Source organism: Gambusia affinis, linkage group LG15, assembly GCF_019740435.1.
Source record: "Gambusia affinis linkage group LG15, SWU_Gaff_1.0, whole genome shotgun sequence".
NCBI lineage: Eukaryota > Metazoa > Chordata > Actinopteri > Cyprinodontiformes > Poeciliidae > Gambusia > Gambusia affinis.
The window spans coordinates 644,132-766,853 of record NC_057882.1 but is presented as its reverse complement, the minus strand read 5'-3'; the positions used below and the strand labels follow the sequence as shown (position 1 = coordinate 766,853).

Genomic DNA, 122,722 nt, shown 5'->3' with positions numbered 1-122,722 from the left:
TCTTGTCATGAGGTCATGTTTCAGTGTTTCAAAAGCAGTCTGGCATGCATCTGTCCAATCAGCAGGTGTCAACTTCACATGACCTTTCCTTTTGACAGGTTTGCGACCTCTTTTGTGTTTGTTTTGAGCATCCAGTCCAGCTGTTAGTTTAAACAGTGGTTTTGCCTTTGCAGAACATGCCTCAATGAAGCTTTGATAATACATCACCATGCCTAGATAAGATCTGATTTTGCTAGGGCAAGGTGTTTTTCCATCAGGCTGCATGAGGTCAGTGACTTGGATGTCATTTATGGCCTTCACTTTCTCAGGGTCTGTTTGGACACCATTGTCACTGATGACATGCCCAAGAAACTTCACAGTCCGCCTTAGGAAGAAGCACTTCTTGGGTGCAAGTTTAAGATTGTGTTCTTTAAGGCGGGAGAAAACCATGTGTAGGCGATGGAGTGCGGTTTCCTCTGTAGGTGCAAAAACCATCAGATCATCGAGGTAGCACAATAGGCTTGTGAAGTTCTCATCACCGAATATGGACATCATCATCCTCATGAATGTAGCTGGACTATTGCACAGGCCTTGAGGAAGGCGGTTATATTCATGTAATCCAAATGGGGACGAGAATGCTGTATATTTTTTGTCATCAGGGTGAAGAGGGATATTATAAAAGCCTGATGTCAGGTCCATCGTTGAGAAGAACGCATTACCACCAAGGGCAGCCAAAGCATCAGCTTGATGTGGAAGTGGGTAAGCATCCTTCACAGTTCTCGCATTGAGCCATCTGAAGTCAGTGCAGACTCTGAGGTCACCATTTGGTTTCCATACCAGAACGAGTGCAGATGCATACTCACTGTTTGACTTCTGGATAATGCCTCTCTCTTCCATTTCATTCAGAGTCATTCTCAGTTTCTCATACTGGCTTGGTGGTATGCGTCTGTAAGGTAAACGGAATGGCTTGTCATCGACAAGATGGATGCGGTGAACGAACCCCTTAGCTTCTCCACAATCCATCTTGTGACGGGAGAAGATCGACTCATGCTGCACAATGAGGTCAAGGAGCTTGTCTTTCCACTGCAGTGGCACTTCACATGATTTCAGGTCAATGTCTTGCAGACCCAGAGTCTTCAGTGTATGCATCATGTCCTCCTCTGACCTTGGCTGCACAACTTCACTCTGTATACGCTGCATATTACACTCAATCTTGTCAGCTTTTGGTAGATCTTCAACTGCAATACATGGAGACACATCTGCTAATTTGGCATTTCTTCTCAGTACTACAGCTCTGTCTGTAGGATTGATGACTCTAACAGGCACCCATCGATCTCCCCAAAGAGGAGTGACAACTCTGCCAACAAGGATGTCTCTTGGCCTAGCTTTAGACTGTGTTGGTTCAACAATCACTGTACTGCCTGCCGACATCACTGCTGACTCAGGTAACTTGCTCCAGACAAGGTGTTCACTCCGTGGTTTCAGGGTCACACAACTCTTGACTTTCACTGTCCCTACTTTATCTGGAATGCAATCACCCCTCCAACGTTCTGTATTGGATAGTAGTGACAGAAATTGGCAGTGGTCAGGTGTCTGGCCATTGTTGGGTGCATAAACTAGTCTCCAGTAGCTGTCAGTGTTCTTTAGTTGGGTTAGAATGTGTTTTATGGCATTGCTGCCAAGAATCATCTGTTCTGTCTGGCCTGGAACAACCATTGTTGGAATTATCATCCTACATCCATAAACCATGACATCAAGGTCATACATGTCTTTGGGGAAAACCTGTTGTCCACCACAGCCTATAATGACATAATCTTCAGCTGTGCTTTTCGTTATGTCAGGACACTGCTGTAAAAGGGACTGAACAGAGGACTCATTTATTGTACAAGCCATTGAACCACTGTCTAACAGTGCTTTGAGGGTGAGGCCATTCTGTACAGACACAGGTGTGTAGAACAGGCTGTTAGTTTCTGCTATTCTTTGGGATCCCTGGAATATCAGTTTCTTGGATGGGATTAATGTACTACTGTACAACTCATAGAGGGATGCATTATCTTGGATTTCTGGAGACTCATTACTGATGGGAGGCTTATTGAGTTCATCTGCACTGTCCTCCCTTGTGTGCAGACCAGTCAGTTTTCCTGATGCTCTGGGGCAGCTCTTTTAGTTGGGCAGTTGTGGCGTGAATGGCCTGGAGCATAACACTTGAAACAGAGCCTATTTTCTCGGCAATGTGACAAGGCACTGTGGTTGTCAGCTTTGCAAATAATGCATGGTTTAATTGTGAAACCATCAATTTTGTCTGTATTGTCTACAGGTCGCCTGGGTGGAGTTCGCCTTCTTACATGTGATTGATCAGAGGCTCCATGCAGCAGAACCTTCTCTAACATGAACATTACATCTGTCAGGGAGACACACTGAGGGCTGTGTGTCTGGGAGTACTCCTGACTGTTGTGTGTAGGGACCAAGCCATGGCCTACCTCTGCTTTGTGCACTTTAATGTCCACTGTCTTCTCGTGGTGCACTGGGGAAGTTTCTTTACAGCTCACCTCAGCATGGTACTCATTCAGCACCTCCAGGACTTCACACGCTGACCACTTATCAATAGTTTTGGACCTGAAAGTGAGAGTCAGGTCTTTACAGGGACAATTTCTAATAAACATACGTGTCACCTCCATCTCAGGGTTTTCAAATAATTTGCCCTGTTCTCTCAGGCAGTCAGAGGCGAAGTCAGCTGCTCTGTTTAGTCTCAGCCAGTAGTCATATGGGTCTTCGTGGTCTTTGGGAAGGGTCGAATAAAAGTCAGCTAAGGGGACAGCAGAGTACTTAGTAGAGCTGAAGTGTTTTCTGAGGAGACTAAAAATCATGTCAGGGTGAGCAGTAATGTTAATGTTACTATTTCTAATCCCAAACTTAACTACGTCCTTAGCCTTTCCCCTCAGATGCATAAGAATTTCATCAGCCTGCTCTTCAATCTTAACATTACTTTTCCTAATGAATGTTCTCATCTGATCTTCCCAGTCATGCACTGTAATGGAGTCTGAGCCATTACCTGCAAAACATGGAGGCTCTTTGACTTTTCTCTGCATGACAACTTGAACCTGCGATACATCAGATACACAACCGGACTGACCCATAATGCTCGCTACAGTTTGTGTGGCTGTAGAACTGGGAGCAACTGTGTTATGTGGCTGTATGCGTGAAATGATGCTGTCAGCAAGCTGATGTCCTATCTCTTGGATAACAGATTTCATCTGGGCAGTTACAAACTCAGAACTGTCACTAGTAGGGTTCGGTGTTGGTGTGATATTAGGCATAGGTGTTCTGGTATAACAGTCAACAGGATTATGGACTCTAGCACTAGGAATTTCATCTAATGAGGCCATAAGACCACTAGGAGCAGGACTATCAACAGAAAAAGGAATGGGAGCAAGCACACCTCTTCCTCTACCAATACTAATGGGTGTGCTATACCAACAGTGGTTACTTTGATTAGACATTTTTCAGGAGTTTAACAAATGAAAATATTTTCAGAATCCAAAACACAATAGGAAATAAAATCACCAACTTGGAATAAACGAATAATAAACAAAACAAATCAAAACAATTTGTGTAGTATATTACTCTAATGGCACATAAAGGTTCTCAGTGTATAGAAATAGCTTTACACTGCACTATAATGCTACTGTGTCAGCTGTGAACATGAACCCATACACAATGTGAACTGATGTCTTCAAAAACCGATGTAGCAGACAGGACGGTCACAGGTTCGATGAGCTTGATTGAAGTCCAAGGTCACGGCACCAATGTAACAGCTTCCTTTTTACCGGTCCTGTCATACAGACTCGCGTGGACAGTGGTTGGATTGTAAGTGGTTTATTTTACAACCTGCAATGAGTGGTCGACAAAAACATCCCATCAGCCTCCCCTACTAGTCCACCTGTTCTCTGTGCACACATAAGAGTGCAAAACCGTCTGTGTGGAATTTCCGGTTTCCCCTCTTATTTATAGGCAACCAGTAGGGGGCGCCAAACACCACTCATCCCAAGGCAGTTATAAAATATATACAAAGATGTTTACCAAACACATTTTAGCAAGAATTTCAACTTTTGTATCTAATATCCGTTACATATATATATATATATATATATATAGAGAGAGAGATACATATATATATATATATATATATATATATATATATTTTTATATATATATATATATATATATATATATATTTTTTTTTTTTCCCCTAAATAAAATCATTCATATTCAATCTGACAAAGAAGCTGCATTATATGTCACAGAAGCTAGAAGATGGGGTTATTAAGCTGTGGCAGGTCGCGACTTCCACGACCTGCAGCCTACACCTGGCAGGTCATGACCACAAATTAAATATAATTTCAGATTTTTGTAAAAAAAAATCAAATAAAATAAAATAAATAATAAAAAAAAAATTCCAGGTTATCTTTAAAAGCGAGCACAAATATTTATAATATATTTAGCAGTATTTTATTTTATCAATTCATTTATTTAATAACCCAATTATTCACCAGATAATTAATAGAATACTTTATTACTAAAATAAGTGTTTACAACAGCTCTACTGTTAGCGATTGATAGTGCCCTGCTGGCAGATATGTAGTGAAGATTGAGAACACAAACTTGCTGTCTGTCATGTAAGTCAATGTGAAGCTATTGATTCCAGACTATATAGGCAAAATCCTTATCTCTAAGTTTCCTTCTGTGGGTACACCCACCTGAAGGAAACAAACGCACTTTAATTCTATTGGCTGAGAGGTTGCCAGGTGATGGTACTTTTTGGTTCCAAGATCAAACAGGAAAGAATCCGCGAGCAGAAAGGTTTGCAAGTGGAGATTTGAACTGAGCAGAGGCACGTTTTGAGCTCAAGCAAGTAGAAAGGTTTGAGAGAGCAGTGAATATTTGAAAGAGAGCATACATTTCCAGTACAAACATTACAAGTTTTCCAGGACTACATGAAAGCAAGACATGTAGTCCTGCATGTTTTGCTTTCAAGTCCTGCATGTAGGACTACATGTAGACTACATGTAGCAGAACATTTTCCCCAAACTGGGACAGCGCTACTTATTTGTGACATTACATTCCGGAGGTTACCACATGAACACATATTATGATGGCATAATGGTTCACCTTCTTATCTATGTACCCCATCATTTGGCTGGGCCAGTATTCCACCATTCCTCTGCCTTATCACTGAGCACTGTCTTTCAGTTGTCTGTGACAAACTGCAACCTCTGGCAATTTTCCTGGCTACTCACCTCCAGCCTAAGCTATTAACCTCTTACTTTTCAGCCATCTGTAACTGCTACTGTCCATACAGTCGTCAATAAATTCCCTTTATTCCCACTCAAATCCAATCTTCCCACTCAGAAGCAGACAGATTTTAATGTCTCATATATCGGTTGGCAAGAGAAGGCGGCTCACCGAAATGAATTACGCCAAGCTTCATCTGTTTAAGGCAAAAGTGTTTTGCGATTAGGTCCAATAAATATTTTTCACTTGATAGCAGTGAACACTGTAATTACATTAAAAAAAATAATAATAATAATATATATATATATATATATATATATATATATATATATATATATATATATATATATATATATATATATATATATATATATCTCATTACATTGGGGAGGAGGAATTTTATTATATTTATTTTAGTAATCGATTTTTCATTTCACCACTTAAGGCTTTTTTATCTATACAGTATTAGAAAGGCATTAAAAGGTGCCAATAAATAATTCAATTTTTAAGTAAGAGAATTAACATGTTATTGCCTAAAAAGTCAGAAATAGCATTCCTTTTAATAAACACTTGTTCATTGGTAGCAAAGGATGAATCTGCAGCCGAAAATACTTCTAGCTCATTCTGCTTGACTTAACATCAATACATCGTAAGGTTATTATGGTACAGATTTTTGAAATAACTGATTAATAATAACTGCTTAATAATTGGGTAGGAGAAGATACCTAATAAATTTCTGCTTTTTTTTTTTTTTTGCAAAATTTGAATTAAATAATGGTGTAAATAGGGATGAGAAATTCTGCTTAATATATTTACAAAACAAATATTTTAAATGCAAAATGTATGTACAGTTTTGTAAGCATGTTGCCTTTTTTTAGTCTTTATGCATCAGTTAACAATTAATCAACTACTAAATCAATTACTTAGTTGATGATTATTTTAATAATTGATTCGTCACAATTAATCTGATTAATTGTTTCAGCCCTACATCACATACTGTGCTATAGACATTTAACAATGCTAATGTCTGTTTGTGTTAATCAGAATTTTCTTTGTTGGAAGAACAACTTTAATGTGTAAATGAAGAAAGCATATGCTTAAATACAAATGCATTAGTTATCTTTCATGGAGCTCCTTCCAGTCTCCCTGAAGGAGGAGAAAAACAGTTTCATTTTGTTGCACACATGCCAATGAGATAAGAGCAGGTTTTCAGAACATCTTCCAGGGCTCGCTGGTGTCTTGCCAAAGTTTGCTTCATATTCTCAAGTCCTTTTTTAGTTGGGGACAATTAGGAACACGATGTCCTGGATCTTGGCCAACTATACTGACAGATGCAGACTCACTTCCTTTGACCCTCCCACAGGACATGATGTGGCTTCATTACAGAGAGACGTTGAGTTTAGGAAAGGGATGTTCAACATTTGTGCCAGTAAAGCACATGGAAAAATTGATGAAGTCTGCTCGTTTGCTCGTTTATGCAGTTAGCCCTGATTCTCTATTCAGTACACATAGCTTTTAATGGACATAGTTTACATGCTTCAATGATCCTTGCATATGAATCACAGTGCAAGTATCATTGAGGAGGTCAATATTATGCACCAGGAGAGTTTGTTAATGTAATTAAGATCTAGTCATACTCATTTGCAAACACGCCATGTGAAACCGCATGTGCCTCAATGGCATTCATTACATTTCCAAAAGTATTTGCTCACCCATCCAAGTTATCAGAAGCAGGTGTTCTAGTCACTTCCATGGCCACAGGTGTATACAATTATGCACTTAGACATGCAGACTGTTTTTACAAACATTTGTGAAAGAATGGGTCGCTCTCAGGAGCTCAGTGAATTCCAGTGTGGAACTGTGAAAGGATCCCACCTGTGCAACAAATGCAGTCGTAAAATTTCCTTGCTGTTAAATATTACACGGTCAACTGTCAACTGTATTATGGAAGTGTTTGGGAATGACATCAACTCAGCTACAAAGTGGTAAGACACATAATCTGACAGAGCGGGGTCAGCAGAAGGACCGCATAGTGCGAAGAGGTTGTCAACTTTCTGCAGAGTCAATCACTACAGGCCTCTAAGCTTCTTCATGTGTTCTTCAGATTAGCTCAAGAACAGTGCACAGAGAGCTTCATGGAATGGGTTCCCATGGTTGAGCAGTTAAATCCAAGCCATACATCACCAAGTGTAATGCAAAGCATCGGATGCAGTGGTGTAAAGCATGCCGCCACTGGACTCTCGAGCAGTGGAGGCGTGTTCTTCGGAGTGACGAATCACGCTTCTCAATCTGGGAATCTGGTGGACGAGTCTGGGATGGTTGCCAGGAGAACGGTACTTATCTGACTGCATTGTGCCAAGTGTAAATTTTTGTGGAGGGGGGATTATGTAGGCTAGTCCTCACCCTATTTACTGCTACAGTACATAGATGGTGCCACAGACGATGCAAAAATCATCATCCAAATTTGGAAGTATCTTTTTGTTCTTGACAAATGTGATTCAAAAGGCTCTTCTTGTTTGAGAATATACTCAATGTCTAAAAACAAATGTAAAGAGATATTTTTAGTCATTTTTCACACGTTTTCAAAATATAAGAAATATATGCACTCTATTGTTATTCGTTGTCATCTAATTTTAGTCATCCGGCCCGCCTTAACTCTTTATGTGGCCCTGACATAAACAGAATGTTTCAATATTATTTTATCAATCAAGGCAAAGCCATTTTTTCTCTTTACACATTAGTGTAATGCCAAATTACACTAATGTGAAACAATGTTCAGCATCATCTAACTTTTAGAGTAACTTAAATAATCTAATGATAGTCCAGGCAACTATTTATTACTATTTTGACAGTTTAGTTAATGGATAGTTTTAGTTTGTGCCACAACTGGCTCTTGAGGACCTTCATAATATTGATGTGACCTGAACTAAAAATCTGTCTGACACCCATAATCTAGTGCAAAATTCTAAGAATGTGAGTATCTTGAGAATCTCCAAAAATCAAGCTAAAATTTATAACATGATCTAACAATATTCATGGAAATACTGAATAATCATCTACAACAACTAATAGTAGTAGATGGAAAGATTTCATTGTGTAAGATACCATGGCATTTTGTTGGCTTGCTCTCCATAGAGTAAAACCAGTTTGCAGCTTATCAAATGTAGGTTTACTTTAGAGCTAGTCTGTTATTTCATTTTCATATTACATCAAAAGGTGATAGCAGATGTACCTTGGCTGTAGCCAGAACACTGAAAAAAGGGGTGAAAGTATTACACATTTATTTATAAAGTTTTATTATTACAGCGTTTTCTCAGATAAGGCAGATTATATGAACTCCAGAAAGATGTTACTGCAAAACATTCCAGCTCGCATAGTGGCACACAATTTACAATGAATTTATATGATAAATAACAGTATTTTTATCAGGCTCACAATGATACAATATGAAGGATCAAAAAAAGACCAAACACCTCTGCTGGAAGATTTCTCAGGATAATACATGTCAGAGAATACATTAGAAATACTCAAAAATCTTAATACTCTATAAGCGCTAAAACTTACTAACCTATTTGACACTTTAAGGGAAAAAAAGGATTTGTGTGCAATACTACAGCAAAAGGTCTTGTATCCTGTTAAGCTATCTAAAACTACCCACTACCTCCAAAGACATTGGAGGACAGTACTTGTAAATTTGCTAAGTCACGTAATTGAAGGAAAAAAAAAAACTACATAAACAAATAAGCCATTTCTATAGCATATATGCAGCTTTGCACTGCGTAACAGCACCACAACATCCATTATTGTCTAACTACATACTGGTAGTGTGTCAGAGGGCATGCCAAGGAAGATCAGCGAGCCACGAAGGTTTGAGTTGTTCCAACATGTCTTAATAATTTAACACATTCATGTGTCAAATCCCAGTGAGGATTTGACATCTTCAGTTTGAACATCTTTGATGTTTAAATGAGGCAGGGCTAAATTAAATATGCAGGCAAATACTTACAGTTTTAAAAGGACTTGTCAGCTTCCTAGATGAAGCATTAACTTATATTCAGGAGCAGGACCACACATCTGCAACACATTTAATTTCTTGGCAAGCCTTCTTTTAAGATGAGTGGTCCTTTTTTTTATTCAAATTTTTAATAAGGAACAACACAGAGGATGTGTATCTCCTCTATTTACAAAAGGTGGTACAGACATATACTATCATCCATTCAGTTTATTACATTGGTCCATCCGACATACCCTTTCCTGTGGTTATTCTACCTCCGGTATTTAGTGTTCCATTTTTTCCCTTTTTTTTTTTTTTTTCCTCGTCTGCCCCAGACCCTCTCAGAGGAACGGGGAGAAAAAAGAATGAACAAACTGGTACCACATCATGATAACTTTCCCAAACTGTAAAACAAATAAGATGGCTGGTCTTTTCACCACAGTTTTCCTCGTGCTAACAAATCCACACACTCTTCTCATTCCACTCGTCTTTCTCAGCCCTTATAATTAAGCCTGTTTATCAAAGTAGAATACCATATTCCACCTTATTCCACTAGTCCTCCTAACCACTTGTTACAACTCAATCTTCTCTCATGTATCCTTCTCATCCCACTAATCTTCTTTATTCTCATCTCACTTTTCATTTTTATCCTCAGTGCTTCACTTTTCTACCACTTTTAGCCCCAGTTTACTGTTTCCTCCCTATCCCTCTTTATATCTTTTTGTTCTACTTGTCCTTCTCATCTTACTCGTCCTCCTCATTCCTCTTTTTCATAACACCTGCAGTTCTTTTCTCTTATTCAAACCCCCAGTTCATCCCTTTCGTCCTTCTCACCCCTCTCATCCTTTTAATTGTCTTCCTATCCAACCTCTCATTAAGATTTTTTTCTCCACATTATGACCTAATTTCTAACTTATTTTATTCCTTGTTAAGACTTGTTGTCATTTGTCAGTCTCTTTCCTATCTGTTCTTATGTTTTCGACTTTCTCATCTATGTCATATCTGTCCCACTCATCCTCCTTGTGCCTCATTTTGGTTCCCTTTCATCCCACTCACCCTCCTCGTGACTCAATATGCCCTGCTTATGTACTATTCATACCCAACTCATTCTTTCTGCTTCCTATGTTGTTATAACTGTTCTACAACCTATTAATTCTCTTCATGCTTCATTACTGACCTTATCTTCCCTCATTTGTTTCATACCCTTATTGTCTATCACATGCCTCATTATAACTGTTTTTATCACAATTATTCTCCTCCTATCTAAATATGAACACTTATTTCTCCCGCTCATCCAACTTTTCTGCATCACATCCAGAGTAGGGTAGTAACTAATTAGATTTACTAATGTTTGGGAACAAAACACTTTTAGGAGTATATTTACTATGCTGTACTTTTTACTTTTATTTGAGTAATTTTATTATGAAGTGTTGCTTCATAATGGGTACATGTGTAAAATTTCCAGATACCAAATGTGAGTAACTTTACAGTGTGAAGCTTGTTTTAACTAACAATTAACCAGACACAAATACCTGTAGTTTTTGTTAGTTTCTTAAGTTTTATATTTAAAAAAAATCATTTGGGAAAATTTTCTTTTTGCCTGATTTTGTTATTTTTTAATTATTTGTGTAAAATATATTTTTATGTATGTATATTTATATTGTGTGTTGTGTATGTGTATATAACCTGCACTTTAACTTGAGTCAAGAACGGTCTCATTCTCGTTGTAATCTGTTGATGACAATGACAAATAAATCTTATCTTATCTAAATTATTTTGACTTTGACTTGATCAGTTATTGAAGTTAATTGGATTAAAAAAATTGCACATTGTATAGTTTTCATTTAACCATTTAAACCTGTTTTGTACAATATTAGGAATATTTTGAAATGAAAATAAACATGTAATTTAATTTCTTTTTTAAATAGGGAAAACTAAAAATATTGCCTATAACGCAATAACACAACATTCCTTTAGTGAATGTGAACCAGGTGAAGCTAATGCTATTCCACTTGAGGCATATTTCATCTTAAATGCTTTGGCTTAAAAACTGCTCTGAATATAACGTTTTTTCAACAAAATTTAATTTATTTAGTCTGCACTCCAGTTAACAATTAATCATTACTGAAATTGTTTGGCTAATCTAATGATTAATCTAATTATTCGTTCCAGTTCCATCCAGTTACATACCTCACCTGTGCTATCCAAATAAAAGTTTTTTAAATTCTCATTTGCTTTTCTAATGTTGATGTAGCGTGGCCCCTTACTAATGAAATGATGAAAGTTTGTAGTTATATCTAGGTCTATTAGTCTGCTCGGTATTATGCTTTCTAGCCCTAATGTATCTAAATCGTCTACAAGCGGCAGCGATGTGGGGGGGAAGTGGGATATCTTTGTGCCTTATTGCTTTTCCGGTTTATTCCACAGTCTCATTCCCTGAAGTTTTCCGGAGCTAACAGTCAAGTGGAACTGTCTGTTTGTCCTCGCTGCCCACGCTCCGGCTCGAGGGCTTCTCATCACGCCTCACTGGTCTCACGATGACGCACGGCCTTGCGGGCTCCCCGGCGCCGGTGCCTGCGCGCGCGGGGCTACGACTGTCGCGCTCGTATTCCTCCTGCGCGCGCTGGATCTTCCTGTTCCGGAGCTTCCTCTTGTGGAAGAGGAACGTTGCCAGGGAAACGAGGATGATCCCCACGAGAACGGCCACCAACACGAGGAGCGCGAGGGTGGAAGAAAGCGGCGGGAAGAGGCTGATGCTGAGCTGCTCCGCGCAGGTGCCATTGTTGGTCTGGAGACCGCCGATGCAGTGATGCGGAGGCGCCGCCACCCCAGAGGCCTCGGCGGTTCTGGACGTCATCCGGTCTGCCTGGTTTTCCGAGCACTCTTGTCTCACTGACCCCTGATATCCTTCGTGCTCTCTGGGCTCAGAGCGGTGACACCGGCCCGCACATGTGGTTACCTGCACCGATAAGACATATATGTGACCCGCTGAGCCAGAACCGGAAGGAAAAACTTGCCACCAAATCCAAATTTGACCTGCTTCTGGGTATAATAATTAGATCTGTGAGCAATTACTGTGCACGCTACTGGCTCTTTTAAGAAAAAACAAAAAACAAACAAACAAAAAAAAAAAACAGGTGCTGCATTAAATGCCAACATTGAAAAGTCGGTATAGTAGCTCATACTGTAATAATAGGCCTGTAAGATCATTCATTCCTTCAGCGTCTTAGGACGAGAAACTGCTTTATGCAGAGAATAACGTCTGAAATAATTACATCTAGACGCTAAATATAAGATAAATCAAATAAAAGGCGGAATTCTTACCTGGCAAAGCAGTCATCATATAAACCAGTCTCTGAGCGCAGGGCTGAAATGTGTAAACCGGATCGTGGTGACGCATTTCATACAATGAGATGCTGCTGGTGCGGCTTAGATCCGATCATTCAGGGTGCCTTGGATTGCCGCAATCCTCTGTCTGCATCCAGGGCAGCGCTTTCCCACATTAACGATTACAGGCAGCTGAAAAATCCTTCAGTATGCATCAAAGTGAGTATGGAAAGGAGCGAAATGAGATTATAAAATGGGCTGTCTCTTGTTTTCCCCCACCCCCTTTTGCGAGACAAAAAGTCCCCTCCTCCGCTGACGATCCACTGCTCCTCTCAGCATCTGAATGAAGAGCTGCAGCTGCATTAAAGCTCCCGGACAGTCTACCAGTCAGCTACCAGGATGGGTGGGTTCTTTTCCCCCGCCCCACAAGAGGTAAAACACGGATGCCTCCTCTGCTCAACACTTTGCATATTAATAAATCATACCCAAAAAGGACCATAAAAGTATTAATTCATTTGGTTTTAGATGACAAGCCCACATAAGGTGTGGCCAGCAAATCTACAGATTTGAGTGAAAATAAGTACAGTAATTGATCTGAATGTTTTAACTTTAGCCTTTTAATGATTTATTCCAGGGTGTCAAACTTTCATTTTGGGGCATATCAAGATCATAAATATTCTCAAATGGCCCTTTGTGCCACAGAATGTATTGAGAAAATACATTAACGAACTGTTATGTATTTTCCATACATAGTGCCAGTTCGTAGCACAATCAAACAACTAAGTTACGATCAGTTGTTATAAAATTCTATATTTCAAATATGATTTAAAATAAATTTGACTTTGTAAATTAACGTCTTGAAATTGGGCTTTTGTCTCTTTAAGAACTCCCGCTGTTTCTGATGCTCTGTTTTTATGAAGTTGTCAAAACATTGCTCCTCTATTACCCTTATACAATGTTTTAACCAGTATTGCACTGAGAAGTAGCTTGTATAATGAGCTCAGCAAATGGGCAACTGCCCATTTGCAATAAAGCATTTTGTGGAACTCCACAAAATGCTTGCTAATTTCTGCTGGCTTATCTGAAGGAGCTGAGTGGAGGAGCCACAGAGGATGGCTGTTTTGATGAAGAGTTGCGCCTCATAGGGCGGCTTGGTCCACCCAGGCGTTTTGCACGTGGTTGGTTGCCATGGAAATTAAAGTATTTCTGAAATATGAGTAAAAGAATTAAATCAACACTCTAGGTTTGTTTCTGACAGAATAACACTATAGCATGGCATAAAGCCCAAAAAATATAGTGTGCTGGTGCAGAGTTATCAAATACATAAATGTAATTCAGTACAGTTCTGTGATTAGAAAAATAAACATTTCAAGTCAATTCAGCACTGTTTTTCTGTACTGGATTGGTATCGGCTGATACTAAATCCAATGTAGACATCTGTATTGGTATTGGAAGTGAAAAATAATTACATTACATCCTTATTTCATATCAATCACAGACTATAGTGTGATATCCAATAAGGCAGGAAGCAATGTAGAACTAAAAAATACTGCCACCTGTAGTGGGAATTAGTGCTTTAACACAATGTTTTGAGCACTTACGCGGAAAATTTGCACTTCTTTTGACCTTATGCATAACTGAGTTTATTGCAGAAATCTGTTGATTTTACATGAATTTTGGTGATCGCAGAATGAGAGATGAGAACATTCTGGAATAAAACCTGAAAAGTTTTATTCAGTAATCCGTGCATTTGCATCTTTCATCTGATGCAACCACTGGAGGGCCTGGTGGTCTGTTTCCAGAAAGAAATGCCACCCCAGCAGGTAGTATCTCAATGACTCGATGGCCCACTTCATTGGATATTCATGTTTATCTCCTTGTATACAACTTATGTGACATTTCTCCTCAGTCCACCTTTCTCTAGGTACTAAGGAAGATAAAACCACGGTCTGAAACCCCCTGTATCTAGCAAGGCTGTCTCTCGCTGCCCATTAATCAGAACTGGTGCTGTACAAGCAGCGTCATGAATAGCACCTGTAGTGGGTCTGGGGACTGTGCAAAACAAGGATGGCTTGTTCCAGACTCCGACACTAGAAAGGGGGCAGAAGTACTGAGTGTGGACCAGTCCATTACATAAATAGCATCTTATGTCTCGCTTACCAGAACGAAAAGCGGCATTCTTCGCAGAATCAGGTTTGCATTTACTAGAGGGAAGTTGCCTACCATTAGAAAATGTCATGTTCTCCAAATGACCACCATCCAGTTCATCCCCAATAGACTTACTTCTGTGGGCAAAGTTGGAGTCTTGGCCAAAAGTGCTGTGTTTTGTCCCTTGTCTAGCTGCTGTGAAGACATAAACCAGTTGTGCTGCTTTTTCTGCTGTCTTTAGTCATGCTCAGAAAGCCACACCTCCGGTTCAGGGTTAACCATCCTCAGGAACTGTTCCAGGATCAATGTCTCTGCAATTTCTTTTACTGTTGCCTTGTCCAGTTTAACCCACTTGAAAAACATTTCTTTGAGGCACACATACAGCTCTTGTGGAGTCTCTCCAAGAAGAATGTCCAAAGAACGGAAACGTTGACGATAGGTTTCAGCTGTAATCTCATACTTTTGCAATGTGGCCGCCTTCAGTTTTTCATAGTCTTCTGAGTCTACAAGATCCATCAAAACATAAGCACTCCGTGCCTTGCCAGTCAGTAGGGGAATTAGCCGGATAGCCTATTCCTCTTTTGGCCATCGACAAACTTGGTTCATTCTTTCAAAAGCGGTCAAGAAATGTTCGATGTCATCATTAGGTAGTAGAGGATGTAGCTTAGGTTCTCTGGGCATGCTGAAATCCCTCTCAGGTTTGACATCCCAAGATGGTTGACTTGTCTCTTCTCCTGGATCATCTCTGTCCTCTTGAGGATGCAGTGCTCTAGGCTGTAGCTGGTCACTTCCAGAGTCTTGCCTCAGATCATTCACTTGTTGCTGTATTTGGTGAAACTGGTGCTGCATAGATTTCTATCTATGCTCTTGACGAGCAGCTTCTTTTGCAATCTGTTGGTCTCACTGATTGAGACTGAATGAGCGATTTCACCAAATCTGCAAACTCTTCAATCTGGGTTGCTGGGTGCCATGCCCACCTGATCAGCAGGTGACTTTGCTCCATCATCAGGTTCCACCTGTTGGTCTTGTTTCCTCTTTTCTCTGTCTTTCATCATCCTCAACTCCACTTTGTGACTCTGGCCACAGCTTCTGACACCACTTGTTAGAATGGCCGTTAGTGGCTGGATTACAGAGGAGTCTTGAGGCAGAGAAATAGACCAACCAGGTGTTTATTCTCCAACATTTAACACATAGACAATCCTTCTTACAACGGCCATGGGTCTCAGCAGCAGCCATACCAACCAACCTGCTGGCAAACATGCAGGTTTTTTATAGTCCTTTGCTGCTCCAATTAACAACCCCACCAAGAAACAGGGTAGAACAAAATACCTATACACAAGCAATCTTGACTAAACAACCAAATCTTCAGCATAGTAATAACAAATATTCTTCATTTTTAAGCAGCCATTTCATTTCTAAAATACCTTTCTATAAATATAAATCCAATCATTAAAATTCTAAAATGCATAGTTCCATCGCTCCCCCTGTTCCATCTGCATTTGGTCTCTTCCAGGTGTTCAGGGCCCCAGGGAATCTTTTAGCCTGAACACCCTGCAGAGGAAGAGAAAGAGGTAAGCCATATCTACACAAACATTTCAGTGTATTTCAGACAGTTACAAGACCCGTCCATTTGTTTGTTTTATTTTAACAGGACACCATCGGTTCCAGCTGAAATGCCACCACATAAAAACACACAAACAATAAAATACTTCAATCTGTATCTGTCTCTTGTCATTCAACCCCTTCTAAGTGTTTTCATCGAAGTAATGAAGACCTTCATTACAATTAGAAACATAATCAATTACAAATTTAATGATGGAACTTGACTTCATGTCATGTTTTGCTTGTTGATTCCATATGCATGACCTTGGAACTTGTGTCGTTACGATGTAAAGCACTTGAAATGCCTTGCTGCTGAAAAGTGCTATGTTGTATTAGTTCTTTAAATGCAACAGTTGCCACGTGCATCCAGTAAGGGATGAGAGTAGAGATTTCTGGTTCGTCCATCCATCCATCCATCCATCCATCCATCCATCTTCTTCCGCTTATCAAGGGTCGGGTCGTGGGGGTAGCAGCTTTAGAAGGGAGGCCCAGACTTTCCTCTCCCCAGCCACTTCTTCCAGCTCTTCCGGGGGAATCCCAAGGCGTTCCCAAGCCAGCCGAGAGACATAGTCCCTCCAGTGTGTCCTGGGTCTTCCCTGGGGCCATGTCTATTTGTGCATAATTGCATTCGGCACTTGACAGGGACTTTGAAGTGAATGCAATTGAGCATTCAAATCCATTATCCATCGTGTGCAACAGGACTGCGCTAATGCTGTATGGGGACCTGTCACATGCTAGACGGATAGGTCTGGATGGATCATAGTGAGTAAGTAGCTCGTCAGTTGTTATTAGTCTGTTTCTGTGAATGCCTTTTCACAATTTTCTGACCAATTCCATTTCACTCCTGTCTGTAGCAGCACATTTAGTGGATAAAGCACTAAGGCAAAGTTTGGTAGAAACGTGTGGTAATAGTTGACAAGATCCAGGTATGATCTGAGTTGTGACGCATTTTCAGGTTTAGGTGCTTTCAGCAGTGCCTCATTTTTCTCTTGTGACTTGCGCAAGCTGTGCTCGTCAATGAAATGTCTGCAGTATGAGATTTCACTTTTGAAAAAAACACATTTCTCTCTCTTTGCCTGTTAGCCATACTCATTCAGCCTGGTGAGTACTTTGCTCAGGTTTTGGAAGTGATCATCATCATCTTTTCCTGTTATGATAATATCATCCAGGTAGCATTGTGTTCCAGGTATATCCTGGAGCACCTGATCCATGGCTCTTTGCCAGATGGCTGGGGCTGAAGCAACACCAAGCACAAGACGATTGTATTGGTAAAGTCCCTTATGAGTGTTGTTGGTTAGAAACTTTTTGCTTGACTCCTCCACTTCCATCTGGAGATAGGCCTGTGACAAGTCTATCTTTGAAAAATTCTCCTCACCAGCCAATGATGAGAAGGTGTCCTCTATTTAGGGAAGAGGGTACTGCACCGTGCGCAACACCGGGTTGATGCTCACTTTGAAGTCTCCACATATACACATTTTACTTTTTCCTTTCTTCATCACAGGAACAATGGGCGTAGCCCAGTCACTTGTTGAAGAAAATAATTATTTTAGTGCTTAATACAGCTAATCTTACCCCAGGTGTAAAGGTTATAATGAACAGTCTGATTTTGAACAAATTTCTTAATTTTGTGTCAAGGATTTACAACTAAACTATCCAAACAGGGTAACTATCAGAGGTCAGGAACTACATCAAAAAGATTCTTTAGGAGTGTTATCAGGGCCCAGGAGGAAGCCATAAAATTAACATCTATTGCAGGGCAGAAGCCTGTATGGTTCACAGAACATCAAAGGTTTCCCAGAACCACATCTGACATGATTTAAACTAAAATACAACATAGAATGTTGAGATCATTAACATTTAATTTCTAAGACATTTTCTAAGTATTAATAGCAAGTTTTTAACCGAAGTGTATTATCTAAGTTTAGAATGGTGAATGCTGAATGTATTTGAAAATTGTACTGTCTATGATAATTTCTGAATCAAATGGAAATTGTTTCAATGAAAATGTGCTGTTTAGTATTAGAAAATTGTTCAGGATTTATGTAATAAGGCAAAGATTCAAATCTTTGGAGATGCTCAGTGCAAAATAATCTTTCCTTAAACTAAATTACTTGATTTGGCCGGGAGGCACTCCGAACTTCACAGGTATCTGTGAAGTCTTGTTGTATGCTTTTATTTGCCCAAATGGCCCGAGAGGACGGAAGACCAGGACGCAGCTGCCCCTGCTCCTTTGTCCTCTCGGAAACCAAATGGCCTTTGATCTTTTGCGTAAATTAGGGAGGCTCTAAGTTTTTATGAGTCTCCAAGGTAACTTCTAATTGGTCATACAGAGCTACGCCTTAATGAATACATTAACAAGGAGAGAAACGCCTTCACTATAAGAGATCGAACACGATAATAATAATTCAGATTGCTGCTCATATTCTGCCTTTTTTGGCAACAGCTTTCTCCAAAGACATGTCTTTGCCTTTTCTTTCTTTGTCCCTTTGTCTTTTAATTCTTTTGTCTCGGGTAACGAATGTATTTCTCTGTAACTCTGAAGTTTCCTTGTTAATTCATACGGTGTTTGCCTATTGGATTAAACTTTGTAACTCTGTGACGTCATCACGCATCGTTGTTCCTGATTGCCACACGCTGCTCGCTGGAAGGACCCGGGAAAATAGGAAGAAAGAGAGAGCCAAGCTTTTTCCCAAATTAAGCTAACTTAGTAACTTTCTTCCTTAACACACTCCAGTCAACTCTTGAGAGAATGCCGGATGCCTCCAAGCTTTGCAGTTCAGCGTCTATCTTGGGATGTAGGGCATATGGCACTGGGTGAGCCTTGTGGAATCTTGGGTTGGCATCTTTGTCAAGTTAAATTTTTGCTTTTATGTGTTTTAGTTTGCCGATGCCTTTCTTGAACACGTGTGCATTAGCCTCCAATAACTGTGGCAATCTCTGCTCAGGCCAACGGGTGGCGCTCTTGAGGCCTGTTGAGATATTCAGGGCTTTTATTGCATGCCAGTCAATCTGATTTCTTCTCAGCCATTCACACCCTAGTAGCGCTGGGGCTGTGGTTTTCAGTACATAGAGCTCTAGCTTGTGTGTTTGGTCACCATAGACCACATCCACTTTAAGTTTCCCTTTTGGTGACACTTTTTGACCTGTGTAGGTTTTTAACGTCACTGATGTCTTTGTCAGTGGTAAGTGGGAGAGCAGCCTGTCATAATCGGTTTCAGAAATCACTGACAAAGCTGAACCTGTGTCCAGTTCCATCTTTAGTTTCACACCAGACACTGTAGTTGTGACCTATATTATTTTTCTGTCTTCTTCAGTTATGCTATGCAACTCTAAGCATGACAGGTCATCATCCTCACTGCTGTTTGTGTTGTCAGAATGTTCTGTAACTTTGTCCATTTCATTTGCTTTGGCCTTTGATTTAGTTTTAAAACATTTGTTCTTTCCAGATTTTTCTTTTTGGGTATTTGTTTGGTCTGATTTGCATGCTCTTTCTATGTGGCCTTGTTTATGGCATTTCCTACATGTCTTTTCTTTGAACCAGCAGTCGTTTGCTTTGTGTGAAGATTTACCACACCTGTAGCATTTTTGCTTTTTTCCATCCAAGGACATTTGATGCACTTCGTTTTCTAAGCTTTTCTTCTGTAGCTCTGATGCACCCTTAGCTGCTGTTTCCACTGAAACAGCAGCTAAAGTGCTAAAGCAGTTATAGTTGAAGTGCTTTCTTCAAATCTAGGTCTTTTTCGGACAGTAGCCTTTTAGTGATCGTATAGTGCATGCCACATACTAACCGATCTCTTAAGGCATCGTCAAGTCCCGTTTTAAAGTCACAATGCTGCGAGAGTTTGCGCAGTTCTGCAATATACTCAGATATGCTTTCATATTTCCTTTGATTCCTCTTATGAAATCTGAATCTTTCCGCTATTACTAGTGGTGCGGGATTTAAGTGCTTCTGCAATGTATCAACAATGTCTTTATATGACTTGGTTTAGGAGGGCTCAGGAGATTACGGAGTAGACTGTAAGTTTTAGCTCTCATTAGACTGAGGACTGAACTTTTTTTTCTTCCTCGATATCATTAGCGTCGCAGTACAACTCCATTCGCTCTATGTATGATTCCCAGTCTTCACTTGAACTATCAAACTCCTCTACTTTTCCAACGTGAGCCATTTTGGACATGGGATCCAGATATTATCCGTTTATCCTTTCACTGTGTGCTATCACAGATCCTTTGCTAGGTTTCTTTTTGTCTTCTGCTTTATTTAGTCCTTTTCTTCTTCCCTCTGGTTTAAATTTTCATTTCATGCAGTTGTTTAGGGTCCAGATTACTCGTCGCCAATTTGTTGTATAACATAGTATATTTAAATAAAGGATTCAACTCGGTGTTAAGGAAAAGAACGCGACTTTACTTTTTGTCTCACAGGTTACATATCAATGCACTGGCAGATAACCTCTAGACAAACTTAGTAGCTAGGGGAGTGGTTCCGCTGAATAGATCCACTTTATATACTACAATTAGCGAGTCATCTTTTAGCTATCATTGCCTGTATCAAACAGCCTTACTCGCCTCAGTCGATTGGTTTGGGGAAAACTGTGCAAAGTTCTTTTCGTTTGCTGTTTGCTGCTATGGTTCTTACAGGCACCTGCGCTCTCCTTCGCTGCCACTGGGATATAACCCAGCACGAGCGTTTCAGTGTTTGAAGGCGGCTCAGAAAACCAGGTTACAACGTGTTAGCAGCAGATTAAACCGTATTAACTGCGAAAAAAAGATGGTCGTGTATGGGAAGTGTGGAAGCCCCTAATGCAGGAATGGCCAACCCGCGGCTCATAAGCCGCATGCGGCTCCTTGACCGGTTCCATGCAGCTCTTAAGTTCATATAGTCGCATTCTGCCAGACGTACAATAATGACGAAAAGTAGTTAAATTAACTGTCAATTATTGACAACAGCAGCACGCCATTACTGTTGACCGTAACCATGCAAAAACAACACAAACAAAAAACAGTCTTTGTTTCTCTTGCAGCCTTACTCTTTCCAGTCGTTCGCCATCTGCTCTCACACAAACCTCCGCTCACCCCTCACTCTCACTCCCCCACCCCTCGCTCTCTCATCCATCCTGATGCATTCGCGGACAATGGGAAATCATACACTCTAATTTTAATCTCTAAACAGGGTAACATCCAGTAACATTTAGCACATACTGTAGGGTCGCTATAATATCCAAGTTTCGCTTCACTTGAGTGCAATACGGTATTTTCGTCAAATGCGCATGTGCGTAGTTTTTCAGTAAGAGTAAAATCATTTGAGTAAACCTTTCGCGCTCAAAATGGCAGGGAAAAAAAGTCCCATTAAATCTCATGTAATGCACATAATAAAAGCAAAAATGTATTGTAAATTGTTCTATTATTGTTTGTTTATTTGGTTAAACGGAGTTTGTTTGCATGAGAAAGTGCAAAGTGTTCATTATTGAAAATGTCTGGCTTGTGGTCTTTGTAGTGTTAAAATAGTGAGTGAAATTTACAATAAATCTGGCTGAGCAAAAGTATGAGTATGAGGAAGGGATGGGTTGATGTTCATGTGTGCCCATGCATATGATGTGGCTCTTTGCGGTAACTTGGTAAAAAATGTGGCTCTTGGTCTTTGTCTGGTTGGCCACCCCTGCCCTAATGTATCAAATTGATATTAGAATAACCGAGTTTGAAACACAACCTGAGTGGTGCATGCAAATAGCGCCTGGAAGTTCAGGAAGGGGATAAACTAATAAAAGTCCCTACATTTGCTAATGTTGTAAAACGTGAATGAGGCATGTGAAGGCTACGTCTTACCCCGAAGCCCGAGGCGGGCGTGGCGTGGGAAGTCCTATGGGAGGTGCTGATGAGCGGGCTAAAAGCGGTTCCTCTCTTGGTTCCCTCTTCCTAGTTACCCCACAGCTACCCTTGAGTTTGCTTTTTTTTTTTTTTTTTTTGGCTTTCTAAAACTGACAGGGACACATAAGTAGAACCTTATGTGCTTAAATATTATTTTTCAATCAATCAATGCAGTTCTTATATGTATTCCAAATTACGTCAATCAGTCCCTACAGTTTTTGTGAAAATTCATGCAAAATCAACAGATCCCCACATTTTTTCACATCAATACACAATAGTGAGTTTATTGCAAATTTTCTACAAAAATAGCCAAAAACATTGCGTTTAAATTATGCTAACTCCTTCCTGCAAGTGGAAGTATTTCTTACCTTTACCATTTGCTGCCTTACTTGATGTCAAGATATAATCTGATCCAAATGCAAGGTCACATTTACTGTAATACATTCGCAAATATCACAAAATTCCTTACACATATTTCTAAATTATAACCACAGAATATGTGATTTTTATTGCAAAAATAATTTCAAAAACAATTGCGAATTCCTGGAGGGACTGATCATTGTGAAAAAAATTGTCAATATTTAATTTCAAGAAGTACTTATTGAATTCAGAGATAGCTATTCATTAATATTTTAATAGGTTATTAATAGGTTTTTATCAATACATTTCAGCTTTTGATAACATTCACAATCTTGATATGGCACAAAATGAAAGAATTTCATACCCCTACTATAATGCATTTCCTCGATTGCTAGAGGATTGCCAATGTGTTATTTTCATAATAAATTAATCTTTCTGGCAGGTGATTTGATTAATAATTTAATTAACTGAACTGTGCCTGTGATGAAAGTTTAATATTGAGTTCTGGATATCAGATAAATTATTGTCAGTTTTTAAAACGATAATATGGACAAAGGAAGTGAAAATCAAGATGAAAGGTGATTTGGAATGGTACACAATAGTGAACATGCTTATGTAGCAACCACACTTTCTTGTAATCCACAGTGGTCTTGATCAAAAGTTTTTTTTTCTTTTTTTTAAATACCAAATTTTAGGGAAGCACTGACTTTTACATCAAATCTTGGAGGTGATCCAAGAAGGGCTGTAGACTACACTTCTCCTCATAATGTGATAGATTTGGAGAAACTTTGCAAAGAGGAGTAGAAAGGTAGTAGTGTTTCCATTGACCATATATTGTGCAATTTGACATTTCAAAAATAAATTTACTTAACCTCTTACACCCTAAGCGAGCCGAGGTTACATGGCAGCTGGACCCACCAGTGGGTCCGTCGGGTTCTAGAGGTTAATGGAAACACAGCAATTTCAAAAAAATACTTGTTATTGGATAAAAGGTTTTGCCACTAGAATGAGGTGTTTTTTGGCTGTATAAATATTAGTACATTTTGCAAAACTGCAATGGAAACACTTATTGCTTTTATTACAACTGTTTGTTGCAACTGGCTCAAATCACAAAGAAGAAAACAGGAAGTGGTAGGAGAATGATGTTTTTAATGACTTAACACTTAAACTTATTCATGTACAATTTTAATTGTATTTCACAATGGAAAGACCGTAATTGCAAAATTATCAATATTATGCTAATGTAGAAAAAAGACAGTTTTAACCACATTTGTAATGGAACCGTGTCAAGTCAAGAAAAGAAGACTGAATGTTACAATTATAACAAAAGATGCTTCAACAAGTTGGTATATTTCTTTTTTTTTCTTAGTTTATTTCATTCACTCCATAATAAATATGAACGGTTTATGTAACAAAGGAAATCATAAATGAAGGAAAGAAGTATAAACTAATATATGTCCCATATTCACAGAAAATAATCTTTTTTCAACTCAATATATTTGAAATAAATTGAAAAGAAACATGAGCTTATTCAATGCTTCATCACGATGATTTTAAAAATTATTTTAAATGCAGAAGGAGATTTTAGATTGTTTTAGCTCATTGATTGTTCCATAAACTGAAACTTTTAATTGAAATGCATCTTCATTGTTGCCATTCTGAATGTAAATTTAAATTTTCAATACCTGTTTGCACACTTTCAGAAGTTTTTTTCTGTTTTATTTTTCTTGCATTCTCTCCTTTTGCAGATTTTAAAAGTCAGTTGAATTGGACAAAGATTTCTTATGTTGGATTTAGATTATTTTTTTTTGGGGGGGGGGAGCAAAAGCTAGTCCACTAAAGCCTCCTACTAAAGACAAACAGACCTCATCCTTCACTGGAAGATTGCTGGAGGCAATCTGCTCTAAATGTAGTACAAATATAGACATGAGTAAAAGAGAGCACAGCAGGGAGACATTTCCACAATGAGGCCATACCTTGACCTACTGAGGATTTAAAGAACCCCATTCAAATCACGTTGTTAGGTCATTTAAAGTCTCACACCAAGGTTTTAGTATTTGTATATAATTTATAATGTTAGAAGTGGTTATGCATGTTTGAATTTTGAATATGTTGCTAATGGATACTCCCATGAAGCAATGCAGAAAATAAGTGGAGTTCAAATCAAACCTGCAATAATAAACTGAATTAGTTTCAGATTTTGTACTATTTTTGTTCTCTTGGCATTTTTCAGGTTGTTAGTTGATCTTATGCACATCGGTTTATGTTTTATTTAATCTATAACTGTGGTAATTAAATAAGTTTTGTTACTCAGTAGTTAAATATGTGTTAGGGATGCAAACCATTAAAAAACCTACAATTAATATCAATTAATGATTTATTTGATTACAATGAGTTCCAGTAGATTAATTAGTAGTGTTGTATTTTGGCTACGTTATTAGCCAAACTATAGTGTTGGTTAACACTATGTAGCCAACATTATAGCAATATCCTCTGCTGGATGGCCCTCTTCTGTCGTCCAGCAAAGGTTCCCAGCTGGCCATCCTTAATCAGAGCCAGTTGATACAGAAACAACGATGGCACTACGGGAAGTAGAAATGGTCCAAACAAAATCTTGTTTGGGATTCGAGATGCACTTTATTGTTCTGTTTTGAAATATAAACATTGGACAAGCTCCTTTAGCTTCACAATGTATTTTTAAAATTAAGCAAATTCTAAAATATTTAGCCCTGTAAAAGACAGTTGCTCCTTTTAATACAAGAGAAAACTCAGGTTTATAAGAAATGCCTGCTTATCAATCATCAGTCGACTTATAAAATCAATCAACTTTAGATTAACTGATAAGATTAATTGATAATGTGCTAATTTGGCTGTACATTTGAAGTAGCTGTACATTTCAAGTCCAGTTTTTGCCATAGCCAATCATCTGCTTTTGTTGATATAGTGCCCACACAGTTCCATTCAAGTTTATTGGTACCCCAAAATAAATCAATCTTCTATTACAGCAGTCATGCTGTTTTTTTCTTGTTGTTGTTAGCCAAACTATAGCTTGTTTTTAATTCAACCTTTAATTTTAAGTACATTTATTTGGTGGTGGGAAAATCTCCAGCAAGATAAAATATTCTTCAAATTCAACAAAGCAAACTTGGTTTGAAGTGAACGATTGGAACCGGCTCCATATTGGGAGCCAGTTTAGGATCTTATTAGAGAGCCGGGTTTTTTTCTACAGTATATCGCTTTCTCTCCGCCTCCCGTCGGCTCTGGCACTCTGCAAGTGCCAGAGCCGACAGTTTTTCCCCACATCGTTTTTTTTTGTCCTGCGGTGCCTCGCTGTTTCTTCCCCCCTTTACCTCCCCCTTCTCCCTCTCCCTGCGCGTTTTGCTCTTCTGCCAGTGCTAGAGCGGAGAGTTTTTTCCCCTCGGTCGGTCCACTACCCTCATGTCAAGCGTGTGCTCCAAATAAAAAAGTTAATACACTAACTTGTGTATCTGTATATGTTTCAAGATGTGGTGCATTCCTAGCAGGAATGTTTTGGTAATATAGCATGTCCAAAGAGCGTTGTGTCATGGCACAACTTACCCCAACTTATTTTATTTGTTCCCACAGATGAAATTCTACACTTTTATCTTCGGTTTATGATCTCATATTGTAGTTCATACATAGCACAGTTGATATATAAATTAAATAAATAAAAAAAAGCTGTTATGGTCAACACAAGTTATGAAACTTATTATAGTTTTATTTCTTAAAAAATATGTGTTTTACTCTGAAGTGAATTTGGTCTACCAACTTTACCAGTGCCTTTCTTGCCTTCAGAGCCTGAATGAAATGATGCCTTCCTCCTAATTACTTGGTCACATGATCAATGGTTTGTACTGTTTCCTAGCAACAAGGAGTGGCTCAACTTACCCATCTTCCCTAAAGTGCAAATTGCAATGCTACTAAATACTAAGGAAACTACGTAAATTTCTGAAACTGAAGAAAGTTTAGAAGCATTTAAAAAAAATCTAATCTAATTTGTAACTTTTGCACAATTTTGTTCCACCAGCCTTCCTCATCTTGATTTTTATTACGCCTGTTGCAGTCAGTTGCTCTCAGTCTGCACACCACAGAGCAGAACCAAGTGATCAATTGCGCCACTAGAGAAAAATGTCAATATGAAATGACTGTGCAAAAATATTGCATTCAGTATTAACATTTTTTAAAATGCTCCATTTCTTCAATGCATGCATTGCAGCAAGGCTAATTTGGGTGGATTGTGAGCACAAAATCTTCATATGATCGACTCCCTTGTTGCTACAATGCAAGTGGTTCAAATTTGTACTGGAAGCACGACAAAATGATTTATTTGGATGTAAGCAATTTCAGCACCTTGCTCTCTGTAAAAAAGGTCAGTATTTCCGGGACGCAACTAGCAATAACACAATAAAGCAAAGAAGAACTTGGAATTAGATTAAGGTCTCTGTGCTTCTTAGTATTCGGACCATAAAGTGCCTGAGAGTCTCTCAGGAATTTCCTGGCTCTACTTGTGGACATGCTCCATGCTCCATCACCAGTGGGACTCCATAAAAAATGAATGGTTGTGGATGGAGCGAGGGTCCCTGGATGATGAACTCGTTGTAGATGAGTGCATCCTGAAAGATTTATGCAAATATTCATACACAGTTTAAAGTGTGGCATCTGTTTGAAGACTCCTAAATGGAGACTGATTGTGGCACCTATTCAAAAATTTATGCAGGTCCACGCAACTCCCAAAATTACCCAAACTAATAAAAGAATCCTGCAGGAACATTAAGAACATAAGTTGTCCAAAGTATTTTAACTACTTACTTGGTGATGGTGAAAACACTTCCTGCTGCCGCTCAAATCTCTGTTCAAGACTTCAGTGTCTTTTGTGCATCTTTAAAGTTCCTCATGTGATGACTCCTATAGAGATAAAGTTTACATGTTTTCATATTCTCTCCTGGAGGGCTTTTATAGTATTGCACACAAAGAAGTGACTGTGTGACTGTTACGGCCCGGCTCGACTGTCTGCAACAAAAAATAGGGAGGACACGGCAACCAGCAATGTTTTAAAGCCCTTCAGAGGCATTTATTAAAAAAACAATAGGTTGTCTAGGGGTGGAACGGGCAGAAGCCCAAGATGTGACTGTTCAGCTTTCCCTCAGCCTGGTCCTTCTCCAGTCATGGACCCGGTTGGGTCCCACAGGTCTCGGCTCCCGCCAGATGTCAGGCTCTGCCGGCATCGCCTACGAGTCCGGATCTCGTCTGCGCCTGGTGGCCAGCCAGCATCCTTCTCATGAGTGGGATGGGGCTCTTAAACATCATCCTGGTGTCAACGTAATTGGAAGCACCTCCCACCATGGAGGACCTAATTAATAAACAATTTACCTGCTACACAGCACAAACACACAGGACCACACAGCAGGGTCATCACAGTGACGAAGACCTGCTCAATTTCACACCTCTGCAGACTCCAGGCTGTCGGCCCATCACCGAGCATCGCTGGTTTAACTGTGTTTGCTTGCTGCCTGCTGAGGCTGGTAAAAAGGCTGACGAGACTGTGAGCTACAACAAGAAGGTTGCAATCTGTCACACAACAGCGCCGAGGTGAACAACCCCTCAACTGTAGGGTTGGTGCCAAAAAACCCCCCAAAAAAACCCAGATGGCCTCGCTGTTGTTAATCTCAAACTATGAATCCAGGACAGTACAAGAAAAGTTTATGTGACTAAAACCCCAATTATTGTTTTCTTGGATGTTCAGTATTCAAACAATAGCAAGAAAGTACACAGTATCCTCATTAGTTTTTGTTTTCCCATTTATGTACTTGCTAGCTGTAGCATTTAGCTTTGCTTGCTAGCTCCTAAGGGATATTAAAAAGTGTAAATAAAAAAATAAAAATTTAATAGTCTCTTGAGCTGTTTAGCGGTCACAGAACACATTGTCTTGGGTTTTTTTTATGCCTATGCACTGAAGTTTAAAAAAAATTACATTAAATATTCACTTGTTTTTGTTTTAAATCACAGCACGGTTTACTGCTATAAAAGGTTATTATGGCAGCAGTAAGTGATTTGAAAGTTATGTGACTCGTTATTATGCTTTTTTTAAATTATTATTGCTGTGTCATGAGATGAGTTCATTTTGATTTTGGCAAGAAAAACATATACGTGACATGTAACATCCATCCATCCATCCATCCATCTTCTTTCGCTTATCCATGCGTTTATCTTCAGTCGTATTGATTATTGTAACGGCGTCTTCACAGGTCTGTCCAACAAATCAATCAAACCGCTGCAGCTGATCCAGAATGCTGCTGCTGGAGTTCTGACTAAAACCAGGAAGATAGAGCACATAACACCAGTTTTAAAGTCTCTCCACTGGCTCCCTGTAGCTCAAAGAATATACTTTAAAATACTGTTGTTAGTTTATAAATCACTGAATGGTTTAACACCACAATACATTAAAGATCTGCTGCTGTTGTATCAACCTTCCAGAACTCTCAGGTCTTCTGGTTCTGGTTCTGTTCTGCATCCCCAGAACCAGAACCAAACGAGGAGAAGCAGCATGGAACAAACTTCCAGAAAACTGTAAAGCAGCTGAAACACTGACTTCCTTTAAATCTCAACTAAAACCCACTTGTTTAGAGTTGTATTTGAAACGTAATCAGTTGCAAATTAAATGACAGAACCTGACTAATGTTGTGTTTTGATTGTTGATTCTATGTTGCATTGTATTTTTGTGTCTGATATGATGTAAAGCACTTTGAAATGCCTTGCTGCTGAAATGTGCTATACAAATAAAGTTTGATTTGATTTGATTTGATTTATCTGGGGTTGGGTCGCAGGGGTAGCAGCTTCAGAAGAGAGGCCCAGACTTCTAGTGATGTGTCGGTTGCGAACGATCCGGCTCTAAGAGCCGGCTCTTTGAAGTGAACGATTGGAACCGGCTCCATATTGGGAGCCAGTTTAGGATCTTATTAGAGAGCCGGGTTTTTTTCTACAGTATATCGCTTTCTCTCCGCCTCCCTGTCGTTGTGCTTGTGCTCTGCAAGTGCCAGAGCCGACAGTTTTTCCCCACATCGTTTTTTTTGTCCTGCGGTGCCTCGCTGTCTCTCCCCCCCCTTCACCTCCCCCATCTCCCTCTCCCTGCGCGTTTTGCTCTTCTGCCAGTGCTAGAGCGGAGAGTTTTTTCCCCTCGGTCGGTCCACTACCCTCATGTCAAGCGTGTGCTCCAAACATCTGACCAATCACACATAGTTTCAATTATTAATGTGGCAGGAAAACACTGAAAAAGAAATTGATCTCCACTTTTCTTGTGGAAACGGCAGGCAATTGGCCAAGCTGTATAGTGTTCGTCGGCAGGTGTTTATGTACAGACACTCACTCAGCGGTCAAGGGATTTAATACAGTGAGTTCTTCATCTCTAGTGGTTCAAAACTTGTGTTGTTCACATGATTTTTTTTAATCTTTCATAGTTTTATACTTAAATTTAATAGCACTGTATTTGATATTTGTATTGTGGCACCTTTTCTGTTATGAAGCTGTTTGATACTTTTTCGTATTGTGGTGGGTGTTAGTATTTATTTTTAACTGTTTCATTTATTTTAAGTTATTTTTGTGGAAGTGGTGCTATTTTGTGATAATTTAATTGGTTATAATAAAAGGTTTATTTATAAAGCATTGTTATGCGGCATTTTTACTCATCATAAGTGCTTAACAATGTCAATAATGAAACAAAATATTATAAAATTAGGTTTAAGCTATGAATTAATTAATAATTTCAAAAATATACATGGGGAGCCGTTTGGGAGCCGAAAGAGCCGGCTCTCCACAGTAAGAAGAGCCATTAGAGCCGTATCTTGAAAAGGAGCCGAAAATCCCATCACTGCAGACTTCCCTCTCCCCAGCCACTTCCACCAGCTCCTCCAGAGGAATCCCAAGGCGTTCCCAGGCCAGCCGAAAGACATAGTCCCTCCAGTGTGTCCTGGGTCTTCCCTGGGGTCTCCTCCCAATGGGACGTGCCAGGAACATCTCACCAGGGAGGCGTGCAGGAGGCATCCTGACCAGATGCCCGAGCCACCTCAACTGGTCCCTCTCGACGTGAAGGAGCAGCGGCTCTACTCTGAGTCCCTCCCGGATGACCGAGCTTCTCACCCTATCTCTAAGGGAGAGCCCAGACACCCTACGGAGAAAACCCATTTCGGCCACTTGTATCCGCGATCTCGTTCTTTCGGTCATGACCCAAAGCTCGTGACCATAGATGAGGGTGGGAACGTAAATCGACTGGTAAATCGAGAGCTTTGCTTTTTGGCTCAGCTCTCTCTTCACCACGACGGACCGGTACAGCGCCCGCTTGACCGCAGACGCTGCGCCAATCCGCCTCTCGATCTCCCGCTCCCATCTTCCCCCATTCGTGAACAAGATCCTGAGATACTTGAACTCCTCCACTTGGGGCAGGACACCCCCCCGACCCGGAGAAGGCACTCTACCCTTTTCCAGCTCAAGGCCATAGCTTCGGATTTGGAGGCACTGATCGCCATCCCAGCCGCTTCACACTTGGCTGCGAACCACTCCAGCGGGAGCTGCAGATTACGTCCTGAAGAAGCCAAAAGGACCACATCATCCGCAAAAAGCAGAGATGCAATCATAAAGCCACCAAAATGGATCCCCTCAACACCCTGGCTGCGCCTAGAAATTCTGTCCATAAAAGTAATGAACAGAATCGGTGACAAAGGGCAGCCCTGACGGAGTCTAACTCTCACCGGAAACGAGCCCAACTTGCCCAATGCAGACCAGACTCTGACACCAGTCATATAGGGACCTGACAGCCCGTATCAAGGAGCCCGGTACCCCATACTCCCGGAGAACCCCCCAGAGGGCTCCCCGAGGGACACGGTCGAATGCCTTCTCCAAATCCACAAAACACATGTAGACTGGTTGGGCGAACTCCCATGCACCCTCCAGGACCCTGCTGAGGGTGTAGAGCTGGTCCAGTGTTCCACGACCAGGACGAAAACCACACTGCTCTTCCTGAATCCGAGGTTCAACAATACGACGGACTCTCCTCTCCAGAACCCCCGAATAGACCTTGTCAGGGAGGCTTAAGAGTGTTACCCCCCCTGTAATAGGAGCACACCCTCCGGTCCCCCTTTCTGAACAGGGGGACCACCAACCCAGTGTGCCAATTCAGGGGAACTGCCCCCGATGTCCATGCGATATTGAACAGTCGCGTTAACCATCACAACCCCACAACATCCAGAGCCTTGAGGAACTCCGGCCGGATCTCATCCATCCCCGGGGCCCTGCCACCAAGGAGCTCTTTGACCACCTCGGCGACCTCGACCCCAGAGATTGGAGAGCCCAACCCAGAGTCCCCAGGCTCAGCTTCCAAAATAGAAGGCATGTCGATGGGATTGAGGAGGTCTTCGAAGTATTCTGCCCACCGGCCCACAACATCCCATGCAGCACACCATGCCCACTGTAGACAATGTTGGTGCTCCACTGCTTCCCGCTCCTGAGATGCCAGATGGTGGATCAGAATCGCCTCGAAACCGTACGGAAGTCTTTCTCCATGGCCTCTCCAAACTCCTCTCACGCCCGAGTTTTTGCCTCGGCAACCACCCGAGCCGCATATCGCTTCGCCCGCCGGTACACATCAGCTGCTTCCGGAGTCCCACAGGCCAAAAAGTCCTGATAGGACTCCTTCTTCAGCCTGACGGCTTCCCTCACCGAAGGTGTCTACCAACGGGTTTGAGGATTTCCGCCACGACAGGCACCGACAACCTTGTGTCCACAGCTCAGATGAGGCGCCTTGACAATGGAGGCATGGAACACGGTCCACTCAGACTCCATGTCCCCCACCTCCCCTGGGACGTTTTCGAAGTTCTGCTGGAGATGGGAGTTAAAGCTCCGTCTCACATGGGATTCCGCCAGATGTTCCCAGTACAACACGTTTGGGCTTGCCAGGTCTAACTGGTATCCTCCCCCACCAGCGGAGTCAACTCACCACCAGGTAGTGGTCAGTGGACAGCTCCGCACCTCTCTTCACCCGAGTGTCCAAGACATACGGCCGTAGATCCAATGAAACGATGACAAAGTCGATCATCAAACTGTGGCCTAGGGCAGTGTTTCCCAATTCCAGTCCTCGGGGCCCCCCTGCCTGCATGTTTTAGGTGTTTCCCTTCTGCCACACACCTGGATTGAATCTTTGGGTGATTAACAGGCTCCTGCAGTATTTGGTGTCTGCAGAAGATGTCATGCAATCATTTGAGTCAGCTGTTCTGGTATAGAGGCACATCTAAAACATGCAGGCAAGGGGGCCCCGAGGACTGGAATTGGGAAACACTGCTCTAGAGTCCTGCTAATGACCTCATTATTTGACTCAGGTGTGTTGAAGTGAGACACATCTAAAAGTTGCAGGAGACCGGCCCTCCAGGCCTGGAGTTGCCCACCCCTGGTCTATTCTAAGGTGGTATGAATCAGTGACTGCTTTATACCTTCACCTCCAAAAGACTCATCCAAATAATACACATTTTTAACTTTGTAAACTGTATCAAAAATATGCTACAAATGCATGGGAAATTAATTTTGTAAGTTCTTCTGCAGCCTCTAATGAAGATTTTATTTTCAGCAACAACTCATGGAGACAAATCAGCAGCTTTTACCTGAAGTGTAATGATCATAAAATTATAAATGACCGTTCTTGGCTTGAGCATCCTTTCATTTGAGGATCATTAGTCCATAAAAATATATTCACTCACAGTAAGAAAAAAAAATGCTTTGAATAGTCGTGTATCTCCCCAGGGAGGCAGATAATTAGTACAGTTAGATGTTTTGTTTTTTTGTTTTTTTCAAAGTGGCTTTTTAATTCTGACATGGTGAATGTCACCCATCAACCGCAGGAATAATGATTTCCACTAACCAGCCATGACGGAAAAGCCAATCATTAATCTAGTTTGAATTGAAGTTGGTAACGTTTTATAGTGACAACTTAAAACACATATCATCTTAAGGCAAGTAGGAAGAACACATATATGCAGTTATGTAGAATCCAGCTCATGATAACATAATCTAAACCAGGAGTCACCAACACAGTGCCCGCGGGCACCCGGTCGCTCGAGGGGACCTTGTCAGTCGCCCTCGGAGCAAGTTCTAAAAGTAGCCATCGTCATTACGGAGCACTGCCAACGAAATAATTAAATTTAATGTTTTTACATTTACTTAATAACGTTTGTTTATATTTAGATTTTAAAAAAAGTTAATTACAAAAAATGTTTAAAATAAATTGCTTTATGCATAAAACTCTTTCCTACGGTTAAAGTTCAGAACTGCGCAGATGCCTGCAGGATTTTATCGGAGGGCAGCAGCACCTGCAACTGTACGGCTGCTCCAGCTCTGCCTACCTTAAGATTTTCCCTGAAGTAAAAAAAAGAAATGAATCATTTCTAAAATTTTTATTATCGAACCCTCTTTACAATTAACAAAATTGTGGAGAAAAAAAAAAAATCTTCTGTGTCAAAACATCTTGTGTAGCGTACATCTGAATCTGTGGAGGTACGCACGCCAAAGCTTAAATCTTATTGGTCAGTTTGCTTTTGTTTATTCGTCGGCTTGGTGCTTTTTCTCTTAGCTAAAAATGAATGAGCAGAGTCCCGTAGTTCTAAGAGCGGTTTGGATCCCAGCAGAGCTTTTTTTTTTTTTTTTTTTTACGTGTGCGGTTCTGGCAGGTCGTCGGTTTATGAGCTTCTTTGACGTTTCCTGAAGTGAAGAGCTGATAGATGACATCTGCCGCTCTTCCTGAGCGTCGCGCTAAGACTGTGGGTTAAACAATTTAATCTAGTCGAAACGTTCCCCAATTAATCAAACATTGTTGCTTCACCTTCTCCTCCTCTGGACGTCTGACACCACCTGAACCTGGGAATCTACATCCTCCTCTTTCCGTGGATTTACCGGGTAGGCTTCACTTCCATGTCTTTATTATTCAGCATAGTTTGTGTAAACCCCCCCCCCCAAAAAACAAAAAAAAAAAACAAAAAAAAGGGTGCGCTGCTTTAGTGGTTTAGGTTTGTGCGACGCGCACATGATGCGCGTTGGAGAGGTAGTTGTGCACTTGCAGGTCAGATGCAGTGATAGTTTTGTACCTTCCAATATGTCGGACTTTTTTTTTCGACATCTGCTGGCGTCAGCCAGGGACCACCAAGTCCAAAGTTCTTGTCCATCATTGGAGTCTTCAGTAAATCATTACTGATAACTATTGTCAGTAGTCCCTAACATTAAAGAGGAAAGAAACTAGATATAAAATCAACAGGCAACCCAATAAACGAGCAAAAAGTGAGCTTAATTAACTAACTATAAGGTCAAAATAAAAGGTGCTGCAAGGCAGAAATTCAAGAGAAGCTAAATTACAAGTACAGAACAGATAAACAACAAACAGAAGATGAGACATAATCAACCAAAAACAAAGTAAATGGCCAAAGAAAAGGATATCCATCCATTCCTACCTTCCTTTTCTCCCGCCCTCCTTCCTTACCCACTTCACTATGCCCTGACAAGTGCAGCCTACAGTATTTATGTACTCTGTGCATGTGTAAGCATTTTTAATCTTTAAGTACCCTACAACTGTCTGAATGTACTATTTTTTTACCCTATTTTCTTAAAGACACACTGTACCTCATTTGCTTGCCTATTACTGAACCATATTATTCCCTTTCCTCTGCAGCTCTTAGTAATCAGGGCTGCCAGCAATAATGAGAAGGGTTTTTGGCTTCAATACTAATCTGATATCAATGCACACAATGCTGTCCAGCCAGTGTTTGTTTGTTTGTGTGCTATTTCACGACCTTGCATGAATGAGCCAATATCTTTAAAGCAGGCCATCTCTGAGCGAAGAAAGTCTTCTTGATATTCTCTCCACGCGCATCCAACTGCTTTCCCTGCAAGTCTCTTGTCAGCAGAATTTGTAATGAATTGCACAAAAGCTAGTTTACCATGCCTACAATCATGCATGCACACATATACACACTCACAAACAAGACACAAAACAACTTTCCTTCTTTGCACAGCAGAAACTGCTTCAGGAAAAATTAATCACGCAGTATGTTGGGAAGAGGAAATGCCTCCCATCAACTGATTTTTTTACTTTTTTATTTTTTTTGACTTCTTTCTTAATGATGACACCGTCACTGAATGTTGATGTTTGACAAATTGTACACATTTTGTATATGAGGATTTACACTTTTGGATTTTTCAGAATGACTCGCTGCTAGCCTTGCAGATGACGATCAGTTTAATTTATGTTCCGTTTTAAAGGCATTTTGTCATGGTGGTAACAGACAGAAATGAACAGTAGGAGATGAGTGAGTGATGTCAAGAGTGATTACTTTCTTGGCATGGGATAGGCCAGAAAATGTGATACGAGTTCCACAGTCTTGTCAAGGTTAACTCAAAAAATGAAAAACAGAGAATAAGCTCTACTCATGCACTGCTTCACAAGAATCAAAAGATTAGGAAGCTACTGACATGAAATCTCTGACAGCTTGTAGAAGTGGAAATACAAACCCTGGAGCAGAGTACAAAACTCATTCTGTATTTCCAGTTGTCCTTCAGTCATTTAAAGTGATCTTGATCAAAGTTCTAAAAGCTTTCTGAGGGTTTTTTGTTTTAATTTTTTGTGACTTTGGAAGCTTTTTCTATTTACTTTTTTGCCTGGTCTATCTACCTGGTCAATGGGAGATGATGTAAAGAGTATACTAAATACTATATACTAATAATATATACTTCTTGGTCCCAGGGGAAGCACACAGTAGCATGTGGCAATGGGTTAAGGCAGCCATTGTGCAGCAAAAAGTAAACGTTCATTGTGCTATTCTAATAATTTAAATTATCCTTTGATGCGTAAGAAATGCTCTACTCTCCAGTTTAACTGTTTAAAAGAAAAAAAGGCCCCCCTTGAGTCCCTGGTGGCTGAAGCATTTATAGAAAAGGAGATAAATTAAATTACTGGGATTGGAAACAAAATCCTGACTTACTGTATCTGTTTATGCTCAAGCTTAAACTAGTGCTATTTAAGCAAGCTACAGGAAGCTAAAAAAGTAGCAGTTTAACAAATCATATGAGACATTGCCTTAAAAGTCATGAAAGATTTTATGATCTTATTTGTTATAAAAATGGACAGAAATAAAACTATAACAGCTGAAATCAACTCTCCATCAGGCCCTTTTTTTTTGTTTAAACTAGCATTATCACTGCAGCACAGCTTTGTGTTACAGGGAGAAATTTTATGATTCTTCTCCTGCTGTAAAAATGTTTTGAAAAATAAAATATAAAATATTGCCAATGAAACCGCAAGTAACTCACGCAAGTCCCAAGAAGCTAAAAAAGTAGTCTGAGAATTGTAACCGGTGTATACTACTAGTGTTCTTCACCGATAACCTGGTCTTATACAGTCGGTTAACCTTGATGTGTTCTGCGTTGTGTTCAGATGAAGAAGGGAGTCAGACCATCGGAGTTGCTGGTTGTTCTTTATTGCAGAGGCCTGCACAAATAGAAATAAAAATGCCCTTTAACATGCAGCTCTTCCATTCACAGGAGTCGGAATTCCCCTCTTCTTAGGCAGCCTAGCGCCAACTGCAAGTAGCACAGTGCTATTTTGCTTGTAAATAAATCCACAATAAAAAAGGTAGATTTCTTGTAAAATAAAAATAAAAACCTCTGAATCAGATGTTTTGTGCCCTAAATACAACCAGCTTAATCATTATAGAACAGAACAGAACCAAATACACATACCTGCACAAATAGAAATAAAAATGCCCTTTAACATGCAGCTCTTCCATTCACAGGAGTCGGAATTCCCCTAGCAGACAAGCACATGGAGAAACCCTGTGACTAACTAATAACAATATCTTCTCTAACATTTAAGAAAAATGTTCTTAACTTGTCAAAAAGAATACTCCTTTGTATGTATTAAAACAAATCACAGCTGCATGTATTTACAATTATTTTACATATTTCATAAAACTCTAGCATAACCAAAAGCAAAGAGAATTTCCTACCTCTTCTCAGGCAGCTTAGCGCCAACTGAAGGTAGTACAGTACTGATGCCATAAGATGCTCTCTTAAAGTGACAGTACAGGTAATAGTGCTTATGTAAATAAGTAAAATAATAAAATTCTTAAAATATGACAAAGAAATAAGATTCTTCATTGTTAGTCAGGATTTGGTGAAATTTCAAATATTCTAATAATAAAAAAATAAAGCACATTTTCTAAAGTTGTTACAGAATCATTGCTTTAAAAAAAAAAAAGCCTTTAAATCTCAACTTGTTCCTCTAAGCCTACATGGGGAACCAGCAAAATTTGACTTTGGCGCGTTTATTTCGTTCACCTCAACAGCTTTCTTTTTACAAGGTAATCGAACATCACCAAAACAAAATGCAATTTGTACTTAACTGGTATACTGAACAAACAGAAATAGCTCACTATATTAATGTAATGTATATTTTACATCGTGCTAGCAGACCTGCTGCTTACCTTACAGGCAGTAAACACACTGTAAGGCAGGGGTCACCAACCTTTTTGAGACTGGGAGCTACTTCACGGGTCCAGAGCAACACGAAGGGCTACTTGTTTGATATAGACATAAATATTCTTGGCTCAGCCTTTATAACAATAATACATATATGTATAGATGATTACATACTGCCTGATCATATTTATGTTAGGTTCCATTTACTAATGTCTGTTTTTCTCTTGCTATTTTAAGATGCCTTAAATATCATATTTAAAACCAATCAATCAGATGGTCTCTAAATATTAGCAGGACTGTGGTTGAGAATGTGTTGATGTACTCCATCTCTCCGTGATATCTCAGCTCTGGTAGTCCCTGCAGAAGATAGTAGGGGAACTCAGAAGGTGGCTGGCGAGCCCCTCTTTCCAGAATGTCTTTAAAATGGCAGAAAAATATATTTTCCAGCCACAGTGCCATTTTACAGCACATTCAAGTAACTATATCCACCAAACACAGCAAACAAAAACCCTTTAAAGCACCAGACGCAGTGAGACAACCCAAATTTAGGAATCACAGCACACAGAAGAAGACACCATTACCACACCAACACCACCACCAGACTTCAGCAACTGCCAACAGAAGAAAAACAATTAATAAATGCAACAACCTTAAACCTAATACAACAAAAGCAAAACAATATCAGCCCAAATGAATAAACAGTTATATCAGGAACCAAAGGGCTGGAAAAGAATTAATAAAAAAAAAAAGAAAATACAAGTTAAAATATCAGAATCAGGTGTGACCCTCTGCCTTATTTTGTTACTTTTTGCTATTTATTACGTGGTGTCATTTCAGAAAACAGAAGAACAGATTAAAACAGATTATAAATGATGACTCATGGTGGTAAACCGTTAAATATGATTAGTGTGGGAGAAATGTCCCTAAGGAGATCAGAGGACGTAAAAAAACAAAACAAAACAAAACAAGGTTTTTATCATAAATACCCACATGAGCTTTTCTCTTATCTTTGTGTGCACATTTCTTTATAAGCTATAAAAGAGACTGTTACTGTCAGCAAATGAAAAGTCAAAACACTAAGATTTGAGTTTTAGACAAGGTCTACTGCGTTATGGCAAGTAGACCTTGTGTTAACAGGTTGCTATTTGTTATCATCTGTTACATGTCATCTCTCCTTGGGCTGCCACCTTATCGTGGTGGAGGGGTTTGAGTGCCCCAATGATCCTGGTAGCTCTGCTGTCTGGGGCTTCATGCCCCTGGTAGGGTCACCTAAGGCAGACAAGTCCCAGGTGAGAGGTCAGACAAAGTGCAGTCCGAAGGCCCCTATGATGATTAAAAACATTGGACTTGGAGTTCCCTCGCCTGGACGCGGGTCACCGGGGCCCCACTCTGCAGCCAGGCATGGAGGGGGGACACGATGGCGAGCTCACGTGAGCAATGACAGTGAGGCCTGGAGGGGCGTGGTTGGGAGGAACGGCCCCCCCGATCTGAACTCGAGTGGTGTTCTGTTGTTGGACTTCTGTGCTCATCATGGATTGTCCATAACAAACACCATGTTCAAGCAGAAGGGTGTCCATATGTGCACTTGGCACCAGGACACCCTAGGCCAGGGTTTCCCAATTCCAGTCCTCGGGGCCTCCCTGCCTGCATGTTTTAGATGTTTCCCTTCTGCCACACACCTGGATTGACTCTTTGGGTGATTAACAGGCTCCTGCAGGACTTGGTGGCTGCAGAAGATGTCATGCAATCATTTGAATCAGCTGTTCTGGTATAGAGGCACATCTAAAACATGCAGGCAGGGGGGCCCCGAGGACTGGAATTGGGAAACACTGCTTTAATATAGATGCATCCGGGCCTGATCGTGGTCGTGTGTCATTGTCTTTCCTATCTTTTTGGTGTCCCAGTATCTACCTGAGTCTTTGTTCTCATGACTCCTCACCACTCACCTGGGCTTTTTGTTTTTTGCTGACTTGAGATCATCATTAAACTCACTTCTGCATTTAACCCTGGGAATGACCGAGTTCTATCCTCACCATCAATACAGCATTTCATGACAGTAAAGCACTAATTAACTTTCAGTTGGATAGAATTCAACATGTGTGAGGTTTTGGTAATCAACTGTTAAGAATTCTTCAGATAAGATATTACAATATATAAACATAAATACAATATCTAAAGGTATTGTAGTATAATGGCATAGTAGAGTCATTGTAAAAAAAAAAAAGAAAAAAAGAAAAGAAACAGAAAATGAATTAAGTAGTCCCCAGGGTTTTAACATTTTTTTTTTTTTAATCACGTCATCAGACATGTTCTGTAATTTCAAACAAGAAACATACAGGCATAAAATAAAATATGGATAGTAGAGAACACGACAAACATAAATACAGTTTTGTTATAGCGTTATATTAAATTAGTGAGTGAAGGTTGAAATCTTTCAAGGACAGATATAATTTGAAACAAACTGCTAGTTAGTGCATTAGCATTTTCTTCTGCTAATGTTTTGGTATTACTTTAGAGTTACAGGATCTAATCTTTGTATTTAGTGGTTTAGGGTTAGTTAATATTGTCCACCACTGCTGAATACTAACCTTCAAAAACCACTTATTTGTCTTTTATCCACACAGTTATACATAACGTTTTTTAGATTAACCACATAAAATCCCAATAAATGAATGCTAAATTTATTTATTGAGATTTCATAAAAAAAAGAACATTTTGGATTTCATAACTGCTTCCTCTCTTTGTGTCTGGGTCTGTCTCCTTCTCAACCATGGATTGTGATAGAAATAGGAATGAGGGACCATCAGTTTTCTTAGCCCTGGTTGCTGCTGGGACAAGATGAGGACAAACAGGCCTGTTTTTGTCCTCTGGCAGATTGTCCCTGATTCCCTGTTTTAATGGCTATTAAAGATGTGACATCCCAGTTTGTCCTTCTTTGACATTCCTCCATTATTGCCTTGAGCCTTTAAGGAATCTGTGTCTGTAAAGCTGCAAAACCTCCCTTTCGTCCTCTCTCCAACCATCAATTACATTAATAGCAGCTCCAAGATTTCCGCTAGCACGTTGCTCCATTTTGTGGAAGGAAAACCTTCTTGATGCATTATTGCACAAGTGTGGTAATAGGCCTAACTTTCCCTTCTCCAAGCTTTGCCCTGCTTTCTTATTCGCATTACCAAGGTTGGACATTTTCCGGTGCCAAGGAAGAATTTTCATGAGTGTGCTGATATCATCACATTTCTGTTTTTTTTCTCCTCATCTCACAGAACTGCTTACAAGAAAATTAATTATACAACACAATAGAAGAGATGGATTTTCTGCACTCAACTCCAGGCCAATTTACCACAGCATGACTTGGCTGATGTTTCCAGCCAGCCGTGGTAAAGATGATCTGCCAGCAGTCTTTTTGCGTTTCTCTTTTTTTCTTTCTTCTGATGTTGAATATACATCACCACAGAACCAGGCACAATCATGTTGCCCGCCAGGTTAACATCGATTGGTAAAATAGGGAGCTAAAAATAGCACACCGGGCAGTTTGCTACAGCTGCTCGTTGTGTTCAGGTCAGTGTGATTTGTTTAATGACACATATGTAAGAGCTACAGCTTTGAATCATTCAGTGAGCTTAAACAATCAGCTCAGGCATATTTCTAGTGGACTGCTTCAGTGATCATCAGGAGTGGTGGAGTTGCACTGAAACATTAAGCTACAGTGCTTTGCTACAGCATTTTTAACCCTATGCAACCACAAAACTTCTACGTTTCATTGAGATTTGTTTAATTGAAATTTGTTTCAATGTTTCATTGAGCTGTGACAGACCAACAATATGGTGGATGTTAAGTAATACTATAATTCTGCCTCCATTGACCATATATCTGTACAATGTGACATTTCAAAAATAATTGTGCTTTATAGAAACATGCCAATTTCTAAAAATCTCTCTTTTTTCACTAAAATCTTTTGCTGATAGGATGAGCTGGTTGGTTTGGCAGTATCTAAATTGGGCTATTTAGCAAAACTGCCACGGAAACACATGATCAACAATGGGATGTTGCCACTGGCTCTAACCACAAAGATGAAGCAGACGATAGAAAGTGGTTGGAGGATGATGGTGCAGCAAGTTTTTAGTGATTTATTATTTTTGTTTCTTATTTAATGGAAATCTCACAATTGCTAAATTGTGTTTTTAGTTGAATATGGACAATGTTTTGTGCACATATATAATGGAAACACAGCTACTGATTCATAATTTTCAGTTTTTCATTAAAAACTATTTGTAACAAGCAGTCAGCCACTTTTACCCTGGCACCTCTAAATAAAATCCAGTCTAATCAGTTGCTAATGGAAATAGAAACACCTTTCAAATTTCAGATTATAGATATATCCATGCTCTGTTCGGAAGTGAAGACAGTATGTTGATACCACTTACGGTATTTCCACAACTCTAAGCACCCAAAAGTTTTTCTTATTCTGTGAAGTCTCAGTGTAACTGAAAATAACTGCCACTCCTCAAGTGTGGTGGTCGGAGTGGATTTCTGACTGCACTCACACCAACAAATATTGTTCTTCTGGCTTGATATAGTCATGATATCATGCAGAATGTCTGCTTCCATAAATTCTTTTTGAAATTGCTCTATGGCTAAATGTGGCTGCACAGTGGCGCAGCTGGTAGAGCTGTTGCCTTGCAGCAAGAAGGTCCTGGGTTCGATTCCTGGCCCGGGGTCTTTCTGCATGGAGTTTGCATGTTCTCCCTGTGCATGCATGGGTTCTCTCCGGGTACTCCGGAACGTAGCTGGAGATAGGCACCAGAACCCCTACCGACCCTCTAGGGACAAGGATGAACAGAAAATGGATGGATGGCTAAATGTGTTCTGTCAAAGTTCTTCAAGGCATAAAGATGTCTGAGGGAATACCAGACTCCCAGCCATTCATTTTTATCCCGTTGTCCAAATCTGCAGGGAAGTGCACACCATCGCTCTCTCATCTGTACTTTCACTGTGATTGAGGTACAGATATGAATTGCGGTACTATTGCAAGTTGACAAATGGGATACGCTTTGAACAATTTTCCAATAACCCTTGCTGTTTGTGAATAGGAAGGAGCTATATGGACTGCTTTTGTGTGTGTGTGTGTGTGTGTGTGTGTGTGTGTGTGTGTGTGTGTGTGTGTGTGTGTGTGTGTGTGTGCGTGCGTGTGTGCGTGTGTGGTTGTGTGTGAAATTTGCTGGCTTCAGAGTGAGAATTCTACCCCTCTGTGTTTCACTCACGCATCAGTTTGCAGAGGGGATTAGTTCCCATACCAAAGATTTAGGGGTCGCACATTTTCACAAGTTTTCGTGCACTTAAGGGGGAATAATTGTTCCGAGATGTTAAGTCCTTTAAGTTAATAACATGTATCCTAGTATCATTTAAATTATAGCGTCATGCTATTTCAAATCAAGTTTATTTTGATCAGTTCTTTTTCACACCTGTTCAGTGCATCAAAACAATAAGCAAATCTTACTCAAATCTTACTTTTATCTTCCTAAATTTGAGTTCATGCTATCAACTTTAATCACGAGACAGAACTTTTATTTTGTAGTAGCGATGAGTTGAACTGAGGTTTTTATTTTGAAGGAGCCTGGCTTCTTCCGGAGGAAGTTTGCGATTCTTTATGTCCTAGTTAAACTGTCGCTTTTCTCTGACTGAAACATTTGGATTATGGCTACGTTTTTCGGAGAGGTTTTGTCGGTGTATTCTCGGGCGGTGGAGGAGGACGAAGAGGAGCTTGAAGAAAACGAAGAAGACGAACAAATTCGCAGAGAATTGGAGGAGAAGAGGTGATAATGGCTAACAGTGTAGCATGAGAAAGGCAGAAAATATTGAAACAGAAAACATTGAGACATGAAGTTTAGTTTAATACACAAAAAATAACGGATCATATTTAAGGATAAAAATATACTTGGACTCCGTGTGCACCTTTGTAACAGTTTCATCTTGACTTTTAAGCTGTTGGTGACTTGGTGAGCGTTTTTCAGCTAACATGACACATTAGATTCCAGTAGGTGTTCACTTTACCGCCCCCTCATCGATGAAACTATATACTTTATCAATCCATAATAATACTTTTATTAGACATGGTTACCTTTTGACAGTTTTTAGCACTGTTTCCTTGCACCAAGAATGTTTAAGGTCCGAATCCCGTGGGTGGTCTTCGGATACTCCGGTTTTAGAAGATAAATTATATTAAACAAATTTACAAAAATTGTCTTTTCTATCCAGCCATATGTTTTGTATTTAATTTAATTTTTTTTGTTTTTTTTCTTTATTTATTTATGCCTCTAATAATTTGTTCTGGAGAAAAGGGGATTTCATTAGAGGTAAAATCAACCTATGTTTAGGTTATCATATAGTTTATATCAACAAAATTGAGTTTTCTATCTGAGAAAAAATTAACAAACCTTCTAGCTGCCAGTCTTTTTTTTACACGATAGTGGAAATAACTCCAGAAATTTGCTTCCGGTAGATCCCCTCCACACACAAAGCTGAAATTGGTTTCTGATTGCAGCTTCCGGAAATAGCGAAAAGACGATTCCACCAAATTTTTCACTACCGTCACCATCTTTTATCTATTATAGTTAAAATATATAAAAGAAGACTCTACAATCCTGAACTAGATTATTGTCAACTAGCAGAAGAATATTTAAAACCAAGTTTGTGATTTGTGAAACTTTTTTATGATTTGTAAAACTTAAATAAAGAGCGATTTCGGTCCCATTTTGTTGCATCTGAACCACACTAGAATTTCTCCAATACAAAAACTATAACTCATAGACTTTTGAAACCTGGAGTGGATTATTCTTAACTAGTAGCAAAATATATAAAACTAAGTTTGGGATTTCTGAAACTTTTATATGATTTGTGGAACTTCGATAAAGGCCTTCGGCAGCTCTAGTTAATAAACTACAACATTTAGTCTCTTCAAACCGGGGCTAGATTATTCTGCTCTGATAGCAGAATATATAAAACCTAGTGTGTGATCTGTGAAACACTTATTTGATTTTGAAACTTTATAAAGGTCAATTTCAGCTAATTTTTCACTACCTTCAGCATTTATGGGAGAAAACAAAAAGCTAAAACTGGATATAATAACAAAACAATGGAAATTTTAGAGAAGGAGGAGTTCAATTCTCATGCGGTCCAGATGAAAAAACTGTCTGGAATTGCCCTATATTGAAATTTCACAAATCAGATAAAGGTTTCACAAATCGTAAACTTTTTAAAATATTGCACTATTAGAGCAGAATAATCTAGTCTAGGTTTGAAGATTATAAGTGTTGTAGATTTTTTACCTAGAGAATATTAAAGATACTGAAGGTAGTGAAAAATTTGGTGGAATACCCCTTTAGCCATTTCCCAAATTGGAAGGTGCAGTCAGAAATCAACTTAAACTTTGTTCCACACTTTCAGGGTCCTGTTTTCAATTTTTATTAGGTATATGCATGTTACCACAATCATAGTGTTGTATATTCGACTGATTCAAAGACCAAAAGGAGTCGGGTGGAATATTTAACCGAACTTTAGTGAATAAAAAAACAAAAAGTTGAACGAATCATACATAACAATACACGACAGAGTGTAGGTGTTCGGCTAACATAGCTCTTTTTCTCGGTAAAACCTCCTCAATTCTACCTCTTCGTCTAACCTCCAGTTCTTCTTGAACTTGTGCAAAGCATCATGGGATATTGAGTCCATTCTGTTAAACGACCACAAATAGTCAGTTTTGAACCAGATACTAACTATAAAATGCTAACTAGATTTCTGAACTAACTGCAACTAAAATAGTTACCTGATATTAAATTATAATATCCCAAATAATAAGTCTTAAGTAAATCCTGGTTAAACCCAAAATAAATTCTCAACACCTAGTCCCACAATCACAAATACTGCACACTTCTTCAGGACACCAGCTAGATAAACAACGTTATTAATTACTCGACTGCACACAGTAATTGTAATTAGTTATATCATTTATTGATATTTATTAATCCCCTCATATAACAAACAGCGGAGGAAATTGGAAGAATAACAATTCTGACAATACCGCTTGTTGCTCTTAACTTACCTTCAAAATTATGAAGCTCCTTAACATCTGAATTGTTATTAAATTAAATTGAGTTCAGTTGAATTATACTTTTTCATTCTGGAAAAGGAAAGATTTGTTTATTTTATTAGTAGGTTCACGGCCTCAGGGGCCATAATGGTGTTCCTACTGAATAAGAGTTTGCTCTGTCTCTTCTTGTTAAAGTTCTTTTCAAGGGGGAGTGTATTTTATCTTTTCAGTTTTCCAGAATACAACAAAAATGTTGGTATTGTCACTAGCTAATTTAAGAATATTAATTATACATTGTGTTTTGGGTCTATCACACATGTTGGCAGAAATAGATGATCAGAAAGCAGACAAGACCGAAGAAAACAACAACTTTTGTGGGTGTTTTGCATCTGTTTGTACCACAGTTTTTTTCCTTCCACTTTCTTTTAATATCTCCAGAAACAGCATTCCATGAACAACCAGTTTCATTAGGAATGACCTCTTGTTGCTTAGTTACTGCATTTTGCCAACAAAATGTTTTTCTTATTTAAAAAAGGAATTTAATTATTTATTTGCATATCTTTTCATGTATTTCAAATTTTCAAATAAAAAACCTGTAGAATGTTGCAAATTCTTTGTCTGATAAGTTGTCAGAATAGACTATAGATTTCTCAATTATTAAAAAAAAAAACATCAGTTATAGTCATAATGTATATTATGTTTAGGACTGTAGGACTACACATTAAAAGTCATAGGTGACATCAGGATGTCAGCAGTAATTATCAGTGATTAAAAACAAAGACTATGGGCGTGCTGTGGTGGTGTAGGGGATAGCGCGACCCACATTTGGAGGCCTTCAGTCCTCGACGTGGCGGTCGCGGGTTCGATTCCCGGACCCGGCCGACATTTGCTGCATGTCTTTCCCCCCTCGCCTTCCCCCTTTCCTGTCAGCCTACTTTCGAATAAGGGACACTAGAGGCCACAAAAGACCCCGTGGCGGGGAAAAAGAAATCAAAATAAAAAAATCCAAAAAAACAAAGATAATGAAAATGGCCGCCACAAAAGTCCCTGCATTACTGTATTTGATCAGTGTTATTTAAGGGGCAATTTTATTGCTGAAGTGTCTTTAGTGAGTGACATGTTTCTATTGTGTTTCCCATCATTTTCCTGTTGTGTGAGGAGGCTGAGCTGAAGCACTTTGAATAATTCAAATTAATTCAACAGCACCGTGTTCTGCAAAACAATAACAGACTAGTCAGAGGCAGAAAATGAGGCATTACATTTTCAGCTCTTAAACAATGACACTTACTTTGTAATGTAATTATGTTCTGCTTTCTTTATCTTGCTGTTTTAGCATTATGTTTGACCCATAAGCAATAAATCTGTGGTCTTTCTTCTCAGAACTGTTCATCTCCATTGGAATCCTGAAGTCTCAGAGTTGTTGAGAGCCGGGAACAAGCTGCAGTGTTCCAGCTTCATCCTGGCTGTAGGACACAATGCTGCCAGTAAGTGAGATCCAGCTGTCGAAAAGCACCCGAGACATGTCCATTAAACTGCACAGACAATAACAATAAATGTGTTTGGAAATGTAAATGATTAGTTCCAGCTAAGAACCTCAATCTTATTGTCTGTGTGTAATGGAGGTTGTTGCTGTTCAAAATAAATTTAGTGATAAATTATCACTAAATAATGGCAAAACAAAATTTGTAATAAGAAAATAAAAAATGATGTCAAACTTACGATAAGCAATATTGAAATATAACAAGTGTTTGAAATCAGACTTTGGGGGTGATGTGATTTTCGACTACAAATTGCATTGGAAGGTTCATATTGATGATGTAAAAGCTAAAATGTCAAAAACTTTTGTAATATTGAATAAAATAAAATATTTTCTTAATAGGAAATTACTGTAGATATTTTACTGTCGCTTATTACACACATCAGAGATCTAGGGAAACTTGTGTGAAAACAAAACGTGTCTATATGCTTCTGAAGAAAGCTATACGAGTTATAACTGCGTCTGATTATTTTTATACACCTTAAGAAATACTTCTTACATTGCATACTTTGAAATTTTATGATTCAATAGAATAGCATTGATTATGTACAGAGCCTATAATAAACTCCTTCAAAGGTATACGCACAAGGGGTTTGAAATTAAAGGAATAAATTATAAATTAACAGAATGATTTATTTAAAAAGCTAGGGGTCATGACAAATAGTAAAACCTATTGTACACTTCAGTTAGAGAACTCGGGTATAGAATAATTGTTGTAAGGAGTTATAACTGTGTTTTTCACTCCTTAAATTTTTTTATAAAAGTTATTGCTAAATCATACAATAAGATTATGAATTTGTCATAGCTGGAATTCCTTGGAGATATGTTTCAGAAAAATACTTAAGGTTCTGCTGCATTGATTTTAATGATGATTTATGTACAACAAAGTGAAGGTATAGTAAGTTTGTGCTGGTTATACTTTCACTTTTTTCGGTCTACACTTTGTGTTCTTGTCATTGATAGAAATTTAAATATTGTTTATCTATTTCTGTACTAGTTTCATCTTGTTTTTTTCTGCCTTGTGTATGGAAAGGTTAAAAATGACCAAAAATAAAGTTAGAAATCAGAATATGTGACTGAAAGCAAGTCTGGGAAGCACTCTGATGCGAGCTTTTGTTGAATACTGAGGGGATGTGTCTTCACAGGCTTCCTGTCAGCGTACATTCTTGCCTCTGCAAACTGGGATGCGGTCGGGCGTGCAGTGGCGTGGAACGAGAGGAACTGGTCTGGAACTGGGCCTGGTGGCGAAGGGTCAGCATGTGTTTTCTATAGACGCAAGGACGAGCCAGCAGTAAGTGACATAGTGAGGAAAACAGCCCCTCAGAATACCTGCTGTTGATTAACACCCCAGGAAACACATCATCACCATGACAAGTTGCTCCTTTATGTACTCTTTATGACATACTTCAATGTTTTTATGTAAAGCTCACAATAAGCTAGATTTCAAGATTTCTGCTCTAATAATCTCTCATTTGGAGTTGAAGGGTTTATCAGTGCTTTATGACTGGAAAAGCAAATCTGTCTGTCTGTCCATCCATGCTCTTTCAATTTATCTGTCCATCCATCCATTTTTAAATCTGTCCATCCATTCATTATTATGAAAGAATCATTTTCACAAGAGGTGGTGCTCTCCATTTGTTGATCCAGAGTCTGTTTCATTAACTATCATAAAAAACAGTTGGAAGGAAGCAGTGAGTCAAATCTAGAGGTGTGTGTGTTTACATTCTGTCCTTCCAGATTTACTAACCTGTGATTTAACAAAGATAGACACTGATGGACAGAATGTGAAATCACCGTCAGAGATTTGTCATACCTGTACTGCTGCTTCTGTTGGCAGGAAAGGAAATAGATTGATGATTTATCAATAGAAGAACCATTTATTCTGCTGATTACTATTAAGAATAATTTGTTGAATAATTGATTATTCCGTAATTGTCAGAATAATCAATTATTCAATTAATTAATCATCTTAATAATCGATTGTATCTATTTATTGAAATAATCTTTAGTTGCAACCCTAGTTTTGATAACTTCTCACTGAAAGTAGCAGTTTTCTTCATTCAGTAACTGCTTCCACACTTAAGGTTTTGTTTTGTAAGTGCAAACCTTTAGCGGTTGTGCTGTAAAGATGAGAAAAAAAATCAGATATTTGAGTTTTTCAGTCAGGCTGACAAAATTGAAATTGTAAGATTCTGATCACTAGCTGATTTTTCTGTGTAGCCAGAATTCACTTACTCAGTTTATTCTTTGTTTGATTACAACAATGTTTACGTATACTACTTTGTGTTGAAAAGAATTGAAATACTGGCCAAAATCAGTTTGAACTTAAAAGAAAAGCAAAAATTGGCATCAGTCAGAAAAAGCCTGTTCTCTGTTACCAGTCAGTGTAGAGTATCTTTAGACATATTTAATTAGTTCAGTTGCCCTTTAGATTATCTGACTCATTGAAGTGAAGCAACCTTTAAACCTGGAGCAGCAGGATAATGTAGTTCTTCAGACAATTTTTGCTATGAAAGCAATCATTTTCTCCCACCTCTTTCTGCCACCTTGTTATAACTCTTCCAAATTATAGCCTCTTACCTTGTTTTGTCTTCTCTGTGTGATTGGAAAGTGATGAACAAAATGTTTTTGTTTCTTATTTAGGTTTTGATATGCCATGTAACATGCCACATTACAGAGGACCAGCTATTCCAGTGGACAGAAAAGGTAAATTTTTCTGCAGCTTAATCACCCTGACAAGACTGTGCCAGTCTCCTCTGGTAACCCATGGAGACTGTCACAAGGAACAGTTTTACATGCTCTCCTTCAGAAAGCAATAATCACATGGCAACATGATGACTTGAATAGGATCATTTTCCTTAGAGTGTTTCATTAAGGAAGAATTATGGAGCTTGAAAGTGAAGATCTGAGATTCAGAGACATTTTATCCTTTTGATAAAATGTCTCATGACATTCAAACATGGTCAGATTTATAGGTCTATTGTTTGGTTTTTTTAAACCAAATTGTAAAGCAGAGTTCCACTCGGTGATTCTCAGCGGATGGTTATTGGTAAGCTGTTTTAGAAGCAGAAAACACAGCCCGTCTTCCTGCACCTGCAGCAGCAGAGAATCATGACAGATTTCACTCCTGTCAGCAAATCGGAGGAAGATGGGGCTATAATGGGAGCTGTGTTTTCAAAACCTGACAGTTGCAAATTGGAAAAACATTGGCTGGTCTCAGAAATGTCAGATTCAGCTGCCCGATGCTGGTGTCTGGTTAGAAACTTAAATTAAAACAAAAAACATGCCTCTGCTTTTATTTCTTTGCACATATTAGATAAATTACTGCAAAATCAGGAGCTTTGTCTTTGTCTCTCCCAGGTGTTCGGCTATCTGCATACCAGAGGACTCACTGTGACCGTGCTGTCTGACAGCTCTGTGACTGATTACAAGACAGCAGACTACCTGTGCAGCAGCTCTACCCCTTTCTTGCGGTCGCTTCGCTCTAGTGCATTCAGCGATCAGCCTGTCTGCCAGTCAGTGGAACAGCCCAACATCATTACAGGACTCCCAGCTGCAGGTATGTTTGGAGTTTTTCTTATCCGAATGAGTCAGACTCATTGCTTTGTCCAACAGAAAATCTGCACAGGACTATAAATGGAGCAGCACAACAAGCCTGTTATACTGCTGGGCATATTTAGCAGAGCAATCCATCTCAGTCATAGCTGTTATTTTGCACATAAAATGGCGCTCACTTAACCTGAATTCACTTTGTCCCAGGTTCATCGTTGTTTTGACATTTTGAGACATTTTGGTGTCAACTTTGCAGTGATAAATGATGTGTAAAGGTGTGCTTCTGTTCTTTAAAGGTGATCTATTATGCTTCCTTAAACAGGTTAGGATAAGTCTGTAGCAGTCTTTCTCAAACTGTGGTCCCCAGACCACTGTTGGTCCTTAGACGCTCCCTAGTGGTCCTCCAGGTATTGGATGTGAACAACCTTTTACTTGTCATGATGTGAGCTCAAAGTGCAACTCATACTTTGCTTACTAAAGGATTGTGCTAAAAACAGGGTAACTCGAAAGAAACACTGGAGACAAAACAATGCCAGGATTACTTATATGATTGGAAGAAGCCAAGTCATACCTGCTGAGAGTATTGATGTGTCCTTCACGGGCAATTCCATTCTTGAATGATAGTGCTTAAATCTATGTGAGAACCAGGCCGTGCAGAGACCTTTGGAGGTTCAAGGGCTCAAAGTTAAATACACACATTGAACAAGATCTTGAAACACAGTAAAACAACATAGCAACAACCCATATTAATGAAGAATCTAATATTTAATTGGATCATATTATTGTCATCAGGTGGGGACAATGCAAAGCAAATATATTCTGTTTCCCTGATAAGTATAATGTGGCTGTAGAAATACCGACAGTGCTGATGACTGAGTTGATCTGAGACTGTTGTTAAACAGAGCATAGGAGAGCAGGTAGCTGGTTATGAAGTTATGAAATAAGCTAATTTGCTGCTATTTTACTAAATAAGCTCTACTACTTCTGCTTTAAAGATCAAAAAAGCACAGAGGGGTTAACTCTATGTAATTTTTGGATGTTAGCTCCTCTGAGATCTAGAATTGTAAGACAGAGATGTCAAGGCAAAGAAAACTCAGTTCTGCTGGTAAGGCCCTTCAGATATTCAGGGGCCCCTAGAAATGGTTGAATTGTAACCCCTTTCTTTGATCTAAAACTGTAGCAGTCATCTATTGATGGCATTTAATTATTTAATAATGATTAAATATGATTAAATTAATAACAATGTTATTAAATTTTATTTAATGTATTCAGCAGAGAAAAGAAATAGTACATTTAGGATTTAATTCAGAAGTTTACTTTGTAAAAGTAATAGTAGTTTATAACAATCAAACAATAGTTTGATTGTTGTTACTATGGCTACAATATGGTGTAATCTTTGTTTTTGAGCTGGGTTTGTTCACAAATACATCAGAGCAAATAATAACCAATAATCAGTGATTGATTTTAAACTTGGCCAATTAAACTGGGATTCCTATCACAGACTTCACTAAATCTATATTTAAACACTGTTAGTGATGCTGAAGTAGGAGAGGCTTGGGAAGGCTAAATCACGATTCTGTTTAAGGCCCCATTTTTTCTCGGGCCAGCCCTGAATGAAGAGCGAGCCGCTGAGCTGCGCATCTTTGCTGGAATCTGCCTGGAATCCCCCGGTAACCTGTATGCCAGTCCGTCGATGCTTTTGGGACATTTTGAACTATTTAACTGTGGCATGTTTGGCTTTATGCTGCAGTCCAAATTATTGGTACAATATTTTCACAGATATTTTACAAATACTATTGGCCGAATCTTCCTTTAACAGTTGAGGTTCTGAGGTAACGTCTATTCACATCCGCTCACCTCCAGTCCAGATCCCGTCAGCAGCAGCTTTAACCCGACTGGTAGTGACATTAAGGTGAAGCAGAGAGTGAACAGTGAGCAGGCGGTACCGGGGCTTTGAGGTGCGTTGCGGTGACAGTCGCTGTACCGTTTCTTTATATCAGGATATCTGGTTCTGACCCACAGGGACTGACTCAGGGTGCCTGTAGTGAACCAGGCAACGAGTCCTGGGGAAGCCTGATAAAGTTAAAGTCAGAAGTTTTCTCTGCAGCTGAAGCATTTCTGTGTTTAGGAGTGAGGAGGGTTTTTCTGAAAAATAACAATTACGAAAATTAAATAGAAAAGTTTTTCTAACTTCAAAATCAGACCTACGTTTTTATTCACAAACAAGTGTATGTAAAAAAAAAAAAAAATTCTTGTCCATAATTTGATAGTTAAAGGGCACATATACCCCTTCCTCCTCACCATGTGCCCGGTGTCAGAATAACAAGGAGGGAGAGGAAGTGAGAATCCTCAGTCATTATTAGACCGATGGGAGCCAGACTCATTAATTTTGCTAATTATTATTGAGGGGCACAAACAAGCCTTCTAACAAACAGATTAAAAAATTAAAAAAATTAAAAAAGAAAAACATATGAACACCTTATGCCTAATACCAACATGGTGTTTGTTCTGGACGAACACCATGTTGGATGAGCACAGAAGTCCAACAATAGAACACCACTCGGGTTCAGATAAAGGAGTCCATTCCTCCCACCCACACCCCTCCAAGTCTCACTGTCATTGTCCACATGAGCATTGAAGTCACAGAACATGGTCCACTAGAACAAGGGAGTAAGACTTCCTTGTTGTATTATAGCGAGGGGGACTCCAAAAAGGGTGGGTAGTCTGAGCGTGAGTCTGAGTTGGCGCGTAAGCACAATCAGAACCTGTGCCTCCACTCGTACGCGAAGGGAAGCAACTCTCTCATTCACCGGGGTAAATCCCAATGTATAGGCACCAAGAAGGGGTTAACAATTATGCCCACTCCTCCTAGCGCTTCTCAACAGGGGCAACTTCAGAGTAGAGGAGTATCCAACCGCTTTTGTGGAGACTGGTTACAGAACCCAAGCTATGCATTGAGGCGAGACTGACTATTTTTAGCCATAAACCTCTCAAGAGAGGTAACATTTTACGTCCAAAGAGCCAGCTTCTGTAGTCAAGGATCAGATCGCCAAGGTTCCTGCCCTCAGCTACCACATATCCCACTCTGCACCCAACTCCTTTGGCCCCTCCTGCAGTTGTGGTGAGCCCATGGGAAGGTGAACCCACGTCTCATCTTTGCACTGTGCCCAGCCGGGCTTCCATCCATGAAGCCCGGCCACCAGGCGCTTGCCAACATGCCCTACCTCCAGGCCTGGCTCCAGAGTGGGGCCCCAATGATCTGTGTCTGGGTGAGGGAACACTGTTTCCTGTGGTTGTATTCATCATAGAGAGTCTTTGGACTGTACTTTGCCTGTTCCTCAACTAGAACCTGTCTGCCTTTGGTGACCCTATCAAGGGCATGGAGCTCCTAACAGCATAGCTCCTAGGATCACTGGGACACTCAAACCCCACCACCACGATAAGTTGGCAGCCCATGGGCTGATTATAATATGCTTGTTTATAACAACCTTTAAAATGGTTCCAAAGTAAACCTCATGCAGGGCTTTGGGTTATGAGATATTATAACTCCTGGTAATTAATTTTATAATTGATCACCGTTATCAATAAGTGTGTGTATGAGACAGTTTCAACATTCAGTGTCCAGTTAGTATAGTTAATACTTATTTTTAAAAAGCAGTCTTTTAGGCTCATTATTTTAACGTCTTAATCTATATTTGCAGTTAAAACATAATTGTTAGTGAAATGGCAGAATAAGTATTTAAATTGCTTTCCATCATATTGATTGGCTCACAGTATATCACTCTAGGTTCTCTGCAGGTATTTCCTCCTCTGTTTCTTTATTCTGGGTGTTTCTTATTCAGTTCTCACATGGAGAGATGGAAAACAAGTATGTCTTTGTCATCTAAATAGTTATGTGTCTTACAGTCACTGTAACCATTACATTAGGATATGAGAGCCTCTAGTCCTCAGTCCCATGTCACCCTCTGCCCTCTTCACTAAGCTTTGCTTGGTGTGCAAAATTTCCTGATTCCTTTTAGGATTTATGTGAAGAGAAAAATGCTGGGTTTTTTTTAATATTCTGGGTCATACTTGATATAAGTGATTTCCTAGAAAGAAAAATTAATCTTTTTTTGTGCAAAATAACAAAAATAAATGCAACAAAGGCTTAGCAGAAAGTTTGTATTATTTATTCTGATCACAAACAGATTCACAGGATTGAAAACATTGTTTTCTTATATTTCTCCACCTAGCAACAAAGTTGGCACACACTTTTTCTGTAGCCGATGGAGACTTAATGACTCCCTGAGTATTAGCTGCAGTGAACACAGTTCCAGAGGTTTTTAACATTTCTTTACTGCTGACTGTAAAAATGGTCAAGCTTAGATAAGTAGTTAATATCTTGTTACTGTTTCTTTTCTTTTGAAGAGCAGTACAAGATGTAGTTTACTTTGAAAGGTATGTTCTCTTGTCTTTCCCATTTTGTAGACTGGTTAAGAAGAATGAACTTGTGTATCTGGTGATATTTATGCTCTAAAGAAGCTCAAAGTCAACGGTAAAGTATTCTTTGGCAGTCTGATCAACTTAAAAAAAGTAAAGTATAGCTTAAACAATACTTGCATTAAATTTGTTTTATAGGAATTTTGATTGAATAAAAACAATTACCTCAATTTCTCAAAAAAATAAAAATGTAATTTTGTTTTTTTTACATTTTTCATTGTGGTATTATACTGTTGCCAAAATAGATTTAAACCTTTCTAAACATGGTAGTCTAAATTCCAGCTATTATTGTTTATTGTAATTAATAATTTTTTTTTAGATTGAGAAAGAATTAGGTTTGTCCATATTTAATACATCTAATGACCACAAAAATGTTCCCTGTGCAGCGTCTGCTAGAAGAAATAGTTACACTACCAACCTGGATCATTTGGATTCAAAATTAAACTTTAAATATTTTTTGTAAATTTTAATAACAGTTTGAATTGATTGAAACTGAGAATGTGTGGAAAGAACTAAAGATGAGTGCGATGACAGGGAGGCCTTCCAGTCTCAAAGAATTGGAACTCATCATCAAATATAAATCCTCAAACTACCACTGAAAACTTGCAAATCCTGGTCAGCAATTTGCAAGGGTTACTTCTTAAAAGTATTTCTTTTAAGAAGGGTTTATAATTGCTGTAAAGCCAATAATGGTTCAATTAAATGCGAAGATAAATTTCAGATGACTTTGATGCTCTGTAGGATTTTATATTTTTCAGGAATGCACACTCTGCATTTGGATAATTCATTTGGCCAGTTGGATGGACTAACTACTATCGATTAATGCCCACATGGGATGTACATGTATAGATATTTTAGGGGCTAAGATACTAACGCTCACAGAGTGGTAGGGGTATGTGGTGAAATGTTAAAGGAAGAAAAGATTCAGAAATATGGGGGTGAATCCACATGAAGGAAAATACATTTTAATCTAAATCTGCCAGAGCTATGAGCAGGGCTGCAATTAACAATTACTTTAGTTATTGATTAATCTATCGATTTTTTTTTAAATGATTAATAGATTAATCAAATTTTTAAAATGGCACACCTTGCAGATTTTTTTTATTAAACCACTTGAGCAATTTTTATCCAATATTGCAAATGCACAAAAAGATGCCAATAAAAAATAATTTAATTCCTATATAAGGAATTATATATTTTTTGCACTCTAGGCAAAACACAACTTTTTGCCTAGAGTGCAATAAAATGTTTATATTTTTCTTCAGTTTTTTGCTTAATTTCTGCTCTGTTACTTCAGGAAATGGCCTTTCGTGAGTGTGTATTCGGATTAACAATTAATTGATTACTAAATTAGTTGATGATTATTTAATTAATTTATTACAATGAATCGGATTAATCGTTTCAGCCCTAAATATGAGTAAATATGAGTCTAATGTGGTTTGTTGTGCTGGACCAGTATAAAGTCTCTGAATAGAATATATCGGGTATTTCTGATTCCACAACACCTGGAATACTTCGGTTTTGACTGCACTTTTATCCTTGAGCAAGTCAATAAGCCCCACACAGCTCTTGGTGTGTGTGTATGTGGAGGGGAAAAAAAGTCACTTTGTACAAATGGTTCTGCCAGGTGAATGAAATGGCTTCTCTCCACTCATTGAGGACACACAGTCCTGCATTCTGATGTGGGCATTATGTCACCAGTACACCTAAACACATTTAATCCTAACAAAAAGATCTTTCATTGGCATAAGAAACTAAGTCTTCATCGCTGATGGGTTTCCTCTTCATCAGTGCCATCTTTTATCCATCATTTAACCCTGTTTTGTTCTTTTCTGTGATGTTTCATCAGTCCTGAACCACTGCCAGGTCCACAGCATCGCTGCAGTTGTCTACCAGTGTTACAGTGATGTCACCGGTCCTGACGCCATCACCATGGACAAGTACAAGCCAGTGCTAACCAAGCTTGGCAGGTCCATACAGGTGAGCCACTGTTCTGTTTATAATAAAGGTCAGTGAAGGTCCTCATGTCCAGCATAACGGCGATCTGGCTGCGCTCCAGCTGAGGCTGTAGCTACAAACTTTTGACAGCTGAAGGGATTAGGTTTTATAATTACTGGAGCAGCTCATGCCAAAAGTTTTCCTTTCTTTTTCATACCAGTTGCAGAGTCTCCACTTTCCAAGTTGAAATCCTTTCAACTTTTTTTAAATGAGAAATTGTGTTTTACAATTCCTTGGAAGGGGAAAGCAAAGTCAAAGCATTAAATTTGACTAACAGAAACTGCTGCCAAATATCCATCCATCATCTACACTCGCTTATCCTTACAGAGTTGCTATCTTCCGCAGTCATTGGGGAGGAGGCAAGGTTCACCCTGGGCAGGCCACCAGTTCATCACAGAGTCGCACAGGAAAAATAATCTCACACCTAACCAATTAACCTAACCATTAGAGAGCATGCATATGCATTGGGAGAGCACATATACTCTCCCAATGCAGAACCTGCATGCCTGCATGCAACAGTGCTAACAACTGTGCTGCAAAATAAATTAAACTGTATTTTTAAAAAGCAGTCTTTTAGGCAACAGTTATTTTATTTAATTTTTACCTACGAACAATATAACAGGCTAATTTTTGACAAGTTTGTAGTTTTTATTTTTGATGTTTCCCAATAGAGCTGGACGACATGGACTTAGAATTGTGTTGTGATATTTTGTGGTGCTATTGTGATAACAATAAAACTGATGATAAATTATTTATTACATCTTATGTAGGTAACTGTATGGCACCCCTAACAAATACTAATCTTGTAAGACATTCTTACAGTAACTGTATTCAATTACATCTTCAAATTTACTAATATTTATTCATCCTCTTGTGGAACAAATAGTGGCAAAAATAGTAAAATAAAAAATAAATTCTGATAATTCTGCCAATTTTGTTTTTAAACATTTTTTTATTGAAATTGATTGAGGGTGATAAACAAACATTCTTCACAAAATATTTTTTAAAGAAATTAATTAGCAGAAATTATGTCACTCTTCATGTTAAAAGTTGACATTTATGTTCACTTAGCAAAATGATGAGTCAAAGTTAGAAAATATCCATGACCATCTGTGGTTTTTTAAGCTTTGTTGACCTTCCATCTATTGGGGCATTATCTCAAATAAAATAAAAACCTGACAGGTTGCAATCTGTATTTAATGCAGAGTAATCCAGACCACATTTTAAAAGTCAGAGTGGAATAGATTTAGAATTGGAGCTGACTTAGTTGGTCCAAATGCCCAAAAGTCATGAAATAGTCAAAAATCTATTGAAGACAGCACGGACTTCTTTAATGATTTGCTCAACATCAAGATAATAAAACCCTTGAAGGTATTTTTTATACTTGTTTTGTAAGAATTGTATAGAAATTATCTGAAACATTTTGAACAGGAAAAATGAATAGACTCTAAATTTGAATATACTACTAAATTTCCAAGAATTTAGTTGGCATTCTCAGGGAATTCTTATTACAAGAGGAATTTATTTTATCCTGTTTTTAAAATATATTCTGAAATTCTCTCCTCAGGTGGATTCATCCCAAAGCACAGATGTCCTCCGCAAGTTTGTCAGAAGCTCTGAAATTCAGAGTAACCTTTATATTTGATACATAGAACTATGGAATTAAGTTTAATGAAATGTAATGAAATACTGTCTTTTAAAATAAAGTTATTCCTTCAACAGAATTGTTCTATTTTTGTATTTTATTGATTTATGCACCCTTTCATAAATCTTGGGTTCAGTTTGCACTGTTTGTTTTTTAATGGTTTCATTTAATTAAAATAAAATTGTGTGAATACCTTTGCAAAAATTCCCACGTTTAGTTTTAATGTTTTTTCTTTCTTACAAAATGAGGTTAGGATATTGGATTTTTTTTTTTGTCAAATGGGATGTGGAAAAAAACCCCAAAAACAGTTTGCTTAATGTGTGGCGCCACCTGCTGGGTGAGTTTGATTTTTGTACTGTATATAATAGAAAATCTCTTTTGGTATGATCTTCTCTGTTATCTTTACTTTGACTTCTTTTTGAGATAGTGAAGAATAAAAACTGTAAAATGTATGAGTTTATGTCAGGTTAAAAGCTAAAAATTAACATAAAATTAATAGCAAACAATGACATTGTTTAACTTAAAAATATATTCATTTTACTTTGGACTTGAAATACAATTAGGATAAATTTTATATCAAACAGATAAACATTCCATGAAAGGAACAATACAAAAAATGATGCAGGGTGTTGTGTCAGTTTAAAAATGCCAATTCATGTCCGCACATTTTATTTAAAATAAAAATATTTCAAATGGACCTATTTCAACAATAAAAAATAAACAAAATGGCTACAGATGAGAAAGAAGCTTCTTTATTCTGTCCAAAACGTCTTCTCCACACTTGGATCTATACTTAATATTTTTAAAGCTTCTTAATATTCAAGTCTTTTATGCCATTGTTGAAATTATTGCTTAGACTCACTCCTCTATATTTGAGTCAATAATAATTTTGCTGTTAAGATTAGGAAGTTTAACGTTAATCACATTAAGTTGAACAGAAGATGCTTCAGTATTCTAGAAGTGCACTCATTAAAAAAGCATTTAAATTACAAAACAAATTTGATTAAATCTTTGTACTGCAATTCATCCATCCATCCATTTTCTTACACCCTTCTCCCTAGTGGGGTCGGGAGGGGTGCTGGTGCCTATCTCCAGCTAATGTTCCGGACGAGAGGCGGGGTACACCCTGGACAGGTCACCCTGGACAGGCAATGTACTACAGTTATTTTCTATATTTCCTACAGGGAGTTGTTTCAGAAATCCTCTCTGTGTAGACGTTCATTGTCTCCTCCTGTCCACATGGAGGCAGCAGTCAGGTATTTGCTAAACTCCGCACTAAAACGAGAAGAATTGAGCGAAATTCAAGCCTGTGCTGAGATATTTTCATTTTGTCCGCACATCAGGTCTTTTATTGTTATCATTAATTTAAGTGCTTTATAGCATTCTTTTTTGTGTCAACTTAGCCACCGAAATAGTTTCTCGTTGAATTAATTTTCTGAATTCAATCGGAATCAACATAAGCAGCAGTGTTTTCGGTTACTGATGAGTACTGACCGTTTTAAAGTTCCGATAGACCGCAGGTTTAAATCTCTGGGTAGCAGGAGCAGCCAGCATGGACACTCGAGACCCAGTAAAGTGTTGGCCGAAAGGAACCAGGCGGTGGTGGCGGTTGGAGCCTGGGTGGAAGTCGGACAGGATTTCCTGGAGCACCCGGCTGTAAGCTTGGCTTTAAAATCTGCCGGACCTAGCTAGCTTTAACTTAGCCGTTACCAAGGCGATGAACGGTAGTGCCAAGAGTCACGTTTGTTTTGATAGAGTCCTTACTTTTAATACAGTTTTTATCCAGACCATTAAGAATTTATTAATTTTGCCCAAATGTCAAGTTTGACAATTTTATAAGTTATTATGAAATTGAATATATCAACTTTTGTCTATGGGTTAATTTTGCTGGGTATATTTTACATATAATTTAGGGACGCACTAATATTAAGCATTTTCAAAATGGTGATGCAACATTACAATTTTTTTACGGATATATTTACTGATATATATTTTTTCTCTACCATCGCTACTCCTTTGGGTGAAAATTTGATGTGTAGTGTAATCCAAGTTGGAGAAGAAATTAGCTGGATTGGATTGAGGAGTTAAAAAAGCAAGTAGGCCCTACATAATAGGCATTTGACTAATTGATCATCAGCACTTTTGTTGAGCATTTTTATAATGCAGAAAGACAAAGCAATATACATAGATAGTACTTGGTTTTATTTATCCAAACAATTATTAATGAATTTAATGCTATTCACCACATGAAAACATTTGACAGCCTTCGATCTTCCCACAAGTAGGGATCCCAATAAAACAACCCAAGAGCTCCAATCAAAATGTGTTTGGTTTAGAGATCCAAGTTGAGATATTTTTAATAGCCTTATTCTAAAACATTTTAGCTTTGTTGTTACTGATTAAATTTTTTGTAAATGGAGATTTTAGGGGTTGATAGTCTTGTTGTTTTCAGAGCTCTGTGTTTTGTTTTAGACCCTTGCTTTACTAACTGAGGAGCTACAGGCACAAAAGAGAAGGGAGGATGAAGACAACCTGAAGCGGTTTCAAGATGAAGTGCGACGACGAGTCGCACATCAAGCTCACGTGTGCAAGCAACAACAGCAACCTCACTCACATCCCTTGGTAAAGTATTCCCTCTTGACAGTGAAGTCCTGGAAAAAAGCAGACAAGAGCAAAGGGCTGATTTGTTGAAGGACACAGAGTGTAAAAAGCTCAGATGAGAACAAGAAGAAAGCAGAAAGTATTGCATCTCTTATTGGCATTGTAGCTCTGCTTCTCTTTATATTGAACAATGTTTTGTCAGCCCTTCAAACCAGCAACATGTTTGCTAACTACATATTTCTGTTTTTTTACTTTTCCAGGCTTTGTCTTGTTTGGCTTATGTCTTCATTTATTTTGTCTTGGTTTTTCAATGTTTTCATCTTACATTCTTTCATTGTGTATGGTGGTGCCCATTGTTCAAATCTGTCCTCATTTGAACAATGAGGACTGATTGTTCAAATTCTATAAATCATTTTAACACAAAATATCATGACATGAGGATATACTCTCTGACTTCACCCTCACCTATAGGCAGAAGTTATTCTAAATCTTGTATATTTATAAAATGTCTGTTATATTACACACCAAATATCACTTCAGAAGAGTATAAAGTGAAACACAAGGCTCAGAAAATTCACCCAACCTAAAAGGTTTTCCACCTTCCCTGTAGGTTCAGGCTTAAAACGAAAATTTTATCCTGTCTCCAGGGACTTTTTCTGTGGTCAGTTTTGTCCTAGACAATGTGATCGTTCCGTGGCAGAAGCATTTAAAAAATGGGCCCCAGAAAACAATTCTGGTTCCCGGTAAAGTTTCCTGGTACCCTTATGACATATTCAGAAAACAAAAATCACTTTTAATTGCACTTAAGCCAGCTACACTCTTTACATCTCCTCAACGTTGCAGAATGCCTGCACCCACCTAGCAACAGCTTGCTGTTATTTTCACAGTCATTTTTCATATCTGGAATTATGAAAACAAAAAAAGAAAACAAATGAGGTTTTTGCAACAATCTTCAAGCTAAAATAGTGATATTTTTCTTATTAGAAGATGTAGCTGAATAGTTAGCTCATCATTATGTTTTACACCGGTATGTTCTTAATAATACCAGGTTCTTAATAAACCTATGTGGTTTGCAAGCTGCACCATGGCACACAAGACATTCATTTTCCTGAAAAGATTATGACGTAGTTTAGCTTTCTGTCTTGACCGATCTTTTCATGGTAGATGTGTATGTCTTTGTCTAGGCAATACCCCACAGAGGACCTCCACATTATCAGATCCTGACTCAGCAGATATGCAAGGAAGAGGAGCATATCCACTCAGAACCTGCTGCACAACAAAGCAGTTCTCCAGAGGTGAGGTGAAGGTTCCTCAGCATAAGAGAAACAGAAAGCTGTGATGGAGTTTGTGCTGACATTGCAGACACTCTTTTTTATTTATTATAAATTCACACATTATAAATTCAACTGAAAACAAAACTAAAATCCCTGTTGCATAGTAAAATGTTTAAAAAAATATGTAAATTATTTTTTAAGAATGAATTGAAATCTTTTGTTCTTCAGCTAAAATGAAAGTGTGTTCATAAGTTAACTTGGGCTGATGAAGCTATTTTCTCCCTGGTTTGGTTTCGGGTCTGAAAACAAAAGGCTCTGAATCTAGTATTAAGCAGTTGCTGCGGGATTATGTATAAACATTATGAGTTATTTATGGGTGCAAACTGTAATGTGGAAGTTTATCCACCAGGGAGCACTTATAAATTTCTTTCAGCTGGTAAATAGTTCATGTTTTAATCTCAAACGAGTTTACAATTACTTTTTTGTCTGTTAGCATTTTTGTTGTGTTTTTGACCTCCAGAAGGATCAAAATATTTCCCTTTGTGTGACTTATCAGGTAATGTGACCATGTGGAATATTATTTATTTCTACTGTTTTCCAGTTGAGTAAGCCGCTGAGGCAGGTCAGACTCAGACTGGCTGCATGTCGGCTGACCCAAGGGAAGGAAGTGCTGTCAGATCTTCCAGGAGGCAGATGGAGCATCTCTCCAACCAGACATGTGAGTGTCTGTGTCTAAACCTTTGTTCTGCTTTTTTTTAGCACACTTCCTATGGTCATGTTTGTTTGGTTTTTTCCTGGAAGTTGTAGGAATAACTGAAAACATTTGTCTCTCCACTCATCAGACTGCTATTGCTTGTGTGTGGAGAACAGAGGAGGAACAGGAAAGAAGAGATGTTCCTCTCTTTAGTAGTCAACATGAATGTCCCCTTGTTCAGCAGAAGGTAACTGAATTTCTCAACATGCAGAAGTGAAGTCAAACATGTTATGTTATATTTTTTCAGACTTCAATTTTATATTTTTACTAATATATATTACGTTCTCCTTTACTAATATATTTACTATTTATATTTTTATTAATTTGTCTAATATCTGTGAGTGTTGGACAATAAACATGAACTTCAATTTTAAAGGTATTCTTACATCTCAAACCTTTTCCTATTTTCTCACATTAAAACCACAACTTCAGTGTATTGTATCTGGACCCTATGTAATAGAGCAACACAAAGCAATTTGTAATGTGAAGTAGAAGGAATCGGTGCCTAGTTTTACAAATAAAAGAAATAATCTAGAAATTGTGGCATGTGTTGAGCCTTGGCACAGAGACTGAAACTTTTTCCAATTTGCTTCTTATAGTAGTTGTGCTATGCTGTTTTGATTCTCAGATGATGGATTAAAGAGCTTTCTGCAGATGTCCAAATCTCAGCATATAGTTTTATAACCTAATTCAGTTTTAAACCTCTCTGCTGCATTTCTTTGTCAGCATGATGTGTGTTTAAGAATTCAAACCTCCACACACCTGCTGTATATATAGGTGCCTATCAATCAATCAATCAAACTTTATTTGTATAGCACATTTCAGCAGCAAGGCATTTCAAAGTGCTTTACATCAAATCAAACACAAAAACACAATGCAACATAGAATCAACAATAAAAACACAACATAGTTAGATTCCGTCAATAAATTTGCAATTGATTACATTTCGAATACAACTCTAAACAAGTGGGTTTTTAGTTGAGATTTAAAGGAAGTCAGTGTTTCAGCTGTTTTACAGTTTTCTGGAAGTTTTCTGTTTTCTTTTACAGTTTTCTGGAAGCTAACATCCTATTCACATGCTAGCCACTAGTTAGACGGCTCCAGATGGTTGGATTTTATTTAGGAATATTGCAGTAAGACAAGTTAAATACAAACAATATTTCACTTTTTAATTTCCATTTTTAAAAAAACATTTATCCTTTTAATTAAACTCTACAATGGTGCTTCCTTATGACATAAAATGCTAATATATTAACAGTGAAGGTTGTGGTTATAATGTGGCAACATTAAAAAACATTAAAAACACAGCAGGTATGAATAATTTTGCAAGATGCTGAGAACAGCTGAGAGTTGGGCTAAAATGATTACTCGTGATGAACTGATTATTGAAATAACTGTCAACTAATGTAGACATACACAGACATAGATTTTATTGTCATTCAATTGTACATTTAAAAATGTACATCTTTAAAGAAATTTTTTTGCAAGGCTCCAATAACAATAAATAAATAATAATAAAAGTATCAATATAAATGTATACAACAAAAGTAAAATACCGGTATGTAAATAATATGTATAATAATAAGAATGTATAACAATAATGCGTAATAAGTACAATATGTAAATAAAAGCATATAGTATGCAATTAGTTGTAAACTGTAGTACACAGATAGAAAAAAAAAAACATTTGCTGAAAGAACAACACAGTTTGAGCAGCAAATAAGCCAAAAGTATAAAAAAATATAAATATTTAGCCTTTTTTGTACACATCCTGCCCACAACTCCTTGAGTGGCAGTTTCAGCTTAAACTAGTTCAAATTTTGACTGCCAAACCTCAGCAGAGAATAATTACAACTGTAAAACTTTGGCAAGTTCCTTTTTATATTCATTTATATTATTTTAGATTTAGATTTATGTTCTTCATACATCAGAAGAACATAATGGGGAATTTTTAGGATTTGTCTGAGTGTTTTTATTATATTTTTAAAAAGATATTATTTCTTTTTCATCTTCCACTTTAGGCCTGGAGTTTGTCATTTTAGACACAATTATCTGATTTTAAATTTCTTTGAGATGCTGACATCCAGCCGTCTGTCCATTCAGTCTGTGAGAAAGTCAGCCATCTGTTTACTTTTTCTCCATGGACCATTCATCTTTTTTCTTTCTTTCTTCCTTTATTTATTTCTCTCTTTTTCTATTTCACTCTCCTTCTCTTTCTTTCTTTGGTTCAACGTGACCATACCTTCTTGTTCAGGTTGTTTCTCTGGACACACAAGTGTCCAAGTCAGTGCTGTACATGTATATATATTTATGCATATACATGTACAGTATAAATATATATATATTTCCCAACAAATACAAATTTAACAAAAATCTGAAACTTTCATTCTGGAAAAGTGAAGAATTTTAAAAAGAGGAAATTAGTAGGAGCTATATTAGAGACAGATTTGTATTTTTTACTGTTTTTGCCGTATTATTGTAAAAGTTACAAAATACTAATTCATGCCCCATTTTTTTTAGATTTCCATAAAATATTGACATTTCATGCAATTTTTATGTTCCACAATAATCTTAATAAAGTACATTCAAGATTGTTGTAAAGTGACAAAATGTGGATGTGAATACTTTTGCATGTTGTCGTGTCCCTTATAACGCTTTCGTATGTTTAAGGTCAGCGGACACACCCTACTGAATCCGAATAATTCACTCTTTGATCACGGTTCTAATACGAGCCTAGAAGTCCCAAAGTTTCTCTGGCCAGCGACGGATGAAGAAAAAATGAAAAAGCAGGTAGATGAACATCAGATTTTACTTGTTTTTCTGCTGTTTGACTAAAATTTCACTGCTGACTCTCTATCTTTCTCCGCAGCGAATGTCTCAGTTCCTGAAGCACCGCCGCCTGGTCATGAACACTGAACGGGAGCAGGTGAAGGAGAACCAACAGCTTAGGAAACACCTGAAGAGGACTGCAAGGTGACCAGACTACCACTGATTCTCCTGCATCACTTTCTGCTGCTGTTTTCACCCAACAATATTGTTGATAGACCTCACTCTAAAAAGGGTTTTTGGGTTGTAGTTCATCTTACAAACTTATTTACATTAATTTCTCTTAATCCTTTAGTTTAGTGATGACAATTAACTTTTTTGTGTTCAATTATCTTAAAAGTTACAAAGCTTTAACTTAAATGAATATTTTACTTCGACTTTACTTGAAACAACTGAGTTCAATGCCAGTTTTGTATCCTATATCTGACCAACTCAATTTGCTAAGTTTATCCAACTCAATATATTACAGTCATCCAACTCAATTCATAAAGTTTACCCAACTCAATACTTCATTAAGTATGTTTAACACAACAATTTTAAGTCACTCTTACTTAAATTATTTATTTTTTCTAATAAATAATTCATAGATTAATAGTCTCTATTTTTATATGTGTTATACAATTGCGCAGCCCACATGGGCTTACAAAACACAATAAAAACATACAAACAAGCGGATGGACAGAAATATTCTTTAAACAAAAAATGTTAATTTTCTAAAGTGGCAGGCCTTCAAAATAAACTGTGATAACTGAAACACAACTCAGTTTATACTTTATATTCCAGATCACAACAACATTTGACTCAGGTTATTTTATGTTTGTTTACCTTTGCTGTGGTGCGTTACAGCCACTGTAATTTCTGAATGTTCAATAAACGACAAAATTGGACTAATTAACTCGTTTGTGAGTATACGTCACTCACAGGAAACATCAAATAGGACAAATATGTTTTGTGAAGTATTTAACAAACAAATGGCTCTTATCACAAGAATTATGTGAAATAAAATATATTTTCTAATATTTTAAAAAATGTTTCTGGCATCTTGCTTAGAGCACAGAGTCTGAGAGGCTTTTCCTCTATCAAATATGCTATTTATTTTCATCTCTTATTTAATGGAAATATTGATGTTGATGAGATTTTCTCCAAAATGACAAGCTTTTTCAACCTGCACAGTTCCGCTGTTGAAAATGAGGAGCTAATATTCACAAAGGACATTTAAATAAAGTCCTGTCCAACATCTGGTTTAAGGTGACACCTCTGGAACCTGTTGCTGGAGGAAAATATTACAACTTCATAAAATGCACTTTTTTTTTTTTCCTCACCAAGGGGTTTTGTTGTGGGCTCCAGTGTCCTTATATGACCATAGGCTGGCAGGAAAGGTGGAGAGAGAGGGGGAAAGACATGCGGCAAATGTCGCCGGGTCTGGGAATCGAACCCGTGACGGCCGTGCCGAGGACCCAAGGCCTCCAAACGTGGGTCGCGCCATCCCCCTCGCCACCACAGCACGCCCATAAGATGCACTTTTAACTTAACTGTGCTCTTTGGTGTGGTTTTCGTCCTGGTCGTGGAACACTGGACCAGCTCTGGAGGGTGCATGGGAGTTCGCCCAACCAGTCTACATGTGTCTTGTGGACTTGGAGAAGGCGTTCGACCGTGTCCCTCGGGGAGCCCTGTGGGGGTTTCCCCGGGAGTATGGGGTACCGGGCTCCTTGATACGGGCTGTCAGGTCCCTATATGACCGGTGTCAGAGTCTGGTCCACATTGCCGGCAGTAAGTCGGGCTCGTTTCCGGTGAGAGTTGGACTCCACCAGGGCTGCCCTTTGTCACCGATTCTGTTCGTTACTTTTATGGACAGAATTTCTAGGCGCAGCCAGAGTGTTGAGGGGATCCGTTTTGGTGGCCTTAGGATTGGATCTCTGCTTTTTGCGGATGATGTGGTCCTTTTGGCTTCATCAGGTCGTGATCTGCAGCTCTCGCTGGAGCGGTTCACAGCCTAGTGTGAAGAGGCCAGGATGGCGATCAGTGCCTCCAAATCCGAGGCCATGGTCTTGAGCCGGAGAAGGGTAGAGTGCCTTCTCCGGGTCGGAGGGGTGTCCTCCCCCAAGTGGAGGAGTTCAAGTATCTCGGGATCTTGTTCACGAATGAGGGAAGAAGGGAGCGGGAGATCGACAGGCGGATTGGTGCAGCGTCTGCCGTCAAGCGGGCGCTGTACCGGTCTGTCGTGGTGAAGAGAGAACTGAGCCAGAAAGCGAAGCTCTCGATTTACCGGTCGATCTACGTTCTCACCCTCATCTATGGTCATGAGCTTTGGGTCATGACCAAAAGAATGAGATCGCGGATACAAGCGGCCGAAATGGGTTTTCTCCATAGGGTGTCTGGGCTCTCCCTTAGAGATAGGGTGAGAAGCTCAGTCATCCGGGAGGGACTCCGAGTAGAGCCGCTGTGCCTTCGCATCGAGAGGAGCCAGTTGAGGTGGCTCGAGCATTTGGTCAGGATGCCTCCTGGACGCCTCCCTGGTGAGGTGTTCCGGGCACGTCCCACCAGAAGGAGGCCCCGGGGAAGACCCAGGTCACGCTGGAGGGACTATGGACTTGGGATTCCTCCGGAGGAGCTGGGGAGAGGGAAGTCTGGGTCTCCCGTCTGAAGCTGCTACCCCCACGACCCGACTCCGGATAAGCGGAAGAAGATGGATGGATGTATGGATGGATAGATGGATGGATGTGCTCTTTGGTTCCTCCTATCAGGCTGAAATTTCTCATTTGAGGTCATCAAACCAAATTTCAGATCTATCATAACTGACTGACACCTGCTGGCCTTAGATTTGCTTCTGACTATGAGAAGCCAGTAACCTCTTCCCAGTGTCAGAATTTCAATGAGGAAGAATCTGCATTAGGTTTTCTATCACTTTAATATGTCTGCTTTAACTGATGTATATTCGCATGAAAAATAATTCAATAGTTTTATTTACAGGTTTTATATCTTCATGTCATGAGGTAGATCTCAGCTGCCTGCTGAGAGAAAAAGAAGATCTCGGTCTCAAAAAGTTTGGGATTCCCTTGTCTAAACCCACTTTGTTCCTCTGCTAATAAATTACAATATCCTAAATACTTAATTAACCTTTCATCTTGTTATGGATTCTGTTTCCCTCTATTTTATCTGCTTACACGTGCATGCTGCAGCTTACATAACCATGTTTATGTGTGACTGTCACCGGTCATACATAAACAGACTGAAACTGATTGGACTTTTAGGGAGGGTACAGATTGCTAGAGAAGAATAAAAGCTAAACTCGTGCTACAATCCTTGTCTTACTTGGTTGCATCCATAAGGTGAGTTAAGTGTGTCCCAGCGCTGGCTGGTGAATGTAGCTCTGTATCTGCTTCATTTGTATGACATGTATGGCTTGTAACATTTGATCATTTTCTGCATTTAAAGCCGTTTTTTATACTTAAACAAATCTTATTTGGCTAAGTATGAAAACTTAACAGTGTTATGGTCAAAAACTGGTAAACAGACCTGGGTGTGCACAGAGATAAAAATGATTGAACTACAAAAATTTTGAACACTTGATTAAAGTTTATAAACCCATCTATGTAAATGAATGCCCCTGTAGTTCATAGTTACTTGAGAATCAGCAGTTAGAGACTTTAGGGTTGGTTTAATTATAGATTTTTGCCAATCAGATGGAACCAAATCTTGTTGAAAACATGTGAAAAAATGATTGAAGAAAATTTGAAATAAACCAGACTGTTTGTTTTAAGACTTCATTTGACAGATTATCTTAACCCATAGCCTCCCCAAATTTTAACTTATCAGTGACCTTATGAAATTCCTTTTCCAAACATAAAGAGTTTAATTGAAGATTTGAGAAACTCCTTGGCATAAAACATTCAATTTGATTTTTAATAGCTACTGTTCTTTCTAAATGAGAACAATCCCTTTTAGGAGAGACAAAACTATCAGAAAATAAATCTCCAGCCTTGTCAATATTAAGACACAAGGAGCCATCCACCTAAACCACTTCTAAGGGGATGTTTTTAATTTTTCTGGGGCCTAATTGATTTATAACATTCCAAAATTCCTTTCCTGTCTCACTCCTCTCAAATAAGGGCTGCCTGAGCCAAAAAACCCAGGTAAAAAAGCAATCATTTAGTAATTTCCTTAATTATTTGAAGCAAACAAAATTATTTGCGTAAGACTGACTTAGATTTCTCATTTTAAACACACGTAATGAAATAATTTTTAAAATACGTAATAAATTGAGTTGAATGAACTTAATGAATTGATTTGGATAAACTTAATTTAATTACTTGTTACCAATTGAAGCAATTCATTTAAGTTGGTTCAACTAATTTCTTTTTATAGTGCTTCACAGAAGGAAAAAAGAAGTCTTGGTCAGATTTAAACATTTTTTTTCATTTAAGGATCAAAGCAGAGAAAGAAAAGCTTCGTCAGGATGAGGAGATGAAGTTAGAGAGAGCTCGGACGCTTGTGGAGGCCAGGCAGAGGCTGGAAGAGCGAGAACTGCAGGTTCTGGAGCAGCTGGCGCTGGAGGAGGAGGAGGAGAAGGAGAGAGCTATGCAGCTGCAGAGGAGGAAGAGGGAGGAGAAAGAGAAGAACAATGACAAGTGGAAAGACTCTGCGAGGTAATCTAACTGATGTCCGACCTACTGACTCTGATGAAGCTGTAGAAATATGTCAATCTGTGTAGCAGTGAGAATACTGTAGCTCAGTTATCATTCTCCACTTCCTTAAACTCCCAGAGCCAAGCAAACATCTCAAAGAATTTGGAGTTCTAGTTAAAATATAAAGGAGGTCCCTGATGTTCTGGACTGATTTTATTGGGATTATTTCATATATGAACCTTTTGCTGTCATGCTTATAAAATAAGTTATTAAGTTTACAAAAAAAATGAAACAATGTAAACTTATATGAGCAAAATCTTTATTTTAGTACTTTGTATATGCATATATATGTATATATGTGTATATATATATACATATATATATATATATATATATATATATATATATATATATATATATATATATATATATATATATATATATGTGTGTGTGTGTATATAAATAGCATTTAAGATGAAAACATCTTGGTCTGAAAATATGTTTTTTCCAAAACTCCTCTGGTGGCATAGTTTTAGCTTTACTTGGTTCAAATTCACTAAAGGATTTCCTTGGAACTGCATTTTAGGCAATAAAAGTCTTATTTTTTATTTGAAAAAGTAATTAAATGCAGGGTTTCTCCCAGAAAACTTGCTGAAAACCGCCTCAGGGCGCTACCATGATTTTGTATTAAAATATGTTAAACAGAGAGGAATATTAAATATTAATGAGTAATTTTATGCTACGGGAAAGGAGAGCCCAGACACCATATGGAGAAAACCCATTTCGGCCGCTTGTATCCGCGATCTCATTCTTTTGGTCATGACCCAAAGCTCATGACCATAGATGAGGGTGAGAACGTAGATCGACCGGTAAAACGAGAGCTTCGCTTTGTGGCTCAGCTCTCTCTTCACCACGACGGACCGGTACAGCGCCGCTTGACGGCAGACGCTGTGCCAATCCGCCTGTCGATCTCCCGCTCCCTTCTTCCCCCATTCGTGAACAAGATCCCGAGATACTTGAACTCCTCCACTTGGGGCAGGACACCCCCCCTGACCCGGAGAAGGCACTCTACCCTTTTTGGCTCAAGACCATGGCCTCGGATTTGGAGGCACTGATTGCCATACCAGCCGCTTCACACTCGGCTGCGAACCGCTCCAGCGAGAGCTGCAGATCACGTCCCAATGAAGCCAAAAGGACCACATCATCCGCAAAAAGCAGAGATCCAATCCTAAGGCCACCAAAACGGATCCCCTCAACACCCTGGCTGCGCCTAGAAATTCTGTCCATAAAAGTAATGAACAGAATCGGTGACAAAGGGCAGCCCTGGCGGAGTCCTACTCTCACCGGAAACGAGCCCGACTTACTGCCGGCAATGTGGACCAGACTCTGACACCGGTCATACAGGGATCTGACAGCCCGTATCAAGGAGCCCGGTACCCCATACTCCCGGGGAAACCCCCACAGGGCTCCCCAAGGGACACGGTCGAAAGCCTTCCCCAAGTCCACAAAACACATGTAGACTGGTTGGGTGAACTCCCATGCACCCTCCAGGACCCTGCTGAGGGTGTAGAGCTGGTCCAGTGTTCCACGACCAGGACGAAAACCACACTGCTCTTCCTGAATCTGTGGTTCGACAATCCGATGGACCCTCCTCTCCAGAACCCCCGAATAGACCTTGCCAGGGAGGCTTAAGAGTGTGACCCGCCTATAATTGGAGCACACCCTCCGGTCCCCCTTTTTGAACAGGGGGACCACCACCCCGGTCTGCCAATCCAGGGGAACTGCCCCCGATGTCCATGCGATATTGCAGAGTCGCGTTAGCCAACACAACCCTACAACATCCAGAGCCTTGAGGAACTCCGGGCAGATCTCATCCACCCCCCGGGCCCTGCCACCGAGGAGCTTTTTGACCATCCCGGCGACCTCGACCCCAGAGATTGGAGAGCCCAACCCAGAGTTCCCAGGCTCAGCTTCCAAAATGGAAGGCATGTTGGTGGGATTGAGGAGGTCTTCGAAGTATTCTGCCCACCGGCCCACAACATCCCAAGTTGAGGTCAGCAGCACACCATCCCCACTGTAAACAGTGTTGGTGCTGTACTGCTTCCCCTCCTGAGACGCCGGATGGTGGACCAGAATAGCCTCGAAGCCGTACGGAAGTCTTTCTCCATGGCCTCTCCAAACTCCTCCCACACCCATGTTTTTGCCTCAGCAACCACCCGAGCGGCATGCCGCTTCGCCCGCCGGTACACATCAGCTGCTTCCGGAGTCCCACAGGCCAAAAAGGCCCGATAGGACTCCTTCAGCCTGACGGGTTCCCTCACCGGAGGTGTCCACCAACGGGTTCGAGGGTTGCCGCTGCGATAGGCACCGACAACCCTGCGGGACAGCTCAGATGAGACGCCTCGACAATGGAGGCACGGAACACGGTCCACTCAGACTCCATGTCCCCCCACTTCCCCCGGGACGTGTTCAAAGTTCTGCTGGAGATGGGAGTTAAAGCTCCGTCTCACAGGGGATTCCTCCAGACGTTCCCAGCAGACCCTCACAACACGTTTGGGCCTGCCAGGTCTGACCGGCATCCTCCCCCACCAGCGGAGCCAACTCACCACCAGGTAGTGGTCAGTGGACAGCTCTGCACCTCTCTTCACCCGAGTGTCCAAGACATACGGCCACAGATCCGATGAAACGATGACAAAGTCAATCATCGAACTGCGGCCTAGGGTGTCCTGGTGCCAAGTGCACATATGGACACCCTTCTGCTTGAACATGGTGTTCATTATGGACAATCCATGACGAGCACAGAAGTCCAACAACAGAACACCACTCGAGTTTAGATCGGGGGGGCCGTTCCTCCCAACCACGCCCCTCCAGGCCTCACTGTCATTGCTCACGTGAGCATTGAAGTCGCCCAGCTGAACAAGGGAGGTGGAGCACTCTCCAGTACCCCCTCTAGGGACTCCAAGCACAAACGACAGTCAGGACCCGTCCCCCCACCCGTAGGCGGAGGGAGGCTACCCTCTCATTCACCGAGGTAAACCCCAACGTACAGGCGCCAAGATGGGGAGCAACAAGTATGCCCACTCCTGCCCGACGCCTCTCACCTTGGGCAACTCCAGAGTGGAAGTATGTCCAGCCCCTCTCAAGGAGACTGGTTCCAGAACCAGAGCCATGCGTCGAGGTGAGACCGACTATTTCTCAGCCTCACACACTAGCTCCTTCCCCACCAGAGGGGTGACATTCCGCCAGGGTCCCCTCCTTCGGCCGCCACCCAGCACACAATGCACCCGACCCCTGCATAATGAGTTAAATCCACTGCACTGCGCAGCAATGCACAGCAAACGAGAAACTTACTTCAATGCTGCTAATGTGGCTTTAGTAGCTCTTCCATTTTGTGTCTGTTGAGTTTTTAATAAGGGCTACAGAAAATGCCTTGGTTACTCAAGTTTGTGGGACAAGTTTCTCAGATCTCTGCGCACATTAACTCTGGTTGACTAAGTGGACAAAGCATTTGATGTGGTTTGATGCATCGTGTAAACAAAAAAATAGTATTAAAAATAATAATGTTGGCGTGTGCCGTGGTGGTGTAGGGGATATTGCAACCCATGTTTGGAGGCCTTGTGTCCTCGTTGCGGCTGTCGCGGGTTCGACTCCCGGAGCCGAGTATATTTGCTGCATGTCTTCCCCTCTCTGCTTCCCCCTTTCTTTTCAGCCTACTTTCATATAAGGGACACTAGAGCCCACAAAAAGACCCCCTGGAGGGGTAAAAAAAAAATTTTTTTAAAAAATGGTAATATAAAACCAGCGTGAAGCGTGACTAACAGGAAAGCATGAAAGCTCCTCAAAGGACTGAGTGGTTAGTGGTGGTTTGCTAACCACTGAGGCACCGGCCAACCGGGACCATACATAAACTTAACAGGGAAGACAGAGCCATACGCTGGGCAGCCTGTTGAGATGTAAACGCCCCACATAATTCTTTGTTCACAAAGATAAATCATTCTCACCACTACAAGTTACTACAAGTTATTCCTGCGGTTCACATAGACTTGCACAACCAGAGCTAAAACTGTGGGTTTTAAACTCTTACTTTGATGTGAAGTTTGCCAAAGAAAAATAATTCCATGCAGGGGTTTATGTAAATATCCATATAGGTCAGCCTGTGTCCAGTTTGTGTGAAAGGAGCCGCGCGATCTGCACTGAGGTAAACTTAAGAGATCAAGCAGTGTCAGCAGGACGTGAGGCAACGTGCAGAGGAGTCAGCTGTGAGATTGGTCCGCTCTCCCAGCTTAAAATGCATAAACTATAAACGTAACTTTTAGGAATAAATTTGCTCCGCCAGTGGAACGCTCTGAGCAACAGAATCGCTTTCAGTCCGGAATAAATTTTAAAAAAATGTAAAAAAATTTAATTAATATTTTTTTTGGATGATTAACTTTTCTAATAACAAAATTGAGCAACACCTGACTATGGCGGCCACCAGGCTTATACTACACTGGGGGAAACCCTGAAGTGATTTATTTATTTTCATTTTTAATGTATTTCTAATATTGTGTAAAAAAGCTTAAGTTGTTAAATGAATGTGCCAATTTTTTAAAAATTCAATTAATCAATTGTCAGAATAATCAATAGATTAATCAATAATTAGTAATAAATGCATCCCCAATTGCTGAAATAATAGCATACTCAGAGCAAAACTGTACAAAAACTATATACAGTGTGCATTAAAGGTAAAAAAAACCCTGTTGACTGTAAACATGTTGTGCCCAGTCCTGCATCACCTGATTCAAATTCTGTAAGGAAAAAAATAATCATCTATCCAATTAATCTGGATTAATCCAAAAATCATCAACATATCAGTCCTACACCTAAGAAAGGGTTATTAATGCAAATGCATCCTTTGCAGCAAATGATCAAGCGTTCACTAAAAAGATTCTGTTATTTCATTTAGGCAATAAATGTCTATTTTCTTATTTAAAAAAGGAATTGAATCATTGTTTATTTAAATCTTTTTATGTTTTTCTAATGTATAAAAAGACATAATACAAATGTTGCCAATTTTTCATACAAATAATGGATTATTAGTTAATAACTAAAATAATTGTTAGTTGCAGCCATACAATCTTTTTTTCAGCTACTTCAACATGAAGTGTTTTATTTTAATCCGTTTTAATGTGCAAACAGCCAAATTGCTGCTTGCAGTTAACAGAAAGTAGCCTGTAAGCATTTCTGAGCTGAATAATAACCTGTATGTGACTCTCTGCAGGTTTGTTGAGGCTCTGAGAGCTCAGATGAAGGAGCGTTTGTCTCAGATGAAGCTGGAGCTCCCTACTCTCTGCTGCTGTGCCTCCTCTTTTTGGGATTCCCACCCTGACACCTGTGCCAACAACTGCATCTTCCACAACAACCCCAGAGGTACTAACAGCAACCCTTATTCCCATGCACACATATGGTCTGTGAACTTCTGTCTAAAATGCTTCTCTCCTCCACAGCGTATGCCAAAGCTCTGCAGTTAACACTAGTGAATTTGGATTTACAGTAATGGAAACTGCAGTTTCTGAAGGAACTGGTGTCCGGCTCTCAGTTTTTGTCAGATGTTTAATTAGACTTTAAGTGGTTGCATCATTAGAAGACATGTTGTAGTACTTTTCACACATGTTCTCTTTAGGGTGAATTTGGCTGCTTTTGTTTTATGTCACCAAATTACCTGGCCAGTTTAACATTCCCAGTGATTTTAATAGCACTCTGATTGGATTAATTATTATCCCCATTACTCTTTGTTAAGATTCTAATCCAGCTCAAACGCAACTTTCTAACAATTTAAGCAATACTTTTCTGGATTAGGCATAATAAATATTTTTCTTTGTTTGCATTTTGTTAACATTTTTTCTCATTGTATTTATTGTAAACTATGAACGCTGTGTATATGTGAACATTGCACATGTAATTTTGGCATAATTTTACAAAGTCAGTAACCAATCAGGAAATAAGTATCTGTTAAACTTGAATTCCACTCATTGTTGTCGGGTGGATTTCACAAGAATTGACCTTCTGCTCTGGTGTTTTTTAAAAGAAGTATTAAAAAATAAAATCTCACTTTTCCCTCACTATCTGTTAGTTTCTGAGATTTCAGAATCAATACCACTCTCTGACAGGAATGTCCTGATATAGTCAGACTATATAGATATAGTCACTTATAGTGTTTCTTTAAGGCTTTATATAGTGCATTGCAAATGGCTTTTTTCAGATCCTAAACATAAGTGTTTATTAAAGTTGTAATGAAAAAGATAATTGATATTTTATGCTTATGCTTATACCTCACTGTTTATAGCACTGTTTATTTCTCCATATTTATTATTATTATTATTATTATTATTATTATTATTATTATTATTATTATTATTATTATTATTATCATTATTATCATCATTATCATTATTATTAATATCATTAGAGGTTAATTTCTTCACTGACAATATATTTAATATTTGGCACCTACAAATACCGGTACTCAATACACTGCCACAAAAATTCAAACATTTTAGTTGAACAAACAACAGTTGTACTTGGGTAAATATTGCTGTTTTACATCAACATGAATTGTAATTGAAGCACTTTTTGAAATAAATGAACAGCTTCTGATTTAATCAGCAACAATAATTTGACGTTTTGTGGACAGATGATTAAAAAAAATTAGGACTAAAACTCAATTTAAGCAAAGCCCTTCAAATGCAAAAGGAAGAAATAGCTATCCAGGTTACCTGTGAAAGTTGCTGACTTTTTCAGTTTTTTACTATTTTATTTTAGCAATTTGAAGGTAGTTTATGAATCATTTCAAATATGTCATCCACAGTTTTAGTTCCAAAAATCTCCAACAAAACTGGTTGGATGACACAGGATCTCTTGAGAGTGATTTGTTCTTAATATTATGATACATGTTTTTCCTCTTCAATCTCAAAGTAATTACACCATGCCAATACACACCAAACTAATCTGGCAGAATGAGGTCAAACAGCGGTTCAGTTCAAAATGTATTACATATCTGTCCATTCCTGGTGCTTATCTCTAGGCGTCTACGGGTGAGAGGCGGGGTCACCCTGGACAGGTTGACAGTCCATCGCAGGAAAACACAGAGTCAGACACACGGCAAACAACCATGCATGCACACACTCACACCTTAGAAGAATTTAGAGAGACCCATCAACCTAACAGCCATGTTTTTGGGCTGTGGGAGGAAGCCGGAGTACCTGGAGAGAACCCACCATGCACAGGGAGAACATGCAAACTCCATGCAGAAAGACTCTTAGCCTGGAATCTTGCTGTAAGCCAGGCAACACTGCTATCAACTGCGCCACTGTGCACCCCTGGTTTACAGTAGTTTAATTTATTGAGGAAGAAACTTGGTAGAAAATGTTTTCCTTTGCTCCCAACTAAGTATGGCAAGCCATTTACCATATAATGGTCATTTCCTCAGTTCAGTTCTTATCAAAACTATTTTGTTGTCAGAAAATGGTTCTTACTATCCAATCATATCTTTTCTCATTCATACAATTTTGGCTTTCAAAATAGTAACTACAATCTAATTTAATTGTATTTTATTTATTACAATTCTGTGTTGCTCAAATCAAAAGAGCAATGAGTTTATGGTAATGGAGAGACATAACCATATTTCTTTGCTGTAAACATGAATAGATTGTGTAAAATTGTTTCATTTAATCATTTATTAATTAAAGTACGTAAGAAATGAGAAAGGAAAGTGGGCAGATTAAACAGAAATTATGCAAAGTGGACATTCTGCTTGAATGACCACTTTTTACAACCAAGGTGTGAGGAACGTTGATACAGATTCCTGAGTAACTTCTTTTGTTTTGAAGACTTATCTCTCTAACAAAATGCTTATTCACTTCTGATCATGCTTCCAAGTTTTAAATAACAGTAATCCAAATCTGAGGACCATTAAGGTGACAAGTCACTGACTTAAACCCTCCATCCTGCCTGTTTGGGTCATTTTTACAGAATGGGGGTTAGTGTTAGTGAAAGCCCACATTGAACCTTGAATCAGATGACCACACCTGGTGCCATTTGTTTCAACTAAGAACCAAACAACTGAAGCTGCAATTTACACCATCACCTTTAGGGTAATACCAAATTGAAGTATCAATTTCAGTTGCAACATTTAGTTGCAATTTGGCTTGAACAACTGGAAGTCATAGATCCATCTTGTCTTGCATTACTGATTCAGGCTGCTGGTGGTGAAATGAAATCTCCAATTTAGTAGCTGTGGCCATCCGCAAATTTTGTACAACCATGTAACGCTAACACATCCAAAACTACCAAAATCTGTAAAAATGTTTGACACCATGAGTGTGTGCCAAAAGGAACTGAGACAGAATGGTGGACGACCAACAGACCGCAGCTCTCCAGCTGCTACTACTAAGAACATTTAACCTTTTTTGCTTTTCCTTTCACAAGAGTGATATATTTACTATTGCGCACACATCCACTACTGGTGTTTTACTTCAGAGTATTATAAAACATTTGCGGGTATGTTTATAATTGATGGAAATTGTGGATGCTATATCAAAATCTTAATGTAAAATGTTATAGACAAATATATAAGCAAGTTTCCATCTTTTACTAATCATGCTTCTTTCATTCTTTCTTTCTTTCCTTTTTCTCTCTTTCTTTCTTTTTTAATTTAGTACTAAATGGAACTATTTTGTGGAATTTTTACTAAATCAGACCAGGGTGAACCCAAATCTAATTGATTCCAATAAGGAGTGACCAAATTCTGTTCTTGCTGTAAAAAAACAAAAAAAATGTGTCAATGTTTGCCATTTGTAAACAGCATAATTCTTTGAATAAAGCAAACTTACAAAACCCTTGTCATGTTTTGGATCTACAATGATACACCCCTTTCTTTTTGGTAACTATGTTTAATATTGTAAGCATGTAAAAAAAAAAAACTAACACTTTTTTTTTTTAACTTAAATTAAAATAGGATTTTTGTGCCCTGTGATTACTACCAACCCGATGGGTGTGGCAGCAATGTTGTACACCACTGGTTTAAAACATTAGGAATGTGGCTTGATTATTTGTAAAATTAGTTTTCCATACAACGTTCTATTTGCAGTGACGCGATTACGTAAAGACTGTGTCTGACGTCGGGAGGCTCCTGGAAAATCTTCTGAACGAACAACTCAGAAGTGCATCTTCTGAGTATTTTTAGTAGTTCTATATACTTATCCGGCGCTTTTTCACGCCGTAACGTTTTAACTCAGGTTCAGGAGGTAGGCTGACCCTTCTCACCGCTGTATATAAACTTGGAAGCATACAATGGAGCTCTGCTGGATGTTTACGGACTCTATCTCCGCACTAGAAGCCGGACCACAGCCGTTTTTCTCTAGCAGCTAACGTCTGCTTTTATCCTTCAGCTTCCTTTACCATTCTTCCGTCTTTTTCCCCTCATCGATGACTCAAATATCAGGAAGCTTCCTCTCGGGTGTTTAGTTATTAATCTGTAGTTACCTGTAACCAGCCTCATCTCACTGATATCTGCTTCGAGAACATGATGTTTGGGATCAAGTGGTAACAGATTGAGTGGGAAGTTTAACCGGTTTTTAATCAACAATGAGGTCTCCTCTGGCTCCCGGGATGCGACTGGTCACCTCCTTTTCTCGGGACAGCTGGTAAGTCTTTCCTTTTTATTTTCTGCAGAGCCAACTTGGTTTCAGGGCAGCTTTACCGGCTTCTACATTATCTCCCTGCTGTAGATTATTTACTCAGTCTGATCGATAAACATGGATTCTGTAAATCAGTTGACCTCAACGCTATAGTGTTTATCGCATATTTATCTAAGATCGCGTTGCGAGTTAGAAGTATTTAATTACGTGCTTTTAATCTAGTAGTATGGCTCTTCATTTAGTACATTTTAAAACGAAATTCTTCTTTAGATTATCGACTCAGATTTGCACTTTAACGAGTCGATACTGTCGTCCAGCATTCAAGGACTTCGTGAAGACAAGGTGCTGATCACAGAGCTGGTGCGTGGTAGGGATTATAACAAACCACTGACAGCGGTGCCTTCTTTCTACAAAATTTACTTTAAAAAAGACAAGAAAATAGTTGGGAGCAGTTAGAAACTAGACTCTCATAACTTTGTAACAAACAAAATTAAGAATTATAAGAAGCCGGCCTGTTTCTACAAATTATCTAAAAAACTCAGCAGTTGAACCTGGATTTTCTTCTACTTTGTTATACATAATTAAAAAAGGCAACAATTTTATGTCACTTGCAAATAAAACATGAAACGTTATAATTTAAGATTAGATATTTTGCAATATAAAATAAATTGATAAAAAAATCAAAATATTCTTTCAATTATCAACGAAAAGAAGTGAGTCATCTGAATTTTTATTTGTATTTTTAAAAAACAGTAATATTAATGACCATGGTAATTTCTACTAATGTACAAGTTTTCTTATAAGTGTGTAAAAATACATTTTCACCAATCATCTGTCAAAAGTGAATGAGTCATGAAAATATTGACATATTTGTAATCTTTTATTCATATAAAAAACTTACTATTTAGATACAAAACCAAAGAAAGTGGTTAAAAATGTTCAAAATCAAGTTTGTCGTTTCCATCAGAAAAACAAACTATTTTCTAGAAATTAAGTAATGTTCTTGGTTTTCACAGTTCGTTATGCCTACAAATACTTTTTGTCCAGCATAATAACTATAGACTTAGACTTATTTTATTGTTGTTGCACAAAGACATATTAGTGAAATTGCACTGGAGCATACACAAAAACACAATTGTGCCTATAATTATAATTACACAAATATACAAATAAGAATATATTGTTAGATATATATAACAGAATATGAAGAAGATGAGTGGAATTGGAGAGGATCTGGTTTGCTCTGGCTAAGCAGCGTCTGTGTGCAAAGTTCTGGATATGGGATATGTGGTCCCAAAGATCCTGTCCGCTGTCTCCACCACTCGAGACTTCCAGTCTGACTCCTTGCAGCTACCAGACCAGATGGAGACACTATCGGTCAGCAGGCTCGCAATGATTTCTCTGTAGAAAGTGGAAAAGATGGGAAGGGGGAGGAAAGCCTTTCTCATTTGTCACGGAAAGTGCAGGCACTCCTGTGCCTGTTTCTCCAGGGAAGTGATATGCGGTGTCCAGCCAAGGTTGTCTGTAATGTGAACCTCCAGGATCTTAGCGCTGCTGATGATCTCCACTACTCTGTTGTTGATGAGAAGTGATGTGTCGCTGGGTTGAGACCTCCTAAAGTCGACAATGATCTCTTTTGTCTTGTTGACGTTCAGGAGCAGATTGTTTATTCTACATCCGTCCACAAGATGTTGTACCTCGTTTCTGTAATCCACTTTATTGTTATACTGAATGAGACCCACAATTGTAATCATCTGCATATTTTATTATGTGACTGGTGTTAAATCTGGGATGAGATTCGTGAATCATCACGCCATTTGTAAACTGATGTAAACTATGGATGCCCAAGTCATCCATAGTTTACATCAGTAAGCTCCGCTTACGACTGACACAGCCGTAAGGGGAGCTAGTGTTCAAAGAAATGACATTGAAGGTGCTTTTACCCAGAGGTGAGGACTTGAGTCACATGACTTGGACTTGAGTTATTAATAGTAAGACTTTAGACTTGACTTAAAAATATGTTAAGAGACTTGGCCTTGAATTGGATTTGAACCTGTTTACTTGAAAAGACTTGATATTTTACCCTAAATTTAAAATTTGGGTAAACATATTATTTAAAAAGTGAGCCCCATTAATTAATTACGCTCAGTCATAACGTGTTTTTCCGAGCTGTCTTTAAACTCAGCATGAGCTCTTGCTAGAGACCTGCTGCTGCTGTGCAGAGCTGCATTAGTGTGTTAAATGCAAACCAGCAAAAGACAAAGAACTTTGCACAGTTCTTTCCCCCAAATGTACTGAATAAGTTGATTAATTTTGTTGGATGCAGGTAATATTAGGTACATTATGACTAGCTAATGCCAGTATATCACATTAAGCTTGTTAACAAAATAGGCTACAAGTATTATTTATCTATGTTCCAAAGTCAGTAGTATTGGTTACATTTACATGAGTAATTTTTTGGGAAGAAAGGTACTTATAAGAGTAGTTTTACTGCACGATATTTTTTTCTTTTACTTGAGTAACTTCTGTAACATATGAAATAATGTTCATACTAGTTTGAGCTGAATTATTCAGCATTTTATAAATGCCACTGTTTATATCCTTGTTTATTTTGTGTTAATAAACCTGAGTATCATATTTGAAATGTTACATAAAGATTTGTTTATGTATTTATATTAAAGTAAAAGCTAGTTTAGTCTGCCCCTCAAAATAATCTAATGTCCCCCCTCCCACTAAACTCTTCTGGAATCTGGGCTGTGAATCAGAAAGCAGGTTCTGGACCTGAGCTTAGGGAAGAGAGTTTCTCTCTATCCACATCATTAAGCTGAACCGGGGCCAGTTCCATCAGAGGATGGATGGTGTATTTGAAGAGATCTATGTCGGGAAATTATATTGACAATAAATAGATTGTCTGCTGCAGTCAGTGCATTAAGTCTACTGTCTTTTTTATATACATATTTTGTGTTCAGCTCACAGTTGCAACATTGTTAAAAAAAAGACTCGAAAGGACTTGAAATTCCAAGTTTCAGACTTGGGACTTGACTCGACTTTTGCCTGTCTTGAGGATAAAGACTTGAGACTTACTTGAGACTTGCAAAACACTGACTTGGTCCCACCTCTGTTATTACCCACATGGACAGACTTAGTTCTTTCTGTACGGAGGATCAGCAGCCGGTTGCATAGTTGAGTGTTGAGGCCCAAGGGAACTAATTTGCATACCAGATTCTGGGGGATGATCGTATTAAATGCTGAGCTGAAGTCCAAAAACAGCATCCGTAAAGGAGTTCCTTTTCTCCAGGTGTACCAGGCTCAGATGAAGAGCAGTGGAGAAGGCAGCCTCAGTGGCGCGGTTATGGGTCAAATGATGGAGGCAATATAGCTATTATAACTATACACTGTAAAAAATGAATTTAGGGGGTTATCACATTAACAAAAGAATGTCATGTACTTTTAACTAAATAATTTCATGTTTCAAACAAAAATATGATGCAATCATGTTGGATAAACAAGAAAAATTAACGAATTAACGTAATTAAATCCTGGAAAGGATTTTCACACGATTAAATAGCTTTCTTTCAGCATGAAGCATGTTTGTTGAGCCAACTTAATTTTCATGAGTTGGATCAACTTAATAAGTAGTGTGAAGGTATCACTGTAACATAAGTTGGTTTCTTAGGTGTACTGTGGTGGCGCAGGGGTTTAGCACACTACACGTTTGGAGGCCTTAGTCCTCAAGGCAGATGTTGCTGGTTCGACTCCCGGTCCTGGCAACTTTTGCCACATGTCCTCATCCTGTCTGGCTACTGTCTCAAAAAAATACAAGCCACTGGTGCCACAAAAACTCTTTGGAGGAAAAAAGAAAGAGTTGGTTTTAACTAAATTGCCATTAATATGTGTCAAGTAAATTATTTGGTCCAAAGCATTGAAAATTAGTTGGGCTGGCTCTTTTAAATTACATTGGGTCCAACTATAGTAAATGAGTTGAATCAACCTTAATAAATTAAATTGAGCCAACACATTTGCTATAAATTGGAATAACCATAATATATTAAGTTCAGCCAAAACTTAATAGAATAACCGTAATAACATAAATTAAGCCAACTCATTTTATTTAAATTAGAATAACCATAATATATTAAGTTGAGCCAAAACATTTGATTTAGAATCACCCATAGAATAACCATAATAACATAAGTTGATCCAACACAATTGCTTTACATTGGAATAACCTTAATAAATTAAGTTGACCTAACACGTTTGCTTTAAATAGGAGTAACAGAATTACATGGTGCTGAAATAAAGCAAAGTAATCAGGTGGAAAACCTTTCCATGATTTTTTTATGTTCATCCAAAGAGGTATTTTTTTCAGTGTAGCAAGCTAAAACTCCAAATCAACCTTATCATTATGAACACTAACAGTAAATTATTTAGATGGATGTTGCAGAGTTCATCTTTCTACATACATCCAAAGAGGTATATATATATGTGTGTATATATATATATACATATATAAATGCCTGTTGCAATATATATATATACGATAAATTAATTTTAATTATCTGCATTATCGTCTCTTCCAGCCTTTTTCTCTTTCTGTTGATGACACTAAATGAAAAAAGGCTCAACTCCGCTGCTCTCCACTGACCCTCCCTTCCTCATCTCCTCAGTGTAATGTCCAGTTCACACTACACCATCTTAGAGCTGTCGGTCGATTGTCTGCCCATTTTCAAAACCTGAGACCAAACATTAGCCCACAGAAATCCTAGGTATAACGGTTCTATCGGGTTCCATCGGGCCGTGTGGTGTCCAACAATGGGTACAAAATAATGGCCACAAGTCCAGTGAACTCATTTTAAAACCAGGCATTAATCAATGCTTTACTACAATCTACCTGCAGTGCATGTGGCTCTAGTTTCAGCGTAACGTCCTGACTGAATGAAAATCATTAGAACCTATTTATGTCACGTTAACGAAGAACAGCTGAAAAGTTACCGGGTTCATTAATTGCCTAGCAATTTGGCTCCAACTCCTCCCCTCTCATTTCTATATTCTTTACACCAAATGTTTTATAAACATTAATGTTGTTTCCACATATCATCTCCAATGTCCGCTGGAATTCGGGTTGCACCGTGTCAGCTGTTTGGGATTCCCTTCTGTAATTTCCCCTCAGAAAGCAGGAGGAGAATCCGGCTTTCTGATTGGTTACCTGTCACATTCAATAGGCTGCATTTACTCTCCCCGTTGGGGAAAACCCCTGATTTAAATCAGAGCAGCCACAATGATCTACTGTAACACACCACACACTACAGGATGATTGGTTACGAAATCACAAGCAACAATCATAAGGGGAAAATGTAGGAGTGAACTAACGTGTAGTGTGAACTATTACATCAGGTAGTCGATGTTCCATCTTCTCTATTTAAATCTAATAATTACTGAAGGACAATATGGTTTACAGACTTCATAATCTGCACTCTTTTGGTTGAATGCAGTATTTATTTACACTTTGTAGTTTTTATTCAAGTACATTTTTGTTAATGGAGACTGAGAATCCATTCTATTTTTGTTTTTAGCTGTTTTGTTTATTTCATCAGTTCCAGTGTTAAGTGTTCTTTTGAAGATAAATAAATAAATATACCCTGCCTCTCACCCAGAACATGACCTTTTATTTTTACATTTGTTTACTATATCTATAATTTTTTTTCCTTTCACTGCTGTGACAAACATGGAATCTGGATTTCTACTAACTAATGTGTCATTTAGTGTTTTATATATTGTGGGCTGTGGGATTTCCTCAGCCAATTTAGGCCCCACACTTACAAAATATTTATTAAAATTATGAACTATCTTTACTATGCTGTTAAGGTTTTTATCAATATTTGTAAAATGTTGAGGAAAGCTAGTTTGCCTGGAGATTATTCTAATGACACTGTTTAAAATATTCCAGATATCCTAAATGTTATTTTTATTTCTATCTAACTGTTTGCTATAATAAACTTGTTTTGCTATCCGTAAAATAGAAGTTAATTTGTTTTTATATTTCTTATATTTATTTTCCGCTTCAATTGATCTATGCTTTATGAAGTCTCTGTATAGTTTGTTCTGCTTTTTAAAGGCATTTTGCATTTCCTTAGTGATCCATGGAGTTTCTGAATATTTATTTTTATGAATAAACTTTGTATTGGGACAGGTTTTTTTTTATCATATAATTATTTAAAAATATTCAAAAAATTATCAAATGCTTTATTCATGTCATTTCTTTCAATACTGACTCACAGTTTTGTTTAGATAATTCATCTTTAAATGCTTTTATGGATTCTTCAGTCCTTAATCTTTCAGAAATTGGATTACTCTTACTCTTATCTTTCATGTGGCAGTTGTCACAAACAACAAAAACAGGTAAATGATCATTAACTAATAATCCACTTATTATATTGTTATGTATTAAATTTGGAAATATGTTATCTATTAATGTAGCGCTGTTAGATGTGATTTGCTAGGTCTTGTAATTTGAGGGAAAAGACTCAGACTGCATGTAGTATTAATGAACTCTTCAGTCGATTTGTGATTGTTTACATTCAGCAGATCAATATTAAAGTCCCCACAGATAAAATAGTTCTTTGGAGTTGTAGTTGTGTAGGTTTTCTCAAACCATTCTGTAAAGAGGTCCATATTGGATCCAGGAGCCCTATATATACCATACAACTAACAATTATATTTTTATTTTATCCATATATATATATATATATATATATATATATATATATATATATATATATATATATATATATATATATATATATATATATATATATATATATATATATAACTGTTATACACTCAAAATTATTTTAACCACATTAGTCATGTTTTCAATTATATTATATCTAAGACTGCTGTCCACATAGACAGCTACTCCTCCACCAGTCTTCCTCTCTCTATTAATACAGCTGAATTCATAACCATCTAGTTGAAAATCAGTTCCCTTCTCAGAATTAAGCCAGGTTTCAGAGATAGTTATGACACTGAAAGGTTGATTTAAATGGCTTAAACACTCTTTGATGTGGTTAAAATTCGCATATAAGCTCCTACTGTCGAAATGTATAATGGAAAATGAATTGTCTGCTTTAACTGTCACATTGTATTACTGAGTAGAGTAGTAGCCACAGTTGTTCACAATGTCATAGAAAAAGTTATTTTCTGGATCCAAATCCTTTTCCTTGTCTTGACTTTTATATTCAGTGTAGTCAAATGTTTTCAGTTCCAGGTAATCAACATTAGATAGAGGTGTTAATGTTATGTCCATAATTGATAAAGACAAAGTATTGTTTAATTGAGACATGGTGATTGTGTGTCATGTGCGATCACCTGGGTTCCCAATCGTCATTCGTAGCATTCAGTTGTATTTATCCAGTTCAGCGATGTCCTGAACAACCAGAATCTCCCTTGTTTTAACAAAGCAAACTTATATTTCCTCTTTGTGAATCTGATGATAATAGCAGGTTTATCTTCTTTTCCCCTTCTCGGAAGCGGGTGCCATGCATCCACAGTGTCACAGTCCACCTCTATCACCTTGGTCCGGAGGAAAGAAGCCACATGTTTCTCTGTGGAGTCAAGCACTTCAACTGATGGTTACCAGCAGGACTGGGTGCCGCCACTGCGTTGGCATATGAACAAGGCTTAACTCTAAGTCCAGTGATGATCACATCATTTATCCTATTGTATTGCTCCAAATCGGCCACTTGGTTCTCCAGTACTGCGATCCGTTTGTCCTTTTCCTCATTAAGAAGTCTCAACGACTTCACTTTTTAACCAGGTCCAAAATGTTTTTTTGAAGGAGCCATATAGCTGCCACTTCCTCAGAAATACAGTTCAAGGATTTCTTAATGTTATCAAGATCCTCCGATGCTTGAGTCTTTTCAGGTCCCATTCACTAACAATTCCACTTTTAGTCTTGATGTTTTGCCTGTGCGGCGGTGTGTGTAGATCAGGACGCAGTAGAAGCAGGTGGTCTTGCAGGTAGATCCGCCCAAAAGTCCTGATGATCCTGAAGAATGAAGTGGACTCTTTGTGGTAGACCCGCTCCAGACAAGCTAAAGCTTTAGCTGCTAACAGTGGACCAACGCCATAGCACACTGTGGGCTAAGATCAGGATGTCCATGAGGTTCATGTGAGTCAGTGAAGATGGTGAACTTGTTAGCTATACAGCTAGCCAAGGTGGTTGGTGTTTATCTGCTCCAGTTGTTGCTCAGTCCTTGTCTCCCTGTTGGTCAGTTCTCCTTCCTTGCATGAGATGAAGGAGAAATGTTAAATAAGATTTTTATACCACCAGCAACAATGCCCAAATACTCAACCCAATCCTCCAAGAGCATGACAAAATAATAATAATAATAATGATAATATAAAAAAACTAGTGTTGAAAAGTGAAATTAAAATTGCTGCTCAGTCATAATGCTGTAGACATTTACATTTTTGCAGGTTGTTAATGTTTAAAAGATTTGGCACCATGCTTGAATATAAAGCAGGAGCAACCTCATTATCTCTGAAAGAAATTATGTGGAGGAAATAAGAGCTAAGGCAACAAAATTATTCTGGGAGACAGTGATGTTAAAATATATCCTACCAGAGAACGCTTCGTTCTGCAAAGTACTGCCTCAGTTTTGCTTCACCAAGATGTTCACACATTTATTAGAACTATGTAAGTTTTTCTAGGATTTCATAATCAGCGGGGAAGTAGCCCCACTGTTGTCATAGAAACTAAGGGTTAGGAGCTGAACATGTAAATATCCCCCGCTAATGTAAATATTTTTCCAGGTAGCATGTTTTATTGACACAACAGCCCTTGTCACTTCTGATTTGCAGTGCTTTCAGTATCACTGATTATATAAATAGTAAAGATTAAATATTTCCTAATTAAAAATAATTTACCATGCAAACAGATTGCTTAGTTTTATGCATGTCAGTGTAATAGTATGAGTAAAATTAACTAAGTGCTACTCAAATATTGTCAGGAACGACCCAATAATGACATGTTGTAATCTATGCTTTGTCTGTGCAGATGAAGATTTGCTAACTGATTCCTGGCCTTGTAATGAATCAAGTTTTATTGTCAGAGAACTTCCACTAAAAGTTAATTGAGCACATATAAACACTTTAGAGAATTAAACATTCAGCCCAAGATGGTCAAGCAATCTTTAAGAGTGAAAGCAGCGAAAACAGCCTGTGATATAATCAAGATAGTAACCTACTTACTCCTTAGAAAGTTGTAGGCTGTAGATTTTCACACTATTCATTCCAAAACATGTAAACTAAACAAAACATGAACACTTTATATATAAGACTTTAAGCATATTTTTCAGTTTATTTATGAACCTTGTATCATGGTGTATGTTGTTGTTGTGTGACTTCAGTGAATTCATGTTGTTGTTTAATGACATAGGAGAGCAGATATGAAAAAAAAAATCCCCCACAGCAGATTGGTTTGTGTTATTTCTTCTAAATGTCATTTATGTTATTCAAACATTAATGCAATAATGGAAAATTATTAAGAAGTTCTTTTTTGTCTGTCTTACCTTACTTTACGCCTTATTAGACTTATAAGGATGGACTGTGTTTAAATAATCAATACTTACGTGAGCTTGTGTGTTATTTGTTCCTGTTGCAGGTATCGTGGTTTTATTCTCTTCCTCACATTCCTCTTCTACACAGCCTACCACCTCTCAAGGAAGCCAATCAGCATTGTTAAGGTGACTGGAGAAATGTTTATTAAAAGCAAATTGTGTTTGTATTACTCTGATTTAAGCTGACAATGCTCAGCTGCAGAAATTTTTTTTTAATCTAAGCAACATGTCAGTGTAAGATAAATATAGTAGTTTCCAAAGTTAGGCTCAGGATTGGGAAGCTTTAAATACAATGTCTTCAAGGATTTTGGGGAAATAAATTTATATTTATGAATGAGCAATGAATGATTGCTTATGTTATTCTGCTATTGTGGAAATAAATGATAAAAGAATTAATGAATAAAAATAGGGCCAATAACTTTTGAGGCCATTTTCTGCTGTATAAGGAACACATTAGCCAAATCTCTTTACCGTAACTAATAATTTAATAAACAGCTAGGCCAAAATGATGACATCATAGTTTTGTAAGTTTCTGATTTTCTAAATTTGCAACATTTGAGTTAAATGAAGGGTCACATTGCATTAAATCAGCCTCAGACCTGTGAAGTACAGACGTGGCTACATCATTCTGTATGTTTTTTATCTGACTCATCTGTTCCTGTATATGCGAGTTGTTTTATCTAGTTCTGTTTTTTTTTTCTTTTTGTTTGAAATTCAGAGTGAACTGCATAGAAACTGTTCATTAGTCATTCGACCAGCGTACCGCAACATAACTGATAATGATACCTGGTGTGACTGGGCGCCTTTTGGTAAGTGCTTCACCAAATTAGCTTCATGCAGTTTTTCATTTGAAAATATGCTGAAAGATCTGCAAAATCATAATTTAAAACAATTCCACGTGAGTATTATTCAGTGCTGTTCTTTATTTAAAATGCATTACTTGTAGGTAATACTGTAGCGGCCACTTGGAATAAACAGCCAGACGCAGGGAGTTCCAAACGGGTGCAGTTTAATCTGGACTTTAGACACCGTGAAAACTGTAGCATGAAATAAAAGAAATACAGAATTGTTGGACATGTATAAAATTAACATATTATTGTTCACACATACACAGAAAAGAACACGTTGTCCTTAGCTCGTCAACATACACAGTTTCGTTTTTAAACAAATAAACCAATAACGTTCTACTGCTTTTAAATAAACATTTCTTATTACAAATCACAATTGCGCATATTCATACCTCATTCTGCTTTCCAAGGGCGCTATTTTAACAATTTTCTTTAGTTTCCTTCAGGATCTAACGCTGACTCATAACGCTCAGCAAGAACAGGAAGTGCCGCACATCACAAAACACACGAAGAAGAAATCTAGTTCTTCAAAATAACAGCATAAATTAACCACCAGGTGTCACTGTTTGACTAATGAACAAGAAGGGGAATTTTACCATTTAGTAGCCATTTACAAATATATTTTGGCAAAGTCTCTTTACTTTAATTTTCAGTGGTACAGTTTGGTACAACTTCATCACAGCCCCGGTTTTGATGTAAAACCACAGCACTCTCTCCCTCCCCAGATTCTCCTGTTTGCCTGTTCAGAATTTGAAGTAGCAAGGGTTGTCATGGCGAGTTGCGAGTATTGATTGATAGCTTTACTCAGCTTTACAAATGTGTGATTTAATTGCAATGTGGACACAGAGTGATATTGGCTTGCTCTTCTTTGACTATTTGGTGAAGGTATGGTGTTGAACGAATAACTGTGTCTGACTGGCTGTGGTGCTGAGTATGCAAGAGAAGCTAATAGCAGCTAATGGCCGCTCTCGCAGCCCGCTCAGGACAGAGCCAATAGAACGAAAGTGTTGTACTGGGTGCGTTTGTTTCCGTCTAGCGCATGTGCCTGTGTGGCTACTATCAATTGTAGAAACCTGCGCCACCCACTGGATGTAGAGAGAAACAATAACCTCAGCTTTCTGCTCTGTTACACTACACATCCGCCAGCAGTGTGCTGCAGGTCGCTAACAGCGTACTGACCTTAGGCAGGAGCTTGTTCATCCAACCAACTCTCTACATCCAGTTGTTGGCACAGGTTGCTACAATTGATAGTAGCCACACAGGCGCACCCGATAGAAGGAAACAAATGCACCCAGTACAACACTTTCATTCTATTGGCTGAGAGGTTGCCAGGCAACTGTGCATAAAGGTGATTCCAAAAGCAAGCAGACAATGTTTGCTAAGCGAGCAGAGAGCTCTGCAAGAGCGTGAGGAGAAAGATTTGAGTACGAACATTACAAGTTCTGAGAATACAAACAGGAAGTTGATTAATTGATTAATATCTGGATAGATTAATATCTATCTAGATACATTGCTCCTATCTTTAGATCGATATAGATAGTTATCTATTGCCTATCTACCTATTTAGACAGATACAGAGCCACAGAGTTACACCCAGCAGAAAAGAACTTGCAAGCTAGCAGAGAGGTTTGCAAGTGGAGAGTTATTCTGTGCAGAGAAATTTTGTGCATGAGGAGAAAATTTGAGCATGAGCACAAAGATTTGAGAGAGCACAAATCTTATTTGAAAGAGAGCAGAAGTCATTTTTTGTCTCAACTTGAATAACGTATTCAAGTTGAGACAACGTGATTCAATTTAGTCAGATTCATTTCCCTCTGAAGAGGATCTAGCGAGATCAGGGGATCACGAGAGATTATGACACATAACTGTTTTGCGCCTGGGAAGAGTTCAGAGTGGTTTTAGTTGCACATTAAACTATAGATATTTGTTTTTCTCTGCAGGGTAGGGTGACCAGGTTTGGGTTTCTGAAAAGGAGGACACTTTTTTTTTTGTTGGCGGGGGGTAGAATAGGCAGACACACATGTGCTACCGCCTGTCACATTTGCAATGCTTTGGACCAAATAATTTACTTGACTAAGATTAATGACATTTTAGTTGAAACCAACTTTTTTTTTTCCCCCAAAAAGTTTTTGCGGCGTTAGTGGCTCATATTTTTTTGAAAAAGTAGGAGGACATGTGGCAAAGGTCGCCCGGACTGGGAGTCGAACCAGCAACGTCCACGTCAAGGACTAAGGCCTTCAGACGTGCAGTGTGCTAAACCCCTGCGCCACCATAGCACGCTGGAGAAACCATCTTATGTTACAGTGATACCTTCACACTACTTATGAAGTTGATCCAACTCATGAAAATTAAGTTAGCACAACAAACATGCTTCATGCTGAAAGAAAGCTATTTAATCGTGTGGAAATCCTTTCCAGGATTTAATTACATTAATTCAGACAATTTAAAAAAAAAAGTCAAAGCCTTTTTTTACAGTTCTTACAGCATTTAAGAACTGCACTGTAATAGATCAGTTCTTAAATGCCAATTGTTCCCTTCAGAGAAAAACAAATATCTATATTTCAATGTGTAACTAAAACTGCTTTGAAGTTTTCCCAGGCGTAAAACAGTGATGTCTCATAATTTCTCGTGATCCCCTGATCTCACTAGATCCTCTTCGGAGGGAAATGAATCTGACTAAATTGAATCACGTTATCTCAACTTGAATACATGTTATTCAAGTTGAGACAAAAACGATTGTCTCGCGTGAACTCGTGTGATCTCACGTGATCTCACTCGTCGTCTTCAGTACAAGATCAGTCTGACTATAATGAATCATGTTATCTCAACATGATTAAATTTAATAAATGTGAAGTTGTTGAATTTCTTGTTTATCCAACATGATTGTATCACATTTATGTTTGAAACATGAAATTATTTAGTTAAAAGTACATGATATTCTTTTGTTAATGTAATAACCCCCTAAGTTCATTTTTTACAGTGCACTTATGTTTTTATTATTTTTGTTTATTTTATATATTATTATTATTATTATTATTATTATTATTATTATTATTATTATTATTATTATTATTATTATTTATTTATTTATTTTTATTTTATTTATTTATTTTCCCGTGGGATTTTAACCCAGCGTTTTCTCTTAAGCCAATCTCTGTTCCCCAGGGTGAAAGGTTTATCCGATCCTTTACTATTTTTGATTTAATAATTTAGAATTTGTAAAATTAATTTGTTGGCCTCAGTGAGTATCCCACCTGATAACAGTGGTTTTGAGTTCATTGATCCCAGCGCTGGAGCCGTGGAGCTCACACCCTATATCTAGTTATGACTTTCTAACCAACAGAACCATCATAAAACTGACTAAGTCAAACATTTACGACATAAACCTTTATTTATTCAAAATCTTGAATAGTCAATTGACAAGCTTCCTTTTAAAAATTAAAGCATTTTGTGGAAATTCTTTGTTCTGTTTTGGAGCATGAAAAGGTGTTATGGGGACCTATTCCACTAATTAAACTTACAGTGTTCAGATATTTTATCATTTTGACCACATACTTATGCTATTTAATGTAATAATGTTAATAAAACAGTTTGCCTGTGGCCTTTTTGCAGATCAGGGCAACTATCAGACCCTCTTTGGTGTCTTGGATAACTCCTTCCTCGTTGCCTATGCTATTGGCATGTTCTTCAGGTTGGTAGCTGCTGGCTTTAGCTCTCCAGGTGAAAGGTCTGGGTTTCTCCGCCGACTCACTCGGGGGCTTTTCTCTCTCCCCAGTGGGATCTTTGGAGAGCGCCTTCCTCTGCGGTACTACCTGAGCTTCGGGATGGTGATGAGCGGATTGTTTACATGTCTGTTCGGCCTCGGCTACTACTGGAACATCCACTCTTTAGCCTACTATGCCTTCGTCCAGGTATGCACACACACACACACACACACACACACACACACACACCCACGCACACACAGACACACACACACAGTCCTCAGACTGACAGATTGTATAAGAGCTGTTTGGAAAAATAATGATATATCACACTTTTCTTGGTTTGAGTTACCTAGGTAACAGATTTAATTATTCTGCAGTTTGGCAAACCTTTGGTGTGCATTTGGAAACCATCCATCCATCCATTTTCTGTTCACCCTTGTCCCTAATGGGGTCAGGAGGGTTGCTGGTGCCTATCTCCAGCTATGTTCCAGGCGAGAGGCGGGGTCACCCTGGACAGGTCACCAGTCTGTTGCAGGGCAACACAGAGACAAACAAGACACACAACCATTCACACACACACTCACACCTAGGGAGAATTTAGAGAGACCAATTAGCCTGACAGTCATGTTTTTTTTGGACTGTGGGAGGAAGCCGGAGAACCCGGAGAGAACCCACCATGCACAGGGAGAACATGCAAACTCCATGCAGAAAGACCCCGGGCCGGGAATCGAACCCAGGACCTTCTTGCTGCAAGACAACAGCTCTACCAACCGCACCACTGTGCAGCCCATTTGGAAACCGAGACTTTTAATATTCTAAATTATTAAATCTAACTACAAAGAATTCTGTCTCATACTGTGTATCAGAAACTAAGTGGAAAGTGGAAGCACATGGATCAGATGAGCTATTTTTTGCTGAAGTCAGGTCAGAGCACAACAGCCAAGTTTCATTTATCACTCAACTTGGCAGGTTTTGTGGACACACACTCTGAGCACCGCTGCAAACAAAAGGCATTGTCAGGAGAGTTTTGTTTCACTTCACTATTTAAACTGCCTTCGACCATTAGTAACTAAATCCAGCTCACGTCACTGTTGTTCGACTCAGAAACATTCAGACACAGGCTTGTTTTCATTTTAAATGTTTTTTTCCCTTACATTTATGTTCACTGAAAAAATAAAAAAATTATGGAAATGTTTTCCACCTGATTACTTTGCTTTATTTCAGCACCATGTAATTCTGTTACTCCTATTTAAAGCAAATGTGTTAGGTCAACTTAACTTATGAAGGTTATTCCAATGTAAAGCAGTTATGTTGGATCAACTTATGTTATTATGGTTATTCTAATTTAAGTAAAATGAGTTGGCTCCACTTATGTTATTCTATTAAGTGTTGGCTCAACAGTAGGCAGACAGTAGGAGAACATGTGGCAAAGGTTGCCAGGACCGGGAGTCAAACCAGCAACGTCCACTACTAAGGCCTCCAAATGTGCAGTGTGCTAAACCCCTGCGCCACCACAGCAGAAACCAACTTATGTTACAGTGATACCTTCACACTACTTATTACGTTGATCCAACTCATGAAAATTGAGTTAGCACAACAAACATGCTTCATGCTGAAAGAAAGCTATTTAATCGTGTGGAAATCCTTTCCAGGATTTAATTACGTTAATTCAAAGACATTTTGTAAAGTTACATCACATTAACTGTTTTAAGACAGGACTGGGTGAAAGGGTAGAAAGAACACTCAACAGTTAGAAAAGGTACCACAGAGCTGTATTTTCAAAACCCAGCCACCTTACTGTATTTTCATGCTGTAGTTTTTACAGCCATTTGTTTCAGTGCAGTTCTTAAATACCAATTGTTCCCTGCAGAGAAAAACAAATATCTATAGTTTAATGTGTAAAACTGCTTGGTGATCTTCCATAATCTCTCGTGATCCCCTGATCTCACTAGATCCTCTTCAGAGGGAAATGAATCTGACTAAATTGAATCATGTTGTCTCAACTTGAATACGTTATTCAAGTTGAGACAAAAAATGATTGTCTCACGTGATCTCTGTGATATTATATAATATTGCTTGATCTCACGTGATTTCACTCGTCGTCTTCAGCACAAGATCAAGTCTGACTATAATGAATCATGTTATCTCAACATGATTAAATGTCATAAACATTAAGTTGTTGAATTTCTTGTTATCCAACATAATTTTATCACGTTTTCGTTACAAACATAAAATTATTTAGTTAAAAGTACATGATATTCTTTTGTTAATGTGATAACCCCCTAAGTTCATTTTGTCAGTGTAAGAAAAAGGTCAGACAGAAACTAAAGTCTTCAAAAAAAAGTCAAACCAAAAAGTGCTCTTATAAATGTGATTAAAAACCTGAAAATTTGTTTGACTTTCCAAGAGATAGCAAAACACTTGTTTAATTTATCAGTTTTAGTGGGTCCCTATACCCTTTTTTTGTTAGTTATCTTTTCTTACAGTAACATTGTTTCTTACAGTTGACAGTTGACTTAATTCAGTTCCATATTGTAAAAGAAAGCCTGACTATAAAAAAAAATGCCCCTTTCATTTTATTCAATTTTTTACTGATAAAAAAGTATCCAAATCAACTTATCTATATGTAAGATAGGTTGCGCTCACATATAGAGATCAACCTATTTCACAAAGGTTTAACCTAAAAGACCTAAAAATCCTAAAAGGTGATTTGCAACTTTGTATTGTCATAAATTTGCTGTTTCAATTATTGTTGATTATTGTAAATAATCTAATTTAAAGTTAAAACTTGAGTAAATTTTCAAATGGAAACTTTAACTTAACTTTCCAATTATGTGTTTAATCCTGATTAAAACATTGCTCAATAAGGTGATTATTGTTATTGAGTGGTTTGTTGAAATGTCATCTGACACATTAAATTGTGACAGAAAAGCAGAAGAGAACCATAAATAGACAAGTGTTTCTTTTATTTATTAAGTTTTGTTCAAAAGTGTGCTTGAAGCGTTAAAATCCAGTCTGCTGAACTGGAGAAAAACAAAGATCCTTTATTTTTAGTTTGTATTTGAAGTGTAGTTTTGAGGAATCATTTGTGCTTCATTCTTACACATGACTTCCCAGATGAGAACGTGGAGTTAGAAGCCAAACCTCTGTTCAAAAACATGTTAAAAAGTACTAAATTTAATGACGTTGTCAACATTAGGAATAAATGTACTTATTAATAAGATGTTTCCTTCATTGTAGGTGTTGTAGCTGTTAGATTTTCTCTTCTATAAATAAAATGAGATGAGATGTGAGTCTTCACTCACATGACTCACAGGGTGCCACATGACTCACAGGGAGCCAGATGACTGCTCATGCATGTCTGGGCTCATGTTTTGCAGCTTTAGAGACAAGAACAGTCTTTCTCCCTCTCCACTCATTCACCTTTTCATGTTCAGTTTCCTGCTGTAAACTAATGAAAATGGGCTTCTGTTGTGTTTGACACTGCAGGTGATGAACGGGCTCATGCAGACCACCGGTTGGCCCGCTGTGGTGGCCTGTGTCGGCAACTGGTTTGGAAAAGGGAAGTGAGTACAGGAAGGCAGTTCTGCAGAGTTTTGGAATCAACTAAATCACACACTCTGTCACGTTTTAACAGCACTGCAACAAAGCACCAGCAGAGGCGACATTTAAATGGTTCATACTGACACATATTTGAAATCAACTGATCCATGAAATCATGACAGTTTCACATGGACAATGCCTGGTGTCAGTGCTGGTTTTCTGCTTCAAGATAAATTCAAAATGATTGAACAGAGGGGGAGTGGAGAACAAATCTAAACATATAAAGAATGCTTAGTTGAGTTTTTTTAAACACGATTTTGAGATTTTTAGTTCTGCTGAATCAAAAGATGGCACCAGGCTTGTGCTGCAGCACAAGTTACTCAACAGTTGTTGCTAGGTAACAAAAGAGGGAGTGATTTATCTGAGTTCACCAACCTAGCTTAGTTGTTGGTGAGAGGCTGAGAAACTAAAGCCTTTCCTCTAGATTGCTGTATGGTTCTGGATCGGACTTTAGTGAAATTATGAAAAATTCTACCAGATAATAATCTATTGATATTGATCAGGTGTCTTTTACGATATATCTTGTTATTGACTTATTGTTCAGCCCTCTGTAAAATTAACTTGAGCTTAACATCATGTTATGATGTTATTCCCTCATCAAAACATACGTGGAGCGTTGCCTTGTTTTTTTTTATGCATGATTGAGAAATCCTTGAATCTCCTTTGGCAACCATTCATGTTTGCAGCATACTCACAAAGCACCGCCTATTTACATAAATCACCTCTAGACTAGCAGCAGCCATTAGCAGACACCTGGTGGAATTATGCATCTGCTGAGCTTATCATAGGAACTACTTCTCAGTCTAACACTCTCAAGAACAGTTGTAAAAGACATAATGAGAAGCACTGCTGTGGTGACTTCCTGAAGGCAGAGTGTTGGAACTAGTAAGAGACAGCCCCAATTTCAAGGCATTAAGGTTTTGAAGCCAAATTTATTTGAAATTATGTTTGCTATAAACAGTATTTTCATAACAATTGAATGTCAAATATACAATATGCCTGCCACAGAACCCTTTTTACATAAATCATACAACACAGAGCAAAAATAAACTGCAGCAGGAATTGTTGCAGTTATATCTACACTGAAATATAATATGAAACCAATTCCAGCCTTTTGAATAATTTTTAATTCTTTTGTTCAAGAACAGTTTTTGTTATGCAGCAGGACATTGGATCAAAGCACCATCAGGAAGTGGTTTAAAAGAAAAAGAAAGGTTTAACAGGAATATTGACAAAATCTGTGCTTAGGATTTATTTAGATAATGTGGCATGACCTCAAATTGGTTGCTCATGCTTGAAAGCCTTTCAGTGTGTGTAAATTAAAACAATTCTGCAAAGAAGAGTGGATCAAAATTACACAATTTTGGAATGATAAAAGATTATTATTTACATTTCCGCAATATTTTAATACTGAACATTAATTAGTCCTAAAATAAAAGTTGAAAGTCCCCAGGAATCAAAATGAGCTTTTTCTCTTCAATCAAAATCACAAAAACAATATCATTGTGAATTCTTTCTCCTTTACATGCACAACAATAAAACAAGTACACTTTTTTATTATGACATTTACCTTGATGTTTACAGTTATTTAACTTTTGAGGTAATTATTTCTTATGGAAAATGTTTATAGTTTATTTCCAGTAATAAAAATTTGAATTTCCTTTTTAAAATCTCAGCGGAGTTTATCCAAGTATAATGCATGTCTAAGTGTGTAAAAAAAACTTACTAAATGTTTTTGACATGACTTTGTACAAAATAAAAAAAGTGATTCTTTGTCTTGTACCTAAAATTTACTATATAAGATACCTTTGAAATATCATCCTAAACAATTGCAAAAATGTTTATTGGCTCCATATGCTGGAGGGACACATTTAAACCATTCTTCTGTTTCTGTCAGAAGATACACAAACTTGTTCAAAGGGTTGCAAGTGCCCTTTTGTTGCACTTTGAACAATCCTGGTTTATTATGTACAACATACACCAGATGCAGGATTGTGCAGCTAACTGTTCGGTGTTTCTTGTTTTCATCTTTCTAATGGTCAGGCGTGGGTTCATCATGGGCGTCTGGAACTCCCACACCTCGGTGGGAAACATCCTAGGTTCCCTCATCGCTGGAGTTTTTGTCTCCTCAGAATGGGGGATGTCCTTCATTGTCCCAGGACTCATCATCGCTGCCGCTGGGATCCTCTGCTTCTTTTTCCTGGTTGAAAGTCAGTTTCTGCAAAGACTCGTTTTGTTGTTTTGGATCAATTTTTTATTTTTTTTTTGTTTATAAGTGTGACACCATCGTCTCACTCTCTATTCACTTCAGAACCTGAAGATGTGGATTGCTCTTCTCCTCAGCATCATGTGAGTTTTAACCTAAACTATTTAATTTCCCTTTGGCTCAATAAAGTAGTTTTGAATTGAAATTGAATTAAGCACTTCTACTAGGGATCCAAAAATGTATCAATTTACGATTATCTGCTGATTAATGGTTAAAATGATTAAAATGAGTTACAATGTATTATAATGTGCATCAGATTTTCTTTTACCGTTGAAGTTTGGCCACCATACAGCAGAGAGCACCGGTGGTCATACTTAAGCGGAGCCACTGATACAGAAATAAAGATGTCTGCCATAACCTGAGCACAGAAGAGAGACTACCATAGGAAACTACGGTCCAGACAGTCTGGTGTGGTATGGAAAATGCATTTTATGTGTATGTTTAAACTTAAACATACACATAAAATGCATTTTATGCATTTTACAGAAATTCAGTCGGTATCTAATTAATCTGACACAAAATACCGATTTTATGATATATCTTTTTCAATTCGGCTTATTACGAGAAATGTAGTCTTGTATGTTATGGAAAGACAGTCAAGCTTTTAAGAAAATGGCCGCCAATTAATCTACAATCGATCAATAAGATCAATCAACTTTAGATTAACTCATTAATGAATAACTTGCATTCCTACTTTCTTCTTTTTTCCTGAACCATTCATCTCTGAGCTCACAGCTGTGTGTTTGTATGTTAGATCATTCAGGAGGACGTTGAGACCGAGCCTCTACTGCAAAACGGAAACAGAAGCATCAATGGCGCTGTCTCCACGGAGACTCCGAAGATCATACAGGAACACTCTGAGGCCATAAGCTTCTATGGGGCTCTCTGTATACCTGTAAGCATAAGTAGTTGAATTTAACTGATTTAAACAAAGAAAAAAAAAGATTTGTCTGATTTTCCTCCAGATATGATATTATTGTGCTGCTTACATGTTCCAGCCATAGAGTTAGGCTCCATGTAGTGGTCTGAAAGACAAATTGCACATTTAAAATTTTAGTAGAAGGTCCATTTCCATTTGACATGATCATGTTTATGGCTGCAGAGTGGCGCAGTTGATAGAGCTGTTGCCTTGCAGCAAGAAGGTCCTGGGTTCGATTCCCGGCCGGGGATCTTTCTGCATGGAGTTTGCATGTTCTCCCTGTGCATGGTGGGTTCTCTCCGGGTTCTCCGGCTTCCTCCCACAGTCCAAAAACATGACTGTCAGGTTAATTGGTTTCTCTAAATTCTCCCTAGGTGTGAGTGTGTGTGTGCATGGTTGTTTGTCTTGTATGTCTCTGTGTTGCCCTGCGACAGACTGGCGACCTGTCCAGGGTGTACCCCGCCTCTCGCCCGGGACGCAGCTGGAGATAGGCACCAGCAACCCTCCTGACCCCATTAGGGACAAGGGTGTAAAGAAAATGGATGGATGGATGATCATGTTTATTTTACCAATGGCTTTGAGGTTGGTGGACCTCCATGCCATCACCCAAATCTTTAGTTTCTTCCATGGATTCTCCATAAAATTCAAGTTGTGAACATTGTTACTTCCTGTCAGAAAAATATGTTGCTGAAATTAAAAGATTACTTTAAGCCTGGCTCAACTGTAAGGGTATGAATGACTTTAGGCTTAATGCTAAGCTTGTGCTGCATGTTTTTATTGCATACAGCACATGCAATAAAACCATGTGCTGCATGTTTTTATTGCAGCACAGTGAGAGAAGGATCATTAAAATGCCTAATCTGATCTTTTATGTGTCCCACAGGGAGTGGTGGAGTTTTCGCTCTGCCTCATGTTTGCCAAACTGGTCAGCTACACCTTCCTCTACTGGCTTCCTCTCTACATCTCTAATGTTGGTCAGTATTATTCACACATTTTACATATTGATCTAAACTTTGCATATATTAGAAATCTTTATTCCTACCAATATTAAGATTAATTCAGACGTTCCTGTTTTAAGTCCTTTAGGAGTTCCGAAATCATTTTTGGTAAATATCAGAATAAAGAGCGAGGGAATTTATTTTAGCATTTATATGTACTGCTTTCAAATTAAGAAGGCTACTTACTCTAAGATGCTACATATTTAGAAAGCCCAAATGATGATGGTGAAACAAGGTCTTTATGGACACAGGCGAAAAAGCTGCTCAGCAAGAAAAAAGCTGGTTTTCTGGAAGCAACATAAAAAGTCAGATTACAGTTTGCAAATCCATTCAGGGACAAAGACCTTAATTTTTGGAGTCTTTTCTTGTGCTTTGCTTAAACTAAAATTGAAGTTTTGCTAATATGAAAATGGTTACATTTAAAGGAGAAGTAAGATGAAAAAAAACATTATGTGAAAATAGTGAAGGGACATCTCAAGACATCATGCAGGAAGTTAAAGTTTTGTTCAAATACGTCTTTCAAATGGATAAGAACTTATAAGCATAGCACAAAATTAGTTAGAAACTGACTCAATTACAACAAAGTAGAAGTTTAGAAGTTGCCATCACAAATCTGTGCAGTATTAAAAAGGTTTTCGTGAGTAATATGATCTGCAAATCTGACTCAGTTACAACGGTTCTGTCAAGATTAATGGAACACTACCCCAGCAAACTGTGGTGAGAAGCTTTTGGAAGGAAACTCAGTGTCTCTGTTCTCACTGCTGCCTTCAGGCAGACAATACAGAGCAATCAGAACAAGAACCAACCGTCTAGAGACAGTTTTTACCCTACAGCAATAACAAAACTAAATGCAATCAAAAACAACCATTAATCATCATGAATGATGTGTGTGTGAATGTGGCTATTCTTATTTATTAGTTTTTTTATCAGTTATTTGTAATGTATCTCTTACATTGTGTGTAAATTGTGAGAACGTTATTTTTAAGCATATGCACTGACTGATGGCACGTTTTAAATTTTGTTGTTCTTGTGACAATGACAATAAAGATTTATCTTATCTTATCTTATTAAACGATTTTTTTCAAAAGGCATTTTTTCTAAAGACACAAAATGGAGGAGCTAGTAGAACCACATAAATTTAATCTAATAAATTTAATCCCCCTTTGTCCCTCTGTATCCAGCAGAGAGATATGCAGTGCAGTGGCTCATCATGCAGGGCTAGTCCGAGGTTGTATGAGGCCTTGAGCAGAATTTGATTTAGAGGCCCCTCTTCTAATTTACTGAGATGCATTTGTAAACAAACAGAGCTCAAACTCAAAGGTTTAACAAAAATGGAAATAATTGGTATGTATTTTGTTGTTTTTTTATTGTTTATTGTCTTTAAGATCCTATAGTTGTGGGTTTAAGTATTGTCAGTAATGTATTCCAGTAACATAATTACCCAGTAATATTTTTACATTTCCTGTCAACTTAACATCTTTTAATGCAAGAACACATTGGACTGCTATTAGACCGCCTCAGGACCCGACCACAAGGCTTAGCAAGTTTTCTTGCGAAAACCCTGGGTTGTGTTTTTTTATTGTTGTTGTTGTTGTTGTTGTTATTTAATGTATGTAAATACCTGGTTTATATTGCTATAAATGTTTCAGTTCACTGTATTTTGGTAAATTATCAACATTAAACACAGGAAACAAAAACAATAATAATAAACAAACCTATATTTTACCAGAAAAGGAATAGGCTGAAGCCAAAGCTTATGCTTGCCTACCTTATTTATATACCTACCATCATAAAAGATATCTTCTGTCCATATAGATATACATACATAAGTACATCTGAACACGCATGTATATTCATGTATATACATGCAATATAGATAATAATGTTATTGTTACTATGTAATGAAGTTGTCAAAATATTACTGTATTATGATATATTCATTTAGAAGTAAATTTTAATATGTTAAAAGGTATGCTTACTTATATGGGCAAGCAATTATGAATACACTTTACTAGTTATATTAATATGGATATAGAAAATAATTAGAAACTCTTAAAACAGAGTGAACATGAAGAGTAATTTATTGGGTGATGCCATAAATGTAAGAGGGGATAAAAAATAAATTCATACTTCTACCCACTCCTTTGAATGTGTAAATTTACTTTACTACTGTTCTTCTTTTGTTTGATTTTGTGTTAAATCTGTTTGTATATAACTTTGTTTATTCTTTTATTACTCTACATTCAATAAAGTCAAACCAAACCAAATATTATATATTAAAATAGTCTGGTAGAAGAAAGGAAGAAAATTATGCGCAATTTTCATGCAGTGCAAAGTCTTGTCTTCTTATACAGTATGTAACTGTATGTTTAATGTGTGAATTCTTTGTTTTTTCTCAGCACATTTTCAGGCAAAAGAAGCAGGAGACATGTCAACATTATTTGATGTAGGAGGAATCCTTGGTAGGTTTTGATTGGGCAGTTAAAAACACCTTTTGTATTATACTTTTTTGTTGTCTAAGAATGCAAAGACAGTCAAATTAATCCTTCTTAACACTTCTGATGCCTACTTTGTGACCACAGGAGGCATCATGGCCGGCCTGGTGTCTGACTTCACTGGGGGAAGAGCGTCAACCTGCTGTGTCATGCTGATTGCTGCTGCCCCTATGGTGAGAAATCTCTCATTTAGCAACTTTATGATATAGAAACACACTTTATTGAATTGATTTTGTTTTCATCAAATTGTAAAGGAAAGTTAAAAGCAAACTTATAAAACTTTGCAAAAAGAAAATGCAATTTAGCGGTGGTCCACTGCTCTCGCTATTGCAGCGCCGCTACGAGCTACTGGTAGTAATATTTTACAGACGGAGCCAGGGCCGTGCAGAGACCTTTGGAGGGGCAGGGGCTCAAATTTAAAAAAGGGGCACATTGAACAAACACTCAGTACAACAACATAGCAACAACCCATATTAATCAATAATCTAACTGGATCCTACTATATCATTGCCATCATCCGGGAAAATGCGAAGCAAATATAATCTATATTTTCCCCAACAGGTATAAAGTTTCTGTTTCTGCTGCTGACAGTCCTGGAGGTCTGAGTTGATCTGAGATTGTGGCTGTTAAACAGACCAGAGGAGAGAAAGTCTCTGGTTATAAAGTTATGAAATAAGCTAATTTGCTGCCATTTTACTAATTAAGCCCCAATAATATCTATTTAACCTCTAGAACAACCTGACTGCAGACTGATTTATAGATCCAAAAAGCTCAAAGGGGTTAACTCTGTATAATAGTTTGATGTTAGCAATTCTGAAATCTAGAATAATAAGATTGGAATGTCAAGGCAAAGAAAACTCAGTAGCTGCTGGTAGGGGCCGTTTAGGGGCCTCCAGACATTCAGGGGCCTCCAGACACTCAGGGGCCCCTAGAAATGGTTTAATTGTAACACAGACCATAGATCTAAACCTGTAGCATCATTTATAGAGAATGACAATGTTATTATATTTTATTTAATGCATTCAGCTGAGAAAAATAAATAGTACATTTAGGATTTTATTAGGAAGTTTACTTTGTAAAAGTTTAAAGAATCATCTTGATAGTTTGATTGCTGTGTTACCATGGCTACAATATGGTGTAATCTTTGTGTTTGAATTGGGTTTGTTCACAAATACATCACAGCCAATCACCAATAATCAGTGATTGATTTTAAGTTCTGTCTAAGGCCCCATATATGCCATTCAGAAACAGCCGCTGCGATGCGCATCTACCTGGAATCTACCTGGAATGTAACTGGAATCTAACTGGAATCTACCTGGAATCCCCCGGTGGCCCTTGTCAGTCCGCTGATGCTTTGCAGACATTTTGATTCATTTCATTGTGGCATGTTTGGCTTTTTGCTGCGGTTCTAATTATTGCTATGATATTTTCTCTGATGTTTATTTTGTGAACTCTAAATGGTCTGGACCGAATCTTTCTGTAACACACGAGGTTCTGCAGTAACTTCTATTTAAATCCGCTCACCTCCAGCCCAGATCCCGTCAGCAGCGGCTTTAACCCACCTGGTAGTGACATTAAGGAGAAGCAGAGAACAGTCAGCAGATGGTACCACATGGTACCGGGGCTTTGAGCTGCGTTGCGACTCATGGTGACAGTCGGTACCGTGTGTTATATCAGAATGTTTGATATAAAGACAGATATTCTTTATGTCTGTCGGTGGGACGGACTCAAGTTGCCTGTAGTGAACCAGGCTTTTAGTTAAAGGCAGAAGTTTTCTCTGTAGCTGAAGCATTTCTGTGTTTATGGGTGAGGCGGATTTTGTCCCGCTATTGCAAAGACTATTCTAAAAATATAAATAGAAACAGTTTTTCTAATGTCAACAACAGACTTATGTTTTTATTCACAAACCAGTGTATGAAAAAAAATATTCTTGCCCATAATTTAATAGTTAGAGGACACAGATCCTCCCCCCTCCTCACCATGAACAACATGGAGGCTCTGAGAGTCATTATTAGACTGATGGCAGTCAGACTAGTTTATTTTTACTAAATTATTTTATTTAGCTAAATATTATTGCTGAGGGGCACAAACAGGCCTTCTGACATACAGATTAAAAATAAAAAATTAAAGTATTAATTTTTGTTTAAGTATTAATTTTGATTAGGGTTTTTATGAGCTGTATACCAAAATCATCTGTATTAAGACAATAAAGACCTGAAATATTTCAGTTAGTGTGGAATGAATCTAAAATATTTGAATGTTCAGTTTTTATCACTGCATTATGGAAAATAATGAACTTTATCACAATATGCTAATATTTTGAGAAGTCCAAATGTAATGTTAACCTTATGAAGGATGGTCATTTCCATTTTATTTACACCTTCTGTTTGTTTTGCTTCCAGCTCTTCGTCTATAATTACTTTGGACAAAAGAGCCTAGGGATCACAATTGGTAAGAGGCATTTAATTCTGGTTTTTATATTATTTCGACACAAATTTTCAGGTGGATGTTCTATCTGCTTTACCTAAATAATACATGCACAGACTTTAAACTTTTGATGTGAAAACAACTTTCCCCTGACCTGTGAAAGGCAATTATCCAGCTTTTTCTCAACTTTGATAGGTTTTTAAGGCTAAATAAACATAAAGCTTTCAGAATAAACACTTTTATGGCCAATGAGGCAAAACATGGCTTGAAATAAAATTTCTTCAGGAAGCGGCAGCTGAGAGAAGCAGCATATTATGCAATGTCACACGTCTATAAATTGACTGTTGGAGAGGATGGTTCTCTGTGATTTTGTTTATTGATGGAGCGTGTGCTTTCTTCATGGTGTTATTTTAGTCCATAGTTCTGACTCCTCAAAATTAAAAAAAATAAACTTTGTGTTATTTTAAAAGAGATGAAAGCTCCAAACATGATTCTCAGACATAAAGAGTTACACAGATAAGCTTTATTTGAACTGAAAAGAGGTCGATTAATGGAACATTTGACACTTGAAGCCGTTAGATTTTTAAATATTTTGAGTGTAATGTATGAAAAAATTTACATTAACATTTTCACATATAGGCATGCTGCTGCTGTGTGGAGGCCTGGTGAACGGACCATACGCCCTGATCACCACAGCTGTATCTGCTGACCTGGTACGATCTCTAAACATCATAACATTAGATCCTGTGCTTCCTCGTCTCATTTCTGTGCATTAGACTTTAAAGCCTGATAGACATAATATTTCTGTTTTATTGCAGGGAACACACGAGAGTCTGAGAGGAAACTCCAGAGCTTTATCAACTGTTACTGCAATCATTGATGGCACTGGATCAATAGGTATACATTGTAAAAACCATACATCCCCTCATCTGTTGAAACTTTGATTTTTCTAATGTAAGTGAAATTTTAATACATTTTTGGTAAGTTAATGGAAAAACAAAGACATTTTATATAAACATAAGACCTTTCCTTGTCAGCTTTCCGAGTGCAAACCACAAATGGTTACTTCTCTTCCTGCTAAACTGACAATGCAGTAAATATTTCCCTTTAATCCGAAATTAAATTATTTTCTCATGACTAAGTATAAATTTAAACAGGGGCAGAGCTAGAGAGTGGCCATGTTCACATGTAAATTCCAAAAGGTATAAATGCTTTTGGTAAAACCTAGGGTTGGACCCTAAAACAAATTGGGTTTCCATATTTAAGAGTGGTGCCCCACATCTTGTTTGACCTTCTACTAATTAGAATTTTTATCAACTCAAGATTAAATTAATAATCTTCCAAGAATAATTTTTTTTATGAGAGCTTGAACATAAAAAAATATTATAATAAAATAAAAATAAAATATTGAGAATTTTATGAAGTTATAAAGTTGGTATCAGTTTTACAGATAATTCTTCATGCCTGATGGCTAATGGAAATGCTTCATCTTTTAATACATACACATTAAATTATTATTAGTAGCAGGACTGTAAAATGATTGTGCAAACAAATATGTATTTCAAAGTAACACTTGTACTGAGCGTTTATGTCAAATCTAAATGTAACTCAACAGGAGTTTTTTTTCCTTGTAATTTTAAGACGTCTTTTCTTCTGCTATTAATTACGTAATTAAACAAACATTAGTACAGGTTGGCAATAATATTCCAACATAAAGTCACAAATAAGATTGAAATGAAAGCCACTTTTTGAAAATATTTATTTCTTTTTTAGAAAAGATAGCGAGAAAAAAATCAATTAAAATCAAATTTGGTATGAAACAATCTGATATTTTATTTTTAAGCCATACCGCCCAGCCCTAGTGGTTTCTTCGGTAACACTTTATTTGACAGGGTGTGCATTAGACTGACATAACGTGTTATGTTATGTTATGTCATAAACATGACATAACACCTGTCATGAACATGAATAAGTATTCATGAATATTTATGACTGTCATCATAAAGTGTCATTTGGTAAATAATGACACTTTTAATGCAAAGTTGACATTATTCAAAATGTCTTTGTTATGATAACCTGACATTAACCAAGAATCATCACCTGTCATAAATATATCATAATAGTTATCAAAATTGTAAATGTTATGTATCTTTGTGTATTATTACATTACTATGTCACTTGTTATACATGTATTTATTCAATTTAACCTAAAGTTTTACAGCAAGATGTCTACAAAGCACTTATAAACTTTACATTTAAAACATTATTTAAGGCTGTTTTAAGTAGTGCAATACACCGTCTCCACCAGTGAGAGGCAGTAGTGCACGAACAGGCGTGCACTATTTTTGTTGAAGAAAGAAATCTTCATCCTATTGGCTTCCCTAAATCAATTTATCCTGTTTAAAAAGAAGCCGAAGTGTGTCACCTAATACATATGAGGTATGTGTCTTAACTATATTATTATTGGGGGTTTTTTTTGAGAAAAAAAACATTGACTATGTTTCTCTTTCTTTGTAATGTTAGCTATTAACAATTTAAGCTAATGCTAGTAAGTTAATGTTGGGTAAAGATATTAAAACTCCATAACTGTAAGGTTAACCTTTAATTTTAAACGTATTTTAAAGGCAGGCAAATAGATTTTTCCTTCCAATTTTAATCGAGCAAATTAAGAGCTGCTATGTTAGTCAAATGCTTGTGTTTTTTGCTTTGCCGACTTTAACGACATGAAGACCCATTTTAGCCTAAGGACACATGATGGTCGGGGGCTGAGGGCGACAGATGATTCTAATGCTCTACTTTAGCATTCTTCACGGGTGTGGAGGATGATAATGAGGACCAGGCACCAGAAGTCCCTGTTTGACCAAAGAGAAAGAAGCAGATGAAATATTCCCCAAGAAAATTAGGTATTTTAAGTCATTTTTGTGTTACTATTTTCTCCAGGTGAAGGAGGATGAAAAGGAACAGGTAAGTGGGGAATAAGGAGCAGTAATCAACAACCAGCAGCTAATAAGTTACGTTTAGACAACTATTGTTCTCAAATGTCAAACTGATGTTTAATCTATTTATTAAACTTCTTGAAAACATCGGCAAGCCAGAGTATCTGGTTGGAAATAATTTCAAATGCTCATTAAGTGAAAAGATACACTCATGTGCCTTAAACTATACATTAAATGATGCATTTTGAACAACAACTGTGGCAGTCTGTATGAACTTCTGCCAAACAAATATTTGATCAGAATAATTTTGTTCAGCTTTAGTCATTATGCTTCTTGTATTAAAAAAATCAGAATATTACACTTTATAACAACCAGTCATGTTAACTTGACATTTGTCTGCCAGTCTACTATTCTGAGAGTGCAGCAAGGGAGATTCTTGGAATGGTACTTAAATAAGTGCTGATTTAAGTCCACATTGTTTTTTTAATTTGTTTTTGTGTCTTTTTTAAGTGACCACAGTGGATTGAGTCATCACCCACTATGAGAATGTCCTGGAGAAATTCACCAAGTTTGAATTCATGAAGGGACTTTCACCGTTATTAACAGACCACAACTATTGCAAGAACAGCTATAATTTCTGAGCATTTCTGGACACTTTCAAAGAGCTGTTTCCAGGAAGGAAGATCTCCCTGTTTCCAGAGCATTACAGGAAGGCTATAATGAAGGAGATGACTGACACATTCAAAGCAAAAAAAAAAAAAAAAAATTTAGGATTCTTTAAAAACCTAAAACAGAATTACTTATCCTTTAACTTATGAAAAAAGGTTCTTTCAATCAGTATTTCAGAGTTACAATATGCTGGCCAGACGTTAAAGTGTCTGTTTGAAAAGCAGGTAATCTTTTGTTTTATTCCCTTATACAAAGGGTTTGTTCTACAGCTATGATGGTACTTATAAATAGTCCAGTGTATTCCACCTTATTTGTGATAAAACTTTGTTAACATAGCATTTGAGACTGTAATGACATCTTCACAGGTCTTGCTACTTGTTTCACTTTACTTGAGGAAAGAGGAATTATTAATGACTTTGTTATTAAGTCATTTGGCATAAGTAATAAAACTTTGACATCTTTATTATTGATCCTACTTGTTCCACTTTATTTCAGGTGGGGAAAATATTAATCATAGTGTTAAAGCTTTTGACAGTGTAATAACACTTATTGACATCTGTACCTAGTCCAATGTTTAAGGGAAAATATTAATTACGCAATTATGATGACCTCATAACTTTGACAATTAATTATTATGACATATTTATGACCGATGATGATTCTTGGTTAATGTCAAGACATTAACATAACAAAGACATTTTGAATAACGTCAACTTTGCATTAAAAGTGCCATGATTTACTGAATGGCACTTTATGACAACAGTCATAAATATTCATGAAGACTTATTCATGTTTATGACAGTGTCATGTCAGTCTTATGTACACCCCGTCAAATAGAGTGTTACTGTTTCTGCTCACTGAAGACAACAGCGAACATGTTTTTATGTGATTTTTGCAGGTGCAGCATTGGGTCCTTTGTTGGCTGGTTTGATCTCACCCACTGGCTGGAACAATGTTTTCTACATGCTCATTTCTGCTGACATCTTAGCCTGCCTGGTCAGAAATAACACTACAATAGCACTAATTTATAAAAATGTCTTAATAGCAGTGGTTTAAATTTTGTGTTCTGGCTTCTGTCTGTTGTTATGATGACTACCTGTAATTGTTTATTGCACACAAACTGAATAGTGGCAAATTTTTTTTTGTTTTTTCACAGTTTTTGACCCGACTTGTATTTAAGGAAATCAAAGGTTGGTGTGGACGGATTCCCTGAGACACAGGGTGAGTCTCTAACATGACTGGTTTTAAACATGGAGCCACCAAAAAAAATCAGAATTATTAGAAGACAGATTTTTTTCTTGTGTATATAATAATAATAATAATATATTTCCACTCATTCCACCCGTCTCTTACACTTTATCAATCTTTAAGCATAAATATATTTCAAGGAAAAATACCTGACTTTGAATTGCACTGTAAATGGTTGCACAATTACAATGCATCCATGATAATAATTTAGAAAATATAACATTTCAATTGGTCATTAGTCAAGCTTTTCCAACTGAAATCAAAATGAAAGTAAATAAAAGTAATAAAATAGTCATTCTCTCCACATAACTGTAATTTCTTCTTTTATTTCTTGTTTTTTAGGTTTAAAGAAATGGAATCTCACAATCAAAGCAAACTGTCACAGCACTATAACTAAACCAGATCTCTTCTCACTGTATAGTCAAAGAAAGAAAAGTCAGAAGATTCACGTTTGGCTGATGATTGAAGCTTTCTTTTTGTAAAATTATAAAGGAAATGTCACTTTGCAGAGACAAATTTTAATCACTTTATTCTAAGTTGTCTTAATGTTCTTTTATTGTTTGTCTTAATCTTGTTTTTGATTCGCTGACTCCTCACAAGTAATTCCTTGGGAAATTTGGTAAACTCAGAGATTAATCAGATGTGCTGTAAAATGCTGTTTATGCTCAGTGTATAAAACCATCAAATAAATAATGTTAAGAAATCATGCAAGATTCTGTTTTTGTAGCTCACATGTAGCCATAGCTGAAATATGTATCTCATATACATAGATGCATTTCCATTACAATAGGCCTACACAAATTTCTATATGACTGAAAAAAGACCTCATCTGACCGCAAAACCTTTATCAAAAGCATGTGTTTTTATGAAACTGGTATGCTTCCATTAAAGTATGTTAAATTTGTTAATTTGTTAAATTAATTCTTTTTGCACTTAATTATTTTTGTGTGTTTTGTGTCTGAATTAAAAAAATTTAAATTTATTCTCTCCTCCCTTACAAAAGAATCCCTTAAAAATCAAATGTGACTTTCACATGTTATCACGGGTGACTTTCACATGTGACCACATGAAAACCACTGATAGGTATTTCTCAAACCTTCATAAAAAGACAACCACAGACAATGTTTTAGTTTTCAATCAAGTCTTTTGCAAAAGGAGAAAACATAGCAAACCACTTCTCCAAGGTGTTCACCATGCATTCTGACTCTCTGCATCAGAACAAGTCTTTTTATTACAGAACAGAGCAGGAATGGAATGTAAAAGTAATAACTCAAAGAAGATAGAGAAAGATAACACAGGAACTAACACACAGGCCCTTTAAGGAGTATCCCTAGATTAGAGAGCAGCTGCAGCTTCAAGGTCTAGGGAAAAAGCAAGTTTTGTCTTTCACACAGTTTAACAGACTCTTCCTTTCTGGGGTGTGAATACTAAACCTATAAATGAAAAACAAACTAGTAAACCTACAAATGTAAGAATGATAACAATACATAATTATTCTAACAACCACACGTGGTTCACACAACTTTTTCATGTGAAAGATGTGTGAAAAATGATTCCTTTTCAAACACACGTCGACTCTTAAGTGTTATGTACCAGACCAACCTTCCTGCCTCCGCAGTTATTTCACTAGATGCTCAACAGGCATTGAAATTGAATGGGACTATTTGTTTATGGTTCTCCAAAAATTTGGCTTTGGCGATAAATTTATGACTTTATTAAAAATGCTTTACGCTCAGCCAAGATCCTCAGTTCTGACTAATCACGACAGGTCTGCTTCTTTTTTATTGAATCGCGGAACCAGACAGGGGTGTTGTCTTTCTCCATTACTATTTGCACTGGCCATGGAACCCCTTGCTATTTCCATCAGGACCCATCCATTGATCTCTGGCATTTCAGACTATGCTACAGATAGTCCCATTGGTCTGTATGCGGACGACGTTATCCTGACCCTTTCAGACATCACAGTCTCTCTTTCTCCACTTCTTACTCTTATAAATAAATTTGGTAAGCTTTCCAGTTTTACCATTAATTGGGATAAAAGTCTTTTTATGCCTCTTTCAGATGGTCTGAACGCTGCTTTTCTTAGCAATCTGCCATTCAAAGTTTCCACTAGTCATTTCGAGTATCTGGGGATAAATATCACAAGAGACCCTAAACTCCTTTTTAAACATAATTTTTTGGATTTAATCAACAAAATTAAATCCATGGCTGACATGTGGAGGCACCTTCCTCTTTCATTGATTGGTCGCATTAATGCTGTCAAGATGGTGCTCCTTCCGAAATTTATCTATCTTTTTCAGAATATACCCATTTATCTCACTGCTTCCTTTTTTAAGATGATAGACTCTATTATAATCCCTTTTGTCTGGGCTGGTAAACACCCTCGAATATCAAAATCTCACCTACAGAAACCTACTTCGGAGGGGGGCCTAGGCCTTCCTGTTTTTCGATACTATTACTGGGCGTGTAATGCCAGATCCTGGGTTTTCTGGACTCAGCTCTGTTCGAGGGGTGAGTTGGTTGACTCGCTACTACCCAAATGGCCATTGAACGAAAACCTTGCGTTATTGGAGCTGACTTCTTCTTCCTCAGCTGCAGTATTGTTTTCCAATCCGTCTCTGTCCTTTCAGTTGCTGAAGGATAACTTTATACTAAGAAATTCACTCAGGATTCTGAAGCAGTTAAAGAATGTACTGAATCTCCCTGGCTTGTCCATCTATGCCCCGATCTGTCAGAATTCAACATTTAAGCCAGGTAATATGGATGTAGTTTTTAAGCACTGGTTAAATAAGGGGATAGTTGCTGTTAAGGATTTATACATTAATAATCACTTTGCTACCTTCACGCAACTACAATCTAAATTTGGTCTTCCGTCTAGTCATTTTTTCAGGTACTTGCAAGCTCGGAACTTTGTAAAACAGCACCTCCCCCACTATGAAACCTTACCGGCACAGCATTGTTTCTTCGAGCTTATAAAAAAGCCCCCTACCTCTAAAAATCTAATTTCTCAGTTTGTTAATCTTTTCAGTTCATCCCCGTCTACTTGGCATATAAAAGAGGCCTGGGCTTCTGATTTACTTGGTGAGATTTCGGACGAGCAATGGGATTTGTCTCTTTCGAGAATTAAGACCTGTTCCATTAACTCTAGACTGCAACTTATTCAATTCAAAGTTATCCATCGGCTGCACTTTTCTAAAACTAAACTCAACAGGCTATTCCCCTGCGTCTCACCAAAATGCGACAAATGTAAATTAGATGATGGGACCCTGGGTCACATGTTTTGTTCCTGTCCTAAACTAATGGACTTCTGGTGCAAGATTTTTGAATTTTATAGCAACGCTTATGACAAGCCTCTCTGTCCGGATAGCCATTTGATCATTTTGGGTTGCTCTAAATCCTCTCTTGCTCTTCCCATGTCCCTACAACAGTCTCTAATGTTTGGTTTAGTGGTAGCAAAGCGGGTTATTCTACGGGAGTGGAAATCCTCTACCCTGCCTTGTTTTAAGAAATGGCTTAATGATATGGTGTCCTGTATCTATCTTGAGGAGATTCGATATTCTTTGTCTGACAATCATCATAAGTTCCTGGATGTTTGGGGTCCTTTCAATAGATACATAAAAAATAATAGGCTAAAATAACTGTCGTTTACATCTGGACCTGTTTTTTCTAATAATTTATTTTACTCATTTACCGTTTCGTCATGTTTATTGTGTTTATAACTTGTTTTCATCTTTTCTTGTTATTCCATATTCCATGGTGGGCTGTTTGATTCAATGTCCTCAGAAATGTCTCTTACTTGCTTGGTCTCTGTCTCATGCTCGATAACATTTTACAATCTGATGTACATTTATTTTATCCTCTTATCAGACCCTTTGTTAGCTGACAGTGTTTTGATTGTTCTGTTCTGTGAACTTTTGTTCTGATGACTCTGGTTAGTTTTTTTGTTTTGTTTTTATTTTTTTTATTTTTTTATTTTTATCCTTGTTGTTTTGTCCTCTAATTTGCCTGTTTATTCTTGAAAATCATAAATAAATAAATAAAGTCAAAAAAAAAAAAAAAGAAAGAAAAAAAAAGATGTGTGAAAAATGTGAATCATATGTGAAAGCACATGTATACGTGTGATTTTGGAACGTTTCATGGTGAAATCACATGTGATTCATGTGACCACATATGAAGCCTAGGCGCAAATTCAAACTGGAAGACTCTTTTATCCCCACCGGGACCTGTTAATTGAAAAGACCCGCCCACAATTGTCGACCTATCAATGCTGGACCAAGCCACCTCACGTCCAATCATCCACCAAGTCCCAGCTGATAAGGACCTTCATCCATGGCGTCCTTCATTCTCCAACCGAGCTCAACAGCACACAACCACTATGTCTGACTTTGAGTCCGATATACTACCAGATATCCCGGTTGCCTCTCCTGCGATTCTTCTCCTTCTCCTCCTCCACCCACCGTCTCTCTGTGTCCTCCAGTCAGAGGGAAGAGATCCTGCAAGACCTACGCTCCTCCCGCGAAGTGGTGCAGAGGACGCCCCCCCTCCTTTCAACAAGCTTTACGATCCCAAACCTTTTTTACCTCCCGTTCCTGGCCCTTCTGATCCAACTCCAGAAGTTCCAGGCCCGTCTTCTGGTCCCCGCTCCCGTTCTTCTCCTCCTTCCGACCAGATGCACCTCCTCGCATCCGCGCTTGTCACTTCCATGGATACCTTACAGCGCTTTCAGCCCTTCTTCACAACGCTCTGATCGCCTCTATCCCTCCTACTGCCCCACCTGCTTCCGCATGTGGCAGTCCTCAATTGAACCAGCAACCACCCGCTCCCACCTTCACTCTCTCCCACTCAGCGCCCCCTCTTGGTAAGTCTTCCTTTTCTTTTCCTCTTTTTTTACTTTTAGCTTATTTAATTCCTCCCTCTTCTCCATTATCAGGCATGCCCTACACGCCTCAGTGCACTCACATTTCTTCCAGGCTCCGTTCTAAGATTCTTCAAGGACAGTACGTTAATCTGGCATCCATTCATTTTCCATCTCCCGAAGTCGACCAATGCGTTGCTTCATCCGAAAATTTCTCTGCCATTCTCAAAACCCCAGATCCCCGTCTCTCAAAGGATCTCTCCATTGGCCAATTTCCATCCATCCATCCATCCATCCATCCATCTTCTTCCGCTTATCCAGGGTCGAGTCGCGGGGGTAGCAGCTTCAGAAGGGAGGTCCAGACTTCCCTCTCCCCAGCCACTTCTTCCAGCTTCTCCGGAGGAATCCCAAGGCGTTCCCAGGCCAGTCAAGAGACATAGTCCCTCTAGCGTGTCCTGGGTCTTACCCGGGGCCTCCTCCCGGTGGGACGTGCCTGGAACACCTCACCAGGGAGGCGTCCAGGAGGCATCCTGACCAGATGCCCGAGCCACCTCAACTGGCTCCTCTCAACGTGAAGGAACAGCGGCTCTACTCTGAGTCCCTCCCGGATGACTGAGCTTCTCACTCTATCTCTAAGGGAGAGTCCAGACACCCTACGGAGAAAACCCATTTTGGCCACTTGTATCGGCGATCTTGCTCTTTCGGTGATGAGCCAAAGCTCAGGACCATAGATGAGGGTGGGACCGTAGATCGACCGGTAAATCGAGAGTTTCGCTTTTTGGCTCAGCTCTCTCTTCACCACGACGGACCGGTACAGCGGCAGACGTTGACGGCAGACGTTGCGCCAATCCGCCTGTCAATCCTCCCTTCTTCCCTCATTCGTGAACAAGATCCCGAGATACTTGAAATTCTCCACTTGGGCCAGAACACCCCCCCCCCCCCCTCCCCCGACCCGGAGGAGACACTCTACCCTTTTCCAGCTCAAGACCATGGCCTCGGATTTGGAGGCACTGATCCTTATCCCAGCTGCTTCACACTCGGCTGCGAACCTCTCCAATGAGAGCTGCAGATCAAGTTCCGATGAAGCCAACAGAACCACATCATCCGCAAAAAGCAGAGATGCAATCCTAAGGTCACCAAAACGGATCCCCTCAACACCTTGGCTGGATCTCTCCATCGGCCAATTTCAGTGGCGCAAAAGGTGGCTATGCAGTGCATGCAACGCATTGGGGTGCTGCACTAGAGGGGGTCCAAAAACGATGTGGGGATTTTTTTTTTCTTCTAGTCAGCATTTTATGTACTTAACAGCTGTTTGTGCATGAAATGATCAATAACGGAGGAACAGCACTGATTAGGCCCCCCTCCCCTACTGCCAGCCGCTCTCCCCTCCCATACAGGTAGCTTGGGCAGCGTCCCTTCGAGAACGAGCAGAATTTGTAGTAATGCCTTGACAACAAGGAGGTAAAGATGGGGCGCAGAAAAAACTCCGGGGCACAAAACAGAAAACGGAAGAGGGGAAAGGATAAAGATGTTGGAGAGACGAAGAAAAGCTTTTCAAAGTGGTTGAAAGACAGTAGGTAAGTAATGTCAGTGTATCAACAAGAGAGTTGTATTTCGTGCCACAACATGAACGCGGATTTATTCAAGCCTGTCCCGGAGCGCGGACACCACCAGTCCTCCGCCTCGACGAAGAACAGCAGGAATAAACCCGAACACGGCAAACCCGAGCTGGCTCAGGTGGTGACGGACCCCAAGACGGGAAGGTCCTACAGTAAAGGGAAGTTGTTGGTGGTTGTTGTTGTCTCCGCCCCGTATTGAACAAATACGGGATGCGATTTATTCTGTATTGCTATAAATGTCTGATAGACACACCTATCACACACATCTCGACAATAAGTGTAATAATAATGACCAAATCAAAACACGGGAAATATTAGGGTCAGCTAAATTGTTGTTGCGGGAACCAAATAGGACCCCACAAAATGAGGTTGTTGTCATGGTTACCCAGAGACGGACACTACGCAGCCACAGTGAGCTGCTATCAACCAGTGTCTTTAAAATGTTATATATGTATATATATACATATATAACTTCGATTTTGTATTGTACTATTATTTTTCTCAGTATTTCACAACAAATTTCATATATATATGATTATGATATAGCTATTATAAAATATCTCTGATGTAATTATTGTGAAACACTTTGGTCAGTTAGGATTATTATAAATGCAATAAATAAACTTTAATATACTTTTAGTCTGGTCAAGTCAGTTTGTATATTTTGTTAGGGCATCCTGTTTTTATTATAACTTTATGTTTTGTGTTTTGCATAAAATAGGTCATGTTTGTATTGTCTCCCTGATGAAAATTATCTTTTGTCCCAACTCTGTCGTATTAACATCGATTTTATTTCTGACATGTTGCTTAATATGCCTTGTCCAATTTTAAAAAATTATTTCAATGTAAAAAAAATACATACTTGTCAGATGTATTCCATTGTTGACATATAACATTTCTAAAATAGGAATTTTGTACATTCATTAAATATATCCTAACTGTATAACTATAATAACACAGTCAAGTACTTAAAAATATTGAGAAATGTAATATGGGTATGACAGGCAATCTAATGATATTGACGTGTGAAAAAAAAATATTGCACCTGTGAGGATTATGTGATCACAAGATGCAAGGAACATTGAACACATGAACAAAATACTTGACCCCGTGTCGAAAATGTGACCCACACTGAAAAAAATTAACTTAGGGGGTTATCACATTAACAAAAGAATATCATGTACTTTTAACTAAATAATTTCATGTTTCAAACAAAAACATGATACAATCATGTTGGATAAACAAGAAATTCAACAACTTCATGTTTATGAAATTTAATCATGTTGAGATAACATGATTCATTATAGTCAGACTGATATAGTGCTGAAGCCGAGTGAGATCACGGGATATCACGCGAGTTCACGTGAGACAATCATTTTTTGTCTCAACTTGAATAACGTATTCAAGTTAAGACAACGTGATTCAATTTAGTCAGATTCATTTCCCTCTGAAGAGGATCTAGTGAGATCAGGGGATCACGAGAGATTATGAGACATCACTGTTTTGCGCCTGGGAAAAGTTTTAGTTACACATTAAACTATAGATATTTGATATTCTCTGCAGGGCACTATTGGCATTTAAGAACTGTTAAAAAAAGTCTTTCACTTTAAAAAAAAATTGTCTTTGAATTAACATAATTAAATCATGGAAAGGATTTTCACACGATTAAATAGCTTTCTTTCAGCATGAAGCATGTTTGTTGTGCTAACTCAATTTTCATGAGTTGGATCAACGTAATAAGTAGTGTGAAGGTATCACTGTAACATAAGTTGGTTTCTTAGGTGTACTGTGGTGGCGCAGGGGTTTAGCACACTACACATTTGGAGGTCTTAGTCCTTGACGCAGACGTTGCTGGTTCGACTCCTGGTCCTGGCAACCTTTGCCACATGTCCTCATCCTGTCTGGCTACTGTCTCAAAAAAATATGAGCCACTAGCGCTGCAAAAACTCTTTGGAGAAAAAAAAAGGTTGGTTTTAGCTAAATTTCAATTAATCTTCGTCAAGTAAATTATTTGGTCCAAAGCATTGCAAATTAGTTGGGCTGGCTCTTTTAAATTACATTGGGTCCAACTATAGTAAATCAATCAACCTTAATAAATTAAATTGAGCCAACACATTTGCTTTAAATAGGAGTAACAGAATTACATGGTGCTGAAATAAAGCAACCAGGTGGAAATCCTTTCCATGATTTTTTTATGTTCATCCAAAGAGGTATTTTTTTCAGTGCATGTGATTTTCATGTGATTATTTTTGTTGATTATGTGAACCACATGTGAAAAATGGGAACCATGTGATGGTAAATGGACTGAACTTATATAGCACTTTTCCAGTCATTTTGACCACTCAAAGCGCTTTACACTAGTCACATTCACCCAGTCGCACTCACAAAACCCCAAATTGCCTACCGATCTGCGTATAAATGTGTGTGTAAGTGCCTTGCCCAGAGGCACATTGGCATGTGACAGGAGGAAGCTGGAATCGAACCTACAACCTTCCAATCGCAAGACGACTACCATTGAGCCACCTTCAACAGACACTTTGTTAGCTAGCAACCCCAGCCTGTCACCTAGCAACCTAAACTGAATTTCAGCGTGTTTGGTCATCTGGTTATACTGCTGTATGCATTGTATATTGGCTGCTGGAAAAGACAAGTTGACTTTTTATTCAGAAATCACTTGGTTTTTGGATAGTAAGTCAGAAATCTGCACAACCAATTCTAGAATAAATGATAGTAGCAAGAGAACCAAAAATAGCTCAATCTGAAAGGAGCTCAAAATAGGCAGAACTGACCAGACCAAAATCTTATCTAAGAATGATTTTGTGCAAAAACATTTCATGAACATGCGTTGTATAGCTCATTTATCTATGCCACCCTGTGCAAGGAAGCATAATAAGTCACCCTCAGCATGTTCGCTAAGTCTTTAAATTCTAATTTCTTGGATCAGTGTATACTGTGGAATAATGTGTACTTTTAGGAAATTTAGCTACTGTCTTAAATGTTTCCTACTCGTCAATGATCTTACAGAAGAATGAAAGAAATAACATTGTTTGAAAATAACTATATTTCCTTTTCCAGGTGTATGATCTCCAAAACTTCAGTCTCTAACCTGTTGATTGGTTTCCTCAGTATGGAGGAATTGTTCTGCCTTAATCCAAGAGCACACATTTTCAGTCTGAAAGCAAGACTTTATGTTTTTTGTTTTACAAGCATTACAAGTTTTGAGAAGAAAGACATGAAGTCCTGCTTTCAAAATTTAAATGTAAGCAAAAGTATTAAAAATGCCCTGCGACAGACTGTCGTCCTGTCCAGGGTGTACCCTGCCTCTCGCCTGGAACATAGCTGGAGACAGACACCAGCAGCCCCCAACCCCAT

At 38.3% G+C, this 122,722-nt stretch overlaps 3 protein-coding genes across 3 annotated transcripts; all 3 read left to right on the top strand.

Annotated features, from left to right (window-relative positions):
* Positions 1-43,657: 43,657 nt before the first annotated feature.
* Positions 43,658-59,462, top strand: psmg1 (proteasome (prosome, macropain) assembly chaperone 1). Its single transcript, XM_044141566.1, has 7 exons — positions 43,658-43,899; positions 47,553-47,656; positions 48,855-49,000; positions 50,353-50,415; positions 51,070-51,268; positions 57,590-57,720; positions 59,306-59,462. The coding sequence occupies exons 1-7, from the start codon at positions 43,781-43,783 to the stop codon at positions 59,381-59,383; spliced, it is 840 nt and encodes a 279-aa protein (XP_043997501.1). The 5' UTR covers positions 43,658-43,780; the 3' UTR covers positions 59,384-59,462.
* A 1,128-nt stretch (positions 59,463-60,590) lies between these two features.
* Positions 60,591-77,553, top strand: ccdc15 (coiled-coil domain containing 15). Its single transcript, XM_044141565.1, has 10 exons — positions 60,591-61,039; positions 61,856-62,005; positions 63,169-63,279; positions 63,860-63,976; positions 64,101-64,199; positions 66,683-66,802; positions 66,882-66,985; positions 71,263-71,484; positions 76,724-76,872; positions 76,950-77,553. The coding sequence occupies exons 1-10, from the start codon at positions 60,866-60,868 to the stop codon at positions 76,997-76,999; spliced, it is 1,296 nt and encodes a 431-aa protein (XP_043997500.1). The 5' UTR covers positions 60,591-60,865; the 3' UTR covers positions 77,000-77,553.
* Positions 77,554-80,599: 3,046 nt separating this feature from the next.
* On the top strand, positions 80,600-113,582 carry slc37a2 (solute carrier family 37 member 2). Its single transcript, XM_044141564.1, has 18 exons — positions 80,600-81,146; positions 90,805-90,886; positions 91,479-91,569; positions 95,221-95,299; positions 95,384-95,519; positions 98,805-98,881; positions 100,962-101,128; positions 101,230-101,267; positions 101,939-102,079; positions 102,987-103,077; positions 105,501-105,563; positions 105,684-105,769; positions 107,999-108,047; positions 108,663-108,736; positions 108,842-108,920; positions 112,527-112,624; positions 112,785-112,849; positions 113,219-113,582. The coding sequence occupies exons 1-17, from the start codon at positions 81,088-81,090 to the stop codon at positions 112,839-112,841; spliced, it is 1,467 nt and encodes a 488-aa protein (XP_043997499.1). The 5' UTR covers positions 80,600-81,087; the 3' UTR covers positions 112,842-112,849; positions 113,219-113,582.
* The last annotated feature ends 9,140 nt before the right edge of the window (positions 113,583-122,722 follow it).

What these genes read in the sequence shown, in the direction of transcription:
- psmg1 (XM_044141566.1), top strand. Translation starts at nt 43,781, where the DNA reads ATGGCTACGTTTTTCGGAGAGGTTTTGTCGGTGTATTCTCGGGCGGTG. An exon ending in TACAGGACTCCCAGCTGCAG is followed by an intron (nt 51,269 to 57,589) that starts GTATGTTTGGAG and finishes ATGTTTCATCAG; the next exon opens with TCCTGAACCACTGCCAGGTC. An exon ending in AGCTTGGCAGGTCCATACAG is followed by an intron (nt 57,721 to 59,305) that starts GTGAGCCACTGT and finishes TTCTCTCCTCAG; the next exon opens with GTGGATTCATCCCAAAGCAC.
- ccdc15 (XM_044141565.1), top strand. Translation starts at nt 60,866, where the DNA reads ATGAGTACTGACCGTTTTAAAGTTCCGATAGACCGCAGGTTTAAATCT. An exon ending in AACCTCACTCACATCCCTTG is followed by an intron (nt 62,006 to 63,168) that starts GTAAAGTATTCC and finishes GTCTTTGTCTAG; the next exon opens with GCAATACCCCACAGAGGACC. An exon ending in GTCCCCTTGTTCAGCAGAAG is followed by an intron (nt 64,200 to 66,682) that starts GTAACTGAATTT and finishes CGTATGTTTAAG; the next exon opens with GTCAGCGGACACACCCTACT.
- slc37a2 (XM_044141564.1), top strand. Translation starts at nt 81,088, where the DNA reads ATGAGGTCTCCTCTGGCTCCCGGGATGCGACTGGTCACCTCCTTTTCT. An exon ending in TGATTGCTGCTGCCCCTATG is followed by an intron (nt 105,770 to 107,998) that starts GTGAGAAATCTC and finishes TTTTGCTTCCAG; the next exon opens with CTCTTCGTCTATAATTACTT. An exon ending in CTGACATCTTAGCCTGCCTG is followed by an intron (nt 112,625 to 112,784) that starts GTCAGAAATAAC and finishes GTTTTTTCACAG; the next exon opens with TTTTTGACCCGACTTGTATT.